At 54.8% G+C, this 140,197-nt stretch overlaps 3 protein-coding genes across 4 annotated transcripts in view; 1 reads left to right on the top strand and 2 right to left on the bottom strand.

Moving 5' to 3' along the window:
• LOC140733011 (contactin-5-like) overlaps positions 1-35,232 on the bottom strand; it is a 546,274-nt gene extending 511,042 nt beyond the window's left edge. The window contains exons 1-4 of the mRNA XM_073055777.1: positions 35,188-35,232; positions 28,172-28,219; positions 21,350-21,397; positions 17,941-17,988 (exon numbers count right to left, since the gene is read on the bottom strand). Of these exons, the coding sequence (XP_072911878.1) occupies positions 17,941-17,988; positions 21,350-21,397; positions 28,172-28,219; positions 35,188-35,218 (175 nt within the window). The 5' untranslated portion in view covers positions 35,219-35,232. The remainder of the gene's footprint in view (positions 1-17,940; positions 17,989-21,349; positions 21,398-28,171; positions 28,220-35,187) is intronic.
• A 9,748-nt stretch (positions 35,233-44,980) lies between these two features.
• Positions 44,981-102,013, bottom strand: LOC140727516 (uncharacterized). The gene is made up of 14 exons (XM_073044959.1): positions 101,784-102,013; positions 93,946-93,993; positions 89,944-89,991; positions 86,938-86,985; positions 83,707-83,754; positions 79,696-79,743; positions 77,336-77,383; positions 74,831-74,878; positions 72,613-72,660; positions 68,196-68,243; positions 64,069-64,116; positions 57,826-57,873; positions 48,179-48,226; positions 44,981-45,032 (listed from the first exon to the last, which is right to left on the bottom strand). Exons 1-14 carry the CDS (start codon positions 102,011-102,013, stop codon positions 44,981-44,983), a joined length of 858 nt encoding a protein of 285 aa, XP_072901060.1.
• A 6,832-nt stretch (positions 102,014-108,845) lies between these two features.
• LOC140732998 (glyceraldehyde-3-phosphate dehydrogenase 2) lies at positions 108,846-138,974 on the top strand. 2 transcript variants are annotated; one of them, XM_073055751.1, is made up of 11 exons: positions 108,846-108,954; positions 112,844-112,908; positions 113,252-113,348; positions 114,433-114,539; positions 123,380-123,470; positions 126,232-126,350; positions 126,486-126,567; positions 129,499-129,650; positions 134,895-135,057; positions 137,795-137,892; positions 138,578-138,974. In XM_073055751.1, exons 2-11 carry the CDS (start codon positions 112,880-112,882, stop codon positions 138,648-138,650), a joined length of 1,011 nt encoding a protein of 336 aa, XP_072911852.1. In that variant the 5' UTR covers positions 108,846-108,954; positions 112,844-112,879; the 3' UTR covers positions 138,651-138,974. The 2 variants fall into 2 exon arrangements, with proteins under 2 accessions (XP_072911852.1, XP_072911845.1); XM_073055744.1 differs by lacking the exon at positions 108,846-108,954 and adding an exon at positions 109,893-109,978.
• Positions 138,975-140,197: the final 1,223 nt, after the last annotated feature.

Genomic DNA, 140,197 nt, shown 5'->3' with positions numbered 1-140,197 from the left:
AGTGTGACAGAGATGGGGAGGGTGTAGGGTCCGGAGAGTGTGACAGAGATGGGAAGGGTGTAGTTTCCGGAGAGTGTGACAGAGATGGGAAGGGTGTAGTTTCCGGAGAGTGTGACACAGATGGGGAGGGTGTAAGATTCGGAGAGTTTGACAGAGATGGGGAGGGTATAGGATCCGGAGAGTGTGACAGAGATGGGGAGGGTGTAGGATCCGGAGAGTGTGACAGAGATGGGGAAGGTGTAGGATCCGGATATAGTGACAGAGATGGGGAAGGTGTAGGATCCGGAGAATGTGACAGAGATGGGGAGAGTGTAGGATCCGGATATAGTGACAGAGATGGGGAAGGTGTAGGATCCGGAGAATGTGACAGAGATGGGGAAGGTGTAGGATCCGGATATAGTGACAGAGATGGGGAAGGTGTAGGATCCGGAGAATGTGACAGAGATGGGGAAGGTGTAGGATCCGGATATAGTGACAGAGATGGGGAAGGTGTAGGATCCGGAGAATGTGACAGAGATGGGGAGGGTGTAGGATCCGGATATAGTGACAGAGATGGGGAAGGTGTAGGATCCGGAGAATGTGACAGAGATGGGGAGGGTGTAGGATCCGGATATAGTGACAGAGATGGGGAAGGTGTAGGATCCGGAGAATGTGACAGAGATGGGGAGGGTGTAGGATCCGGATATAGTGACAGAGATGGGGAAGGTGTAGGATCCGGAGAATGTGACAGAGATGGGGAGGGTGTAGGATCCGGATATAGTGACAGAGATGGGGAAGGTGTAGGATCCGGAGAATGTGACAGAGATGGGGAAGGTGTAGGATCCGGAGAGTGTGACAGAGATGGGGAGGGTGTAGGATCCGGAGAGTGTGACAAAGATGGGGAGGGTGTAGGATCCGGAGATGGTGACAGATATGGGGAGGGTGTAGGATCCGGAGATGGTGACAGAGATGGGGAGGGTGTAGGATCCGGACAGTGTGACAGAGATGGTGAGGGTGTAGGATCCGGACAGTGTGACAGAGATGGGGAGGGTGTAGGATCCGGATATAGTGACAGAGATGGGGAGGGTGTAGGATCTGGAGAGTGTGACAGAGATGGGGAGGGTGTAGGGTCCGGAGAAGGTGACAGAGATGGAGAGGGTGTAGGGTCCGGAGAAGATGACAGAGATGGAGAGGGTGTAGGATCCGGATATAGTGACAGAGATGGGGAGGGTGTAGGATCCGGAGAGTGTGACAGAGATGGGGAGCGTGTAGGATCCGGAGAGTGTGACAGAGATGGGGAGGGTGTAGGGTCCGGAGAGTGTGACAGAGATGGGGAGGGTGTTGGGTCCGGAGAGTGTGACAGAGATTGGGAGGGTTTAGGATCCGGAAAGTGTGACAGAGATGGGGAGGGTGTATGGTCCAGAGTTTGTGACAGAGATGGGGAGGGTGTATGGTCCGGAGAGTGTGACAGAGATGGGGAGGGTGTATGGTCCGGAGAGTGTGACTGTGATGGGGAGGGTGTATGATCCGGACAGTGTGACAGAGATGGGGAGGGTGTATGGTCCGGAGAGTGTGACAGAGATGGGGAGGGTGTAGGGTCCGGAGAGTGTGACAGAGATGGGGAGGGTGTAGGATCCGGAGAGTGTGACAGAGATGGGGAGGGTGTAGGGTCCAGAGTTTGTGACAGAGATGGGGAGGGTGTATGGTCCGGAGAGTGTGACAGAGATGGGGAGGGTGTAGGGTCCACTGATGTGGTGGGGTGTAGGGACCGTAGGGGGTCACAGAGACCGTGAGTGCTACAGGCGCCAGAGATATTCACTGAGACGGAGAGAGCGATAGGTGCCAGAGGGGCCGATGAAAATGTGAATAGGCTGGAGGGGTTCAGAGAAGTGTGGAGCTGTGTCATGGCCATGGTGTGTGACAGAGATGGGAAGGGTTGTAGTGTACAGGGAGGACTGTGGAGGTCCGGGCGGGATCATAATGATGGGGAAGGATGTAGGAGCTGGAGTGGGTCAAAGAGTAGGGGAGAGTTGCTGTGGCTGGAGGAAGTCACAGACGGGGAGGAGTCTCGGTGTCGGTGTGGGTGTATGGGCCTTGGGTCACAGAGACGACGGGTGTAAGGGCCGGAGGGGATCTCAGAGAACGGGAACAGTGACAGAGACAGCAAAGGGTTGGTGGAGGTCGGAGAGACAGGGAGGTGTTTATGGTCCAGGAGGTTTCCAGAGATGGTGTTGTTCTAGTGGCCGGAGTGATTACAGAACCGTCGGGGGCGTAGGATCCAGAATGGGTTCCAGTGATGCAAAGGGTGTAGGATCCAGAGGGTGTTTCTGAGGCAGGGAGGAGTTTAGGGCCCAGAGGTGTTGACAGAGATTGGGAGTGGTGTAGGGACTGGAGGAGGTCAGAGACGGTGAGGGTTGTAGGAGGCAGAGGGGTCTGAATCAGGGACAGGCATAGCGACCAGAGGGGGAGAGAGACAAGGAGAGGCGTAGGGAGCAGAGGAGGAAAGGGAGCGGTGTAGGGAGCAGAGTGGGACTGGGAGAGGTGTAGGGAGCAGAGGAGGAAAGGGAGAGGTTTAGGGAGCAGAGGGGGACTGGGAGAGGTGTAGGGAGCAGAGGAGGAAAGGGAGGGGCGTAGGGAGCAGAGGAGGAAAGGGAGCGGTGTAGGGAGCAGAGGAGGAAAGGGAGAGGTTTAGGGAGCAGAGGGGTACTCTAAGGAAATTTCAATCTTCCGTTCGATGGGAGGTCTCTGACAGTCTCTGTCACTACTCCGCAGCCTCCCCCATGTGGCCTCTGCACTCCCGAGTCTTCAATCGTGCTCACCCAGACTCCCTACCACTGGGACAACAGCAGGAATGAAAGGCACAGGGAGAATACGAGTGAAAGAGAGAGTGGGGGGGAGAAAGCGAGAGTGAAAGAAAGGGGGAGAGAGGAAGGGAGAGAGTGTTACACAACTGGGAGGGCTTCTCTCGAACAACAGGAGTCACTGGGAGGGTCTAGAATCCCAACACCTCTCACCTGGTGCCTGTGGATTCTGAGTGGAATTTATGATCTGGCTTGTTGTCACTGTGGAAAGAGAAAACAGTCAAACAATCCCCATGCTGTGTTCGGAAGCTCTCCCATTCCTATTGGAAACCGAACAGGTCAGTCAGTATCTATGGAGGGAGGAACAAGGGGCAGAGCAAAGGGCAGAGTGGGAGGGAGAGGGGGACTATTCCGGGCGGTGGGGGGAATACTGAAGGGACGGCTTTAAGGAGAGAGGAAGAGAGAACAGAGTGAGGAAGGGAGTGAGAGTAAGAGATGAAGAGTGAGAGAGGAAGTGAAAGAAAGGGAGTAAGGGAGAAAGAGAGAGTGAAAGAAAGGGAGTAAGGGAGAAAGAGAGAGTGAAAGAAAGGTAGAAAGTCAGAGAGATGGAGAAAGTAGTTCGGACCTGAGGGTTTCACACAGACAAGAACGAGCGTACTTCAGAGGGGGTCGAGGAGTGGTCTGTGGGCCGGAGGGAGTCACAGAGATGGGGAAGGTTTCAGGTGTCGGAGCAGAACGCAGAGATGGGGAGTGGAGTAGGGGGTAGAGCACTCCAAGGAGATGGGGATGGTTGTACGGGATGCAGGGGGTCACGGGGACAGGTTTGGGTGCCGAGGACAGAGAAAGGCTCAAAGTCAGGGTAAAGGGTGTAGCGGTCAGATGGGGTCACAAAGACAAGGAGGGAGAGGTTTAGGGACCAGGGGATGTCAGAGACAGGGAGAGGATTAGGGACCAGGGGATTTCAGAGACAGGGAGAGGATTAGGGACGAGGGGATGTCAGAGACAGGGAGAGGTTTAGGGACCAGGGGATATCAGAGACAGGGAGAGGATTAGGGACCAGAAGGGTATCACAGTAGTGCAATGGAGTGCAGCAGGAGAAGTGGATCTTAGAGATGGGGAGGGTGTAGGGTCCGGAGAGTGTGACAGAGATGGGGAGGGTGTATGGTCTGGAGAGTGTGACAGAGATGGGGAGGGTGTAGGATCCGGATATAGTGACAGAGATGGGGAGGGTGTATGGTCTGGAGAGTGTGACAGAGATGGGGAGGGTGTAGGATCCGGATATAGTGACAGAGATGGGGAGGGTGTAGGATCTGGAGAGTGTGACAGAGATGGGGAGGGTGTATGGTCTGGAGAGTGTGACAGAGATGGGGATGGTGTAGGGTCAGGAGAGTGTGACAGAGATGGGGAGGGTGTAGGATCCGGAGAGTGTGACAGAGATGGGGAGGGTGTAGGGTCCGGAGATAGTGACAGAGATGGGGAGGGTGTAGGGTCCGGAGAGTGTGACAAATATGGGGAGTGTGTAGGATCCGGAGATAGTGACAGTGATGGGGAGGGTGTAGGGTCCGGAGAGTGTGACAGAGATGGGGAGCGTGTAGGGTCCGGAGAGTGTGACAGAGATGGGGAGGGTGTAGGGTCTGGAGAGTGTGACAGAGATGGGGAGGGTGTAGGATCCGGAGAGTGTGACAGAGATGGGGAGGGTGTAGGGTCCGGAGAGTGTGACAGAGATGGGGAGGGTGTAGGATCCGGAGAGTGTGACAGAGATGGGGAGGGTGTAGGGTCTGGAGAGTGTGACAGCGATGGGGAGGGTGTAGGATCCGGAGAGTGTGACAGAGATGACGAGGGTGTAGGATCCGGACAGTGTGACAGAGATGGGGAGGGTGTAGGATCCGGACAGTGTGACAGAGATGGGGAGGGTGTAGGATCCGGAGAGTGTGACAGAGATGGGGAGGGTGTAGGATCCGGAGAGTGTGACAGAGATGGGGAGGGTGTAGGGTCCGGACAGTGTGACAGAGATGGGGAGGGTGTAGGGTCCGGAGAACGTGATAGAGATGCGGAGGGTGTTGGATCCGGAGAGTGTGACAGAGATGGGGAGTGTGTAGGGTCCGGAGAGTGTGACAAAAATGGGAGAGTGTAGGATCCGGAGAGTGTGACAGAGATGGGGAGGGTGTAGGGTCCGGAGAACGTGATAGAGATGCGGAGGGTGTTGGATCCGGAGAGTGTGACAGAGATTGGGAGTGTGTAGGGTCCGGAGAGTGTGACAAAAATGGGAGTGTGTAGGATCCGGAGAGTGTGACAGAGATGACGAGGGTGTAGGATCCGGACAGTGTGACAGAGATGGGGAGGGTGTAGGATCCGGACAGTGTGACAGAGATGGGGAGGGTGTAGGATCCGGAGAGTGTGACAGAGATGGGGAGGGTGTAGGATCCGGAGAGTGTGACAGAGATGACGAGGGTGTAGGATCCGGACAGTGTGACAGAGATGGGGAGGGTGTAGGATCCGGACAGTGTGACAGAGATGGGGAGGGTGTAGGATCCGGAGAGTGTGACAGAGATGGGGAGGGTGTAGGATCCGGAGAGTGTGACAGAGATGGGGAGGGTGTAGGATCCGGAGAGTGTGACAGAGATGGGGAGGGTGTAGGATCCGGAGAGTGTGACAGATATGGGGAGGGTGTTGGATTCGGACAGTGTGACAGAGATGGCGAGGGTGTAGGATCCGGACAGTGTGAACGAGATGGGGAGGGTGTATGGTCCGAAGAGTGTGACGGAGATGGGGAGGGTGTAGGATCCGGAGTGTGTGACAGAGATGGGGAGGGTGTATGGTCCGGAGAGTGTGACAGAGATAGGGAAGGTGTAGAGTCCACTGATTTGGTGGGGTTTAGGGACTGTACGGGGTCACATAGACAGTGAGTGTTACAGGCGCCAGAGATATTCACTGAGACGGAGAGAGCGATAGGTGCCAGAGGGGCCAATGAAAATGTTAATAGGCTGGAGGGGTTCAGAGAAGTGTGGAGCTGTGTCATGGCCATGGTGTGTGACAGAGATGGGAAGGGTTGTAGTGGACTGGGAGGACTGTGGAGGTCCGGGCGGGATCATAATGATGGGGAAGGATGTAGGAGCTGGAGCGGGTCAAAGAGTAGGGGAGAGTTGCTGTGGCTGGAGGAAGTCACAGAAGGGGAGGAGTCTCGGTGTCGGTGTGGGTGTATGGGCCTTGGGTCACAGAGACGACGGGTGTAAGGGCCGGAGGGGATCTCAGAGAACGGGAACAGTGACAGAGACAGCAAAGGGTTGGTGGAGGTCGGAGAGACAGGGAGGTGTGTATGGTCCAGGAGGTTTCCAGAGATGGTGTTGTTCTAGTGGCCGGAGTGATTACAGAAACGTCGGGGGCGTAGGATCCAGAATGGGTTCCAGTGATGCAAAGGGTGTAGGATCCAGAGGGTGTTTCTGAGGCAGGGAGGAGTTTAGGGCCCAGAGGTGTTGACAGAGATGGGGAGTGGTGTAGGGACTGGAGGAGGTCAGAGACGGGGAGTGTTGTAGGAGGCAGAGGGGTCTGAATCAGGGAGAGGCATAGAGACCAGAGGGGGAGAGAGACAAGGAGAGGCGTAGGGAGCAGAGGAGGAAAGGGAGCGGTGTAGGGAGCAGAGGGGGACTGGGAGAGGTGTAGGGAGCAGAGGAGGAAAGGGAGAGGTTTAGGGAGCAGAGGGGTACTCTAAGGAAATTTCAATCTTCCGTTCGATGGGAGGTCTCTGACAGTCTCTGTCACTACTCCGCAGCCTCCCCCATGTGGCCTCTGCACTCCCGAGTCTTCAATCGTGCTCACCCAGACTCCCTACCACTGGGACAGCAGCAGGAATGAAAGGCACAGGGAGAATACGAGTGAAAGAGAGAGTGGGGGGGAGGAAGCGAGAGTGAAAGAAAGGGGGAGAGAGGAAGGGAGAGAGTGTTTCACAACTGGGAGGGCTTCTCTCGAACAACAGGAGTCACTGGGAGGGTCTAGAATCCCAACATCTCTCACCTGGAGCCTGTGTATTCTGAGTGGAATTCATGATCTGGCTTGTTGTCACTGTGGAAAGAGAAAACAGTCAAACAATCCCCTTGCTGTGTTCGGAAGCTCCCCCATTCCTATTGGAAACCCAACAGGTCAGTCAGTATCTATGGAGGGAGGAACAAGGGGCAGAGCAAAGGGCAGAGTGGGAGGGAGAGGGGGACTATTCCGGGCGGTGGGGGGAATACTGAAAGGACGGCTTTAAGGAGAGAGGAAGAGAGAACAGAGTGAGGAAGGGTGTGAGAGTAAGAGATGAAGAGTGAGAGAGGAAGTGAAAGAAAGGGAGAAAGGGAGAAAGAGAGAGTGAAAGAAAGGGAGAAAGTCAGAGAGGTGGAGAGAGTTGTTCGGACCTGAGGGTTTCACACAGACAGGAACGAGCGTACTTCAGAGGGGGTCGAGGAGTGGTCTGTGGGCCGGAGGGAGTCACAGAGATGGGGAGGGTTTCAGGTGTCGGAGCAGAACGCAGAGATGGGGAGTGGAGTAGGGGGTAGAGCACTCCAAGGAGATGGGGATGGTTGTACGGGATGCAGGGGGTCACGGGGACAGGTTTGGGTGCCGAGGACAGAGAAAGGCTCAAAGTCAGGGTAAAGGGTGTAGCGGTCAGATGGGGTCACAAAGACAAGGAGGGAGTGGATTAGGGACCAGGGGATGTCAGAGACAGGGAGAGGATTAGGGACCAGGGGATGTCAGAGACGGAGAGGATTAGGGACCAGGGGATGTCAGAGACAGGGAGAGGTTTAGGGACCAGGGGATGTCAGAGACAGGGAGAGGTTTAGGGACGAGGGGATGTCAGAGACAGGGAGAGGATTAGGGACCAGGGGATGTCAGAGACAGGGAGAGGATTAGGGACCAGGGGATGTCAGAGACAGGGAGAGGATTAGGGACCAGGGGATGTCAGAGACGGAGAGGATTAGGGACCAGGGGATGTCAGAGACAGGGAGAGGTTTAGGGACCAGGGGATGTCAGAGACAGGGAGAGGTTTAGGGACCAGGGGATGTCAGAGACAGGGAGAGGATTAGGGACGAGGGGATGTCAGAGACAGGGAGAGGTTTAGGGACCAGGGGATGTCAGAGACAGGGAGAGGATTAGGGAGCAGGGGATGTCGGAGACAGGGAGAGGATTAGGGACCAGGGGATATCTGAGACAGGGAGAGGATTAGGCACCTGGGGATATCAGAGACAGGGAGAGGATTAGGGACCAGAAGGGTATCACAGTAGTGCGATGGAGTGCAGCGGGAGAAGTGGATCTTAGAGATGGGGAGGTTGTAAGGTCTGGAGAGTGTGACAGAGATGGGATGAGTGAAAGATCCGGAGAGTGTGACAGATATGGGGAGTGTGTAGAATCCGGAGAGTTGTACAGAGATGGGGAGGGTGTAGGGTCCGGAGATAGTGACAGAGATGGGGAGGGTGTAGGGTCCGGAGAGTGTGACAAATATGGGGAGGGTGTAGGATCCGGAGAGTGTGACAGAGATGGGGAGGGTGTAGGGTCCGGAGACTGTGACAGAGATGGGGAGGGTGTAGGATACGGAGATAGTGACAGATATGGGGAGGGTGTATGGTCCGCAGAGTGTGACAGATATGGGGATGGTGTAGGATCCGGAGAGTGTGACAGAGATGGGGAGGGTGTAGGGTCCGGAGAGGGTGACAGAGATGGGGAGGGTGTAGGGTCCAGAGATAGTGACAGATATGGGGAGGGTGTAGGGTCCGGAGAGTGTGACAGATATGGGGAGAGTGTAGAATCCGGAGAGTGTGACAGAGATGGGGAGGGTGCAGGATCCGGAGAGTGTGACAGAGATGGGGAGGGTGTAGGATCCGGATATAGTGACAGAGATGGGGAAGGTGTAGGATCCGGAGATAGTGACAGAGATGGGGAGGGTGTAGGGTCCGAAGAGTGTGACAGAGATGGGGAGGGTGTAGGGTCCAGAGATAGTGACAGAGATGTGGAGTGTGTAGGATCCGGAGAGTGTGACAGAGATGGGGAGGGTGCAGGATACGGAGAGTGTAACAGAGATGGGGAGGGTGTAGGATCCGGAGAGTGTGACAGATATGGGGAGCGTGTAGGATCCGGATATAGTGACAGAGATGGGGAGGTTGTAGGATCCGAAGAGTGTGACTTAGATGGGGAAGGTGTAGGATCCGGAGAGTGTGACAGAGATGGGGAGCGTGTAGGATCCGGATATAGTGACAGAGATGGGGAGGTTGTAGGATCCGAAGAGTGTGACATAGATGGGGAGGGTGTAGGATCCGGAGAGTGTGACAGAGATGGGGAGGGTGTAGGGTCCGGAGAGTGTGACAGAGATGGGGAGGGTGTAGAATCCGGAGAGTGTGACAGAGATGGGGAGTTTGTAGGGTCCGGACAAAGTGACAGAGAAGGGGAGGGAGTAGTGTCCAGACAAAGTGACAGAGATGGGGAGGGTGTAGGATCCGGAGAGTCTGACAGAGATGGGGAGAGTGTAGGGTCCGGAGAGTGTGACAGAGATGGGGTGGGTGTAGGATCCGGAGAGTGTGAAAGAGATGGGGAGGGTGTAAGGTCCGGATTGTGTGACAGAGATGGGGAGGGTGTAGGATCCGGAATGTGTGACAGAGATGGGGAGCGTGTAGGATCTGGAGAGTGTGACAGAGATGGGGAGGGTGTAGGGTCCGGAGAGTGTGACAGAGATGGGGAGGGTGTAGGATCCGGAGTGTGTGACAGAGATGGGGAGGGTGTAGGATCTGGAGAGTGTGACAGAGATGGGGAGGGTGTAGGATCCGGAGTGTGTGACAGAGATGGGGAGGGTGTAGGATCTGGAGAGTGTGACAGAGATGGGGAGGGTGTAGGATTCGGAGAGTGTGACAGAGATGGGGAGGGTGTAGGATCTGGAGAGTGTGACAGAGATGGGGAGGGTGTAGGATCCGGAGTGTGTGACAGAGATGGGGAGGGTGTAGGATCTGGAGAGTGTGACAGAGATGGGGAGGGTGTAGGATTCGGAGAGTGTGACAGAGATGGGGAGGGTGTAGGATCCGGAGAGTGTGACAGAGATGGGGAGGGTGTAGGATCTGGAGAGTGTGACAGAGATGGGGAGGGTGTAGGATCCGGAGTGTGTGACAGAGATGGGGAGGGTGTAGGGTCCGGAGAGTGTGACAGAGATGGGGAGGGTGTAGGATCCGGAGTGTGTGACAGAGATGGGGAGGGTGTAGGATCTGGAGAGTGTGACAGAGATGGGGAGGGTGTAGGATTCGGAGAGTGTGACAGAGATGGGGAGGGTGTAGGATCCGGAGTGTGTGACAGAGATGGGGAGGGTGTAGTATCCGGAGAGTGTGACAGAGATGGGGAGGGTGTAGGATCTGGAGAGTGTGACAGAGATGGGGAGGGTGTAGGATCCGGAGTGTGTGACAGAGATGGGGAGGGTGTAGGATTCGGAGAGTGTGACAGAGATGGGGAGGGTGTAGGATCCGGAGTGTGTGACAGAGATGGGGAGGGTGTAGTATCCGGAGAGTGTGACAGAGATGGGGAGGGTGTAGGGTCAGGAGAGTGTGACAGAGATGGGGAGGGTGTAGGATCCGGAGTGTGTGACAGAGATGGGTAGGGTGTAGGATTCGGAGAGTGTGACAGAGATGGGGATGGTGTAGGGTCTGGAGAGTGTGACAGAGATGGGGAGGCTGTAGGATTCGGAGAGTGTGACAGAGATGGGGAGGGTGTAGGATCCGGAGAGTGTGACAGAGATGGGGACGGTGTAGGATCCGGAGAGTGTGACAGAGATGGGGAGGGTGTAGGGTCTGGAGAGTGTGACAGAGATGGGGAGGCTGTAGGATCTGGAGAGTGTGACAGAGATGGGGAGTGTGTAGGATCCGGAGAGTGTGACAGAGATGGGCAGGGTGTAGGATCTGGAGAGTGTGACAGAGATGGGGAGGCTGTAGAGTCCGGAGAGTATGACAGAGATGGGGAGGGTGTAGGATCCGGAGTGTGTGACAGAGATGGGGAGGGTGTAGGATTCGGAGAGTGTGACAGAGATGGGGATGGTGTAGGGTCTGGAGACTGTGACAGAGATGGGGAGTCTGTAGGATCCGGACAGTGTGACAGAGATGGGGAGGGTGTAGGATCCGGAGAGTGTGACAGAGATGGGGAGTCTGTAGGATCCGGACAGTGTGACAGAGATGGGGAGTGTGTAGGGTCCGGAGAGTGTGACAGAGATGGGGAGTCTGTAGGATCCGGACAGTGTGACAGAGATGGGGAGGGTGTAGGGTCCGGAGAGTGTGACAGAGATGGGGAGTGTGTAGGGTCCGGAGTGTGTGACAGAGATGGGGAGGGTGTAGGGTCCGGAGAGTGTGACAGAGATGGGGAGTGTGTAGGATCCGGAGAGTGTGACAGAGATGGGGAGGGTGTAGGATCCGGAGAGTGTGACAGAGATGGGGAGGGTGTAGGATCCGGAGAGTGTGACAGAGATGGGGAGTGTGTAGGGTCCGGAGAGTGTGACAGAGATGGGGAGTCTGTAGGATCCGGACAGTGTGACAGAGATGGGGAGGGTGTAGGGTCCGGAGAGTGTGACAGAGATGGGGAGTGTGTAGGGTCCGGAGTGTGTGACAGAGATGGGGAGGGTGTAGGGTCCGGAGAGTGTGACAGAGATGGGGAGGGTGTAGGGTCAGGAGAGTGTGACAGAGATGGGGAGGGTGTAGGATCCGGAGTGTGTGACAGAGATGGGGAGGGTGTAGTATCCGGAGAGTGTGACAGAGATGGGGAGGGTGTAGGATCTGGAGAGTGTGACAGAGATGGGGAGGGTGTAGGATCCGGAGTGTGTGACAGAGATGGGGAGGGTGTAGGATTCGGAGAGTGTGACAGAGATGGGGAGGGTGTAGGATCCGGAATGTGTGACAGAGATGGGGAGGGTGTAGTATCCGGAGAGTGTGACAGAGATGGGGAGGGTGTAGGGTCAGGAGAGTGTGACAGAGATGGGGAGGGTGTAGGATCCGGAGTGTGTGACAGAGATGGGTAGGGTGTAGGATTCGGAGAGTGTGACAGAGATGGGGATGGTGTAGGGTCTGGAGAGTGTGACAGAGATGGGGAGGCTGTAGGATTCGGAGAGTGTGACAGAGATGGGGAGGGTGTAGGATCCGGAGAGTGTGACAGAGATGGGGACGGTGTAGGATCCGGAGAGTGTGACAGAGATGGGGAGGGTGTAGGGTCTGGAGAGTGTGACAGAGATGGGGAGGCTGTAGGATCTGGAGAGTGTGACAGAGATGGGGAGTGTGTAGGATCCGGAGAGTGTGACAGAGATGGGCAGGGTGTAGGATCTGGAGAGTGTGACAGAGATGGGGAGGCTGTAGAGTCCGGAGAGTATGACAGAGATGGGGAGGGTGTAGGATCCGGAGTGTGTGACAGAGATGGGGAGGGTGTAGGATTCGGAGAGTGTGACAGAGATGGGGATGGTGTAGGGTCTGGAGACTGTGACAGAGATGGGGAGTCTGTAGGATCCGGACAGTGTGACAGAGATGGGGAGGGTGTAGGATCCGGAGAGTGTGACAGAGATGGGGAGTCTGTAGGATCCGGACAGTGTGACAGAGATGGGGAGTGTGTAGGGTCCGGAGAGTGTGACAGAGATGGGGAGTCTGTAGGATCCGGACAGTGTGACAGAGATGGGGAGGGTGTAGGGTCCGGAGAGTGTGACAGAGATGGGGAGTGTGTAGGGTCCGGAGTGTGTGACAGAGATGGGGAGGGTGTAGGGTCCGGAGAGTGTGACAGAGATGGGGAGTGTGTAGGATCCGGAGAGTGTGACAGAGATGGGGAGGGTGTAGGATCCGGAGAGTGTGACAGAGATGGGGAGGGTGTAGGATCCGGAGAGTGTGACAGAGATGGGGAGTGTGTAGGGTCCGGAGAGTGTGACAGAGATGGGGAGTCTGTAGGATCCGGACAGTGTGACAGAGATGGGGAGGGTGTAGGGTCCGGAGAGTGTGACAGAGATGGGGAGTGTGTAGGGTCCGGAGTGTGTGACAGAGATGGGGAGGGTGTAGGGTCCGGAGAGTGTGACAGAGATGGGGAGTGTGTAGCATCCGGAGAGTGTGACAGAGATGGGGAGGGTGTAGGATCCGGAGAGTGTGACAGAGATGGGGAGGGTGTAGGGTCCGGAGAGTGTGACAGAGATGGGGAGTGTGTAGGATCCGGAGAGTGTGACAGAGATGGGGAGGGTGTAGGATCCGGAGTGTGTGACAGAGATGGGGAGTGTGTAGGATCCGGACAGTGTGACAGAGATGGGGAGGGTGTAGGATCCGGAGAGTGTGACAGAGATGGGGAGGGTGTAGGATCCGGAGAGTGTGACAGAGATGCGGAGGGTGTAGGATCCGGAGTGTGTGACAGATATGGGGAGTGTGTAGGATCCGGACAGTGTGACAGAGATGGGGAGGGTGTAGGATCCGGAGAGTGTGACAGAGATGGGGAGGTTGTAGGATCCGGAGAGTGTGACAGAGATGGGGAGGGTGTAGGATCCGGAGAGTGTGACAGAGATGGGGAGGGTGTAGGATCCGGAGAGTGTGACAGAGATGGGGAGGGTGTCGGATCCGTAGAGTGTGACAGAGATGGGGAGGGTGTAGGATCCGGAGAGTGTGACAGAGATGGGGATGGTGTAGGGTCCGGAGAGTGTGACAGAGATGGGGAGGGTGTAGGATCCGGAGAGTGTGACAGAGATGGGGAGGGTGTAGGATCCGGAGAGTGTGACAGAGATGGGGAGGGTGTAGGATCCGGAGAGTGTGACAGAGATGGGGAGTGTGTAGGATCCGGAGAGTGTGACAGAGATGGGGAGGGTGTAGGATCCGGAGAGTGTGACAGAGATGGGGAGGGTGTAGGATCCGGAGAGTGTGACAGAGATGGGGAGGGTGTAGGATCCGGAGAGTGTGACAGAGATGGGGAAGGTGTAGAGTCCACTGATGTGGTGGGGTGTAGGGACTGTAGGGGGTCACAGAGACAGTGAGTGCTACAGGCGCCAGAGATATTCACTGAGACGAAGAGAGCGATAGGTGCCAGAGGGGCCAATGAAAACGTGAATAGGCTGGAGGGGTTCAGAGAAGTGTGGAGCTGTGTCATGGCCATGGTGTGTGACAGAGATGGGAAGGGTTGTAGTGGACAGGGAGGACTGTGGAGGTCCGGGCGGGATCATAATGATGGGGAAGGATGTAGGAGCTGGAGTGGGTCAAAGAGTAGGGGAGAGTTGCTGTGGCTGGAGGAAGTCACAGACGGGGAGGAGTCTCGGTGTCGGTGTGGGTGTATGGACCTTGGGTCACAGAGACGACGGGTGTAAGGGCCGGAGGGGATCTCAGAGACGGGGTACAGTGACAGAGACAGCAAAGGGTTGGTGGAGGTCGGAGAGACAGGGAGGTGTGTATGGTCCAGGAGGTTTCCAGAGATGGTGTTGTTCTAGTGGCCGGAGTGATTACAGAAACGTCGGGGGCGTAGGATCCAGAATGGGTTCCAGTGATGCAAAGGGTGTAGGATCCAGAGGGTGTTTCTGAAGCAGGGAGGAGTTTAGGGCCCAGAGGTGTTGACAGAGATGGGGAGTGGTGTAGGGACTGGAGGAGGTCAGAGACGGGGAGGGTTGTAGGAGGCAGAGGGGTCTGAATCAGGGAGAGGCATAGAGACCAGAGGGGGAGAGAGACAAGGAGAGGCGTAGGGAGCAGAGGAGGAAAGGGAGCGGTGTAGGGAGCAGAGGGGGACTGGGAGAGGTGTAGGGAGCAGAGGAGGAAAGGGAGAGGTTTAGGGAGCAGAGGGGTACTCTAAGGAAATTTCAATCTTCCGTTCGATGGGAGGTCTCTGACAGTCTCTGTCACTACTCCGCAGCCTCCCCCATGTGGCCTCTGCACTCCCGAGACTTCAATCGTGCTCACCCAGACTCCCTACCACTGGGACAACAGCAGGAATGAAAGGCACAGGGAGAATACGAGTGAAAGAGAGAGTGGGGGGGAGAAAGCGAGAGTGAAAGAAAGGGGGAGAGAGGAAGGGAGAGAGTGTTACACAACTGGGAGGGCTTCTCTCGAACAACAGGAGTCACTGGGAGGGTCTAGAATCCCAACATCTCTCACCTGGAGCCTGTGTATTCTGAGTGGAATTCATGATCTGGCTTGTTGTCACTGTGGAAAGAGAAAACAGTCAAACATTCCCCGTGCTGTGTTCGGAAGCTCTCCCATTCCTATTGGAAACCGAACAGGTCAGTCAGTATCTATGGAGGGAGGAACAAGGGGCAGAGCAAAGGGCAGAGTGGGAGGGAGAGGGGGACTATTCCGGGCGGTGGGGGGAATACTGAAGGGACGGATTTAAGGAGAGAGGAAGAGAGAACAGAGTGAAGAAGGGAGTGAGAGTAAGAGATGAAGAGTGAGAGGGGAAGTGAAAGAAAGGGAGTAAGGAAGAAAGAGAGAGTGAAAGAAAGGGAGAAAGTCAGAGAGATGGAGAGAGTGAAAGAAAGGGAGTAAGGGAGAAAGAGAGAGTGAAAGAAAGGGAGAAAGTCAGAGAGATGGAGAGAGTTGTTCGGACCTGAGGGTTTCACACAGACAGGAACGAGCGTACTTCAGAGGGGGTCGAGGAGTGGTCTGTGGGCCGGTGGGAGTCACAGAGATGGGGAGGGTTTCAGGTGTCGGAGGAGAACGCAGAGATGGGGAGTAGAGTAGGGGGTAGAGCACTCCAAGGAGATGGGGATGGTTGTACGGGATGCAGGGGGTCACGGGGACAGGTTTGGGTGCCGAGGACAGAGAAAGGCTCAAAGTCAGGGTAAAGGGTGTAGCGGTCAGATGGGGTCACAAAGACAAGGAGGGAGTGGATTAGGGACCAGGGGATGTCAGAGACAGGGAGAGGATTAGGGACGAGGGGATGTCAGAGACAGGGAGAGGTTTAGGGACCAGGGGATGTCAGAGACAGGGAGAGGATTAGGGAGCAGGGGATGTCAGAGACAGGGAGAGGATTAGGCACCAGGGGATATCAGAGACAGGGAGAGGATTAGGGAGCAGGGGATGTCAGAGACAGGGAGAGGTTTAGGGACCAGGGGATATCAGAGACAGGGAGAGGATTAGGGACCAGAAGGGTATCACAGTTGTGCGATGGAGTGCAGCGGAAGAAGTGGATCTTAGAGATGGGGAGGGTGTAGGGTCCGGAGAGTGTGACAGAGATGGGGAGGGTGTAGGATCTGGAGACTGTGACAGAGATGGGGAGGGTTTATGGTCTGGAGAGTGTGACAGAGATGGGGAGGGTGTAGGGTCCGGACAGTGTGACAGAGATGGGGAGGGTGTAGGATCTGGAGAGTGTGACAGAGATGGGGAGGGTGTAGGATCCGGACAGTGTGACAGAGATGGGGAGGGTGTAGGGTCTGGAGAGTGTGACAGAGATGGGGAGGGTGGAGGATTCGGATATAGTGACAGAGATGGGGAGGGTGTAGGATCTGGAGAGTGTGACAGAGATGGGGAGGGTGTAGGATCTGGAGAGTGTGACAGAGATGGGGATGGTGTAGGGTGTGGAGAGTGTGACAGAGATGGGGAGGGTGTAGGATCTGGAGAGTGTGACAGAGATGGGGAGGCTGTAGGGTCCGGAGAGTGTGACAGAGATGGGGAGGGTGTAGGATCCGGAGTGTGTGACAGAGATGGGGAGGCTGTAGGGTCCGGAGAGTGTGACAGAGATGGGGAGGGTGTAGGGTCCGGAGAGTGTGACAGAGATGGGGAGGGTGTAGGATCCGGAGTGTGTGACAGAGATGGGGAGGCTGTAGGGTCCGGAGAGTGTGACAGAGATGGGGAGGGTGTAGGATCCGGAGTGTGTGACAGAGATGGTGAGGGTGTAGGATCCGGAGACTGTGACAGAGATGGGGAGGGTGTAGGATCCGGACAGTGTGAACGAGATGGGGAGGGTGTAGGATCCGAAGAGTGTGACAGAGATGGGGAGGGTGTAGGATCCGGAGACTGTGACAGAGATGGGGAGGGTGTATGGTCCGGAGAGTGTGACAGAGATGGGGAAGGTGTAGAGTCCACTGATGTGGTGGGGTGTAGGGACTGTAGGGGGTCACAGAGACAGTGAGTGTTACAGGCGCCAGAGATATTCACTGAGACGGAGAGAGCGATAGGTGCCAGAGGGGCCAATGAAAATGTGAATAGGCTGGAGGGGTTCAGAGAAGTGTGGAGCTGTGTCATGGCCATGGTGTGTGACAGAGATGGGAAGGGTTGTAGTGGACAGGGAGGACTGTGGAGGTCCGGGCGGGATTATAATGATGGGGAAGGATGTAGGATCTGGAGTGGGTCAAAGAGTAGGGGAGTGTTGCTGTGGCTGGAGGAAGTCACAGATGGGGAGGAGTCTTGGTGTCGGTGTGGGTGTATGGGCCTTGGGTCACAGAGACGACGGGTGTAAGGGCCGGAGGGGATCTCAGAGACGGGGTACAGTGACAGAGACAGCAAAGGGTTGGTGGAGGTCGGAGAGACAGGGAGGTGTGTATGGTCCAGGAGGTTTCCAGAGATGGTGTTGTTCTAGTGGCCGGAGTGATTACAGAAACGTCGGGGGGGTAGGATCCAGAATGGGTTCCAGTGATGCAAAGGGTGTAGGATCAAGAGGGTGTTTCTGAGGCAGGGAGGAGTTTAGGGCCCAAAGGTGTTGACAGAGATGGGGAGTTGTGTAGGGACTGGAGGAGGTCAGAGACGGGGAGGATTGTAGGAGGCAGCGGGGTCTGAATCAGGGAGAGGCATAGAGACCAGAGGGGGAGAGAGACAAGGAGAGGCGTAGGGGGCAGAGGAGGAAAGGGAGCGGTGTAGGGAGCAGAGGGGGACTGGGAGAGGTGTAGGGAGCAGAGGAGGAAAGGGAGAGGTTTAGGGAGCAGAGGGGTACTCTAAGGAAATTTCAATCTTCCGTTCGATGGGAGGTCTCTGACAGTCTCTGTCACTACTCCGCAGCCTCCCCCATGTGGCCTCTGCACTCCCGAATCTTCAATCGTGCTCACCCAGATTCCCTACCACTGGGACAACAGCAGGAATGAAAGGCACAGGGAGAATACGAGTGAAAGAGAGAGTGGGGGGGAGAAAGCGAGAGTGAAAGAAAGGGGGAGAGAGGAAGGGAGAGAGTGTTACACAACTGGGAGGGCTTCTCTCGAACAACAGGAGTCACTGGGAGGGTCTAGAATCCCAACACCTCTCACCTGGTGCCTGTATATTCTGAGTGGAATTCATGATCTGGCTTGTTGTCACTGTGGAAAGAGAAAACAGTCAAACAATCCCCGTGCTGTGTTCGGAAGCTCTCCCATTCCTATTGGAAACCGAACAGGTCAGTCAGTATCTATGGAGGGAGGAACAAGGGGCAGAGCAAAGGGCAGAGTGGGAGGGAGAGGGGGACTATTCCGGGCGGTGGGGGGAATACTGAAGGGACGGCTTTAAGGAGAGAGGAAGAGAGAACAGAGTGAAGAAGGGAGTGAGAGTAAGAGATGAAGAGTGAGAGAGGAAGTGAAAAAAAGGGAGTAAGGGAGAAAGAGAGAGTGAAAGAAAGGGAGTAAGGGAGAAAGAGAGAGTGAAAGAAAGGGAGTAAGTGAGAAAGAGAGAGTGAAAGAAAGGGAGAAAGTCAGAGAGGTGGAGAGAGTTGTTCGGACCTGAGGGTTTCACACAGACAGGAACGAGCGTCCTTCAGAGGGGGTCGAGGAGTGGTCTGTGGGCCTGAGGGAGTCACAGAGATGGGGAGGGTTTCAGGTGTCGGAGGAGAACGCAGAGCTGGGGAGTGGAGTAGGGGGTAGAGTACTCCAAAGAGATGGGGATGGTTGTACGGGATGCAGGGGGTCACGGGGACAGGTTTGGGTGCCGAGGACAGAGAAAGGCTCAAATTCATGGTAAAGGGTGTAGCGGTCAGATGGGGTCACAAAGACAAGAAGGGAGAGGTATAGGGAGCAGGGGATGTCAGAGACAGGGAGAGGATTAGGGAGCAGGGGATGTCAGAGACAGGGAGAGGATTAGGGAGCAGGGGATGTCAGAGACAGGGAGAGGATTAGGGACCAAGGGATATCTGAGACAGGGAGAGGATTAGGGACCAGGGGATATCAGAGACAGGGAGAGGATTAGGGACCAGGGGATATCAGAGACAGGGGGAGGATTAGGGACCAGGGGATGTCAGAGACAGGGAGAGGTTTAGGGACCAGGGGATGTCAGAGACAGGGAGAGGTTTAGGGACCAGGGGATGTCAGAGACAGGGAGAGGATAAGGGACCAGGGGATATCAGAGACAGGGAGAGGATTAGGGACCAGAAGGGTATCACAGTAGTGCGATGGAGTGCAGCGGGAGAAGTGGATCTTAGAGATGGGGAGGGTGTAGGATCCGGAGAGTGTGACAGAGATGGGGAGGGTGTAGAGTCTGGAGAGTGTGACAGAGATCGGGAGGGTGTAGGGTCCGGATATAGTGACAGAGATGGGGAGGGTGTAGGATCTGGAGAGTGTGACAGAGATGGGGAGGGTGTATGGTGTGGAGAGTGTGACAGAGATGGGGAGGGTGTAGGATTCGGAGAGTGTGACAGAGATGGGGAGGGTGTAGGATCTGGAGAGTGTGACAGAGATGGGGAGGGTGTAGGATCTGGAGAGTGTGACAGAGATGGGGAGGGTGTATGGCCTAGAGAGTGTGACAGAGATGGGGATGCTGTAGGGTCAGGAGAGTGTGACAGAGATGGGGAGGGTGTAGGATCTGGAGAGTGTGACAGAGATGGGGAGGGTGTAGGATCCGGAGAGTGTGACAGAGATGGGGAGGGTGTAGGATCTGGAGAGTGTGACAGAGATGGGGAGGGTGTAGGATCCGGAGAGTGTGACAGAGATGGGGGGTGTGTAGGATCCGGAGAGTGTGACAGAGATGGGGAGGTTGTAGGATCCGGCGTTAGTGACAGAGATGGGGAGGGTGTAGGGTCCGGAGACTGTGACAAATATGGGGAGGGTGTAGGATCCGGACAGTGTGACAGAGATGGGGAGGTTGTAGGATCCGGCGTTAGTGACAGAGATGGGGAGGGTGTAGGGTCCGGAGACTGTGACAGAGATGGGGAGGGTGTAGGATCCGGACAGTGTGACAGAGATGAGGAGGGTGTAGGGTCCGGAGACTTTGACAGAGATGGGGAGGGTGTAGGATCCGGAGATAGTGACAGATATGGGGAGGGTGTAGGGTCCGGAGAGTGTGACAGATATGGGGACGGTGTAGGGTCCTGAGATAGTGACAGATCTGGGGAGGGTGTAGGGTCCGGAGAGTGTGACAGATATCGGGAGGGTGAAGGGTCTGTAGAGTGTGACAGAGATGGGGAGGTTGTAGGGTCCAGAGATAGTGACAGAGATGGGGAGAGTGTAGGATCCGGACAGTGTGACAGAGATGGGGAGGGTGCAGGATCCGGAGAGTGTGACAGAGATGGGGAGGTTGTAGGATCCGGATATAGTGACAGAGATGGGGAAGGTGTAGGATCCGGAGTGTGTGACAGAGATGGGGAGGGTGTAGGATTCGGAGAGTGTGACAGAGATGGAGAGGGTGTAGGATCCGGAGTGTGTGACAGAGATGGGGATGGTGTAGGATCCGGAGAGTGTGACAGAGATGAGGAGGCTGTAGGATCCGGAGAGTGTGATAGAGATGGGGAGGGTGTAGGGTCAGGAGAGTGTGACAGAGATGGGGAGGGTGTAGGATCCGGACTGTGTGACAGAGATGGGTAGGGTGTAGGATTCGGAGAGTGTGATTGAGATGGGGATGGTGTAGGGTCCGGAGAGTGTGACAGAGATGGGGAGGCTGTAGGATTCGGAGAGCGTGACAGAGATGCGGAGGGTATAGGATCCGGAGAGTGTGACAGAGATGGGCAGGGTGTAGGATCCGGAGTGTGTGACAGAGATGGGGAGTGTGTAGGATCCGGAGACTGTGACAGAGATGGTGAGGGTGTAGGATCCGGAGAGTGTGACTGAGATGGGGAGGGTGTATGGTCCAGGAGGTTTCCAGAGATGGTGTTGTTCTAGTGGCCGAAGTGATTACAGAAACGTCGGGGGCGTAGGATCTAGAATGGGTTCCAGTGATGCAAAGGGTGTAGGATCCAGAGGGTGTTTCTGAGGCAGGGAGGAGTTTAGGGCCCAGAGGTGTTGACAGAGATGGGGAGAGGTGTGGGACTGGAGGAGGTCAGGGACGGGAGGGTTGTAGGAGGCAGAGGGGTCTGAATCAGGGAGAGGCATAGAGACCAGAGGGGGAGAGAGACAAGGAGAGGCGTAGGGGGCAGAGGAGGAAAGGGAGCGGTTTAGGGAGCAGAGGGGTACTCTAAGGAAATTTCAATCTTCCGTTCGATGGGAGGTCTCTGACAGTCTCTGTCACTACTCCGCAGCCTCCCCCATGTGGCCTCTGCACTCCCGAGTCTTCAATCGTGCTCACCCAGATTCCCTACCACTGGGACAACAGCAGGAATGAAAGGCACAGGGAGAATACGAGTGAAAGAGAGAGTGTGGGGGAGAAAGCGAGAGTGAAAGAAAGGGGGAGAGAGGAAGGGAGAGAGTGTTACACAACTGGGAGGGCTTCTCTCGAACAACAGGAGTCACTGGGAGGGTCTAGAATCCCAACACCTCTCACCTGGTGCCTGTATATTCTGAGTGGAATTCATGATCTGGCTTGTTGTCACTGTGGAAAGAGAAAACAGTCAAACAATCCCCGTGCTGTGTTCGGAAGCTCTCCCATTCCTATTGGAAACCGAACAGGTCAGTCAGTATCTATGGAGGGAGGAACAAGGGGCAGAGCAAAGGGCAGAGTGGGAGGGAGAGGGGGACTATTCCGGGCGGTGGGGGGAATACTGAAGGGACGGCTTTAAGGAGAGAGGAAGAGAGAACAGAGTGAAGAGGGGAGTGAGAGTAAGAGATGAAGAGTGAGAGAGGAAGTGAAAGAAAGGGAGTAAGGGAGAAAGAGAGAGTGAAAGAAAGGGAGAAAGTCAGAGAGATGGAGAGAGTTGTTCGGACCTGAGGGTTTCACACAGACAGGAACGAGCGTACTTCAGAGGGGGTCGAGGAGTGGTCTGTGGGCCGGAGGGAGTCACAGAGATGGGGAGGGTTTCAGGTGTCGGAGGAGAACGCAGAGATGGGGAGTAGAGTAGGGGGTAGAGCACTCCAAGGAGATGGGGATGGTTGTACGGGATACAGGGGGTCACGGGGACAGGTTTGGGTGCCGAGGACAGAGAAAGGCTCAAAGTCAGGGTAAAGGGTGTAGCGGTCAGATGGGGTCACAAAGACAAGGAGGGAGAGGTTTAGGGACCAGGGGATGTCAGAGACAGGGAGAGGATTAGGGACCAGGGGATGTCAGAGACAGGGAGAGGATTAGGGAGCAGGGGATGTCAGAGACAGGGAGAGGTTTAGGGACCAGAAGGGTATCACAGTAGTGCGATGGAGTGCAGTGGGAGAAGTGGATCTTAGAGATGGGGAGGGTGTAGGGTCCGGAGAGTGTGACAGAGATGGGGAGGGAGTAGAGTCTGGAGAGTAAGACAGAGATTGGGAGGGTGTAGGGTCCGGATATAGTGACAGAGATGGGGAGGGTGTAGGATCTGGAGAGTGTGACAGAGATGGGGAGGGTGTATGGTGTGGAGAGTGTGACAGAGATGGGGAGAGTGTAGGATTCGGATATAGTGACAGAGATGGGGATGGTGTAGGATCCGGAGAGTTTGACAGAGATGGGGGGTGTGTAGGATCCGGAGAGTGTGACAGAGATGGGTTGGGTGTAGGGTCTGGAGAGTGTGACAGTGTTGGGGAGGCTGTAGGGTCCGGAGAGTGTGACAGAGATGGGGAGGGTGTAGGGTCAGGAGAGTGTGACAGAGATGGGGAGGGTGTAGGATCCGGAGAGTGTGACAGAGATGGGGGGTGTGTAGGGTCCGGAGAGTGTGACAAATATGGGGAGGGTGTAGGATCCGGAGACTTTGACAGAGATGGGGAGGGTGTAGGATCCGGACAGTGTGACAGAGATGGGGAGGGTGTAGGGTCCGGAGACTGTGTCAGAGATGGGGAGGGTGTAGGATCCGGAAATAGTGACAGATATGGAGAAGGTGTAGGGTCCGGAGAGTGTGACAGATATGGGGACGGTGTAGGGTCCAGAGATAGTGACAGATATGGGAAGGGTGTAGGGTCCAGAGAGTGTGACAGAGATGGGGAGGGTGTAGGGTCCAGAGATAGTGACAGATATGGGGAGGGTGTAGGGTCCGGAGAGTGTGACAGATATGGGGAGGGTGTAGGATCCGGAGAGTGTGACAGTGATGGGGAGGGTGTAGGATCCGGAATGTGTGACACAGATGGGGAGGGTGTAGGATACGGACAGTGTGACAGAGATGGGGAGGGTGCAGTATCCGGAGAGTGTGACAGAGATGGGGAGGGTGTAGGATCCGGAGAGTGTGACAGAGATGGGGAGGGTGTAGGATCCGGAGAGTGTGACAGAGATGGGGAAGGTGTAGGATCCGGAGAGTGTGGCAGAGATGGGGAGCAGGTAGGATCCGGACAGTGTGACAGAGATGGGGAGTGTGTAGGATCCGGACAGTGTGACAGAGATGGGGAGGGTATAGGGTCTGGACAGTTTGACAGAGATGGGGAGGTTGTAGGGTCTGTAGATTGTGACAGAGATGGGGAGTGTCTAGGATCCTGACAGTGTGACAGAGATGGGGAGGGTGTAGGGTCCGGACAGTGTGACAGAGATGGGGAGGGTGTAGGGTCCGGAGAAGGTTACAGAGATGGGGAGGGTGTAGGATCCGGAGAGTGTGGCAGAGATGGGGAGTGTGTAGGGTCCGGAGAGTCTGACAAAAATGGGAGAGTGTAGGACCCGGAGAGTGTGACAGAGATGACGAGGGTGTAGGATCTGGAGAGTGTGACAGAGATGGGGAGTCTGTAGGAATCGGACAGTGTGACAGAGATGGGGAGGGTGTAGGGTCCGAACAGTGTGACAGAGATGGCAAGGGTGTAGGATCCGGACAGTGTGAACGAGATGGGGAGGGTGTATGGTCCGGAGAGTGTGACAGAGATGGTGAGGGTGTAGGATCCGGAGTGTGTGACAGAGATGGGAAGGGTGTATGGTCCGGAGAGTGTGACAGAGATGGGGAGGGTGTAGGATCCGGAGAGTGTGACAGAGATGGGGAGGGTGTATGCTCCGGAGAGTGTGACAGAGATAGGGAAGGTGTAGAGTCCACTGATGTGGTGGGGTGTAGGGACTGTAGGGGGTCACAGAGACAGTGAGTGTTACAGGCGCCAGAGATATTCACTGAGACGGAGAGAGCGATAGGTGCCAGAGGGGCCAATGAAAATGTTAATAGGCTGGAAGGGTTCAGAGAAGTGTGGAGCTGTGTCATGGCCACGGTGTGTGACAGAGATGGGAAGGGTTGTAGTGGACAGGGAGGACTGTGGAGGTCCGGGCGGGATCATAATGATGGGGAAGGATGTAGGAGCTGGAGTGGGTCAAAGAGTAGGGGAGAGTTGCTGTGGCTGGAGGAAGTCACAGACGGGGAGGAGTCTCGGTGTCGGTGTGGGTGTATGGGCCTTGGGTCACAGAGACGACGGGTGTAAGGGCCGGAGGGGATCTCAGAGACGGGGTACAGTGACAGAGACAGCAAAGGGTTGGTGGAGGTCGGAGAGACAGGGAGGTGTGTATGGTCCAGGAGGTTTCCAGAGATGGTGTTGTTCTAGTGGCCGGAGTGATTACAGAAACGTCGGGGGGGTAGGATCTAGAATGGGTTCCAGTGATGCAAAGGGTGTAGGATCAGAGGGTGTTTCTGAGGCAGGGAGGTGTTGACAGAGATGGGGAGTGGTGTAGGGACTGGAGGAGGTCAGAGACGGGGAGGGTTGTAGGAGGCAGAGGGGTCTGAATCAGGGAGAGGCATAGAGACCAGAGGGGGAGAGAGACAAGGAGAGGCGTAGGGAGCAGAGGAGGAAAGGGAGAGGTGTAGGGAGCAGAGGGGGACTGGGAGAGGTGTAGGGAGCAGAGGAGGAAAGGGAGAGGTTTAGGGAGCAGGGGATGTCAGAGACAGGGAGAGGATTAGGGAGCAGGGGATGTCAGAGACAGGGAGAGGATTAGGGAGCAGGGGATGTCAGAGACAGGGAGAGGATTAGGGACCAAGGGATATCTGAGACAGGGAGAGGATTAGGGACCAGGGGATATCAGAGACAGGGAGAGGATTAGGGACCAGGGGATATCAGAGACAGGGAGAGGATTAGGGACCAGGGGATGTCAGAGACAGGGGGAGGATTAGGGACCAGGGGATGTCAGAGACAGGGAGAGGTTTAGGGACCAGGGGATGTCAGAGACAGGGAGAGGTTTAGGGACCAGGGGATGTCAGAGACAGGGAGAGGATTAGGGACCAGGGGAGATCAGAGACAGGGAGAGGATTAGGGACCAGAAGGGTATCACAGTAGTGCGATGGAGTGCAGCGGGAGAAGTGGATCTTAGAGATGGGGAGGGTGTAGGATCCGGAGAGTGTGACAGAGATGGGGAGGGTGTAGAGTCTGGAGAGTGTGACAGAGATCGGGAGGGTGTAGGGTCCGGATATAGTGACAGAGATGGGGAGGGTGTAGGATCTGGAGAGTGTGACAGAGATGGGGAGGGTGTAGGATTCGGAGAGTGTGACAGAGATGGGGAGGGTGTAGGATCTGGAGAGTGTGACAGAGATGGGGAGGGTGTATGGTCTAGAGCGTGTGACAGAGATGGGGATGGTGTAGGGTCAGGAGAGTGTGACAGAGATGGGGAGGGTGTAGGATCCGGAGAGTGTGACAGAGATTGGGGGTGTGTAGGATCCGGAGAGTGTGACAGAGATGGGGAGGGTGTAGGATCTGGAGAGTGTGACAGAGATGGGGAGGGTGTATGGTCTAGAGAGTGTGACAGAGATGGGGATGGTGTAGGGTCAGGAGAGAGTGACAGAGATGGGGAGGGTGTAGGATCCGGAGAGTGTGACATAGATTGGGGGTGTGTAGGATCCGGAGAGTGTGACAGAGATGGGGAGGGTGTAGGGTCCAGAGATAGTGACAGAGATGGGGAGGGTGTAGGATCCGGACAGTGTGACAGAGATGGGGAGGTTGTAGGATCCGGCGATAGTGACAGAGATGGGGAGGGTGTAGGGTCCGGAGACTGTGACAGAGATGGGGAGGGTGTAGGATCCGGACAGTGTGACAGAGATGGGGAGGGTGTAGGGTCCGGAGACTTTGACAGAGTTGGGGAGGGTGTAGGATCAGGAGATAGTGACAGATATGGGGATGGTGTAGGGTCCGGAGAGTGTGACAGATATGGGGACGGTGTAGGGTCCAGAGATAGTGACAGATCTGGGGAGGGTGTAGGGTCCGGAGAGTGTGACAGATATGGGGAGGGTGTAGGGTCCGTAGAGTGTGACAGAGATGGGGAGGTTGTAGGGTCCAGAGATAGTGACAGAGATGGGGAGAGTGTAGGATCCGGACAGTGTGACAGAGATGGGGAGGGTGCAGGATCCGGAGAGTGTGACAGAGATGGGGAGGTTGTAGGATCCGGATATAGTGACAGAGATGGGGAAGGTGTAGGATCCGGAGTGTGTGACAGAGATGGGGAGGGTGTAGGATTCGGAGAGTGTGACAGAGATGGAGAGGGTGTAGGATCCGGAGTGTGTGACAGAGATGGGGAGGGTGTAGGATTCGGAGAGTGTGACAGTGATGGGGAGGGTGTAGGGTCTGGAGAGTGTGACAGAGATGAGGAGGCTGTAGGATCCGGAGAGTGTGATAGAGATGGGGAGGGTGTAGGGTCAGGAGAGTGTGACAGAGATGCGGAGGGTGTAGGATCCGGAGTGTGTGACAGAGATGGGTAGGGTGTAGGATTCGGAGAGTGTGATAGAGATGGGGATGGTGTAGGGTCCGGAGAGTGTGACAGAGATGGGGAGGGTGTTGGATTAGGAGAGTGTGACAGAGATGGGGAGGGTATAGGATCCGGAGAGTGTGACAGAGATGGGGAGGGTGTAGGGTCTGGAGAGTGTGACAGAGATGGGGAGTGTGTAGGATCCGGAGAGTGTGACAGAGATGGGCAGGGTGTAGGATCTGGAGAGTGTGACAGAGATGGGGAGGCTGTAGGATCCGGAGAGTGTGACAGAGATGGGCAGGGTGTAGGATCCGGAGAGTGTGACAGAGATGGGCAGGGTGTAGGATCCGGAGACTGTGACAGAGATGGTGAGGGTGTAGGATCCGGAGAGTGTGACTGAGATGGGGAGGGTGTAGGATCCGGAGACTGTGACAGAGATGGGGAGGGTGTAGGGTCCGGAGACTGTGACAGAGATGGGGAGGGTGTAGGGTCCGGAGAGTGTGACAGAGATGGGGAAGGTGTAGAGTCCACTGATGTGGTGGGGTGTAGGGACTGTAGGGGGTCACAGAGACAGTGAGTGTTACAGGCGCCAGAGATATTCACTGAGACGGAGAGAGCGATAGGTGCCAGAGGGGCCAATGAAAATGTGAATAGGCTGGAGGGGTTCAGAGAAGTGTGGAGCTGTGTCATGGCCATGGTGTGTGACAGAGATGGGAAGGGTTGTAGTGGACAGGGAGGACTGTGGAGGTCCGGGCGGGATCATAATGATGGGGAAGGATGTAGGAGCTGGAGTGGGTCAAAGAGTAGGGGAGAGTTGCTGTGGCTGGAGGAAGTCACAGACGGGGAGGAGTCTCGGTGTCGGTGTGGGTGTATGGGCCTTGGGTCACAGAGACGACGGGTGTAAGGGCCGGAGGGGATCTCAGAGATGGGGTACAGTGACAGAGACAGCAAAGGGTTGGTGGAGGTCGGAGAGACAGGGAGGTGTGTATGGTCCAGGAGGTTTCCAGAGATGGTGTTGTTCTAGTGGCCGGAGTGATTACAGAAACGTCGGGGGCGTAGGATCTAGAATGGGTTCCAGTGATGCAAAGGGTGTAGGATCCAGAGGGTGTTTCTGAGGCAGGGAGGAGTTTAGGGCCCAGAGGTGTTGACAGAGATGGGGAGAGGTGTGGGACTGGAGGAGGTCAGGGACGGGGAGGGTTGTAGGAGGCAGAGGGGTCTGAATCAGGGAGAGGCATAGAGACCAGAGGGGGAGAGAGACAAGGAGAGGCGTAGGGGGCAGAGGAGGAAAGGGAGCGGTTTAGGGAGCAGAGGGGTACTCTAAGGAAATTTCAATCTTCCGTTCGATGGGAGGTCTCTGACAGTCTCTGTCACTACTCCGCAGCCTCCCCCATGTGGCCTCTGAACTCCCGAGTCTTCAATCGTGCTCACCCAGACTCCCTACCACTGGGACAACAGCAGGAATGAAAGGCACAGGGAGAATACGAGTGAAAGAGAGAGTGTGGGGGAGAAAGCGAGAGTGAAAGAAAGGGGGAGAGAGGAAGGGAGAGAGTGTTACACAACTGGGAGGGCTTCTCTCGAACAACAGGAGTCACTGGGAGGGTCTAGAATCCCAACATCTCTCACCTGGTGCCTGTATATTCTGAGTGGAATTCATGATCTGGCTTGTTGTCACTGTGGAAAGAGAAAACAGTCAAACAATCCCCGTGCTGTGTTCGGAAGCTCTCCCATTCCTATTGGAAACCGAACAGGTCAGTCAGTATCTATGGAGGGAGGAACAAGGGGCAGAGCAAAGGGCAGAGTGGGAGCGAGAGGGGGACTATTCCGGGCGGTGGGGGGAATACTGAAGGGACGGCTTTAAGGAGAGAGGAAGAGAGAACAGAGTGAAGAAGGGAGTGAGAGTAAGAGATGAAGAGTGAGAGAGGAAGTGAAAGAAAGGGAGTAAGGGAGAAAGAGAGAGTGAAAGAAAGGGAGAAAGTCAGAGAGATGGAGAGAGTTGTTCGGACCTGAGGGTTTCACACAGACAGGAACGAGCGTACTTCAGAGGGGGTCGAGGAGTGGTCTGTGGGCCGGAGGGAGTCACAGAGATGGGGAGGGTTTCAGGTGTCGGAGGAGAACGCAGAGATGGGGAGTAGAGTAGGGGGTAGAGCACTCCAAGGAGATGGGGATGGTTGTACCGGATACAGGGGGTCACGGGGACAGGTTTGGGTGCCGAGGACAGAGAAAGGCTCAAAGTCAGGGTAAAGGGTGTAGCGGTCAGATGGGGTCACAAAGACAAGGAGGGAGAGGTTTAGGGACCAGGGGATGTCAGAGACAGGGAGAGGATTAGGGACCAGGGGATGTCAGAGACAGGGAGAGGATTAGGGAGCAGGGGATGTCAGAGACAGGGAGAGGTTTAGGGACCAGAAGGGTATCACAGTAGTGCGATGGAGTGCAGCGGGAGAAGTGGATCTTAGAGATGGGGAGGGTGTAGGGTCCGGAGAGTGTGACAGAGATGGGGAGGGTGTAGAGTCTGGAGAGTGTGACAGAGATTGGGAGGGTGTAGGGTCCGGATATAGTGACAGAGATGGGGAGGGTGTAGGATCTGGAGAGTGTGACAGAGATGGGGAGGGTGTATGGTGTGGAGAGTGTGACAGAGATGGGGAGGGTGTAGGATTCGGATATAGTGACAGAGATGGGGATGGTGTAGGATCCGGAGAGTTTGACAGAGATGGGGGGTGTGTAGGATCCGGAGAGTGTGACAGAGATGGGTTGGGTGTAGGGTCTGGAGAGTGTGACAGTGTTGGGGAGGCTGTAGGGTCCGGAGAGTGTGACAGAGATGGGGAGGGTGTAGGGTCAGGAGAGTGTGACAGAGATGGGGAGGGTGTAGGATCCGGAGAGTGTGACAGAGATGGGGGGTGTGTAGGGTCCGGAGAGTGTGACAAATATGGGGAGGGTGTAGGATCCGGAGACTGTGACAGAGATGGGGAGGGTGTAGGATCCGGACAGTGTGACAGAGATGGGGAGGGTGTAGGGTCCGGAGACTGTGTCAGAGATGGGGAGGGTGTAGGATCCGGAAATAGTGACAGATATGGAGAAGGTGTAGGGTCCGGAGAGTGTGACAGATATGGGGACGGTGTAGGGTCCAGAGATAGTGACAGATATGGGGAGGGTGTAGGGTCCAGAGAGTGTGACAGAGATGGGGAGGGTGTAGGGTCCAGAGATAGTGACAGATATGGGGAGGGTGTAGGGTCCGGAGAGTGTGACAGATATGGGGAGGGTGTAGGATCCGGAGAGTGTGACAGTGATGGGGTGGGTGTAGGATCCGGAATGTGTGACACAGATGGGGAGGGTGTAGGATACGGACAGTGTGACAGAGATGGGGAGGGTGCAGTATCCGGAGAGTGTGACAGAGATGGGGAGGGTGTAGGATCCGGATATAGTGACAGAGATGGGGAAGGTGTAGGATCCGGAGAGTGTGGCAGAGATGGGGAGCATGTAGGATCCGGACAGTGTGACAGAGATGGGGAGTGTGTAGGATCCGGACAGTGTGACAGAGATGGGGAGTGTATAGGGTCTGGACAGTGTGACAGAGATGGGGAGGTTGTAGGGTCTGGAGATTGTGACAGAGATGGGGAGTGTCTAGGATCTGGACAGTGTGACAGAGATGGGGAGGGTGTAGGGTCCGGACAGTGTGACAGAGATGGGGAGGGTGTAGGGTCCGGAGAAGGTTACAGAGATGGGGAGGGTGTAGGATCCGGAGAGTGTGGCAGAGATGGGGAGTGTGTAGGGTCCGGAGAGTCTGACAAAAATGGGAGAGTGTAGGGTCCGGAGAAGGTTACAGAGATGACGAGGGTGTAGGATCTGGAGAGTGTGACAGAGATGGGGAGTCTGTAGGAATAGGACAGTGTGACAGAGATGGGGAGGGTGTAGGGTCCGAACAGTGTGACAGAGATGGCGAGGGTGTAGGATCCGGGCAGTGTGAACGAGATGGGGAGGGTGTATGGTCCGGAGAGTGTGACAGAGATGGTGAGGGTGTAGGATCCGGAGTGTGTGACAGAGATGGGAAGGGTGTATGGTCCGGAGAGTGTGACAGAGATGGGGAGGGTGTAGGATCCGGAGAGTGTGACAGAGATGGGGAGGGTGTATGGTCCGGAGAGTGTGACAGAGATAGGGAAGGTGTAGGGTCCGGAGAGTGTGACTGAGATGGGGAAGGTGTAGAGTCCACTGATGTGGTGGGGTGTAGGGACTGTAGGGGGTCACAGAGACAGTGAGTGTTACAGGCGCCAGAGATATTCACTGAGACGGAGAGAGCGATAGGTGCCAGAGGGGCCAATGAAAATGTTAATAGGCTGGAAGGGTTCAGAGAAGTGTGGAGCTGTGTCATGGCCACGGTGTGTGACAGAGATGGGAAGGGTTGTAGTGGACAGGGAGGACTGTGGAGGTCCGGGCGGGATCATAATGATGGGGAAGGATGTAGGAGCTGGAGTGGGTCAAAGAGTAGGGGAGAGTTGCTGTGGCTGGAGGAAGTCACAGACGGGGAGGAGTCTCGGTGTCGGTGTGGGTGTATGGGCCTTGGGTCACAGAGACGACGGGTGTAAGGGCCGGAGGGGATCTCAGAGACGGGGTACAGTGACAGAGACAGCAAAGGGTTGGTGGAGGTCGGAGAGACAGGGAGGTGTGTATGGTCCAGGAGGTTTCCAGAGATGGTGTTGTTCTAGTGACCGGAGTGATTACAGAAACGTCGGGGGGGTAGGATCTAGAATGGGTTCCAGTGATGCAAAGGGTGTAGGATCAGAGGGTGTTTCTGAGGCAGGGAGGAGTTTAGGGCCCAGAGGTGTTGACAGAGATGGGGAGTGGTGTAGGGACTGGAGGAGGTCAGAGACGGGGAGGGTTGTAGGAGGCAGAGGGGTCTGAATCAGGGAGAGGCATAGAGACCAGAGGGGGAGAGAGACAAGGAGAGGCGTAGGGAGCAGAGGAGGAAAGGGAGAGGTGTAGGGAGCAGAGGGGGACTGGGAGAGGTGTAGGGAGCAGAGGAGGAAAGGGAGAGGTTTAGGGAGCAGGGGATGACAGAGACAGGGAGAGGATTAGGGACGAGGGGATGTCAGAGACAGGGAGAGGATTAGGGACCAGGGGATGTCAGAGACAGGGAGAGGATTAGGGACCAAGGGATATCTGAGACAGGGAGAGGATTAGGGACCAGGGGATATCAGAGACAGGGAGAGGATTAGGGACCAGGGGATATCAGAGACAGGGAGAGGATTAGGGACCAGGGGATGTCAGAGACAGGGGGAGGATTAGGGACCAGGGGATGTCAGAGACAGGGAGAGGTTTAGGGACCAGGGGATGTCAGAGACAGGGAGAGGTTTAGGGACCAGGGGATGTCAGAGACAGGGAGAGGATTAGGGACCAGGGGATATCAGAGACAGGGAGAGGATTAGGGACCAGAAGGGTATCACAGTAGTGCGATGGAGTGCAGCGGGAGAAGTGGATCTTAGAGATGGGGAGGGTGTAGGAGCCGGAGAGTGTGACAGAGATGGGGAGGGTGTAGAGTCTGGAGAGTGTGACAGAGATCGGGAGGGTGTAGGGTCCGGATATAGTGACAGAGATGGGGAGGGTGTAGGATCTGGAGTGTGACAGAGATGGGGAGGGTGTATGGTGTGGAGAGTGTGACAGAGATGGGGAGGGTGTAGGATTCGGAGAGTGTGACAGAGATGGGGAGGGTGTAGGATCTGGAGAGTGTGACAGAGATGGGGAGGTTGTATGGTCTAGAGAGTGTGACAGAGATGGGGATGGTGTAGGGTCAGGAGAGTGTGACAGAGATGGGGAGGGTGTAGGATTCGGAGAGTGTGACAGAGATGGGGAGGGTGTAGGATCCGGAGAGTGTGACAGAGATGGGGAGGGTGTAGGATCTGGAGAGTGTGATAGAGATGGGGAGGGTGTATGGTCTAGAGAGTGTGACAGAGATGGGGATGGTGTAGGGTCAGGAGAGTGTGACAGAGATGGGGAGGGTGTAGGATCCGGAGAGTGTGACATAGATTGGGGGTGTGTAGGATCTGGAGAGTGTGACAGAGATGGGGAGGGTGTAGGGTCCAGAGATAGTGACAGAGATGGGGAGGGTGTAGGGTCCGGACAGTGTGACAAATATGGGGAGGGTGTAGGATCCGGACAGTGTGACAGAGATGGGGAGGTTGTAGGATCCGGCGATAGTGACAGAGATGGGGAGGGTGTAGGGTCCGGAGACTGTGACAGAGATGGGGAGGGTGTAGGATCCGGACAGTGTGACAGAGATGGGGAGGGTGTAGGGTCCGGAGACTTTGACAGAGATGGGGAGGGTGTAGGATCAGGAGATAGTGACAGATATGGGGATGGTGTAGGGTCCGGAGAGTGTGACAGATATGGGGACGGTGTAGGGTCCAGAGATAGTGACAGATCTGGGGAGGGTGTAGGGTCCGGAGAGTGTGACAGATATGGGGAGGGTGTAGGGTCCGTAGAGTGTGACAGAGATGGGGAGGTTGTAGGGTCCAGAGATAGTGACAGAGATGGGGAGAGTGTAGGATCCGGACAGTGTGACAGAGATGGGGAGGGTGCAGGATCCGGAGAGTGTGACAGAGATGGGGAGGTTGTAGGATCCGGATATAGTGACAGAGATGGGGAAGGTGTAGGATCCGGAGTGTGTGACAGAGATGGGGAGGGTGTAGGATTTGGAGAGTGTGACAGAGATGGAGAGGGTGTAGGATCCGGAGTGTGTGACAGAGATGGGGAGGGTGTAGGATTCGGAGAGTGTGACAGAGATGGGGAGGGTGTAGGGTCTGGAGAGTGTGACAGAGATGAGGAGGCTGTAGGATCCGGAGAGTGTGATAGAGATGGGGAGGGTGTAGGGTCAGGAGAGTGTGACAGAGATGCGGAGGGTGTAGGATCCGGAGTGTGTGACAGAGATGGGTAGGGTGTAGGATTCGGAGAGTGTGACAGAGATGGGGATGGTGTAGGGTCCGGAGAGTGTGACAGAGATGGGGAGGGTGTTGGATTCGGAGAGTGTGACAGAGATGGGGAGGGTATAGGATCCGGAGAGTGTGACAGAGATGGGGATGGTGTAGGGTCCGGAGAGTGTGACAGAGATGGGGAGGGTGTTGGATTCGGAGAGTGTGACAGAGATGGGGAGGGTTTAGGATCCGGAGAGTGTGACAGAGATGGGGAGGGTGTAGGGTCTGGAGAGTGTGACAGAGATGGGGAGTGTGTAGGATCCGGAGAGTGTGACAGAGATGGGCAGGGTGTAGGATCTGGAGAGTGTGACAGAGATGGGGAGGCTGTAGGATCCGGAGAGTGTGACAGAGATGGGCAGGGTGTAGGATCCGGAGAGTGTGACAGAGATGGGCAGGGTGTAGGATCCGGAGACTGTGACAGAGATGGTGAGGGTGTAGGATCCGGAGAGTGTGACTGAGATGGGGAGGGTGTAGGATCCGGAGACTGTGACAGAGATGGGGAGGGTGTAGGGTCCGGAGACTGTGACAGAGATGGGGAGGGTGTAGGGTCCGGAGAGTGTGACAGAGATGGGGAAGGTGTAGAGTCCACTGATGTGGTGGGGTGTAGGGACTGTAGGGGGTCACAGAGACAGTGAGTGTTACAGGCGCCAGAGATATTCACTGAGACGGAGAGAGCGATAGGTGCCAGAGGGGCCAATGAAAATGTTAATAGGCTGGAAGGGTTCAGAGAAGTGTGGAGCTGTGTCATGGCCATGGTGTGTGACAGAGATGGGAAGGGTTGTAGTGGACAGGGAGGACTGTGGAGGTCCGGGCGGGATCATAATGATGGGGAAGGATGTAGGAGCTGGAGTGGCTCAAAGAGTAGGGGAGAGTTGCTGTGGCTGGAGGAAGTCACAGACGGGGAGGAGTCTCGGTGTCGGTGTGGGTGTATGGGCCTTGGGTCACAGAGACGACGGGTGTAAGGGCCGGAGGGGATCTCAGAGACGGGGTACAGTGACAGAGACAGCAAAGGGTTGGTGGAGGTCGGAGAGACAGGGAGGTGTGTATGGTCCAGGAGGTTTCCAGAGATGGTGTTGTTCTAGTGACTGGAGTGATTACAGAAATGTCGGGGGTGTAGGATCCAGAATGGGTTCCAGTGATGCAAAGGGTGTAGGATCAGAGGGTGTTTCTGAGGCAGGGAGGAGTTTAGGGCCCAGAGGTGTTGACAGAAATGGGGAGAGGTGTGGGACTGGAGGAGGTCAGGGACGGGGAGGGTTGTAGGAGGCAGAGGGGTCTGAATCAGGGAGAGGCATAGAGACCAGAGGGGGAGGGAGACAAGGAGAGGCGTAGGGGGAAGAGGAGGAAAGGGAGAGGTGTAGGGAGCAGAGGGGTACTCTAAGGAAATTTCAATCTTCCGTTCGATGGGAGGTCTCTGACAGTCTCTGTCACTACTCCGCAGCCTCCCCCATGTGGCCTCTGAACTCCCGAGTCTTCAATCGTGCTCACCCAGACTCCCTACCACTGGGACAACAGCAGGAATGAAAGGCACAGGGAGAATACGAGTGAAAGAGAGAGTGGGGGGGAGAAAGCGAGAGTGAAAGAAAGGGGGAGAGAGGAAGGGAGAGAGTGTTACACAACTGGGAGGGCTTCTCTCGAACAACAGGAACCACTGGGAGGGTCTAGAATCCCAACACCTCTCACCTGGTGTCTGTGTATTCTGAGTGGAATTCATGATCTGGCTTGTTGTCACTGTGGAAAGAGAAAACAGTCAAACATTCCCCGTGCTGTGTTCGGAAGCTCTCCCATTCCTATTGGAAACCGAACAGGTCAGTCAGTATCTATGGAGGGAGGAACAAGGGGCAGAGCAAAGGGAAGAGTGGGAGGGAGAGGGGGACTATTCCGGGCGGTGGGGGGAATACTGAAGGGACGGCTTTAAGGAGAGAGGAAGAGAGAACAGAGTGAAGAAGGGAGTGAGAGTAAGAGATGAAGAGTGAGAGGGGAAGTGAAAGAAAGGGAGTAAGTGAGAAAGAGAGAGTGAAAGAAAGGGAGAAAGTCAGAGAGATGGAGAGAGTTGTTCGGACCTGAGGGTTTCACACAGACAGGAACGAGCGTACTTCAGAGGGGGTCGAGGAGTGGTCTGTGGGCCGGAGGGAGTCACAGAGATGCGGACGGTTTCAGATGTCGGAGCAGAACGCAGAGATGGGGAGTGGAGTAGGGGGTAGAGCACTCCAAGGAGATGGGGATGGTTGTACGGGATGCAGTGGGTCACGGGGACAGGTTTGGGTGCCGAGGACAGAGAAAGGCTCAAAGTCAGGGTAAAGGGTGTAGCGGTCAGATGGGGTCACAAAGACAAGGAGGGAGAGGTTTAGGGACCAGGGGATGTCAGAGACAGGGAGAGGATTAGGGACCAGGGGAAGTCAGAGACAGGGAGAGGATTAGGGACGAGGGGATGTCAGAGACAGGGAGAGGTTTAGGGACCAGGGGATGTCAGAGACAGGGAGAGGATTAGGGAGCAGGGGATGTCAGAGACAGGGAGAGGATTAGGGACCAGGGGATATCTGAGACAGGGAGAGGATTAGGGACAAGGGGATATCAGAGACAGGGAGAGGATTAGGCACCAGAGGATGTCAGAGACAGGGAGAGGATTAGGGACCAGGGGATATCTGAGACAGGGAGAGGATTAGGGACAAGGGGATATCAGAGACAGGGAGAGGTTTAGGGACCAGGGGATATCTGAGACAGGGAGAGGATTAGGGACAAGGGGATATCAGAGACAGGGAGAGGATTAGGGAGCAGGGGATGTCAGAGACAGGGAGAGGATTAGGCACCAGGGGATATCAGAGACAGGGAGAGGACTAGGGACCAGAAGGGTATCACAGTAGTGCGATGGAGTGCAGCGGGAGAAGTGGATCTTAGAGATGGGGAGGGTGTAGGGTCCGGAGAGTGTGACAGAGATGGGGAGGGTGTAGAGTCTGGAGAGTGTGACAGAGATTGGGAGGGTGTAGGGTCCGGATATAGTGACAGAGATGGGGAGTGTGTAGGGTCCGGAGAGTGTGACAGAGATGGGGAGGGTGTAGGGTCCGGAGAGTGTGACAGAGATGGGGAGGGTGTAGGATCCGGGGAGTGTGACACAGATGGGGAGGGTGTAGGATCCGGAGTATGTGACAGAGATGGGGAGGTTGTAGGGTCTGGAGAGTGTGACAGAGATGGGGAGTGTGTACGGTCTGGAGAGTGTGACAGAGATTGGGAGGGTGTAGGGTCCGGACAGTGTGACCGAGATGGGGAGGGTGTAGGATCTGGAGAGTGTGACACAGATGGGGATGGTGTAGGATCCGGAGAGTGTGACAGAGATGGGGATGGTGTAGGATCCGGACAGTGTGACAGAGATGGGGTGTGTGTAGGATCCGGAGAGTGTGACAGAGATGGGGAGGGTGTAGGGTCCGGAGAGTGTGACAGAGATGGGGAGGGTGTAGGGTCCGGAGAGTGTGACAGAGATGGGGAGGGTGTATGGTCCGGAGAGTGTGACACAGATGGGGATGGTGTAGGATCCGGAGTGTGTGACAGAGATGGGGAGGGTGTAGGTTCCGGAGATAGTGACAGAGATGGGGAGGGTGTAGGATCCGGAGAGTGTGACAGAGATGGGGAGGGTGTAGGATACGGAGAGTGTGACAGTGATGGGGAGGGTGTAGGATCCGGAGAGTGTGACTGTGATGGGGAGGTTGTAGGATCCGGAGAGTGTGACAGAGATGGGGAGTGTGTAGGGTCCGGAGAGTGTGACAGAGATGCGGAGGATGTAGGATCCGGACAGTGTGACAGAGATGGGGAGGGTGTAGGATCCGGAGTGTGTGACAGAGATGGGGAGGGTGTAGGATCCGGAGAGTGTGACAGTGATGGGGAGGGTGTAGGATCCGGAGAGTGTGACTGTGATGGGGAGGGTGTAGGATCCGGAGAGTGTGACAGTGATGGGGAGGGTGTAGGATCCGGAGAGTGTGACTGTGATGGGGAGGGTGTAGGATCCGGAGAGTGTGACTGTGATTGGGAGGGTGTAGGGTCCGGAGAGTGTGACAGAGATGGGGAGGGTGTAGGATCCGGAGTGTGTGACAGAGATGGGGAGGGTGTAGGGTCTGGAGAGTGTAACAGAGATGGGGAGGGTGTAGGGTCCGGACAGTGTGACAGAGATGGGGAGGGTGTAGGGTCCGGAGAAGGTTACAGAGATGACGAGGGTGTAGGATCTGGAGAGTGTGACAGAGATGGGGAGTCTGTAGGAATCGGACAGTGTGACAGAGATGGGGAGGGTGTAGTTTCCGAACAGTGTGACAGAGATGGCGAGGGTGTAGGATCCGGACAGTGTGAACGAGATGGGGAGGGTGTATGGTCCGGAGAGTGTGACAGAGATGGTGAGGGTGTAGGATCCGGAGTGTGTGACAGAGATGCAGAGGGTGTATGGTCCGGAGAGTGTGACAGAGATAGGGAAGGTGTAGAGTCCACTGATGTGGTGGGGTGTAGGGACTGTAGGGGGTCACAGAGACAGTGAGTGTTACAGGTGCCAGAGATATTCACTGAGACGGAGAGAGCGATAGGTGCCAGAGGGGCCAATGAAAATGTTAATAGGCTGGAAGGGTTCAGAGAAGTGTGGAGCTGTGTCATGGCCATGGTGTGTGACAGAGATGGGAAGGGTTGTAGTGGACAGGGAGGACTGAGGACTGTGGAGGTCCGGGCGGGATCATAATGATGGGGATGGATGTAGGAGCTGGAGTGGGACAAAGAGTAGGGGAGAGTTGCTGTGGCTGGAGGAAGTCACAGACGGGGAGGAGTCTCGGTGTCGGTGTGGGTCTATGGGCCTTGGGTCACAGAGACGAATGGTGTAAGTGCCGGAGGGGATCTCAGAGACGGGGTACAGTGACAGAGACAGCAAAGGGTTGGTGGAGGTCGGAGAGACAGGGAGGTGTGTATGGTCCAGGAGGTTTCCAGAGATGGTGTTGTTCTAGTGGCCGGAGTGATTACAGAAACGTCGGGGGGGTAGGATCCAGAATGGGTTCCAGTGATGCAAAGGGTGTAGGATCCAGAGGGTGTTTCTGAGGCAGGGAGGAGTTTAGGGCCCAGAGGTGTTGACAGAGATGGGGAGTGGTGTGGGACTGGAGGAGGTCAGAGACGGCGAGGGTTGTAGGAGGCAGAGGGGTCTGAATCAGGGAGAGAGACAAGGAGAGGCGTAGGGAGCAGAGGAGGAAAGGGAGAGGTGTAGGGAGCAGAGGGGGACTGGGAGAGGTGTAGGGAGCAGAGGAGGAAAGGGAGAGGTTTAGGGAGCAGGGGATGTCAGAGACAGGGAGAGGATTAGGGACCAGGGGATGTCAGAGACAGGGAGAGGATTAGGGAGCAGGGTATGTCAGAGACAGGGAGAGGATTAGGGACCAAGGGATATCTGAGACAGGGAGAGGATTAGGGACCAGGGGATATCAGAGACAGGGAGAGGATTAGGGACCAGGGGATATCAGAGACAGGGAGAGGATTAGGGACCAGGGGATGTCAGAGACAGGGGGAGGATTAGGGACCAGGGGATGTCAGAGACAGGGAGAGGTTTAGGGACCAGGGGATGTCAGAGACAGGGAGAGGTTTAGGGACCAGGGGATGTCAGAGACAGGGAGAGGATTAGGGACCAGGGGATATCAGAGACAGGGAGAGGATTAGGGACCAGAAGGGTATCACAGTAGTGCGATGGAGTGCAGCGGGAGAAGTGGATCTTAGAGATGGGGAGGGTGTAGGATCCGGAGAGTGTGACAGAGATGGGGAGGGTGTAGAGTCTGGAGAGTGTGACAGAGATCGGGAGGGTGTAGGGTCCGGATATAGTGACAGAGATGGGGAGGGTGTAGGATCTGGAGAGTGTGACAGAGATGGGGAGGGTGTATGGTGTGGAGAGTGTGACAGAGATGGGGAGGGTGTAGGATTCGGAGAGTGTGACAGAGATGGGGAGGGTGTAGGATTCGGAGAGTGTGACAGAGATGGGGAGGGTGTATGGTCTAGAGAGTGTGACAGAGATGGGGATGGTGTAGGGTCAGGAGAGTGTGACAGAGATGGGGAGGGTGTAGGATCCGGAGAGTGTGACAGAGATTGGGGGTGTGTAGGATCCGGAGAGTGTGACAGAGATGGGGAGGGTGTAGGATCTGGAGAGTGTGACAGAGATGGGGAGGGTGTATGGTCTAGAGAGTGTGACAGAGATGGGGATGGTGTAGGGTCAGGAGAGTGTGACAGAGATGGGGAGGGTGTAGGATCCGGAGAGTGTGACAGAGATTGGGGGTGTGTAGGATCCGGAGAGTGTGACAGAGATGGGGAGGTTGTAGGGTCCAGAGATAGTGACAGAGATGGGGTGGGTGTAGGGTCCGGACAGTGTGACAAATATGGGGAGGGTGTAGGATCCGGACAGTGTGACAGAGATGGGGAGGTTGTAGGATCCGGCGATAGTGACAGAGATGGGGAGGGTGTAGGGTCCGGAGACTGTGACAGAGATGGGGAGGGTGTAGGATCCGGACAGTGTGACAGAGATGGGGAGGGTGTAGGGTCCGGAGACTTTGACAGAGATGGGGAGGGTGTAGGGTCAGGAGATAGTGACAGATATGGGGATGGTGTAGGGTCCGGAGAGTGTGACAGATATGGGGACGGTGTAGGGTCCAGAGATAGTGACAGATCTGGGGAGGGTGTAGGGTCCGGAGAGTGTGACAGATATGGGGAGGGTGTAGGGTCCGTAGAGTGTGACAGAGATGGGGAGGTTGTAGGGTCCAGAGATAGTGACAGAGATGGGGAGAGTGTAGGATCCGGACAGTGTGACAGAGATGGGGAGGGTGTAGGGTCCGAACAGTGTGACAGAGATGGCGAGGGTGTAGGATCCGGGCAGTGTGAACGAGATGGGGAGGGTGTATGGTCCGGAGAGTGTGACAGAGATGGTGAGGGTGTAGGATCCGGAGTGTGTGACAGAGATGGGAAGGGTGTATGGTCCGGAGAGTGTGACAGAGATGGGGAGGGTGTAGGATCCGGAGAGTGTGACAGAGATGGGGAGGGTGTATGGTCCGGAGAGTGTGACAGAGATAGGGAAGGTGTAGGGTCCGGAGAGTGTGACAGAGATGGGGAAGGTGTAGAGTCCACTGATGTGGTGGGGTGTAGGGACTGTAGGGGGTCACAGAGACAGTGAGTGTTACAGGCGCCAGAGATATTCACTGAGACGGAGAGAGCGATAGGTGCCAGAGGGGCCAATGAAAATGTTAATAGGCTGGAAGGGTTCAGAGAAGTGTGGAGCTGTGTCATGGCCACGGTGTGTGACAGAGATGGGAAGGGTTGTAGTGGACAGGGAGGACTGTGGAGGTCCGGGCGGGATCATAATGATGGGGAAGGATGTAGGAGCTGGAGTGGGTCAAAGAGTAGGGGAGAGTTGCTGTGGCTGGAGGAAGTCACAGACGGGGAGGAGTCTCGGTGTCGGTGTGGGTGTATGGGCCTTGGGTCACAGAGACGACGGGTGTAAGGGCCGGAGGGGATCTCAGAGACGGGGTACAGTGACAGAGACAGCAAAGGGTTGGTGGAGGTCGGAGAGACAGGGAGGTGTGTATGGTCCAGGAGGTTTCCAGAGATGGTGTTGTTCTAGTGACCGGAGTGATTACAGAAACGTCGGGGGGGTAGGATCTAGAATGGGTTCCAGTGATGCAAAGGGTGTAGGATCAGAGGGTGTTTCTGAGGCAGGGAGGAGTTTAGGGCCCAGAGGTGTTGACAGAGATGGGGAGTGGTGTAGGGACTGGAGGAGGTCAGAGACGGGGAGGGTTGTAGGAGGCAGAGGGGTCTGAATCAGGGAGAGGCATAGAGACCAGAGGGGGAGAGAGACAAGGAGAGGCGTAGGGAGCAGAGGAGGAAAGGGAGAGGTGTAGGGAGCAGAGGGGGACTGGGAGAGGTGTAGGGAGCAGAGGAGGAAAGGGAGAGGTTTAGGGAGCAGGGGATGACAGAGACAGGGAGAGGATTAGGGACGAGGGGATGTCAGAGACAGGGAGAGGATTAGGGACCAGGGGATATCAGAGACAGGGAGAGGATTAGGGACCACGGGATATCAGAGACAGGGAGAGGATTAGGGACCAGGGGATGTCAGAGACAGGGGGAGGATTAGGGACCAGGGGATGTCAGAGACAGGGAGAGGTTTAGGGACCAGGGGATGTCAGAGACAGGGAGAGGTTTAGGGACCAGGGGATGTCAGAGACAGGGAGAGGATTAGGGACCAGGGGATATCAGAGACAGGGAGAGGATTAGGGACCAGAAGGGTATCACAGTAGTGCGATGGAGTGCAGCGGGAGAAGTGGATCTTAGAGATGGGGAGGGTGTAGGAGCCGGAGAGTGTGACAGAGATGGGGAGGGTGTAGAGTCTGGAGAGTGTGACAGAGATCGGGAGGGTGTAGGGTCCGGATATAGTGACAGAGATGGGGAGGGTGTAGGATCTGGAGTGTGACAGAGATGGGGAGGGTGTATGGTGTGGAGAGTGTGACAGAGATGGGGAGGGTGTAGGATTCGGAGAGTGTGACAGAGATGGGGAGGGTGTAGGATCTGGAGAGTGTGACAGAGATGGGGAGGTTGTATGGTCTAGAGAGTGTGACAGAGATGGGGATGGTGTAGGGTCAGGAGAGTGTGACAGAGATGGGGAGGGTGTAGGATTCGGAGAGTGTGACAGAGATGGGGAGGGTGTAGGATCCGGAGAGTGTGACAGAGATGGGGAGGGTGTAGGATCTGGAGAGTGTGATAGAGATGGGGAGGGTGTATGGTCTAGAGAGTGTGACAGAGATGGGGATGGTGTAGGGTCAGGAGAGTGTGACAGAGATGGGGGGGTGTAGGATCCGGAGAGTGTGACATAGATTGGGGGTGTGTAGGATCTGGAGAGTGTGACAGAGATGGGGAGGGTGTAGGGTCCAGAGATAGTGACAGAGATGGGGAGGGTGTAGGGTCCGGACAGTGTGACAAATATGGGGAGGGTGTAGGATCCGGACAGTGTGACAGAGATGGGGAGGTTGTAGGATCCGGCGATAGTGACAGAGATGGGGAGGGTGTAGGGTCCGGAGACTGTGACAGAGATGGGGAGGGTGTAGGATCCGGACAGTGTGACAGAGATGGGGAGGGTGTAGGGTCCGGAGACTTTGACAGAGATGGGGAGGGTGTAGGATCAGGAGATAGTGACAGATATGGGGATGGTGTAGGGTCCGGAGAGTGTGACAGATATGGGGACGGTGTAGGGTCCAGAGATAGTGACAGATCTGGGGAGGGTGTAGGGTCCGGAGAGTGTGACAGATATGGGGAGGGTGTAGGGTCCGTAGAGTGTGACAGAGATGGGGAGGTTGTAGGGTCCAGAGATAGTGACAGAGATGGGGAGAGTGTAGGATCCGGACAGTGTGACAGAGATGGGGAGGGTGCAGGATCCGGAGAGTGTGACAGAGATGGGGAGGTTGTAGGATCCGGATATAGTGACAGAGATGGGGAAGGTGTAGGATCCGGAGTGTGTGACAGAGATGGGGAGGGTGTAGGATTTGGAGAGTGTGACAGAGATGGAGAGGGTGTAGGATCCGGAGTGTGTGACAGAGATGGGGAGGGTGTAGGATTCGGAGAGTGTGACAGAGATGGGGAGGGTGTAGGGTCTGGAGAGTGTGACAGAGATGAGGAGGCTGTAGGATCCGGAGAGTGTGATAGAGATGGGGAGGGTGTAGGGTCAGGAGAGTGTGACAGAGATGCGGAGGGTGTAGGATCCGGAGTGTGTGACAGAGATGGGTAGGGTGTAGGATTCGGAGAGTGTGACAGAGATGGGGATGGTGTAGGGTCCGGAGAGTGTGACAGAGATGGGGAGGGTGTTGGATTCGGAGAGTGTGACAGAGATGGGGAGGGTATAGGATCCGGAGAGTGTGACAGAGATGGGGATGGTGTAGGGTCCGGAGAGTGTGACAGAGATGGGGAGGGTGTTGGATTCGGAGAGTGTGACAGAGATGGGGAGGGTTTAGGATCCGGAGAGTGTGACAGAGATGGGGAGGGTGTAGGGTCTGGAGAGTGTGACAGAGATGGGGAGTGTGTAGGATCCGGAGAGTGTGACAGAGATGGGCAGGGTGTAGGATCTGGAGAGTGTGACAGAGATGGGGAGGCTGTAGGATCCGGAGAGTGTGACAGAGATGGGCAGGGTGTAGGATCCGGAGAGTGTGACAGAGATGGGCAGGGTGTAGGATCCGGAGACTGTGACAGAGATGGTGAGGGTGTAGGATCCGGAGAGTGTGACTGAGATGGGGAGGGTGTAGGATCCGGAGACTGTGACAGAGATGGGGAGGGTGTAGGGTCCGGAGACTGTGACAGAGATGGGGAGGGTGTAGGGTCCGGAGAGTGTGACAGAGATGGGGAAGGTGTAGAGTCCACTGATGTGGTGGGGTGTAGGGACTGTAGGGGGTCACAGAGACAGTGAGTGTTACAGGCGCCAGAGATATTCACTGAGACGGAGAGAGCGATAGGTGCCAGAGGGGCCAATGAAAATGTTAATAGGCTGGAAGGGTTCAGAGAAGTGTGGAGCTGTGTCATGGCCATGGTGTGTGACAGAGATGGGAAGGGTTGTAGTGGACAGGGAGGACTGTGGAGGTCCGGGCGGGATCATAATGATGGGGAAGGATGTAGGAGCTGGAGTGGGTCAAAGAGTAGGGGAGAGTTGCTGTGGCTGGAGGAAGTCACAGACGGGGAGGAGTCTCGGTGTCGGTGTGGGTGTATGGGCCTTGGGTCACAGAGACGACGGGTGTAAGGGCCGGAGGGGATCTCAGAGACGGGGTACAGTGACAGAGACAGCAAAGGGTTGGTGGAGGTCGGAGAGACAGGGAGGTGTGTATGGTCCAGGAGGTTTCCAGAGATGGTGTTGTTCTAGTGACCGGAGTGATTACAGAAATGTCGGGGGTGTAGGATCCAGAATGGGTTCCAGTGATGCAAAGGGTGTAGGATCAGAGGGTGTTTCTGAGGCAGGGAGGAGTTTAGGGCCCAGAGGTGTTGACAGAAATGGGGAGAGGTGTGGGACTGGAGGAGGTCAGGGACGGGGAGGGTTGTAGGAGGCAGAGGGGTCTGAATCAGGGAGAGGCATAGAGACCAGAGGGGGAGGGAGACAAGGAGAGGCGTAGGGGGAAGAGGAGGAAAGGGAGAGGTGTAGGGAGCAGAGGGGTACTCTAAGGAAATTTCAATCTTCCGTTCGATGGGAGGTCTCTGACAGTCTCTGTCACTACTCCGCAGCCTCCCCCATGTGGCCTCTGAACTCCCGAGTCTTCAATCGTGCTCACCCAGACTCCCTACCACTGGGACAACAGCAGGAATGAAAGGCACAGGGAGAATACGAGTGAAAGAGAGAGTGGGGGGGAGAAAGCGAGAGTGAAAGAAAGGGGGAGAGAGGAAGGGAGAGAGTGTTACACAACTGGGAGGGCTTCTCTCGAACAACAGGAACCACTGGGAGGGTCTAGAATCCCAACACCTCTCACCTGGTGTCTGTGTATTCTGAGTGGAATTCATGATCTGGCTTGTTGTCACTGTGGAAAGAGAAAACAGTCAAACATTCCCCGTGCTGTGTTCGGAAGCTCTCCCATTCCTATTGGAAACCGAACAGGTCAGTCAGTATCTATGGAGGGAGGAACAAGGGGCAGAGCAAAGGGAAGAGTGGGAGGGAGAGGGGGACTATTCCGGGCGGTGGGGGGAATACTGAAGGGACGGCTTTAAGGAGAGAGGAAGAGAGAACAGAGTGAAGAAGGGAGTGAGAGTAAGAGATGAAGAGTGAGAGGGGAAGTGAAAGAAAGGGAGTAAGTGAGAAAGAGAGAGTGAAAGAAAGGGAGAAAGTCAGAGAGATGGAGAGAGTTGTTCGGACCTGAGGGTTTCACACAGACAGGAACGAGCGTACTTCAGAGGGGGTCGAGGAGTGGTCTGTGGGCCGGAGGGAGTCACAGAGATGCGGACGGTTTCAGATGTCGGAGCAGAACGCAGAGATGGGGAGTGGAGTAGGGGGTAGAACACTCCAAGGAGATGGGGATGGTTGTACGGGATGCAGTGGGTCACGGGGACAGGTTTGGGTGCCGAGGACAGAGAAAGGCTCAAAGTCAGGGTAAAGGGTGTAGCGGTCAGATGGGGTCACAAAGACAAGGAGGGAGAGGTTTAGGGACCAGGGGATGTCAGAGACAGGGAGAGGATTAGGGACCAGGGGAAGTCAGAGACAGGGAGAGGATTAGGGACGAGGGGATGTCAGAGACAGGGAGAGGTTTAGGGACCAGGGGATGTCAGAGACAGGGAGAGGATTAGGGAGCAGGGGATGTCAGAGACAGGGAGAGGATTAGGGACCAGGGGATATCTGAGACAGGGAGAGGATTAGGGACAAGGGGATATCAGAGACAGGGAGAGGATTAGGCACCAGAGGATGTCAGAGACAGGGAGAGGATTAGGGACCAGGGGATATCTGAGACAGGGAGAGGATTAGGGACAAGGGGATATCAGAGACAGGGAGAGGTTTAGGGACCAGGGGATATCTGAGACAGGGAGAGGATTAGGGACAAGGGGATATCAGAGACAGGGAGAGGATTAGGGAGCAGGGGATGTCAGAGACAGGGAGAGGATTAGGCACCAGGGGATATCAGAGACAGGGAGAGGACTAGGGACCAGAAGGGTATCACAGTAGTGCGATGGAGTGCAGCGGGAGAAGTGGATCTTAGAGATGGGGAGGGTGTAGGGTCCGGAGAGTGTGACAGAGATGGGGAGGGTGTAGAGTCTGGAGAGTGTGACAGAGATTGGGAGGGTGTAGGGTCCGGATATAGTGACAGAGATGGGGAGTGTGTAGGGTCCGGAGAGTGTGACAGAGATGGGGAGGGTGTAGGGTCCGGAGAGTGTGACAGAGATGGGGAGGGTGTAGGATCCGGGGAGTGTGACACAGATGGGGAGGGTGTAGGATCCGGAGTATGTGACAGAGATGGGGAGGTTGTAGGGTCTGGAGAGTGTGACAGAGATGGGGAGTGTGTACGGTCTGGAGAGTGTGACAGAGATTGGGAGGGTGTAGGGTCCGGACAGTGTGACCGAGATGGGGAGGGTGTAGGATCTGGAGAGTGTGACACAGATGGGGTTGGTGTAGGATCCGGAGAGTGTGACAGAGATGGGGATGGTGTAGGATCCGGACAGTGTGACAGAGATGGGGTGTGTGTAGGATCCGGAGAGTGTGACAGAGATGGGGAGGGTGTAGGGTCCGGAGAGTGTGACAGAGATGGGGAGTGTGTAGGATCCGGAGAGTGTGACAGAGATGGGCAGGGTGTAGGATCTGGAGAGTGTGACAGAGATGGGGAGGCTGTAGGATCCGGAGAGTGTGACAGAGATGGGCAGGGTGTAGGATCCGGAGAGTGTGACAGAGATGGGCAGGGTGTAGGATCCGGAGACTGTGACAGAGATGGTGAGGGTGTAGGATCCGGAGAGTGTGACTGAGATGGGGAGGGTGTAGGATCCGGAGACTGTGACAGAGATGGGGAGGGTGTAGGGTCCGGAGACTGTGACAGAGATGGGGAGGGTGTAGGGTCCGGAGAGTGTGACAGAGATGGGGAAGGTGTAGAGTCCACTGATGTGGTGGGGTGTAGGGACTGTAGGGGGTCACAGAGACAGTGAGTGTTACAGGCGCCAGAGATATTCACTGAGACGGAGAGAGCGATAGGTGCCAGAGGGGCCAATGAAAATGTTAATAGGCTGGAAGGGTTCAGAGAAGTGTGGAGCTGTGTCATGGCCATGGTGTGTGACAGAGATGGGAAGGGTTGTAGTGGACAGGGAGGACTGTGGAGGTCCGGGCGGGATCATAATGATGGGGAAGGATGTAGGAGCTGGAGTGGGTCAAAGAGTAGGGGAGAGTTGCTGTGGCTGGAGGAAGTCACAGACGGGGAGGAGTCTCGGTGTCGGTGTGGGTGTATGGGCCTTGGGTCACAGAGACGACGGGTGTAAGGGCCGGAGGGGATCTCAGAGACGGGGTACAGTGACAGAGACAGCAAAGGGTTGGTGGAGGTCGGAGAGACAGGGAGGTGTGTATGGTCCAGGAGGTTTCCAGAGATGGTGTTGTTCTAGTGACTGGAGTGATTACAGAAATGTCGGGGGTGTAGGATCCAGAATGGGTTCCAGTGATGCAAAGGGTGTAGGATCAGAGGGTGTTTCTGAGGCAGGGAGGAGTTTAGGGCCCAGAGGTGTTGACAGAAATGGGGAGAGGTGTGGGACTGGAGGAGGTCAGGGACGGGGAGGGTTGTAGGAGGCAGAGGGGTCTGAATCAGGGAGAGGCATAGAGACCAGAGGGGGAGGGAGACAAGGAGAGGCGTAGGGGGAAGAGGAGGAAAGGGAGAGGTGTAGGGAGCAGAGGGGTACTCTAAGGAAATTTCAATCTTCCGTTCGATGGGAGGTCTCTGACAGTCTCTGTCACTACTCCGCAGCCTCCCCCATGTGGCCTCTGAACTCCCGAGTCTTCAATCGTGCTCACCCAGACTCCCTACCACTGGGACAACAGCAGGAATGAAAGGCACAGGGAGAATACGAGTGAAAGAGAGAGTGGGGGGGAGAAAGCGAGAGTGAAAGAAAGGGGGAGAGAGGAAGGGAGAGAGTGTTACACAACTGGGAGGGCTTCTCTCGAACAACAGGAACCACTGGGAGGGTCTAGAATCCCAACACCTCTCACCTGGTGTCTGTGTATTCTGAGTGGAATTCATGATCTGGCTTGTTGTCACTGTGGAAAGAGAAAACAGTCAAACATTCCCCGTGCTGTGTTCGGAAGCTCTCCCATTCCTATTGGAAACCGAACAGGTCAGTCAGTATCTATGGAGGGAGGAACAAGGGGCAGAGCAAAGGGAAGAGTGGGAGGGAGAGGGGGACTATTCCGGGCGGTGGGGGGAATACTGAAGGGACGGCTTTAAGGAGAGAGGAAGAGAGAACAGAGTGAAGAAGGGAGTGAGAGTAAGAGATGAAGAGTGAGAGGGGAAGTGAAAGAAAGGGAGTAAGTGAGAAAGAGAGAGTGAAAGAAAGGGAGAAAGTCAGAGAGATGGAGAGAGTTGTTCGGACCTGAGGGTTTCACACAGACAGGAACGAGCGTACTTCAGAGGGGGTCGAGGAGTGGTCTGTGGGCCGGAGGGAGTCACAGAGATGCGGACGGTTTCAGATGTCGGAGCAGAACGCAGAGATGGGGAGTGGAGTAGGGGGTAGAGCACTCCAAGGAGATGGGGATGGTTGTACGGGATGCAGTGGGTCACGGGGACAGGTTTGGGTGCCGAGGACAGAGAAAGGCTCAAAGTCAGGGTAAAGGGTGTAGCGGTCAGATGGGGTCACAAAGACAAGGAGGGAGAGGTTTAGGGACCAGGGGATGTCAGAGACAGGGAGAGGATTAGGGACCAGGGGAAGTCAGAGACAGGGAGAGGATTAGGGACGAGGGGATGTCAGAGACAGGGAGAGGTTTAGGGACCAGGGGATGTCAGAGACAGGGAGAGGATTAGGGAGCAGGGGATGTCAGAGACAGGGAGAGGATTAGGGACCAGGGGATATCTGAGACAGGGAGAGGATTAGGGACAAGGGGATATCAGAGACAGGGAGAGGATTAGGCACCAGAGGATGTCAGAGACAGGGAGAGGATTAGGGACCAGGGGATATCTGAGACAGGGAGAGGATTAGGGACAAGGGGATATCAGAGACAGGGAGAGGTTTAGGGACCAGGGGATATCTGAGACAGGGAGAGGATTAGGGACAAGGGGATATCAGAGACAGGGAGAGGATTAGGGAGCAGGGGATGTCAGAGACAGGGAGAGGATTAGGCACCAGGGGATATCAGAGACAGGGAGAGGACTAGGGACCAGAAGGGTATCACAGTAGTGCGATGGAGTGCAGCGGGAGAAGTGGATCTTAGAGATGGGGAGGGTGTAGGGTCCGGAGAGTGTGACAGAGATGGGGAGGGTGTAGAGTCTGGAGAGTGTGACAGAGATTGGGAGGGTGTAGGGTCCGGATATAGTGACAGAGATGGGGAGTGTGTAGGGTCCGGAGAGTGTGACAGAGATGGGGAGGGTGTAGGGTCCGGAGAGTGTGACAGAGATGGGGAGGGTGTAGGATCCGGGGAGTGTGACACAGATGGGGAGGGTGTAGGATCCGGAGTATGTGACAGAGATGGGGAGGTTGTAGGGTCTGGAGAGTGTGACAGAGATGGGGAGTGTGTACGGTCTGGAGAGTGTGACAGAGATTGGGAGGGTGTAGGGTCCGGACAGTGTGACCGAGATGGGGAGGGTGTAGGATCTGGAGAGTGTGACACAGATGGGGATGGTGTAGGATCCGGAGAGTGTGACAGAGATGGGGATGGTGTAGGATCCGGACAGTGTGACAGAGATGGGGTGTGTGTAGGATCCGGAGAGTGTGACAGAGATGGGGAGGGTGTAGGGTCCGGAGAGTGTGACAGAGATGGGGAGGGTGTAGGGTCCGGAGAGTGTGACAGAGATGGGGAGGGTGTATGGTCCGGAGAGTGTGACACAGATGGGGATGGTGTAGGATCCGGAGTGTGTGACAGAGATGGGGAGGGTGTAGGTTCCGGAGATAGTGACAGAGATGGGGAGGGTGTAGGATCCGGAGAGTGTGACAGAGATGGGGAGGGTGTAGGATACGGAGAGTGTGACAGTGATGGGGAGGGTGTAGGATCCGGAGAGTGTGACTGTGATGGGGAGGTTGTAGGATCCGGAGAGTGTGACAGAGATGGGGAGTGTGTAGGGTCCGGAGAGTGTGACAGAGATGCGGAGGATGTAGGATCCGGACAGTGTGACAGAGATGGGGAGGGTGTAGGATCCGGAGTGTGTGACAGAGATGGGGAGGGTGTAGGATCCGGAGAGTGTGACAGTGATGGGGAGGGTGTAGGATCCGGAGAGTGTGACTGTGATGGGGAGGGTGTAGGATCCGGAGAGTGTGACAGTGATGGGGAGGGTGTAGGATCCGGAGAGTGTGACTGTGATGGGGAGGGTGTAGGATCCGGAGAGTGTGACTGTGATTGGGAGGGTGTAGGGTCCGGAGAGTGTGACAGAGATGGGGAGGGTGTAGGATCCGGAGTGTGTGACAGAGATGGGGAGGGTGTAGGGTCTGGAGAGTGTAACAGAGATGGGGAGGGTGTAGGGTCCGGACAGTGTGACAGAGATGGGGAGGGTGTAGGGTCCGGAGAAGGATACAGAGATGACGAGGGTGTAGGATCTGGAGAGTGTGACAGAGATGGGGAGTCTGTAGGAATCGGACAGTGTGACAGAGATGGGGAGGGTGTAGTTTCCGAACAGTGTGACAGAGATGGCGAGGGTGTAGGATCCGGACAGTGTGAACGAGATGGGGAGGGTGTATGGTCCGGAGAGTGTGACAGAGATGGTGAGGGTGTAGGATCCGGAGTGTGTGACAGAGATGCAGAGGGTGCATGGTCCGGAGAGTGTGACAGAGATAGGGAAGGTGTAGAGTCCACTGATGTGGTGGGGTGTAGGGACTGTAGGGGGTCACAGAGACAGTGAGTGTTACAGGTGCCAGAGATATTCACTGAGACGGAGAGAGCGATAGGTGCCAGAGGGGCCAATGAAAATGTTAATAGGCTGGAAGGGTTCAGAGAAGTGTGGAGCTGTGTCATGGCCATGGTGTGTGACAGAGATGGGAAGGGTTGTAGTGGACAGGGAGGACTGAGGACTGTGGAGGTCCGGGCGGGATCATAATGATGGGGATGGATGTAGGAGCTGGAGTGGGACAAAGAGTAGGGGAGAGTTGCTGTGGCTGGAGGAAGTCACAGACGGGGAGGAGTCTCGGTGTCGGTGTGGGTCTATGGGCCTTGGGTCACAGAGACGAATGGTGTAAGTGCCGGAGGGGATCTCAGAGACGGGGTACAGTGACAGAGACAGCAAAGGGTTGGTGGAGGTCGGAGAGACAGGGAGGTGTGTATGGTCCAGGAGGTTTCCAGAGATGGTGTTGTTCTAGTGGCCGGAGTGATTACAGAAACGTCGGGGGGGTAGGATCCAGAATGGGTTCCAGTGATGCAAAGGGTGTAGGATCCAGAGGGTGTTTCTGAGGCAGGGAGGAGTTTAGGGCCCAGAGGTGTTGACAGAGATGGGGAGTGGTGTGGGACTGGAGGAGGTCAGAGACGGCGAGGGTTGTAGGAGGCAGAGGGGTCTGAATCAGGGAGAGGCATAGAGACCAGAGGGGGAGAGAGACAAGGAGAGGCGTAGGGAGCAGAGGAGGAAAGGGAGAGGTGTAGGGAGCAGAGGGGGACTGGGAGAGGTGTAGGGAGCAGAGGAGGAAAGGGAGAAGTTTAGGGAGCAGGGGATGTCAGAGACAGGGAGAGGATTAGGGACCAGGGGATGTCAGAGACAGGGAGAGGATTAGCGAGCAGGGGATGTCAGAGACAGGGAGAGGATTAGGGACCAAGGGATATCTGAGACAGGGAGAGGATTAGGGACCAGGGGATATCAGAGACAGGGAGAGGATTAGGGACCAGGGGATATCAGAGACAGGGAGAGGATTAGGGACCAGGGGATGTCAGAGACAGGGGGAGGATTAGGGACCAGGGGATGTCAGAGACAGGGAGAGGTTTAGGGACCAGGGGATGTCAGAGACAGGGAGAGGTTTAGGGACCAGGGGATGTCAGAGACAGGGAGAGGATTAGGGACCAGGGGATATCAGAGACAGGGAGAGGATTAGGGACCAGAAGGGTATCACAGTAGTGCGATGGAGTGCAGCGGGAGAAGTGGATCTTAGAGATGGGGAGGGTGTAGCATCCGGAGAGTGTGACAGAGATGGGGAGGGTGTAGAGTCTGGAGAGTGTGACAGAGATCGGGAGGGTGTAGGGTCCGGATATAGTGACAGAGATGGGGAGGGTGTAGGATCTGGAGAGTGTGACAGAGATGGGGAGGGTGTATGGTGTGGAGAGTGTGACAGAGATGGGGAGGGTGTAGGATTCGGAGAGTGTGACAGAGATGGGGAGGGTGTAGGATTCGGAGAGTGTGACAGAGATGGGGAGGGTGTATGGTCTAGAGAGTGTGACAGAGATGGGGATGGTGTAGGGTCAGGAGAGTGTGACAGAGATGGGGAGGGTGTCGGATCCGGAGAGTGTGACAGAGATTGGGGGTGTGTAGGATCCGGAGAGTGTGACAGAGATGGGGAGGGTGTAGGATCTGGAGAGTGTGACAGAGATGGGGAGGGTGTATGGTCTAGAGAGTGTGACAGAGATGGGGATGGTGTAGGGTCAGGAGAGTGTGACAGAGATGGGGAGGGTGTAGGATCCGGAGAGTGTGACAGAGATTGGGGGTGTGTAGGATCCGGAGAGTGTGACAGAGATGGGGAGGTTGTAGGGTCCAGAGATAGTGACAGAGATGGGGTGGGTGTAGGGTCCGGACAGTGTGACAAATATGGGGAGGGTGTAGGATCCGGACAGTGTGACAGAGATGGGGAGGTTGTAGGATCCGGCGATAGTGACAGAGATGGGGAGGGTGTAGGGTCCGGAGACTGTGACAGAGATGGGGAGGGTGTAGGATCCAGACAGTGTGACAGAGATGGGGAGGGTGTAGGGTCCGGAGACTTTGACAGAGATGGGGAGGGTGTAGGATCAGGAGATAGTGACAGATATGGGGATGGTGTAGGGTCCGGAGAGTGTGACAGAGATGGGGACGGTGTAGGGTCCAGAGATAGTGACAGATCTGGGGAGGGTGTAGGGTCCGGAGAGTGTGACAGATATGGGGAGGGTGTAGGGTCCGTAGAGTGTGACAGAGATGGGGAGGTTGTAGGGTCCAGAGATAGTGACAGAGATGGGGAGAGTGTAGGATCCGGACAGTGTGACAGAGATGGGGAGGGTGCAGGATCCGGAGAGTGTGACAGAGATGGGGAGGTTGTAGGATCCGGATATAGTGACAGAGATGGGGATGGTGTAGGATTCGGAGAGTGTGACAGAGATGGGGAGTGTGTAGGATCCGGACATTGTGACAGAGATGGGGAGGGTGTAGGGTCCGGACAGTGTGACAGAGATGGGGAGGGTGTAGGGTCCGGAGAAGGTTACAGAGATGACGAGGGTGTAGGATCTGGAGAGTGTGACAGAGATGGGGAGTCTGTAGGAATCGGACAGTGTGACAGAGATGGGGAGGGTGTAGTTTCCGAACAGTGTGACAGAGATGGCGAGGGTGTAGGATCCGGACAGTGTGAACGAGATGGGGAGGGTGTATGGTCCGGAGAGTGTGACAGAGATGGTGAGGGTGTAGGATCCGGAGTGTGTGACAGAGATGCAGAGGGTGTATGGTCCGGAGAGTGTGACAGAGATAGGGAAGGTGTAGAGTCCACTGATGTGGTGGGGTGTAGGGACTGTAGGGGGTCACAGAGACAGTGAGTGTTACAGGTGCCAGAGATATTCACTGAGACGGAGAGAGCGATAGGTGCCAGAGGGGCCAATGAAAATGTTAATAGGCTGGAAGGGTTCAGAGAAGTGTGGAGCTGTGTCATGGCCATGGTGTGTGACAGAGATGGGAAGGGTTGTAGTGGACAGGGAGGACTGAGGACTGTGGAGGTCCGGGCGGGATCATAATGATGGGGATGGATGTAGGAGCTGGAGTGGGACAAAGAGTAGGGGAGAGTTGCTGTGGCTGGAGGAAGTCACAGACGGGGAGGAGTCTCGGTGTCGGTGTGGGTCTATGGGCCTTGGGTCACAGAGACGAATGGTGTAAGTGCCGGAGGGGATCTCAGAGACGGGGTACAGTGACAGAGACAGCAAAGGGTTGGTGGAGGTCGGAGAGACAGGGAGGTGTGTATGGTCCAGGAGGTTTCCAGAGATGGTGTTGTTCTAGTGGCCGGAGTGATTACAGAAACGTCGGGGGGGTAGGATCCAGAATGGGTTCCAGTGATGCAAAGGGTGTAGGATCCAGAGGGTGTTTCTGAGGCAGGGAGGAGTTTAGGGCCCAGAGGTGTTGACAGAGATGGGGAGTGGTGTGGGACTGGAGGAGGTCAGAGACGGCGAGGGTTGTAGGAGGCAGAGGGGTCTGAATCAGGGAGAGGCATAGAGACCAGAGGGGGAGAGAGACAAGGAGAGGCGTAGGGAGCAGAGGAGGAAAGGGAGAGGTGTAGGGAGCAGAGGGGGACTGGGAGAGGTGTAGGGAGCAGAGGAGGAAAGGGAGAGGTTTAGGGAGCAGGGGATGTCAGAGACAGGGAGAGGATTAGGGACCAGGGGATGTCAGAGACAGGGAGAGGATTAGGGAGCAGGGGATGTCAGAGACAGGGAGAGGATTAGGGACCAAGGGATATCTGAGACAGGGAGAGGATTAGGGACCAGGGGATATCAGAGACAGGGAGAGGATTAGGGACCAGGGGATATCAGAGACAGGGAGAGGATTAGGGACCAGGGGATGTCAGAGACAGGGGGAGGATTAGGGACCAGGGGATGTCAGAGACAGGGAGAGGTTTAGGGACCAGGGGATGTCAGAGACAGGGAGAGGTTTAGGGACCAGGGGATGTCAGAGACAGGGAGAGGATTAGGGACCAGGGGATATCAGAGACAGGGAGAGGATTAGGGACCAGAAGGGTATCACAGTAGTGCGATGGAGTGCAGCGGGAGAAGTGGATCTTAGAGATGGGGAGGGTGTAGGATCCGGAGAGTGTGACAGAGATGGGGAGGGTGTAGAGTCTGGAGAGTGTGACAGAGATCGGGAGGGTGTAGGGTCCGGATATAGTGACAGAGATGGGGAGGGTGTAGGATCTGGAGAGTGTGACAGAGATGGGGAGGGTGTATGGTGTGGAGAGTGTGACAGAGATGGGGAGGGTGTAGGATTCGGAGAGTGTGACAGAGATGGGGAGGGTGTAGGATTCGGAGAGTGTGACAGAGATGGGGAGGGTGTATGGTCTAGAGAGTGTGACAGAGATGGGGATGGTGTAGGGTCAGGAGAGTGTGACAGAGATGGGGAGGGTGTAGGATCCGGAGAGTGTGACAGAGATTGGGGGTGTGTAGGATCCGGAGAGTGTGACAGAGATGGGGAGGGTGTAGGATCTGGAGAGTGTGACAGAGATGGGGAGGGTGTATGGTCTAGAGAGTGTGACAGAGATGGGGATGGTGTAGGGTCAGGAGAGTGTGACAGAGATGGGGAGGGTGTAGGATCCGGAGAGTGTGACAGAGATGGGGAGGGTGTAGGGTCCGGAGAGTGTGACAGAGATGGGGGGTGTGTAGGATCCGGAGAGTGTGACAGAGATGGGGAGGTTGTAGGGTCCAGAGATAGTGACAGAGATGGGTAGGGTGTAGGATCCGGACAGTGTGACAGAGATGGGGAGGGTGTAGGGTCCGGAGACTTTGACAGAGATGGGGAGGGTGTAGGATCAGGAGATAGTGACAGATATGGGGATGGTGTAGGGTCCGGAGAGTGTGACAGATATGGGGACGGTGTAGGGTCCAGAGATAGTGACAGATCTGGGGAGGGTGTAGGGTCCGGAGAGTGTGACAGATATGGGGAGGGTGTAGGGTCCGTAGAGTGTGACAGAGATGGGGAGGTTGTAGGGTCCAGTGATAGTGACAGAGATGGGGAGAGTGTAGGATCCGGAGACTGTGACAGAGATGGGGAGGGTGTAGGGTCCAGAGATAGTGACAGAGATGGGGAGGGTGCAGGATCCGGAGAGTGTGACAGAGATGGGGAGGTTGTAGGATCCGGATATAGTGACAGAGATGGGGAAGGTGTAGGATCCGGAGTGTGTGACAGAGATGGGGAGGGTGTAGGATTCGGAGAGTGTGACAGAGATGGGGAGGGTGTAGGGTCCGGAGAGTGTGACAGAGATGAGGAGGCTGTAGGATCCGGAGAGTGTGATAGAGATGGGGAGGGTGTAGGGTCAGGAGAGTGTGACAGAGATGCGGAGGGTGTAGGATCCGGAGTGTGTGACAGAGATGGGTAGGGTGTAGGATTCGGAGAGTGTGTTAGAGATGGGGATGGTGTAGGGTCCGGAGAGTGTGACAGAGATGGGGAGGGTGTTGGATTCGGAGAGTGTGACAGAGATGGGGAGGGTATAGGATCCGGAGAGTGTGACAGAGATGGGGAGGGTGTAGGGTCTGGAGAGTGTGACAGAGATGGGGAGTGTGTAGGATCCGGAGAGTGTGACAGAGATGGGCAGGGTGTAGGATCTGGAGAGTGTGACAGAGATGGGGAGGCTGTAGGATCCGGAGAGTGTGACTGAGATGGGGAGGGTGTATGGTCCGGAGAGTGTGACAGAGATGGGGAGGTGTAGAGTTAACTGATGTGGTGGGGTGTAGGGACTGTTGGGGGTCACAGAGACAGTGAGTGTTACAGGCGCCAGAGATATTCACTGAGACGGAGAGAGCGATAGGTGCCAGAGGGGCCAATGAAAATGTTAATAGGCTGGAAGGGTTCAGAGAAGTGTGGAGCTGTGTCATGGCCATGGTGTGTGACAGAGATGGGAAGGGTTGTAGTGGACAGGGAGGACTGTGGAGGTCCGGGCGGGATCATAATGATGGGGAAGGATGTAGGAGCTGGAGTGGGTCAAAGAGTAGGGGAGAGTTGCTGTGGCTGGAGGAAGTCACAGACGGGGAGGAGTCTCGGTGTCGGTGTGGGTGTATGGGCCTTGGGTCACAGAGACGACGGGTGTAAGGGCCGGAGGGGATCTCAGAGACGGGGTACAGTGACAGAGACAGCAAAGGGTTGGTGGAGGTCGGAGAGACAGGGAGGTGTGTATGGTCCAGGAGGTTTCCAGAGATGGTGTTGTTCTAGTGGCCGGAGTGATTACAGAAATGTCGGGCGTGTAGGATCCAGAATGGGTTCCAGTGATGCAAAGGGTGTAGGATCAGAGGGTGTTTCTGAGGCAGGGAGGAGTTTAGGGCCCAGAGGTGTTGACAGAAATGGGGAGAGGTGTGGGACTGGAGGAGGTCAGGGACGGGGAGGGTTGTAGGAGGCAGAGGGGTCTGAATCAGGGAGAGGCATAGAGACCAGAGGGGAAGAGAGACAAGGAGAGGCGTAGGGGGCAGAGGAGGAAAGGGAGAGGTTTAGGGAGCAGAGGGGTACTCTAAGGAAATTTCAATCTTCCGTTCGATGGGAGGTCTCTGACAGTCTCTGTCACTACTCCGCAGCCTCCCCCATGTGGCCTCTGCACTCCCGAGTCTTCAATCGTGCTCACCCAGACTCCCTACCACTGGGACAACAGCAGGAATGAAAGGCACAGGGAGAATACGAGTGAAAGAGAGAGTGGGGGGGAGAAAGCGAGAGTGAAAGAAAGGGGGAGAGAGGAAGGGAGAGAGTGTTACACAACTGGGAGGGCTTCTCTCGAACAACAGGAGTCACTGGGAGGTTCTAGAATCCCAACGCCTCTCACCTGGTGCCTGTGGATTCTGAGTGGAATTCATGATCTGGCTTGTTGTCACTGTGGAAAGAGAAAACAGTCAAACAATCCCCGTGCTGTGTTCGGAAGCTCTCCCATTCCTATTGGAAACCGAACAGGTCAGTCAGTATCTATGGAGGGAGGAACAAGGGGCAGAGCAAAGGGCAGAGTGGGAGGGAGAGGTGGACTATTCCGGGCGGTGGGGGGAATACTGAAGGGACGGCTTTAAGGAGAGAGGAAGAGAGAACAGAGTGAAGAAGGGAGTGAGAGTAAGAGATGAAGAGTGAGAGGGGAAGTGAAAGAAAGGGAGTAAGTGAGAAAGAGAGAGTGAAAGAAAGGGAGAAAGTCAGAGAGATGGAGAGAGTTGTTCGGACCTGAGGGTTTCACACAGACAGGAACGAGCGTACTTCAGAGGGGGTCGAGGAGTGGTCTGTGGGCCGGAGGGAGTCACAGAGATGCGGACGGTTTCAGATGTCGGAGGAGAACGCAGAGATGGGGAGTGGAGTAGGGGTAGAGCACTCCAAGGAGATGGGGATGGTTGTACGGGATGCAGTGGGTCACGGGGACAGGTTTGGGTGCCGAGGACAGAGAAAGGCTCAAAGTCAGGGTAAAGGGTGTAGCGGTCAGATGGGGTCACAAAGACAAGGAGGGAGAGGTTTAGGGACCAGGGGATGTCAGAGACAGGGAGAGGATTAGGGACCAGGGGAAGTCAGAGACAGGGAGAGGATTAGGGACGAGGGGATGTCAGAGACAGGGAGAGGTTTAGGGACCAGGGGATGTCAGAGACAGGGAGAGGATTAGGGAGCAGGGGATGTCAGAGACAGGGAGAGGATTAGGGACAAGGGGATATCAGAGACAGGGAGAGGATTAGGCACCAGAGGATGTCAGAGACAGGGAGAGGATTAGGGACCAGGGGATATCTGAGACAGGGAGAGGATTAGGGACAAGGGGATATCAGAGACAGGGAGAGGATTAGGGACCAGGGGATATCTGAGACAGGGAGAGGATTAGGGACAAGGGGATATCAGAGACAGGGAGAGGATTAGGGACCAGGGGATATCTGAGACAGGGAGAGGATTAGGCACCAGGGGATATCAGAGACAGGGAGAGGACTAGGGACCAGAAGGGTATCACAGTAGTGCGATGGAGTGCAGCGGGAGAAGTGGATCTTAGAGATGGGGAGGGTGTAGGGTCCGGAGAGTGTGACAGAGATGGGGAGGGTGTAGAGTCTGGAGAGTGTGACAGAGATTGGGAGGGTGTAGGGTCCGGATATAGTGACAGAGATGGGGAGTGTGTAGGGTCCGGAGAGTGTGACAGAGATGGGGAGGGTGTAGGGTCCGGAGAGTGTGACAGAGATGGGGAGGGTGTAGGATCCGGGGAGTGTGACACAGATGGGGAGGGTGTAGGATCCGGAGAGTGTGACAGAGATGGGGAGGTTGTAGGGTCTGGAGAGTGTGACAGAGATGGGGAGTGTGTACGGTCTGGAGAGTGTGACAGAGATGGGGAGGGTGTAGGGTCCGGACAGTGTGACCGAGATGGGGAGGGTGTAGGATCTGGAGAGTGTGACACAGATGGGGATGGTGTAGGATCCGGAGAGTGTGACAGAGATGGGGAGGGTGTAGGATCCGGACAGTGTGACAGAGATGGGGTGTGTGTAGGATCCGGAGAGTGTGACAGAGATGGGGAGGGTGTAGGGTCCGGAGAGTGTGACAGAGATGGGGAGGATGTAGGGTCCGGAGAGTGTGACAGAGATGGGGAGGGTGTATGGTCCGGAGAGTGTGACACAGATGGGGATGGTGTAGGATCCGGAGTGTGTGACAGAGATGGGGAGGGTGTAGGATCCGGAGAGTGTGACACTGATGGGGATGGTGTAGGATCCGGAGAGTGTGACAGAGATGTGGAGGGTGTAGGATCCGGACAGTGTGACAGAGATGGGGTGGTTGTAGGATCCGGAGAGTGTGACAGAGATTGGGAGTGTGTAGAATCCGGAGAGTGTGACAGATATGGGGAGGGTGTAGGTTCCGGAGAGTGTGACAGAGATGGGGAGGGTGTAGGATCCGGAGAGTGTGACAGAGATGGGGAGGGTGTAGGATCCGGAGAGTGTGACAGAGATGGGGAGGGTGTAGGATCCGGAGAGTGTGACAGAGATGGGGAGGGTGTAGGATCCGGAGAGTGTGACAGAGATGGGGAGTGTGTAGGATCCGGAGAGTGTGACAGAGATGGGGAGGGTGTAGGATCCGGAGAGTGTGACAGAGATGGGGAGTGTGTAGTATCCGGAGAGTGTGACAGAGATGGGGAGTGTGTAGGATCCGGAGAGTGTGACAGAGATGGGGAGGGTGTAGGATCCGGAGAGTGTGACAGAGATGGGGAGGGTGTAGGATCCGGAGAGTGTGACAGAGATGGGGAGGGTGTAGGATCCGGAGAGTGTGACAGAGATGGGGAGGGTGTAGGATCCGGAGAGTGTGACAGAGATGGGGAGGGTGTAGGATCCGGAGAGTGTGACAGAGATGGGGAGGTTGTAGGGTCCGGAGAGTGTGACAGAGATGGGGAGGGTGTAGGATCCGGAGAGTGTGACAGTGATGGGGAGGGTGTAGGATCCGGAGAGTGTGACAGAGATGGGGAGTGTGTAGGGTCCGGAGAGTGTGACAGAGATGGGGAGTGTGTAGAATCCGGAGAGTGTGACAGAGATGGGGAGTGTGTAGGGTCCGGAGAGTGTGACAGAGATGGGGAGGGTGTAGGATCCGGAGAGTGTGACAGAGATGGGGAGGGTGTAGGGTCCGGAGAGTGTGTCAGAGATGGGGAGGGTGTAGGATCCGGAGTGTGTGACAGAGATGGGGAGGGTGTAGGATTCGGAGAGTGTGACAGAGATGGGGAGGTTGTAGGATTCGGAGAGTGTGACAGAGATGGGGAGAGTGTAGGGTCCGGAGACTGTGACAGAGATGGGGAGGGTGTAGGGTCCGGAGATTGTGACAGAGATGGGGAGTGTGTAGGGTCCGGAGAGTGTGACAGAGATGGGGAGTGTGTAGGATCCGGAGAGTGTGACAGAGATGGGGAGGGTGTAGGGTCAGGAGAGTGTGACAGAGATGGGGAGGTTGTAGGATTCGGAGAGTGTGACAGAGATGGGGAGGGTGTAGGATCAGGAGAGTGTGACAGAGATGGGGAGGGTGTAGGATCCGGAGAGTGTGACAGAGATGGGGAGGGTGTAGGATCAGGAGAGTGTGACAGAGATGGGGAGGGTGTAGGATTCGGAGAGTGTGACAGAGATGGGGAGAGTGTAGGGTCCGGACAGTGTGACAGAGATGGGGAGGGTGTAGGATTCGGAGAGTGTGACAGAGATGGGGAGGGAGTAGGATTCGGAGAGTGTGACAGAGATGGGGAGGGTGTAGGGTCTGGAGAGTGTGACAGAGATGGAGAGGGTGTAGGATCTGGAGAGTGTGACAGAGATGGGGAGGTTGTAGGATTCGGAGAGTGTGACAGAGATGGGGAGAGTGTAGGGTCCGGACAGTGTGACAGAGATGGGGAGGGTGTAGGATTCGGAGAGTGTGACAGAGATGGGGAGAGTGTAGGGTCCGGACAGTGTGACAGAGATGGGGAGAGTGTAGGATCAGGAGAGTGTGACACAGATGGGGAGGTTGTAGGATTCGGAGAGTGTGACAGAGATGGGGAGGGTGTAGGATCCGGAGAGTGTGACAGAGATTGGGAGTGTGTAGAATCCGGAGAGTGTGACAGATATGGGGAGGGTGTAGGTTCCGGAGATAGTGACAGAGATGGGGAGGGTGTAGGATCCGGAGAGTGTGACAGAGATGGGGAGGGTGTAGGATCCGGAGAGTGTGACTGTGATGGGGAGGGTGTAGGATCCGGAGAGTGTGACTGTGATGGGGAGGGTGTAGGATCCGGAGAGTGTGACTGTGATGGGGAGGGTGTAGGATCCGGAGAGTGTGACAGAGATGGGGAGGGTGTAGGATTCGGAGAGTGTGACAGAGATGGGGAGGGTGTAGGATCCGGAGAGTGTGACAGAGATGGGGAGGGTGTAGGATCCGGAGAGTGTGACAGAGATGGGGAGGCTGTAGGATCCGGAGAGTGTGACAGAGATGGGGAGGCTGTAGGATCCGGAGAGTGTGACAGAGATGGGGAGTGTGTAGGATCCGGAGAGTGTGACAGAGATGGGGAGGCTGTAGGATCCGGAGAGTGTGACAGAGATGGGGAGTGTGTAGGGTCCGGAGAGTGTGACAGAGATGGGGAGGGTGTAGGATCCGGAGTGTGTGACAGAGATGGGGAGGGTGTAGGATCCGGAGAGTGTGACAGAGATGGGGAGGGTGTAGGATTCGGAGAGTGTGACAGAGATGGGGAGGGTGTAGGGTCTGGAGAGTGTGACAGAGATGGGGAGGCTGTAGGATCCGGAGAGTGTGACAGAGATGGGGAGGGTGTAGGATTCGGAGAGTGTGACAGAGATGGGGAGGGTGTAGGATTCGGAGAGTGTGACAGAGATGGGGAGGGTGTAGGGTCTGGAGAGTGTGACAGAGATGGGGAGGCTGTAGGATCCGGAGAGTGTGACATATATGGGGAGGCTGTAGGGTCCGGAGAGTGTGACAGAGATGGGGAGTGTGTAGGATCCGGACATTGTGACAGAGATGGGGAGGGTGTAGGGTCCGGACAGTGTGACAGAGATGGGGAGGGTGTAGGGTCCGGAGAAGGTTACAGAGATGACGAGGGTGTAGGATCTGGAGAGTGTGACAGAGATGGGGAGTCTGTAGGAATCGGACAGTGTGACAGAGATGGGGAGGGTGTAGTTTCCGAACAGTGTGACAGAGATGGCGAGGGTGTAGGATCCGGACAGTGTGAACGAGATGGGGAGGGTGTAGGATCCGGAGTGTGTGACAGAGATGCAGAGGGTGTAGGATCCGGAGAGTGTGACTGAGATGGGGAGGGTGTATGGTCCGGAGAGTGTGACAGAGATAGGGAAGGTGTAGAGTCCACTGATGTGGTGGGGTGTAGGGACTGTAGGGGGTCACAGAGACAGTGAGTGTTACAGGTGCAAGAGATATTCACTGAGACGGAGAGAGCGATAGGTGCCAGAGGGGCCAATGAAAATGTGAATAGGCTGGAGGGGTTCAGAGAAGTGTGGAGCTGTGTCATGGCCATGGTGTGTGACAGAGATGGGAAGGGTTGTAGTGGACAGGGAGGACTGTGGAGGTCCGGGCGGGATCATAATGATGGGGAAGGATGTAGGAGCTGGAGTGGGTCAAATAGTAGGGGAGAGTTGCTGTGGCTGGAGGAAGTCACAGACGGGGAGGAGTCTCGGTGTCGGTGTGGGTCTATGGGCCTTGGGTCACAGAGACGAATGGTGTAAGTGCCGGAGGGGATCTCAGAGACGGGGTACAGTGACAGAGACAGCAAAGGGTTGGTGGAGGTCGGAGAGACAGGGAGGTGTGTATGGTCCAGGAGGTTTCCAGAGATGGTGTTGTTCTAGTGGCCGGAGTGATTACAGAAACGTCGGGGGGGTAGGATCCAGAATGGGTTCCAGTGATGCAAAGGGTGTAGGATCCAGAGGGTGTTCCTGAGGCAGGGAGGAGTTTAGGGCCCAGAGGTGTTGACAGAGATGGGGAGTGGTGTGGGACTGGAGAGTGTGACAGAGATGGGGATGGTGTAGGGTCCGGAGAGTGTGACAGAGATGGGGAGTGGTGTAGGATCCGGAGAGTGTGACACAGATGGGGAGGGTGTATGGTCCGGAGAGTGTGACAGAGATGGTGAGTGTGTAGGAGGCAGAGGGGTCTGAATCAGCGAGAGGCATAGAGACCAGAGGGGGAGAGAGACAAGGAGAGGCGTAGGGGGCAGAGGAGGAAAGGGAGCGGTGTAGGGAGCAGAGGGGGACTGGGAGAGGTGTAGGGAGCAGAGGAGGAAAGGGAGAGGTTTAGGGAGCAGAGGGGGACTCTATGGAAATTTCAATCTTCCGTTCGATGGGAGGTCTCTGACAGTCTCTGTCACTACTCCGCAGCCTCCCCCATGTGGCCTCTGCACTCCCGAGTCTTCAATCGTGCTCACCCAGACTCCCTACCACTGGGACAACAGCAGGAATGAAAGGCACAGGGAGAATACGAGTGAAAGAGAGAGTGGGGGGGAGAAAGTGAGAGTGAAAGAAAGGGGGAGAGAGGAAGGGAGAGAGTGTTACACAACTGGGAGGGCTTCTCTCGAACAACAGGAGTCACTGGGAGGGTCTAGAATCCCAACACCTCTCACCTGGTGCCTGTGGATTCTGAGTGGAATTCATGATCTGGCTTGTTGTCACTGTGGAAAGAGAAAACAGTCAAACATTCCCCGTGCTGTGTTCGGAAGCTCTCCCTTTCCTATTGGAAACCGAACAGGTCAGTCAGTATCTATGGAGGGAGGAACAAGGGGCAGAGCAAAGGGCAGAGTGGGAGGGAGAGGGGGACTATTCCGGGCGGTGGGGGGAATACTGAAGGGACGGCTTTAAGGAGAGAGGAAGAGAGAACAGAGTGAAGAAGGGAGTGAGAGTAAGAGATGAAGAGTGAGAGGGGAAGTGAAAGAAAGGGAGTAAGTGAGAAAGAGAGAGTGAAAGAAAGGGAGAAAGTCAGAGAGATGGAGAGAGTTGTTCGGACCTGAGGGTTTCACACAGACAGGAACGAGCGTACTTCAGAGGGGGTCGAGGAGTGGTCTGTGGGCCGGAGGGAGTCACAGAGATGCGGACGGTTTCAGATGTTGGAGGAGAACGCAGAGATGGGGAGTGGAGTAGGGGGTAGAGCACTCCAAGGAGATGGGGATGGTTGTACGGGATGCAGTGGGTCACGGGGACAGGTTTGGGTGCCGAGGACAGAGAAAGGCTCAAAGTCAGGGTAAAGGGTGTAGCGGTCAGATGGGGTCACAAAGACAAGGAGGGAGAGGTTTAGGGACCAGGGGATGTCAGAGACAGGGAGAGGATTAGGGACCAGGGGAAGTCAGAGACAGGGAGAGGATTAGGGACGAGGGGATGTCAGAGACAGGGAGAGGTTTAGGGACCAGGGGATGTCAGAGACAGGGAGAGGATTAGGGAGCAGGGGATGTCAGAGACAGGGAGAGGATTAGGGACAAGGGGATATCAGAGACAGGGAGAGGATTAGGCACCAGAGGATGTCAGAGACAGGGAGAGGATTAGGGACCAGGGGATATCTGAGACAGGGAGAGGATTAGGGACAAGGGGATATCAGAGACAGGGAGAGGATTAGGGACCAGGGGATATCTGAGACAGGGAGAGGATTAGGGACAAGGGGATATCAGAGACAGGGAGAGGATTAGGGACCAGGGGATATCTGAGACAGGGAGAGGATTAGGCACCAGGGGATATCAGAGACAGGGAGAGGACTAGGCACCAGAAGGCTATCACAGTAGTGCGATGGAGTGCAGCGGGAGAAGTGGATCTTAGAGATGGGGAGGGTGTAGGGTCCGGAGAGTGTGACAGAGATGGGGAGGGTGTAGAGTCTGGAGAGTGTGACAGAGATTGGGAGGGTGTAGGGTCCGGATATAGTGACAGAGATGGGGAGTGTGTAGGGTCCGGAGAGTGTGACAGAGATGGGGAGGGTGTAGGGTCCGGAGAGTGTGACAGAGATGGGGAGGGTGTAGGATCCGGGGAGTGTGACACAGATGGGGAGGGTGTAGGATCCGGAGAGTGTGACAGAGATGGGGAGGGTGTAGGGTCCGGAGAGTGTGACAGAGATTGGGAGGGTTTAGGATCCGGAGAGTGTGACAGAGATGGGGAGGGTGTAGGATCCGGAGAGTGTGACAGAGATGGGGAGGGTGTAGGGTCCGGAGAGTGTGACAGAGATGGGGAGGGTGTAGGGTCCGGAGAGTGTGACAGAGATGGGGAGGGTGTAGGGTCCGGAGAGTGTGACAGAGATGGGGAGGGTGTAGGATCCGGGGAGTGTGACACAGATGGGGAGGGTGTAGGATCCGGAGAGTGTGACAGAGATGGGGAGGGTGTATGGTCCGGAGAGTGTGACAGAGATGGGGAGGGTGTAGGATCCGGGGAGTGTGACACAGATGGGGAGGGTGTAGGGTCCGGAGAGTGTGACAGAGATTGGGAGGGTTTAGGATCCGGATATAGTGACAGAGATGGGGAGGGTGTAGGATCCGGAGAGTGTGACAGAGATGGGGAGGGTGTAGGATTCGGAGAGTGTGACAGAGATGGGGAGGGTGTAGGATCCGGAGAGTGTGACTGTGATGGGGAGGGTGTCGGATTCGGAGAGTGTGACAGAGATGGGGAGGGTGTAGGATCCGGAGAGTGTGACAGTGATGGGGAGGGTGTAGGATCCGGAGAGTGTGACTGTGATGGGGAGGGTGTAGGATCTGGAGAGTGTGACAGAGATGGGGAGGGTGTAGGATCCGGAGAGTGTGACAGAGATGGGGAGGCTGTAGGATCCGGAGAGTGTGACAGAGATGGGGAGGGTGTAGGATCCGGAGTGTGTGACAGAGATGGGGAGGGTGTAGGATCCGGAGAGTGTGACAGAGATGGGGAGGGTGTAGGATTCGGAGAGTGTGACAGAGATGGGGAGGGTGTAGGGTCTGGAGAGTGTGACAGAGATGGGGAGGCTGTAGGATCCGGAGAGTGTGACAGAGATGGGGAGGGTGTAGGATTCGGAGAGTGTGACAGAGATGGGGAGGTTGTAGGGTCCAGAGATAGTGACAGAGATGGGGAGTGTGTAGGATCCGGACATTGTGACAGAGATGGGGAGGGTGTAGGGTCCGGACAGTGTGACAGAGATGGGGAGGGTGTAGGGTCCGGAGAAGGTTACAGAGATGACGAGGGTGTAGGATCTGGAGAGTGTGACAGAGATGGGGAGTCTGTAGGAATCGGACAGTGTGACAGAGATGGGGTGTGTGTAGGATCCGGACAGTGTGAACGAGATGGGGAGGGTGTATGGTCCGGAGAGTGTGACAGAGATGGTGAGGGTGTAGGATCCGGAGTGTGTGACAGAGATGCAGAGGGTGTAGGATCCGGAGAGTGTGACTGAGATGGGGAGGGTGTATGGTCCGGAGAGTGTGACAGAGATAGGGAAGGTGTAGAGTCCACTGATGTGGTGGGGTGTAGGGACTGTAGGGGGTCACAGAGACAGTGAGTGTTACAGGTGCCAGAGATATTCACTGAGACGGAGAGAGCGATAGGTGCCAGAGGGGCCAATGAAAATGTTAATAGGCTGGAAGGGTTCAGAGAAGTGTGGAGCTGTGTCATGGCCATGGTGTGTGACAGAGATGGGAAGGGTTGTAGTGGACAGGGAGGACTGAGGACTGTGGAGGTCCGGGCGGGATCATAATGATGGGGAAGGATGTAGGAGCTGGAGTGGGTCAAATAGTAGGGGAGAGTTGCTGTGGCTGGAGGAAGTCACAGACGGGGAGGAGTCTCGGTGTCGGTGTGGGTCTATGGGCCTTGGGTCACAGAGACGAATGGTGTAAGTGCCGGAGGGGATCTCAGAGACGGGGTACAGTGACAGAGACAGCAAAGGGTTGGTGGAGGTCGGAGAGACAGGGAGGTGTGTATGGTCCAGGAGGTTTCCAGAGATGGTGTTGTTCTAGTGGCCGGAGTGATTACAGAAACGTCGGGGGGGTAGGATCCAGAATGGGTTCCAGTGATGCAAAGGGTGTAGGATCCAGAGGGTGTTCCTGAGGCAGGGAGGAGTTTAGGGCCCAGAGGTGTTGACAGAGATGGGGAGTGGTGTGGGACTGGAGAGTGTGACAGAGATGGGGATGGTGTAGGGTCCGGAGAGTGTGACAGAGATGGGGAGTGGTGTAGGATCCGGAGAGTGTGACACAGATGGGGAGGGTGTATGGTCCGGAGAGTGTGACAGAGATGGGGAGTGTGTACGGTCTGGAGAGTGTGACAGAGATGGGGAGGGTGTAGGAGGCAGAGGGGTCTGAATCAGCGAGAGGCATAGAGACCAGAGGGGGAGAGAGACAAGGAGAGGCGTAGGGGGCAGAGGAGGAAAGGGAGCGGTGTAGGGAGCAGAGGGGGACTGGGAGAGGTGTAGGGAGCAGAGGAGGAAAGGGAGAGGTTTAGGGAGCAGAGGGGGACTCTATGGAAATTTCAATCTTCCGTTCGATGGGAGGTCTCTGACAGTCTCTGTCACTACTCCGCAGCCTCCCCCATGTGGCCTCTGCACTCCCGAGTCTTCAATCGTGCTCACCCAGACTCCCTACCACTGGGACAACAGCAGGAATGAAAGGCACAGGGAGAATACGAGTGAAAGAGAGAGTGGGGGGGAGAAAGCGAGAGTGAAAGAAAGGGGGAGAGAGGAAGGGAGAGAGTGTTACACAACTGGGAGGGCTTCTCTCGAACAACAGGAGTCACTGGGAGGGTCTAGAATCCCAACACCTCTCACCTGGTGCCTGTGGATTCTGAGTGGAATTCATGATCTGGCTTGTTGTCACTGTGGAAAGAGAAAACAGTCAAACATTCCCCGTGCTGTGTTCGGAAGCTCTCCCATTCCTATTGGAAACCGAACAGGTCAGTCAGTATCTATGGAGGGAGGAACAAGGGGCAGAGCAAAGGGCAGAGTGGGAGGGAGAGGGGGACTATTCCGGGCGGTGGGGGGAATACTGAAGGGACGGCTTTAAGGAGAGAGGAAGAGAGAACAGAGTGAAGAAGGGAGTGAGAGTAAGAGATGAAGAGTGAGAGGGGAAGTGAAAGAAAGGGAGTAAGTGAGAAAGAGAGAGTGAAAGAAAGGGAGAAAGTCAGAGAGATGGAGAGAGTTGTTCGGACCTGAGGGTTTCACACAGACAGGAACGAGCGTACTTCAGAGGGGGTCGAGGAGTGGTCTGTGGGCCGGAGGGAGTCACAGAGATGCGGACGGTTTCAGATGTTGGAGGAGAACGCAGAGATGGGGAGTGGAGTAGGGGGTAGAGCACTCCAAGGAGATGGGGATGGTTGTACGGGATGCAGTGGGTCACGGGGACAGGTTTGGGTGCCGAGGACAGAGTAAGGCTCAAAGTCAGGGTAAAGGGTGTAGCGGTCAGATGGGGTCACAAAGACAAGGAGGGAGAGGTTTAGGGACCAGGGGATGTCAGAGACAGGGAGAGGATTAGGGACCAGGGGATGTCAGAGACAGGGAGAGGATTAGGGACGAGGGGATGTCAGAGACAGGGAGAGGTTTAGGGACCAGGGGATGTCAGAGACAGGGAGAGGATTAGGGAGCAGGGGATATCTGAGACAGGGAGAGGATTAGGCACCAGAGGATGTCAGAGACAGGGAGAGGATTAGGGACCAGGGGATATCTGAGACAGGGAGAGGATTAGGGACAAGGGGATATCAGAGACAGGGAGAGGATTAGGGACCAGGGGATATCTGAGACAGGGAGAGGATTAGGGACAAGGGGATATCATAGACAGGGAGAGGATTAGGGACCAGGGGATATCTGAGACAGGGAGAGGATTAGGCACCAGGGGATATCAGAGACAGGGAGAGGACTAGGCACCAGAAGGGTATCACAGTAGTGCGATGGAGTGCAGCGGGAGAAGTGGATCTTAGAGATGGGGAGGGTGTAGGGTCCGGAGAGTGTGACAGAGATGGGGAGGGTGTAGAGTCTGGAGAGTGTGACAGAGATTGGGAGGGTGTAGGGTCCGGATATAGTGACAGAGATGGGGAGTGTGTAGGGTCCGGAGAGTGTGACAGAGATGGGGAGGGTGTAGGGTCCGGAGAGTGTGACAGAGATGGGGAGGGTGTAGGATCCGGGGAGTGTGACACAGATGGGGAGGGTGTAGGATCCGGAGAGTGTGACAGAGATGGGGAGGGTGTAGGGTCCGGAGAGTGTGACAGAGATTGGGAGGGTTTAGGATCCGGAGAGTGTGACAGAGATGGGGAGGGTGTAGGATCCGGAGAGTGTGACAGAGATGGGGAGGGTGTAGGGTCCGGAGAGTGTGACAGAGATGGGGAGGGTGTAGGGTCCGGAGAGTGTGACAGAGATGGGGAGGGTGTAGGGTCCGGAGAGTGTGACAGAGATGGGGAGGGTGTAGGATCCGGGGAGTGTGACACAGATGGGGAGGGTGTAGGATCCGGAGAGTGTGACAGAGATGGGGAGGGTGTAGGGTCCGGAGAGTGTGACAGAGATGGGGAGGGTGTAGGATCCGGGGAGTGTGACACAGATGGGGAGGGTGTAGGGTCCGGAGAGTGTGACAGAGATTGGGAGGGTTTAGGATCCGGATATAGTGACAGAGATGGGGAGGGTGTAGGATCCGGAGAGTGTGACAGAGATGGGGAGGGTGTAGGATTCGGAGAGTGTGACAGAGATGGGGAGGGTGTAGGATCCGGAGAGTGTGACTGTGATGGGGAGGGTGTCGGATTCGGAGAGTGTGACAGAGATGGGGAGGGTGTAGGATCCGGAGAGTGTGACAGTGATGGGGAGGGTGTAGGATCCGGAGAGTGTGACTGTGATGGGGAGGGTGTAGGATCTGGAGAGTGTGACAGAGATGGGGAGGGTGTAGGATCCGGAGAGTGTGACAGAGATGGGGAGGCTGTAGGATCCGGAGAGTGTGACAGAGATGGGGAGGGTGTAGGATCCGGAGTGTGTGACAGAGATGGGGAGGGTGTAGGATCCGGAGAGTGTGACAGAGATGGGGAGGGTGTAGGATCCGGAGTGTGTGACAGAGATGGGGAGGGTGTAGGATCCGGAGAGTGTGACAGAGATGGGGAGGGTGTAGGATCCGGAGTGTGTGACAGAGATGGGGAGGGTGTAGGATTCGGAGAGTGTGACAGAGATGGGGAGGGTGTAGGATCCGGAGTGTGTGACAGAGATGGGGAGGGTGTAGGATCCGGAGAGTGTGACAGAGATGGGGAGGGTGTAGGATCCGGAGAGTGTGACAGAGATGGGGAGGGTGTAGGGTCTGGAGAGTGTGACAGAGATGGGGAGGCTGTAGGATCCGGAGAGTGTGACAGAGATGGGGAGGGTGTAGGATTCGGAGAGTGTGACAGAGATGGGGAGGGTGTAGGATTCGGAGAGTGTGACAGAGATGGGGAGGGTGTAGGGTCTGGAGAGTGTGACAGAGATGGGGAGGCTGTAGGATCCGGAGAGTGTGACATATATGGGGAGGCTGTAGGGTCCGGAGAGTGTGACAGAGATGGGGAGTGTGTAGGATCCGGACATTGTGACAGAGATGGGGAGGGTGTAGGGTCCGGACAGTGTGACAGAGATGGGGAGGGTGTAGGGTCCGGAGAAGGTTACAGAGATGACGAGGGTGTAGGATCTGGAGAGTGTGACAGAGATGGGGAGTCTGTAGGAATCGGACAGTGTGACAGAGATGGGGTGTGTGTAGGATCCGGACAGTGTGAACGAGATGGGGAGGGTGTATGGTCCGGAGAGTGTGACAGAGATGGTGAGGGTGTAGGATCCGGAGTGTGTGACAGAGATGCAGAGGGTGTAGGATCCGGAGAGTGTGACTGAGATGGGGAGGGTGTATGGTCCGGAGAGTGTGACAGAGATAGGGAAGGTGTAGAGTCCACTGATGTGGTGGGGTGTAGGGACTGTAGGGGGTCACAGAGACAGTGAGTGTTACAGGTGCCAGAGATATTCACTGAGACGGAGAGAGCGATAGGTGCCAGAGGGGCCAATGAAAATGTTAATAGGCTGGAAGGGTTCAGAGAAGTGTGGAGCTGTGTCATGGCCATGGTGTGTGACAGAGATGGGAAGGGTTGTAGTGGACAGGGAGGACTGAGGACTGTGGAGGTCCGGGCGGGATCATAATGATGGGGAAGGATGTAGGAGCTGGAGTGGGTCAAATAGTAGGGGAGAGTTGCTGTGGCTGGAGGAAGTCACAGACGGGGAGGAGTCTCGGTGTCGGTGTGGGTCTATGGGCCTTGGGTCACAGAGACGAATGGTGTAAGTGCCGGAGGGGATCTCAGAGACGGGGTACAGTGACAGAGACAGCAAAGGGTTGGTGGAGGTCGGAGAGACAGGGAGGTGTGTATGGTCCAGGAGGTTTCCAGAGATGGTGTTGTTCTAGTGGCCGGAGTGATTACAGAAACGTCGGGGGGGTAGGATCCAGAATGGGTTCCAGTGATGCAAAGGGTGTAGGATCCAGAGGGTGTTCCTGAGGCAGGGAGGAGTTTAGGGCCCAGAGGTGTTGACAGAGATGGGGAGTGGTGTGGGACTGGAGAGTGTGACAGAGATGGGGATGGTGTAGGGTCCGGAGAGTGTGACAGAGATGGGGAGTGGTGTAGGATCCGGAGAGTGTGACACAGATGGGGAGGGTGTATGGTCCGGAGAGTGTGACAGAGATGGGGAGTGTGTACGGTCTGGAGAGTGTGACAGAGATGGGGAGGGTGTAGGAGGCAGAGGGGTCTGAATCAGGGAGAGGCATAGAGACCAGAGGGGGAGAGAGACAAGGAGAGGCGTAGGGGGCAGAGGAGGAAAGGGAGCGGTGTAGGGAGCAGAGGGGGACTGGGAGAGGTGTAGGGAGCAGAGGAGGAAAGGGAGAGGTTTAGGGAGCAGAGGGGTACTCTAAGGAAATTTCAATCTTCCGTTCGATGGGAGGTCTCTGACAGTCTCTGTCACTACTCCGCAGCCTCCCCCATGTGGCCTCTGCACTCCCGAGTCTTCAATCGTGCTCACCCAGATTCCCTACCACTGGGACAACAGCAGGAATGAAAGGCACAGGGAGAATACGAGTGAAAGAGAGAGTGGGGGGGGAGAAAGCGAGAGTGAAAGAAAGGGGGAGAGAGGAAGGGAGAGAGTGTTACACAACTGGGAGGGCTTCTCTCGAACAACAGGAGTCACTGGGAGGGTCTAGAATCCCAACACCTCTCACCTGGTGCCTGTGGATTCTGAGTGGAATTCATGATCTGGCTTGTTGTCACTGTGGAAAGAGAAAACAGTCAAACATTCCCCGTGCTGTGTTCGGAAGCTCTCCCATTCCTATTGGAAACCGAACAGGTCAGTCAGTATCTATGGAGGGAGGAACAAGGGGCAGAGCAAAGGGCAGAGTGGGAGGGAGAGGGGGACTATTCCGGGCGGTGGGGGGAATACTGAAGGGACGGCTTTAAGGAGAGAGGAAGAGAGAACAGAGTGAGGAAGGGAGTGAGAGTAAGAGATGAAGAGTGAGAGAGGAAGTGAAAGAAAGGGAGTAAGTGAGAAAGAGAGAGTGAAAGAAAGGGAGAAAGTCAGAGAGATGGAGAGAGTTGTTCGGACCTGAGGGTTTCACACAGACAGGAACGAGCGTACTTCAGAGGGGGTCGAGGAGTGGTCTGTGGGCCGGAGGGAGTCACAGAGATGGGGAGGGTGTAGGATTCGGAGAGTGTGACAGAGATGGGGAGCGTGTAGGGTCCGGAGAATGTGACAGAGATGGGGAGGGTGTAGGGTCAGGAGAGTGTGACACAGATGGGGAGGGTGTAGGATCCGGAGAGTGTGACAGAGATGGGGAGTGTGTAGGATCCGGAGTGTGTGACAGAGATGGGGAGTCTGTAGGGTCCGGACAGTGTGACCGAGATGGGGAGGGTGTAGGATCCGGAGAGTGTGACACAGATGGGGAGTGTGTAGGATCCGGACAGTGTGACAGAGATGGCGAGGGTGTAGGATCCGGACAGTGTGAACGAGATGGGGAGGGTGTATGGTCCGGAGAGTGCGACAGAGATGGTGAGGGTGTAGGATCCGGAGTGTGTGACAGAGATGGGGCGGGTGTATGGTCCGGAGAGTGTGACAGAGATAGGGAAGGTGTAGAGTCCACTGATGTGGTGGGATGTAGGGACTGTAGGCGGTCACAGAGACAGTGAGTGTTACAGGCGCCAGAGATATTCACTGAGACGGAGAGAGCGATAGGTGCCAGAGGGGCCAATGAAAATGTTAATAGGCTGGAAGGGTTCAGAGAAGTGTGGAGCTGTGTCATGGCCATGGTGTGTGACAGAGATGGGAAGGGTTGTAGTGGACAGGGAGGACTGAGGACTGTGGAGGTCCGGGCGGGATCATAATGATGGGGATGGATGTAGGAGCTGGAGTGGGACAAAGAGTAGGGGAGAGTTGCTGTGGCTGGAGGAAGTCACAGACGGGGAGGAGTCTCGGTGTCGGTGTGGGTCTATGGGCCTTGGGTCACAGAGACGAATGGTGTAAGTGCCGGAGGGGATCTCAGAGACGGGGTACAGTGACAGAGACAGCAAAGGGTTGGTGGAGGTCGGAGAGACAGGGAGGTGTGTATGGTCCAGGAGGTTTCCAGAGATGGTGTTGTTCTAGTGGCCGGAGTGATTACAGAAACGTCGGGGGGGTAGGATCCAGAATGGGTTCCAGTGATGCAAAGGGTGTAGGATCCAGAGGGTGTTCCTGAGGCAGGGAGGAGTTTAGGGCCCAGAGGTGTTGACAGAGATGGGGAGTGGTGTGGGACTGGAGAGTGTGACAGAGATGGGGATGGTGTAGGGTCCGGAGAGTGTGACAGAGATGGGGAGTGGTGTAGGATCCGGAGAGTGTGACACAGATGGGGAGGGTGTATGGTCCGGAGAGTGTGACAGAGATGGGGAGTGTGTACGGTCTGGAGAGTGTGACAGAGATGGGGAGGGTGTAGGAGGCAGAGGGGTCTGAATCAGGGAGAGGCATAGAGACCAGAGGGGGAGAGAGACAAGGAGAGGCGTAGGGGGCAGAGGAGGAAAGGGAGCGGTGTAGGGAGCAGAGGGGGACTGGGAGAGGTGTAGGGAGCAGAGGAGGAAAGGGAGAGGTTTAGGGAGCAGAGGGGTACTCTAAGGAAATTTCAATCTTCCGTTCGATGGGAGGTCTCTGACAGTCTCTGTCACTACTCCGCAGCCTCCCCCATGTGGCCTCTGCACTCCCGAGTCTTCAATCGTGCTCACCCAGATTCCCTACCACTGGGACAACAGCAGGAATGAAAGGCACAGGGAGAATACGAGTGAAAGAGAGAGTGGGGGGGAGAAAGCGAGAGTGAAAGAAAGGGGGAGAGAGGAAGGGAGAGAGTGTTACACAACTGGGAGGGCTTCTCTCGAACAACAGGAGTCACTGGGAGGGTCTAGAATCCCAACACCTCTCACCTGGTGCCTGTGGATTCTGAGTGGAATTCATGATCTGGCTTGTTGTCACTGTGGAAAGAGAAAACAGTCAAACATTCCCCGTGCTGTGTTCGGAAGCTCTCCCATTCCTATTGGAAACCGAACAGGTCAGTCAGTATCTATGGAGGGAGGAACAAGGGGCAGAGCAAAGGGCAGAGTGGGAGGGAGAGGGGGACTATTCCGGGCGGTGGGGGGAATACTGAAGGGACGGCTTTAAGGAGAGAGGAAGAGAGAACAGAGTGAGGAAGGGAGTGAGAGTAAGAGATGAAGAGTGAGAGAGGAAGTGAAAGAAAGGGAGTAAGTGAGAAAGAGAGAGTGAAAGAAAGGGAGAAAGTCAGAGAGATGGAGAGAGTTGTTCGGACCTGAGGGTTTCACACAGACAGGAACGAGCGTACTTCAGAGGGGGTCGAGGAGTGGTCTGTGGGCCGGAGGGAGTCACAGAGATGGGGAGGGTGTAGGATTCGGAGAGTGTGACAGAGATGGGGAGCGTGTAGGGTCCGGAGAATGTGACAGAGATGGGGAGGGTGTAGGGTCAGGAGAGTGTGACACAGATGGGGAGGGTGTAGGATCCGGAGAGTGTGACAGAGATGGGGAGTGTGTAGGATCCGGAGTGTGTGACAGAGATGGGGAGTCTGTAGGGTCCGGACAGTGTGACCGAGATGGGGAGGGTGTAGGATCCGGAGAGTGTGACACAGATGGGGAGTGTGTAGGATCCGGACAGTGTGACAGAGATGGGGAGGGTGTAGGGTCCGGACAGTGTGACAGAGTTGGGGAGGGTGTAGGGTCCGGAGAAGGTTACAGAGATGGGGAGGGTGTAGGATCCGGAGAGTGTGATAGAGATGGGGAGTGTGTAGGGTCCGGAGAGTGTGACAAAAATGGGAGAGTGTAGGATCCGGAGAGTGTGACAGAGATGATGAGGGTGTAGGATCTGGAGAGTGTGACAGAGATGGGGAGTCTGTAGGAATCGGACAGTGTGACAGAGATGGGGAGGGTGTAGTTTCCGAACAGTGTGACAGAGATGGCGAGGGTGTAGGATCCGGACAGTGTGAACGAGATGGGGAGGGTGTATGGTCCGGAGAGTGCGACAGAGATGGTGAGGGTGTAGGATCCGGAGTGTGTGACAGAGATGGGGCGGGTGTATGGTCCGGAGAGTGTGACAGAGATAGGGAAGGTGTAGAGTCCACTGATGTGGTGGGATGTAGGGACTGTAGGCGGTCACAGAGACAGTGAGTGTTACAGGCGCCAGAGATATTCACTGAGACGGAGAGAGCGATAGGTGCCAGAGGGGCCAATGAAAATGTTAATAGGCTGGAAGGGTTCAGAGAAGTGTGGAGCTGTGTCATGGCCATGGTGTGTGACAGAGATGGGAAGGGTTGTAGTGGACAGGGAGGACTGAGGACTGTGGAGGTCCGGGCGGGATCATAATGATGGGGATGGATGTAGGAGCTGGAGTGGGACAAAGAGTAGGGGAGAGTTGCTGTGGCTGGAGGAAGTCACAGACGGGGAGGAGTCTCGGTGTCGGTGTGGGTCTATGGGCCTTGGGTCACAGAGACGAATGGTGTAAGTGCCGGAGGGGATCTCAGAGACGGGGTACAGTGACAGAGACAGCAAAGGGTTGGTGGAGGTCGGAGAGACAGGGAGGTGTGTATGGTCCAGGAGGTTTCCAGAGATGGTGTTGTTCTAGTGGCCGGAGTGATTACAGAAACGTCGGGGGGGTAGGATCCAGAATGGGTTCCAGTGATGCAAAGGGTGTAGGATCCAGAGGGTGTTCCTGAGGCAGGGAGGAGTTTAGGGCCCAGAGGTGTTGACAGAGATGGGGAGTGGTGTGGGACTGGAGAGTGTGACAGAGATGGGGATGGTGTAGGGTCCGGAGAGTGTGACAGAGATGGGGAGTGGTGTAGGATCCGGAGAGTGTGACACAGATGGGGAGGGTGTATGGTCCGGAGAGTGTGACAGAGATGGGGAGTGTGTACGGTCTGGAGAGTGTGACAGAGATGGGGAGGGTGTAGGAGGCAGAGGGGTCTGAATCAGGGAGAGGCATAGAGACCAGAGGGGGAGAGAGACAAGGAGAGGCGTAGGGGGCAGAGGAGGAAAGGGAGCGGTGTAGGGAGCAGAGGGGGACTGGGAGAGGTGTAGGGAGCAGAGGAGGAAAGGGAGAGGTTTAGGGAGCAGAGGGGTACTCTAAGGAAATTTCAATCTTCCGTTCGATGGGAGGTCTCTGACAGTCTCTGTCACTACTCCGCAGCCTCCCCCATGTGGCCTCTGCACTCCCGAGTCTTCAATCGTGCTCACCCAGATTCCCTACCACTGGGACAACAGCAGGAATGAAAGGCACAGGGAGAATACGAGTGAAAGAGAGAGTGGGGGGGAGAAAGCGAGAGTGAAAGAAAGGGGGAGAGAGGAAGGGAGAGAGTGTTACACAACTGGGAGGGCTTCTCTCAAACAACAGGAGTCACTGGGAGGGTCTAGAATCCCAACACCTCTCACCTGGTGCCTGTGGATTCTGAGTGGAATTCATGATCTGGCTTGTTGTCACTGTGGAAAGAGAAAACAGTCAAACATTCCCCGTGCTGTGTTCGGAAGCTCTCCCATTCCTATTGGAAACCGAACAGGTCAGTCAGTATCTATGGAGGGAGGAACAAGGGGCAGAGCAAAGGGCAGAGTGGGAGGGAGAGGGGGACTATTCCGGGCGGTGGGGGGAATACTGAAGGGACGGCTTTAAGGAGAGAGGAAGAGAGAACAGAGTGAGGAAGGGAGTGAGAGTAAGAGATGAAGAGTGAGAGAGGAAGTGAAAGAAAGGGAGTAAGTGAGAAAGAGAGAGTGAAAGAAAGGGAGAAAGTCAGAGAGATGGAGAGAGTTGTTCGGACCTGAGGGTTTCACACAGACAGGAACGAGCGTACTTCAGAGGGGGTCGAGGAGTGGTCTGTGGGCCGGAGGGAGTCACAGAGATGGGGAGGGTGTAGGATTCGGAGAGTGTGACAGAGATGGGGAGCGTGTAGGGTCCGGAGAATGTGACAGAGATGGGGAGGGTGTAGGGTCAGGAGAGTGTGACACAGATGGGGAGGGTGTAGGATCCGGAGAGTGTGACAGAGATGGGGAGTGTGTAGGATCCGGAGTGTGTGACAGAGATGGGGAGTCTGTAGGGTCCGGACAGTGTGACCGAGATGGGGAGGGTGTAGGATCCGGAGAGTGTGACACAGATGGGGAGTGTGTAGGATCCGGACAGTGTGACAGAGATGGGGAGGGTGTAGGGTCCGGACAGTGTGACAGAGTTGGGGAGGGTGTAGGGTCCGGAGAAGGTTACAGAGATGGGGAGGGTGTAGGATCCGGAGAGTGTGATAGAGATGGGGAGTGTGTAGGGTCCGGAGAGTGTGACAAAAATGGGAGAGTGTAGGATCCGGAGAGTGTGACAGAGATGATGAGGGTGTAGGATCTGGAGAGTGTGACAGAGATGGGGAGTCTGTAGGAATCGGACAGTGTGACAGAGATGGGGAGGGTGTAGTTTCCGAACAGTGTGACAGAGATGGCGAGGGTGTAGGATCCGGACAGTGTGAACGAGATGGGGAGGGTGTATGGTCCGGAGAGTGCGACAGAGATGGTGAGGGTGTAGGATCCGGAGTGTGTGACAGAGATGGGGCGGGTGTATGGTCCGGAGAGTGTGACAGAGATAGGGAAGGTGTAGAGTCCACTGATGTGGTGGGATGTAGGGACTGTAGGCGGTCACAGAGACAGTGAGTGTTACAGGCGCCAGAGATATTCACTGAGACGGAGAGAGCGATAGGTGCCAGAGGGGCCAATGAAAATGTTAATAGGCTGGAAGGGTTCAGAGAAGTGTGGAGCTGTGTCATGGCCATGGTGTGTGACAGAGATGGGAAGGGTTGTAGTGGACAGGGAGGACTGAGGACTGTGGAGGTCCGGGCGGGATCATAATGATGGGGATGGATGTAGGAGCTGGAGTGGGACAAAGAGTAGGGGAGAGTTGCTGTGGCTGGAGGAAGTCACAGACGGGGAGGAGTCTCGGTGTCGGTGTGGGTCTATGGGCCTTGGGTCACAGAGACGAATGGTGTAAGTGCCGGAGGGGATCTCAGAGACGGGGTACAGTGACAGAGACAGCAAAGGGTTGGTGGAGGTCGGAGAGACAGGGAGGTGTGTATGGTCCAGGAGGTTTCCAGAGATGGTGTTGTTCTAGTGGCCGGAGTGATTACAGAAACGTCGGGGGGGTAGGATCCAGAATGGGTTCCAGTGATGCAAAGGGTGTAGGATCCAGAGGGTGTTTCTGAGGCAGGGGAGGAGTTTAGGGCCCAGAGGTGTTGACAGAGATGGGGAGTGGTGTGGGACTGGAGGAGGTCAGAGACGGCGAGGGTTGTAGGAGGCAGAGGGGTCTGAATCAGGGAGAGGCATAGAGACCAGAGGGGGAGAGAGACAAGGAGAGGCGTAGGGGGCAGAGGAGGAAAGGGAGCGGTGTAGGGAGCAGAGGGGGACTGGGAGAGGTGTAGTGAGCAGAGGAGGAAAGGGAGAGGTTTAGGGAGCAGAGGGGTACTCTAAGGAAATTTCAATCTTCCGTTCGATGGGAGGTCTCTGACAGTCTCTGTCACTACTCCGCAGCCTCCCCCATGTGGCCTCTGCACTCCCGAGTCTTCAATCGTGCTCACCCAGATTCCCTACCACTGGGACAACAGCAGGAATGAAAGGCACAGGGAGAATACGAGTGAAAGAGAGAGTGGGGGGGAGAAAGCGAGAGTGAAAGAAAGGGGGAGAGAGGAAGGGAGAGAATGTTACACAACTGGGAGGGCTTCTCTCGAACAACAGGAACCACTGGGAGGGTCTAGAATCCCAACACCTCTCACCTGGTGTCTGTGTATTCTGAGTGGAATTCATGATCTGGCTTGTTGTCACTGTGGAAAGAGAAAACAGTCAAACAATCCCCGTGCTGTGTTCGGAAGCTCTCCTATTCCTATTGGAAACCGAACAGGTCAGTCAGTATCTATGGAGGGAGGAACAAGGGGCAGAGCAAAGGGCAGAGTGGGAGGGAGAGGGGGACTATTCCGGGCGGTGGGGGGAATACTGAAGGGACAGCTTTAAGGAGAGAGGAAGAGAGAACAGAGTGAAGAAGGGAGTGAGAGTAAGAGATGAAGAGTGAGAGAGGAAGTGAAAGAAAGGGAGTAAGGGAGAAAGAGAGAGTGAAAGAAAGGGAGAAAGTCAGAGAGATGGAGAGAGTTGTTCGGACCTGAGGGTTTCACACAGATAGGAACGAGCGTACTTCAGAGGGGGTCGAGGAGTGGTCTGTGGGCCGGAGTGAGTCACAGAGATGGGGACGGTTTCTGATGTCGGAGCAGAACGCAGAGATGGGGAGTGGAGTAGGCGGTAGAGCACTCCAAGGAGATGGGGATGGTTGTACGGGATGCAGGGGGTCACGGGGACAGGTTTGGGTGCCGAGGACAGAGAAAGGCTCAAAGTCAGGGTAAAGGGTGTAGCGGTCAGATGGGGTCACAAAGACAAGGAGGGAGAGGTTTAGGGACCAGGGGATGTCAGAGACAGGGAGAGGATTAGGGACCAGGGGATGTCAGAGACAGGGAGAGGATTAGGGACGAGGGGATGTCAGAGACAGGGAGAGGTTTAGGGACCAGGGGATGTCAGAGACAGGGAGAGGATTAGGGAGCAGGGGATGTCGGAGACAGGGAGAGGATTAGGGACCAGGGGATATCTGAGACAGGGAGAGGATTAGGGACAAGGGGATATCAGAGACAGGGAGAGGATTAGGGACCAGGGGATGTCAGAGACAGGGAGAGGTTTAGGGACCAGGGGATGTCAGAGACAGGGAGAGGATTAGGGACGAGGGGATGTCAGAGACAGGGAGAGGATTAGGGACCAGGGGATATCTGAGACAGGGAGAGGATTAGGCACCAGGGGATATCAGAGACAGGGAGAGGACTAGGGACCAGAAGGGTATCACAGTAGTGCGATGGAGTGCAGCGGGAGAAGTGGATCTTAGAGATGGGGAGGGTGTAGGGTCCAGAGAGTGTGACAGAGATGGGGAGGGTGTAGAGTCTGGAGAGTGTGACAGAGATTGGGAGGGTGTAGGGCCGGATATAGTGACAGAGATGGGGAGTGTGTAGGGTCCGGAGAGTGTGACAGAGATGGTGACGGTGTAGTGTCGGAGAGTGTGACAGAGATGGGGAGGGTGTAGGATCTGGAGAGTGTGACAGAGATGGGGAGGGTGTAGGGTCCGGAGAGTGTGACAGAGATGGGGAGGATGTAGGATCTAGACAGTGTGACCGAGATGGGGAGGGTGTAGGATCCGGAGTGTGTGGCACAGATGGGGATGGTGTAGGATCCGGAGAGTGTGACAGAGATGGGGAGGGTGTAGGATCCGGAGAGTGTGACAGAGATGGGGAGGGTGTAGGATCCGGACAGTGTGACAGAGATGGGGAGGGTGTAGGATCCGGAGTGTGTGACAGAGATGGGGAGGGTGTAGGATTCGGAGAGTGTGACAGAGATGGGGAGGGTGTAGGATCCGGAGAGTGTGCCTGTGATGGGGAGGGTGTAGGATCCGGAGAGTGTGACAGAGATGGGGAGGGTGTAGGATCCGGAGAGTGTGATAGAGATGGGGAGGGTGTAGGGTCCGGACAGTGTGACTGTGATGGGGAGGGTGTAGGATTCGGAGAGTGTGACAGAGATGGGGAGGGTGTAGGATCCGGACAGTGTGACTGTGATGGGGAGGGTGTAGGATCCGGAGAGTGTGACAGAGATGGGGAGGGTGTAGGATCCGGAGAGTGTGACAGAGATGGGGAGGGTGTAGGATCCGGAGAGTGTGACTGTGATGGGGAGGGTGTAGGATCCGGAGAGTGAGACAGAGATGGGGAGGGTGTAGGATCCGGAGAGTGTGACAGTGATGGGGAGGGTGTAGGATCCGGAGAGTGTGACTGTGATGGGGAGGGTGTCGGATTCGGAGAGTGTGACAGAGATGGGGAGGGTGTAGGATCCGGAGAGTGTGACAGAGATGGGGAGGGTGTAGGATCCGGAGAGTGTGACAGAGATGGGGAGGGTGTAGGGTCTGGAGAGTGTGACAGAGATGGGGAGGCTGTAGGATCCGGAGAGTGTGACATATATGGGGAGGCTGTAGGGTCCGGAGAGTGTGACAGAGATGGGGAGTGTGTAGGATCCGGACATTGTGACAGAGATGGGGAGGGTGTAGGGTCCGGACAGTGTGACAGAGATGGGGAGGGTGTAGGGTCCGGAGAAGGTTACAGAGATGACGAGGGTGTAGGATCTGGAGAGTGTGACAGAGATGGGGAGTCTGTAGGAATCGGACAGTGTGACAGAGATGGGGAGGGTGTAGTTTCCGAACAGTGTGACAGAGATGGCGAGGGTGTAGGATCCGGACAGTGTGAACGAGATGGGGAGGGTGTATGGTCCGGAGAGTGTGACAGAGATGGTGAGGGTGTAGGATCCGGAGTGTGTGACAGAGATGCAGAGGGTGTAGGATCCGGAGAGTGTGACTGAGATGGGGAGGGTGTATGGTCCGGAGAGTGTGACAGAGATAGGGAAGGTGTAGAGTCCACTGATGTGGTGGGGTGTAGGGACTGTAGGGGGTCACAGAGACAGTGAGTGTTACAGGCGCCAGAGATATTCACTGAGACGGAGAGAGCGATAGGTGCCAGAGGGGCCAATGAAAATGTGAATAGGCTGGAGGGGTTCAGAGAAGTGTGGAGCTGTGTCATGGCCATGGTGTGTGACAGAGATGGGAAGGGTTGTAGTGGACAGGGAGGACTGTGGAGGTCCGGGCTGGATCATAATGATGGGGAAGGATGTAGGAGCTGGAGTGGGTCAAATAGTAGGGGAGAGTTGCTGTGGCTGGAGGAAGTCACAGACGGGGAGGAGTCTCGGTGTCGGTGTGGGTCTATGGGCCTTGGGTCACAGAGACGAATGGTGTAAGTGCCGGAGGGGATCTCAGAGACGGGGTACAGTGACAGAGACAGCAAAGGGTTGGTGGAGGTCGGAGAGACAGGGAGGTGTGTATGGTCCAGGAGGTTTCCAGAGATGGTGTTGTTCTAGTGGCCGGAGTGATTACAGAAACGTCGGGGGGGTAGGATCCAGAATGGGTTCCAGTGATGCAAAGGGTGTAGGATCCAGAGGGTGTTCCTGAGGCAGGGAGGAGTTTAGGGCCCAGAGGTGTTGACAGAGATGGGGAGTGGTGTGGGACTGGAGAGTGTGACAGAGATGGGGATGGTGTAGGGTCCGGAGAGTGTGACAGAGATGGGGAGTGGTGTAGGATCCGGAGAGTGTGACACAGATGGGGAGGGTGTATGGTCCGGAGAGTGTGACAGAGATGGGGAGTGTGTACGGTCTGGAGAGTGTGACAGAGATGGGGAGGGTGTAGGAGGCAGAGGGGTCTGAATCAGGGAGAGGCATAGAGACCAGAGGGGGAGAGAGACAAGGAGAGGCGTAGGGGGCAGAGGAGGAAAGGGAGCGGTGTAGGGAGCAGAGGGGGACTGGGAGAGGTGTAGGGAGCAGAGGAGGAAAGGGAGAGGTTTAGGGAGCAGAGGGGTACTCTAAGGAAATTTCAATCTTCCGTTCGATGGGAGGTCTCTGACAGTCTCTGTCACTACTCCGCAGCCTCCCCCATGTGGCCTCTGCACTCCCGAGTCTTCAATCGTGCTCACCCAGATTCCCTACCACTGGGACAACAGCAGGAATGAAAGGCACAGGGAGAATACGAGTGAAAGAGAGAGTGGGGGGGAGAAAGCGAGAGTGAAAGAAAGGGGGAGAGAGGAAGGGAGAGAGTGTTACACAACTGGGAGGGCTTCTCTCGAACAACAGGAGTCACTGGGAGGGTCTAGAATCCCAACACCTCTCACCTGGTGCCTGTGGATTCTGAGTGGAATTCATGATCTGGCTTGTTGTCACTGTGGAAAGAGAAAACAGTCAAACATTCCCCGTGCTGTGTTCGGAAGCTCTCCCATTCCTATTGGAAACCGAACAGGTCAGTCAGTATCTATGGAGGGAGGAACAAGGGGCAGAGCAAAGGGCAGAGTGGGAGGGAGAGGGGGACTATTCCGGGCGGTGGGGGGAATACTGAAGGGACGGCTTTAAGGAGAGAGGAAGAGAGAACAGAGTGAAGAAGGGAGTGAGAGTAAGAGATGAAGAGTGAGAGAGGAAGTGAAAGAAAGGGAGTAAGGGAGAAAGAGAGAGTGAAAGAAAGGGAGAAAGTCAGACAGATGGAGAGAGTTGTTCGGACCTGAGGGTTTCACACAAATAGGAACGAGCGTACTTCAGAGGGGGTCGAGGAGTGGTCTGTGGGCCGGAGGGAGTCACAGAGATGGGGAGGGTTTCAGGTGTCGGAGGAGAACGCATAGATGGGGAGTGGAGTAGGGGGTAGAGCACTCCAAGGAGATGGGGATGGTTGTACGGGATGCAGGGGGTCACGGGGACAGCTTTGGGTGCCGAGGACAGAGAAAGGCTCAAAGTCAGGGTAAAGGGTGTAGCGGTCAGATGGGGTCACAAAGACAAGGAGGGAGAGGTTTAGGGACCAGGGGATGTCAGAGACAGGGAGAGGATTAGGGACCAGGGGATGTCAGAGACAGGGAGAGGATTAGGGACGAGGGGATGTCAGAGACAGGGAGAGGTTTAGGGACCAGGGGATGTCAGAGACAGGGAGAGGATTAGGGAGCAGGGGATGTCGGAGACAGGGAGAGGATTAGGGACCAGGGGATATCTGAGACAGGGAGAGGATTAGGGACCAGGGGATATCAGAGACAGGGAGAGGACTAGGGACCAGAAGGGTATCACAGTAGTGCGATGGAGTGCAGCGGGAGAAGTGGATCTTAGAGATGGGGAGGGTGTAGGGTCCGGAGAGTGTGACAGAGATGGGGAGGGTGTAGAGTCTGGAGAGTGTGACAGAGATTGGGAGGGTGTAGGGTCCGGAGAGTGTGACAGAGATGGGGAGGGTGTAGGATCCGGAGTGTGTGACAGAGATGAGGAGGGTGTAGGATCCGGAGAGTGTGACAGAGATGGGGAGGGTGTAGAGTCTGGAGAGTGTGACAGAGATCGGGAGGGTGTAGGGTCCGGATATAGTGACAGAGATGGGGAGTGTGTAGGGTCCGGAGAGTGTGACAGAGATGGGGAGGGTGTAGGATCAGGAGAGTGTGACACAGATGGGGAGGGTGTAGGATCCGGAGAGTGTGACAGAGATGGGGAGGTTGTAGGGTCTGGAGAGTGTGACAGAGATGGGGAGTGTGTACGGTCTGGAGAGTGTGACAGAGATGGGGAGTGTGTAGGATCCGGAGTGTGTGACAGAGATGGGGAGTCTGTAGGGTCCGGACAGTGTGACCGAGATGGGGAGGGTGTAGGATCCGGAGAGTGTGACACAGATGGGGAGTGTGTAGGATCCGGACAGTGTGACAGAGATGGGGAGGGTGTAGGGTCCGGACAGTGTGACAGAGTTGGGGAGGGTGTAGGGTCCGGAGAAGGTTACAGAGATGGGGAGGGTGTAGGATCCGGAGAGTGTGATAGAGATGGGGAGTGTGTAGGGTCCGGAGAGTGTGACAAAAATGGGAGAGTGTAGGATCCGGAGAGTGTGACAGAGATGATGAGGGTGTAGGATCTGGAGAGTGTGACAGAGATGGGGAGTCTGTAGGAATCGGACAGTGTGACAGAGATGGGGAGGGTGTAGTTTCCGAACAGTGTGACAGAGATGGCGAGGGTGTAGGATCCGGACAGTGTGAACGAGATGGGGAGGGTGTATGGTCCGGAGAGTGTGACAGAGATGGTGAGGGTGTAGGATCCGGACAGTGTGACTGAGATGGGGAGGGTGTAGGGTCCGGAGAGTGCGACAGAGATGGTGAGGGTGTAGGATCCGGAGTGTGTGACAGAGATGGGGCGGGTGTATGGTCCGGAGAGTGTGACAGAGATAGGGAAGGTGTAGAGTCCACTGATGTGGTGGGATGTAGGGACTGTAGGCGGTCACAGAGACAGTGAGTGTTACAGGCGCCAGAGATATTCACTGAGACGGAGAGAGCGATAGGTGCCAGAGGGGCCAATGAAAATGTTAATAGGCTGGAAGGGTTCAGAGAAGTGTGGAGCTGTGTCATGGCCATGGTGTGTGACAGAGATGGGAAGGGTTGTAGTGGACAGGGAGGACTGAGGACTGTGGAGGTCCGGGCGGGATCATAATGATGGGGATGGATGTAGGAGCTGGAGTGGGACAAAGAGTAGGGGAGAGTTGCTGTGGCTGGAGGAAGTCACAGACGGGGAGGAGTCTCGGTGTCGGTGTGGGTCTATGGGCCTTGGGTCACAGAGACGAATGGTGTAAGTGCCGGAGGGGATCTCAGAGACGGGGTACAGTGACAGAGACAGCAAAGGGTTGGTGGAGGTCGGAGAGACAGGGAGGTGTGTATGGTCCAGGAGGTTTCCAGAGATGGTGTTGTTCTAGTGGCCGGAGTGATTACAGAAACGTCGGGGGGGTAGGATCCAGAATGGGTTCCAGTGATGCAAAGGGTGTAGGATCCAGAGGGTGTTTCTGAGGCAGGGGAGGAGTTTAGGGCCCAGAGGTGTTGACAGAGATGGGGAGTGGTGTGGGACTGGAGGAGGTCAGAGACGGCGAGGGTTGTAGGAGGCAGAGGGGTCTGAATCAGGGAGAGGCATAGAGACCAGAGGGGGAGAGAGACAAGGAGAGGCGTAGGGGGCAGAGGAGGAAAGGGAGCGGTGTAGGGAGCAGAGGGGGACTGGGAGAGGTGTAGTGAGCAGAGGAGGAAAGGGAGAGGTTTAGGGAGCAGAGGGGTACTCTAAGGAAATTTCAATCTTTCGTTCGATGGGAGGTCTCTGACAGTCTCTGTCACTACTCCGCAGCCTCCCCCATGTGGCCTCTGCACTCCCGAGTCTTCAATCGTGCTCACCCAGATTCCCTACCACTGGGACAACAGCAGGAATGAAAGGCACAGGGAGAATACGAGTGAAAGAGAGAGTGGGGGGGAGAAAGCGAGAGTGAAAGAAAGGGGGAGAGAGGAAGGGAGAGAATGTTACACAACTGGGAGGGCTTCTCTCGAACAACAGGAACCACTGGGAGGGTCTAGAATCCCAACACCTCTCACCTGGTGTCTGTGTATTCTGAGTGGAATTCATGATCTGGCTTGTTGTCACTGTGGAAAGAGAAAACAGTCAAACAATCCCCGTGCTGTGTTCGGAAGCTCTCCTATTCCTATTGGAAACCGAACAGGTCAGTCAGTATCTATGGAGGGAGGAACAAGGGGCAGAGCAAAGGGCAGAGTGGGAGGGAGAGGGGGACTATTCCGGGCGGTGGGGGGAATACTGAAGGGACAGCTTTAAGGAGAGAGGAAGAGAGAACAGAGTGAAGAAGGGAGTGAGAGTAAGAGATGAAGAGTGAGAGAGGAAGTGAAAGAAAGGGAGTAAGGGAGAAAGAGAGAGTGAAAGAAAGGGAGAAAGTCAGAGAGATGGAGAGAGTTGTTCGGACCTGAGGGTTTCACACAGATAGGAACGAGCGTACTTCAGAGGGGGTCGAGGAGTGGTCTGTGGGCCGGAGTGAGTCACAGAGATGGGGACGGTTTCTGATGTCGGAGCAGAACGCAGAGATGGGGAGTGGAGTAGGGGGTAGAGCACTCCAAGGAGATGGGGATGGTTGTACGGGATGCAGGGGGTCACGGGGACAGGTTTGGGTGCCGAGGACAGAGAAAGGCTCAAAGTCAGGGTAAAGGGTGTAGCGGTCAGATGGGGTCACAAAGACAAGGAGGGAGAGGTTTAGGGACCAGGGGATGTCAGAGACAGGGAGAGGATTAGGGACCAGGGGATGTCAGAGACAGGGAGAGGATTAGGGACGAGGGGATGTCAGAGACAGGGAGAGGTTTAGGGACCAGGGGATGTCAGAGACAGGGAGAGGATTAGGGAGCAGGGGATGTCGGAGACAGGGAGAGGATTAGGGACCAGGGGATATCTGAGACAGGGAGAGGATTAGGGACAAGGGGATATCAGAGACAGGGAGAGGATTAGGGACCAGGGGATGTCAGAGACAGGGAGAGGTTTAGGGACCAGGGGATGTCAGAGACAGGGAGAGGATTAGGGACGAGGGGATGTCAGAGACAGGGAGAGGATTAGGGACCAGGGGATATCTGAGACAGGGAGAGGATTAGGCACCAGGGGATATCAGAGACAGGGAGAGGACTAGGGACCAGAAGGGTATCACAGTAGTGCGATGGAGTGCAGCGGGAGAAGTGGATCTTAGAGATGGGGAGGGTGTAGGGTCCAGAGAGTGTGACAGAGATGGGGAGGGTGTAGAGTCTGGAGAGTGTGACAGAGATTGGGAGGGTGTAGGGCCGGATATAGTGACAGAGATGGGGAGTGTGTAGGGTCCGGAGAGTGTGACAGAGATGGTGACGGTGTAGTGTCGGAGAGTGTGACAGAGATGGGGAGGGTGTAGGATCTGGAGAGTGTGACAGAGATGGGGAGGGTGTAGGGTCCGGAGAGTGTGACAGAGATGGGGAGGATGTAGGATCTAGACAGTGTGACCGAGATGGGGAGGGTGTAGGATCCGGAGAGTGTGACACAGATGGGGATGGTGTAGGATCCGGAGAGTGTGACAGAGATGGGGAGGGTGTAGGATCCGGACAGTGTGACAGAGATGGGGTGTGTGTAGGATCCGGAGAGTGTGACAGAGATGGGGAGGGTGTAGGGTCCGGAGAGTGTGACAGAGATGGGGAGGGTGTAGGGTCCGGAGAGTGTGACACAGATGGGGATGGTGTAGGATCCGGAGAGTGTGACAGAGATGGGCAGGGTGTAGGATCCGGAGAGTGTGACACAGATGGGGATGGTGTAGGATCCGGAGACTGTGACAGAGATGGGGAGGGTGTAGGATCCGGACAGTGTGACAGAGATGGGGTGTGTGTAGGATCCGGAGAGTGTGACAGAGATGGGGAGGGTGTTGGGTCCGGAGAGTGTGACAGAGATGGGGAGGGTGTAGGGTCCGGAGAGTGTGACACAGATGGGGATGGTGTAGGATCCGGAGAGTGTGACAGAGATGGGCAGGGTGTAGGATCCGGAGAGTGTGACACAGATGGGGATGGTGTAGGATCCGGAGACTGTGACAGAGATGGGCAGGGTGTAGGATCCGGAGAGTGTGACACAGATGGGGATGGTGTAGGATCCGGAGACTGTGACAGAGATGGGGTGGGTGTAGGATCCGTAGAGTGTGACAGAGATGGGGAGTGTGTAGGATCCGGAGAGTGTGACAGAGATGGGGAGGGTGTAAGATCCGGAGAGTGTGACAGAGATGGGGAGGGTGTAGGATCCGGAGAGTGTGACAGTGATGGGGAGGGTGTAGGATCCGGAGAGTGTGACAGTGATGGGGAGGGTGTAGGATCCGGAGAGTGTGACAGAGATGGGGAGGATGTAGGATCCGGAGAGTGTGACAGAGATGGGGAGGTTGTAGGATCCGGAGAGTGTGACAGAGATGGGGAGGGTGTAGGATCCGGACAGTGTGACAGTGATGGGGAGGGTGTAGGATCCGGAGAGTGTGACAGAGATGGGGAGGATGTAGGATCCGGACAGTGTGACAGAGATGGGGAGTGTGTAGGATCCGGACAGTGTGACAGAGATGGGGAGTGTGTAGGAGGCAGAGGGGTCTGAATCAGCGAGAGGCATAGAGACCAGAGGGGGAGAGAGACAAGGAGAGGCGTAGGGGGCAGAGGAGGAAAGGGAGCGGTGTAGGGAGCAGAGGGGGACTGGGAGAGGTGTAGGGAGCAGAGGAGGAAAGGGAGAGGTTTAGGGAGCAGAGGGGTACTCTAAGGAAATTTCAATCTTCCGTTCGATGGGAGGTCTCTGACAGTCTCTGTCACTACTCCGCAGCCTCCCCCATGTGGCCTCTGCACTCCCGAGTCTTCAATCGTGCTCACCCAGACTCCCTACCACTGGGACAACAGCAGGAATGAAAGGCACAGGGAGAATACGAGTGAAAGAGAGAGTGGGGGGGAGAAAGCGAGAGTGAAAGAAAGGGGGAGAGAGGAAGGGAGAGAGTGTTACACAACTGGGAGGGCTTCTCTCGAACAACAGGAGTCACTGGGAGGGTCTAGAATCCCAACAGCTCTCACCTGGTGCCTGTGGATTCTGAGTGGAATTCATGATCTGGCTTGTTGTCACTGTGGAAAGAGAAAACAGTCAAACATTCCCCGTGCTGTGTTCGGAAGCTCTCCCATTCCTATTGGAAACCGAACAGGTCAGTCAGTATCTATGGAGGGAGGAACAAGGGGCAGAGCAAAGGGCAGAGTGGGAGGGAAAGGGGGACTATTCCGGGCGGTGGGGGGAATACTGAAGGGACGGCTTTAAGGAGAGAGGAAGAGAGAACAGAGTGAAGAAGGGAGTGAGAGTAAGAGATGAAGAGTGAGAGAGGAAGTGAAAGAAAGGGAGTAAGGGAGAAAGAGAGAGTGAAAGAAAGGGAGAAAGTCAGAGAGATGGAGAGAGTTGTTCGGACCTGAGGGTTTCACACAGATAGGAACGAGCGTACTTCAGAGGGGGTCAAGGAGTGGTCTGTGGGCCGGAGGGTGTCACAGAGATGGGGACGGTTTCTGATGTCGGAGCAGAACACAGAGATGGGGAGTGGAGTAGGGGGTAGAGCACTCCAAGGAGATGGGGATGGTTGTACGGGATGCAGGGGGTCACGGGGACAGGTTTGGGTGCCGATGACAGAGAAAGGCTCAAAGTCAGGGTAAAGGGTGTAGCGGTCAGATGGGGTCACAAAGACAAGGAGGGAGAGGTTTAGGGACCAGGGGATGTCAGAGACAGGGAGAGGATTAGGGACGAGGGGATGTCAGAGACAGGGAGAGGTTTAGGGACCAGGGGATGTCAGAGACAGGGAGAGGATTAGGGAGCAGGGGATGTCGGAGACAGGGAGAGGATTAGGGACCAGGGGATATCTGAGACAGGGAGAGGATTAGGGACAAGGGGATATCAGAGACAGGGAGAGGATTAGGGACCAGGGGATATCTGAGACAGGGAGAGGATTAGGGACCAGGGGATATCTGAGACAGGGAGAGGATTAGGGACCAGGGGATATCTGAGACAGGGAGAGGATTAGGCACCAGGGGATATCATAGACAGGGAGAGGACTAGGGACCAGAAGGGTATCACAGTAGTGCGATGGAGTGCAGCGGGAGAAGTGGATCTTAGAGATGGGGAGGGTGTAGGGTCCGGAGAGTGTGACAGAGATGGGGAGGGTGTAGAGTCTGGAGAGTGTGACAGAGATTGGGAGGGTGTAGGGTCCGGATATAGTGACAGAAATGGGGAGTGTGTAGGGTCCGGAGAGTGTGACAGAGATGGTGACGGTGTAGTGTCGGAGAGTGTGACAGAGATGGGGAGGGTGTAGGATCTGGAGAGTGTGACAGAGATGGGGAGGGTGTAGGGTCCGGAGAGTGTGACAGAGATGGGGAGGGTGTAGCATCCGGAGAGTGTGACACAGATGGGGAGGGTGTAGGATCCGGAGAGTGTGACTGTGATGGGGAGGGTGTCGGATCCGGAGAGTGTGACAGAGATGGGGAGGGTGTAGGATCCGGAGAGTGTGACAGAGATGGGGAGTGTGTAGGATCCGGAGAGTGTGACAGAGATGGGGAGGGTGTAGGATTCCGAGAGTGTGACAGAGATGGGGAGGGTGTAGGATCCGGAGAGTGTGACAGAGATGGGGAGGGTTTCAGGTGTCGGAGGAGAACGCAGAGATGGGGAGTAGAGTAGGGGGTAGAGCACTCCAAGGAGATGGGGATGGTTGTACGGGATGCAGGGGGTCACGGGGACAGGTTTGGGTGCCGAGGACAGAGAAAGGCTCAAAGTCAGGGTAAAGGGTGTAGCGGTCAGATGGGGTCACAAAGACAAGGAGGGAGAGGTTTAGGGACCAGGGGATGTCAGAGACAGGGAGAGGATTAGGGACCAGGGGATGTCAGAGACAGGGAGAGGATTAGGGACGAGGGGATGTCAGAGACAGGGAGAGGATTAGGGACCAGGGGATGTCAGAGACAGGGAGAGGATTAGGGACGAGGGGATGTCAGAGACAGGGAGAGGATTAGGGACCAGGGGATGTCAGAGACAGGGAGAGGATTAGGGAGCAGGGGATGTCGGAGACAGGGAGAGGATTAGGGACCAGGGGATATCTGAGACAGGGAGAGGATTAGGGACCAGGGGATATCAGAGACAGGGAGAGGACTAGGGACCAGAAGGGTATCACAGTAGTGCGATGGAGTGCAGCGGGAGAAGTGGATCTTAGAGATGGGGAGGGTGTAGGGTCCGGAGAGTGTGACAGAGATGGGGAGGGTGTAGAGTCTGGAGAGTGTGACAGAGATTGGGAGGGTGTAGGGTCCGGAGAGTGTGACAGAGATGGGGAGGGTGTAGGATCCGGAGTGTGTGACAGAGATGAGGAGGGTGTAGGATCCGGAGAGTGTGACAGAGATGGGGAGGGTGTAGAATCTGGAGAGTGTGACAGAGATGGTGAGGTTGTAGGGTCTGGAGAGTGTGACAGAGATGGGGAGTGTGTACGGTCTGGAGAGTGTGACAGAGATGGGGAGTCTGTAGGGTCCGGACAGTGTGACAGAGTTGGAGAGGGTGTAGGGTCCGGAGAAGGTTACAGAGATGGGGAGGGTGTAGGATCCGGAGAGTGTGATAGAGATGGGGAGTGTGTAGGGTCCGGAGAGTGTGACAAAAATGGGAGAGTGTAGGATCCGGAGAGTGTGACAGAGATGACGAGGGTGTAGGATCTGGAGAGTGTGACAGAGATGGGGAGTCTGTAGGAATCGGACAGTGTGACAGAGATGGGGAGGGTGTAGTTTCCGAACAGTGTGACAGAGATGGCGAGGGTGTAGGATCCGGACAGTGTGAACGAGATGGGGAGGGTGTATGGTCCGGAGAGTGTGACAGAGATGGTGAGGGTGTAGGATCCGGAGTGTGTGACAGAGATGGGGAGGGTGTATGGTCCGGAGAGTGTGACAGAGATAGGGAAGGTGTAGAGTCCACTGATGTGGTGGGGTGTAGGGACTGTAGGCGGTCACAGAGACAGTGAGTGTTACAGGCGCCAGAGATATTCACTGAGACGGAGAGAGCGATAGGTGCCAGAGGGGCCAATGAAAATGTTAATAGGCTGGAAGGGTTCAGAGAAGTGTGGAGCTGTGTCATGGCCATGGTGTGTGACAGAGATGGGAAGGGTTGTAGTGGACAGGGAGGACTGAGGACTGTGGAGGTCCGGGCGGGATCATAATGATGGGGATGGATGTAGGAGCTGGAGTGGGACAAAGAGTAGGGGAGAGTTGCTGTGGCTGGAGGAAGTCACAGACGGGGAGGAGTCTCGGTGTCGGTGTGGGTCTATGGGCCTTGGGTCACAGAGACGAATGGTGTAAGTGCCGGAGGGGATCTCAGAGACGGGGTACAGTGACAGAGACAGCAAAGGGTTGGTGGAGGTCGGAGAGACAGGGAGGTGTGTATGGTCCAGGAGGTTTCCAGAGATGGTGTTGTTCTAGTGGCCGGAGTGATTACAGAAACGTCGGGGGGGTAGGATCCAGAATGGGTTCCAGTGATGCAAAGGGTGTAGGATCCAGAGGGTGTTTCTGAGGCAGGGGAGGAGTTTAGGGCCCAGAGGTGTTGACAGAGATGGGGAGTGGTGTGGGACTGGAGGAGGTCAGAGACGGCGAGGGTTGTAGGAGGCAGAGGGGTCTGAATCAGGGAGAGGCATAGAGACCAGAGGGGGAGAGAGACAAGGAGAGGCGTAGGGGGCAGAGGAGGAAAGGGAGCGGTTTAGGGAGCAGAGGGGTACTCTAAGGAAATTTCAATCTTCCGTTCGATGGGAGGTCTCTGACAGTCTCTGTCACTACTCCGCAGCCTCCCCCATGTGGCCTCTGCACTCCCGAGTCTTCAATCGTGCTCACCCAGACTCCCTACCACTGGGACAACAGCAGGAATGAAAGGCACAGGGAGATTACGAGTGAAAGAGAGAGTGGGGGGGAGAAAGCGAGAGTGAAAGAAAGGGGGAGAGAGGAAGGGAGAGAGTGTTACACAACTGGGAGGGCTTCTCTCGAACAACAGGAACCACTGGGAGGGTCTAGAATCCCAACACCTCTCACCTGGTGTCTGTGTATTCTGAGTGGAATTCATGATCTGGCTTGTTGTCACTGTGGAAAGAGAAAACAGTCAAACAATCCCCGTGCTGTGTTCGGAAGCTCTCCCATTCCTATTGGAAACCGAACAGGTCAGTCAGTATCTATGGAGGGAGGAACAAGGGGCAGAGCAAAGGGCAGAGTGGGAGGGAGAGGGGGACTATTCCGGGCGGTGGGGGGAATACTGAAGGGACGGCTTTAAGGAGAGAGGAAGAGAGAACAGAGTGAGGAAGGGAGTGAGAGTAAGAGATGAAGAGTGAGAGAGGAAGTGAAAGAAAGGGAGTAAGGGAGAAAGAGAGAGTGAAAGAAAGGGAGAAAGTCAGAGAGATGGAGAGAGTTGTTCGGACCTGAGGGTTTCACACAGATAGGAACGAGCGTACTTCAGAGGGGGTCAAGGAGTGGTCTGTGGGCCGGAGGGTGTCACAGAGATGGGGACGGTTTCTGATGTCGGAGCAGAACGCAGAGATGGGGAGTGGAGTAGGGGGTAGAGCACTCCAAGGAGATGGGGATGGTTGTACGGGATGCAGGGGGTCACGGGGACAGGTTTGGGTGCCGATGACAGAGAAAGGCTCAAAGTCAGGGTAAAGGGTGTAGCGGTCAGATGGGGTCACAAAGACAAGGAGGGAGAGGTTTAGGGACCAGGGGATGTCAGAGACAGGGAGAGGATTAGGGACGAGGGGATGTCAGAGACAGGGAGAGGTTTAGGGACCAGGGGATGTCAGAGACAGGGAGAGGATTAGGGAGCAGGGGATGTCGGAGACAGGGAGAGGATTAGGGACCAGGGGATATCTGAGACAGGGAGAGGATTAGGGACAAGGGGATATCAGAGACAGGGAGAGGATTAGGGACCAGGGGATATCTGAGACAGGGAGAGGATTAGGGACCAGGGGATATCTGAGACAGGGAGAGGATTAGGGACCAGGGGATATCTGAGACAGGGAGAGGATTAGGCACCAGGGGATATCATAGACAGGGAGAGGACTAGGGACCAGAAGGGTATCACAGTAGTGCGATGGAGTGCAGCGGGAGAAGTGGATCTTAGAGATGGGGAGGGTGTAGGGTCCGGAGAGTGTGACAGAGATGGGGAGGGTGTAGAGTCTGGAGAGTGTGACAGAGATTGGGAGGGTGTAGGGTCCGGATATAGTGACAGAAATGGGGAGTGTGTAGGGTCCGGAGAGTGTGACAGAGATGGTGACGGTGTAGTGTCGGAGAGTGTGACAGAGATGGGGAGGGTGTAGGATCTGGAGAGTGTGACAGAGATGGGGAGGGTGTAGGGTCCGGAGAGTGTGACACAGATGGGGAGGGTGTAGGATCCGGAGAGTGTGACACAGATGGGGAGGGTGTAGGATCCGGAGAGTGTGGCAGAGATGGGGAGGTTGTAGGGTCTGGAGAGTGTGACAGAGATGGGGAGTATGTAGGATCCAGAGTGTGTGACAGAGATGGGCAGGGTGTAGGATCCGGAGAGTGTGACACAGATGGGGATGGTGTAGGATCCGGAGAGTGTGACAGAGATGGGGAGGGTGTAGGATCCGGACAGTGTGACAGAGATGGGGTGGGTGTAGGATCCGTAGAGTGTGACAGAGATGGGGAGTGTGTAGGATCCGGAGAGTGTGACTGAGATGGGGAGGGTGTAGGATCCGGAGAGTGTGACAGTGATGGGGAGGGTGTAGGATCCGGAGAGTGTGACTGTGATGGGGAGGGTGTCGGATCCGGAGAGTGTGACAGAGATGGGGATGGTGTAGGATCCGGAGAGTGTGACAGTGATGGGGAGGGTGTAGGGTCCGGAGAGTGTGACAGAGATGGGGAGGGTGTAGGATCCGGAGAGTGTGACTGTGATGGGGAGGGTGTCGGATCCGGAGAGTGTGACAGAGATGGGGAGGGTGTAGGATCCGGAGAGTGTGACAGAGATGGGGAGTGTGTAGGATCCGGAGAGTGTGACAGAGATGGGGAGGGTGTAGGATCCGGAGAGTGTGACAGAGATGGGGAGGGTGTAGGATCCGGAGAGTGTGACAGAGATGGGGAGGGTGTAGGATCCGGAGAGTGTGACAGTGATGGGGAGGGTGTAGGATCCGGAGAGTGTGACTGTGATGGGGAGGGTGTCGGATCCGGAGAGTGTGACAGAGATGGGGATGGTGTAGGATCCGGAGAGTGTGACACAGATGGGGAGGGTGTAGGATCCGGAGAGTGTGACAGAGATGGGGAGGGTGTAGGATCCGGAGAGTGTGACAGAGATGGGGAGGGTGTAGGATCCGGAGAGTGTGACTGTGATGGGGAGGGTGTAGGGTCCGGAGAGTGTGTCAGAGATGGGGAGGGTGTAGGATCCGGAGAGTGTGACAGTGATGGGGAGGGTGTAGGATCCGGACAGTGTGACAGAGATGGGGAGGGTGTAGGGTCCGGAGAGTGTGTCAGAGATGGGGAGGGTGTAGGATCCGGAGAGTGTGACAGAGATGGGGAGGGTGTAGGATCCGGAGAGTGTGACAGAGATGGGTAGGGTGTTGGATCCAGAGAGTGTGACAGAGATGGGGAGGGTGTAGGATCCGGAGAGTGTGACAGAGATGGGGAGTGTGTAGGGTCCGGAGAGTGTGACAGAGATGGGGAGGGTGTAGGATCCGGAGAGTGTGACTGTGATGGGGAGGGTGTCGGATCCGGAGAGTGTGACAGAGATGGGGAGGGTGTAGGATCCGGAGAGTGTGACAGAGATGGGGAGTGTGTAGGATCCGGAGAGTGTGACAGAGATGGGGAGGGTGTAGGATCCGGAGAGTGTGACAGAGATGGGGAGGGTGTAGGATCCGGAGAGTGTGACAGAGATGGGGAGGGTGTAGGATCCGGAGAGTGTGACAGTGATGGGGAGGGTGTAGGATCCGGAGAGTGTGACTGTGATGGGGAGGGTGTCGGATCCGGAGAGTGTGACAGAGATGGGGATGGTGTAGGATCCGGAGAGTGTGACACAGATGGGGAGGGTGTAGGATCCGGAGAGTGTGACAGAGATGGGGAGGGTGTAGGATCCGGAGAGTGTGACAGAGATGGGGAGGGTGTAGGATCCGGAGAGTGTGACTGTGATGGGGAGGGTGTAGGGTCCGGAGAGTGTGTCAGAGATGGGGAGGGTGTAGGATCCGGAGAGTGTGACAGTGATGGGGAGGGTGTAGGATCCGGACAGTGTGACAGAGATGGGGAGGGTGTAGGGTCCGGAGAGTGTGTCAGAGATGGGGAGGGTGTAGGATCCGGAGAGTGTGACACAGATGGGGATGGTGTAGGATCCGGAAAGTGTGACAGAGATGGGGAGGTTGTAGGATCCGGAGAGTGTGACAGAGATGGGGAGGGTGTAGGATCCGGAGAGTGTGACACAGATTGGGAGGATGTAGGATCCGGAGAGTGTGACAGAGATGGGGAGGGTGTTGGATCCAGAGAGTGTGACAGAGATGGGGAGGGTGTAGGATCCGGAGAGTGTGACAGAGATGGGGAGTGTGTAGGATCCGGACAGTGTGACAGAGATGGGGAGGGTGTAGGGTCCGGACAGTGTGACAGAGATGGGGAGGGTGTAGGGTCTGGAGAGTGTGACAGAGATGGGGAGTGTGTAGGGTCCAGACAGTGTGACAGAGATGGGGAGGGTGTAGGATCCGGAGAGTGTGACAGAGATGGGGAGGGTGTAGGATCCGTAGAGTGTGACAGAGATGGGGAGGGTGTATGGTCCGGAGAGTGTGACAGAGATGGGGAGGGTGTAGGATCCGGAGAGTGTGACAGAGATGGGGAGGGTGTAGGATTCGGAGAGTGTGACAGAGATGGGGGGTGTGTAGGATCCGGAGACTGTGACAGAGATGGGGAGGGTGTATGGTCCAGAGAGTGTGACAGAGATGGGGAGGGTGTAGAGTCCACTGATGTGGTGGGGTGTAGGGACTGTAGGGGGTCACAGAGACAGTGAGTGTTACAGGCGCCAGAGATATTCACTGAGACGGAGAGAGCGATAGGTGCCAGAGGGGCCAATGAAAACGTGAATAGGCTGGAGGGGTTCAGAGAAGTGTGGAGCTGTGTCATGGCCATGGTGTGTGACAGAGATGGGAAGGGTTGTAGTGGACAGGGAGGACTGTGGAGGTCCGGGCGGGATCATAATGATGGGGAAAGATGTAGGAGCTGGAGTGGGTCAAAGAGTAGGGGAGAGTTGCTGTGGCTGGAGGAAGTCACAGACGGGGAGGAGTCTCGGTGTCGGTGTGGGTGTATGGGCCTTGGGTCACAGAGACGACGGGTGTAAGGGCCGGAGGGGATCTCAGAGACGGGGTACAGTGACAGAGACAGCAAAGGGTTGGTGGAGGTCGGAGAGACAGGGAGGTGTGTATGGTCCAGGAGGTTTCCAGAGATGGTGTTGTTCTAGTGGCCGTAGTGATTACAGAAACGTCGGGGGTGTAGGATCCAGAGGGGGTTATAGTGATACAGAGGGTGTAGGAGCCAGAGGGGGTTATAGTGATGCAGGGGGTGTAGGAGCCAGAGGGGGTTATAGTGATGGGAGGTGTGTCGAAGCCAGAGGGGGTTATAGTGATGGGAGGGTGTAGGAGCTGAAGGGGTTACTGATAGGTGCAGTGGTGTATCAGTGGTGCCATGTATCCAGTTTTAATTTGTACATGGAACTGCCAGAGGCCTGTTGAGTCTCCGAGCTGGAAGAGACCAAACCAGTTGTATACATGGTATTCACACCTCTGGTGTTGTGGAACATTTCAACCTTTGTCATCTACTTACGGGGTGCAGGGAGGTAGGGGTATGTCCTTGTACTCGCTGCTGGAGCTGGCTAAGTTATCTATCTGTGAGTCTGGGGTGGGGCAGCAAAGTCCGTGACTGGGATGACTGGTGATGTTCCAGGGGTTCATGCCTGGGTAACCACAGAGACATTCCTGCACCGTTGGAATCACAGGGGGTAAACGTCATCCTAGATGAGGATAGGAACATTTTAATTTTGTTTGGGTTAGTTTCTGATGCGTTCATTAAAACCATAATATATAGGAGCAGAACTAGTCCATTCGGCCCATCGAATCTGCTCCGCCATTCAATCATGGGCTGATCCAATTTTTCCAGTCATCCCCACTCTCCTGCCTTCTCCCCACACCCTTTGATGCCCTGGCTAATCAAGAGCCTATCTATCTCTGCCTTAAATACACCCAACGACCCGGCCTCCACAGCCGCTCTGGGCAACAAATTCCACAGATTTACCACCCTCTGGCTAATGTAATTTCTCCACATCTCTGTTTTAAATAGACGTCCTTCAATCCTGAAGTTGTGTCCTCTTGTCCTAGACTCCCCTACCATGGGAAATAACTTTGCCATATCTAATCTGTTCAGGCCTTTTAACGCTCAGAATGTTTCTATGATGTCCCCCCTCATTCTCCTGATCTCCAGGGAATTCAGCCCAAGAGCTGCCAGACATTCCTCATTCCTGGAATCATTCTCATGAATCTTCTCTGAACCCTCTCCAATGTCAGCATATCCTTTCTAAAATAAGGAGCCCAAAACTGCACACAATACTCCAAGTGTGGTCTCACGAATGCCTTATAGAGCCTCAACATCACATCCCTGCTCTTATATTCTATAGCTCTAGAAAAGAATGCCAACATTGCATTTGCCTTCTTCACCACAGACTCAACCTGGAGATTAACCTTTAGTGTATCCTGTACAAGGACTCCCAAGTCCCTTTGCATCTCCCCATCTAATTAATAGTCTGCCCGTTTATTTTTTCCACCAAAGTGCATGGCCATACACTTTCCAATATTGTATTCCATTTGCCACTTCTTTGCCCATTCCCCTCAACTATCTAAGTCTCTCTGCAGGGTCTCTGTTTCCTCAACAATACCCACTCCTCCACCTATCTTTGTATCATCGGCAAATTTAGCCACAAATTCAGTAATCCCATAGTCCAAATCTTGGACATACATAGTCAAGAGGTTCAGTTGTTGTTCAGACCAAACATCGGAACAGAACAAATGTGATCTGGGTGACTTTTGATTTAGGAATGATTGTTGGTGCTGGACAGGGTGGTTGAGTATCTCAGAAACTGGAGTTTACAGAGAATGGTGCAAAAAACATTTAAAAAAACATCCAGTGAGCAGCAGTTCTGCGGGTGAAATCACCTTGTTAGTGAGAGAAGTCAGAGGAGAATGGTTGGATTGATTTAAAAAGGTAACAGTAACTCCAATAACCACAAGAGCATCTCTGAATTCATAGCACTTTGAACCTTCAGGTGGCTGGGCTACTCGAGCTGAAAACCACAAACATACAGTCAGTGGCCGCTTAGTGTGAATATTGTCTATATGTGTACAAGAGACTAGGTTAGTCATAAAGAGTTGGATTGAATGGTGAATGCGTTGGTGAGACCGCACTGGGAGTATTGTGTGCAGCATAAGAAGGATGTCATTAAGCTGGAGAGGGTGCAGGGAAGACTCACGAGGATGTTACTGGGACTGTGGGGATTGAGTTATAAGGAGAGACTGGATAGTCTGGGACTGTTTCCCTGGAGTGAAGGAGGCTGAGGGGGCAACCTTATAGAGGTTTATATAACCACAAGGGGCAGAGATAAGGCAGATGGTCACGGTCTTTCCCCCAGGGTAGGTGAGTCTAAATCTGGTTCAGAGAGATATGGGACAGAGGAGCAAATGGGAGCAGGACTTTGGTCAGCAGAGACAAGTTGGTTCGAAGGGCAGTAGATCTCAATGCTCAATCGAATTGGTTAAGTAACACTGGGAGGGAAATAAGATTGATGACACAAACACAAGAAAATCTGCAGGTGCTGGAAATCCAAACAACACAGACAAAATGGTGGAGAAACTCAGCAGGCCAGGCAGCATCGTTGGAAAAGAGTAAGCAGTTGAAAAATTGGGCCAAGACTGGAAAGGAAGGGAGAAGTCGATGTAAGAAGATGGGGAGGAGAGGAAGAAGTAGTTGGTGGTAGGTGATAGTCGAAACTGCGAGAGGGGGAGGGGTGAAGTAAAGATCTGGGAAGTTGATGGGTGAAAGAGATAAAGGGCTGGATATAATATTCATGACAAAATGTTTTAGTAAATCAACCCAATCTTCAAAGCAATAGAGTCAGATCACTGTAGAGTAGTATAGTATATACTCGGGACCTTTAGCCTGGGGTCAGACACAGAGTGAAGCTCCCTCCACACCGTCCCATCACACACTCCCGGGGTCAGACACAGAGTGAAGCTCCCTCCACACCGTCCCATCACACACTCCCGGGGTCAGACACAGAGTGAAGCTCCCTCCACACCGTCCCATCACACACTCCAGGGGTCAGACATAGAGTGAAGCTCCCTCCACACCGTCCCATCACACACTCCCGGGGTCAGACACAGAGTGAAGCTCCCTCCACACGACCCCATCACACACTCCCGGGGTCAGGCACAGAGTGAAACTCCCGCCACACCGTCCCATCACACACTCCCGGGGTCAGACACAGAGTGAAGCTCCCTCCACACCGTCCCATCACACACTCCCGGGGTCAGACACAGAGTGAAACTCCCTCCACACCGTCCCATCACACACTCCCGGGGTCAGACACAGAGTGAAGCTCCCTCCACACCGTCCCATCACACACTCCCGGGGTCAGACACAGAGTGAAGCTCCCTCCACACCGTCCCAGCACACACTCCCGGGGTCAGACACAGAGTGAAGCTCCCTCCACACCGTCCCATCACACACTCCCGGGGTCAGACACAGAGTGAAGCTCCCTCCACACCGTCCCATCACACACTCCCGGGGTCAGACACACAGTGAAGCTCCCTCCACAGCGTCCCATCACACACTCCTAGGCCACAGTATCTTACCTGCTCCCATCAAAAGTGGAACGAACAGCATGAGGAACTGAGCAGGACCCCACAACGCCATCTTGGCCACAGGTAGGGAACTGCCCTCTAATTCCAAAGCAAGGTCTGACCAAGGTGCTCAATCTTGCCCACAACTTGCTGTGCCTCGGACGGACAAGAAGTCCCGCTAGCTCCAGAGGGTGGGGCAGTTCTAAACAGATCTGTACTGGCAGAGGCCGGCACACGTTCATGGGTGGGAACCACAGTTACAGCAGCCGCTTATCACTTCTCTGCATGTTGCATAGACACAAGTGATAGGACGGTGTGGAGGGAGCTTCACTCTGTGTCTGACCCCGGGAGTGTGTGATGGGACGGTGTGGAGGGAGATTCACTCTGTGTCTGACCCCGGGAGTGTGTGATGGGACGGTGTGGAGGGAGCTTCACTCTGTGTCTGACCCCGGGAGTGTGTGATGGGACGGTGTGGAGGGAGCTTCACTCTGTGTCTGACCCCGGGAGTGTGTGATGGGACTGTGTGGAGGGAGCTTCACTCTATGTCTGACCCCGGGAGTGTGTGATGGGACAGTGTGGAGGGAGCTTCACTCTGTGTCTGACCCTGGGAGTGTGTGATGGGACGGTGTGGAGGGAGATTCACTCTGTGTCTGACCCCGGGAGTGTGTGATGGGACAGTGTGGAGGGAGCTTCACTCTGTGTCTGACCCCGGGAGTGTGTGATGGGACGGTGTGGAGGGAGCTTCACTCTGTGTCTGACCCCGGGAGTGTGTGATGGGACGGTGTGGAGGGAGCTTCACTCTGTGTCTGACCCCGGGAGTGTGTGATGGGACTGTGTGGAGGGAGCTTCACTCTATGTCTGACCCCGGGAGTGTGTGATGGGACAGTGTGGAGGGAGCTTCACTCTGTGTCTGACCCCGGGAGTGTGTGATGGGACTGTGTGGAGGGAGATTCACTCTGTGTCTGACCCTGGGAGTGTGTGATGGGATGGTGTGGAGGGATCTTCACTCTGTGTCTGACCCCGGGAGTGTGTGATGGGACAGTGTGGAGGGAGCTTCACTCTGTGTCTGACCCCGGGAGTGTGTGATGGGACGGTGTGGAGGGAGCTTCACTCTGTGTCTGACCCCGGGAGTGTGTGATGGGACGGTGTGGAGGGAGATTCACTCTGTGTCTGACCCCAGGAGTGTGTTAATTTACACCAGCTAGATCTGGGTTTCTCAAACGGGGTTCCGCAAGAGATCGCAATTTTTTAAAAAAACACAGTTTTTTGAACTTCGCACAATGCGGGATGCTAGCGCTCGCGGCAGCCCCGTTACAGATCTCTCAGCCAGTTTTGCAGTGGGCAGTACGACTGTGTTTATTTGCTTGAGTTTATTCTCAGGTTTGGACGCGAGATAGTGGAGGTGGTTGATAATTGGTAAACACTGTATTGCACAGAGGGGAGGACGGTAGGCTGATGAGTGGCGTGGTGTGTTTTCCGAGCATTGAATAGGCTTGCCCAATTTGGGCTGTGACGTCAGCCCCTCCCTCTCGAATTACCCCCCCCCCCCCCACCCCACAACTCCCTCTTATGTGCTTCTGGCTGACTTCTGGGAATGGACAAACTGTCATGAAAGCTGCATATCGATGGGTTTTACATGGACTGGTGAGCCAGTTTAGCCTATTCCATTATGCCTCGTCAAACGACCTACAAATGTAACAATGGCTCCAGCAAAATCGAAAAGACACTTAACTAGAAATCACAGCCATATGACACGTAAATGTGCTGATTATTTTAAACGATTATTGGAATCTCAAAACAAGCAGATTGAAAATAAAGTCAGTCAGTGAAAAGGTGGGAGAAACAAGTTATTTAGCGGCTTTAAGACCAGTACACTTGAGAATGTTTTAAAAGCTGTGTGAAAACATGGACAGAGAGCACAGCAATCTCCTGTAACATGCAGAAATCCAGTGACTTAGCAGAGGAAGATTCCTCAACAGGGTGTTTGAACTGAAAGCTGAATTGCAGGAGGATTTTCAAGAAAACAGTAGGCCAGATTTTGTGAAGTGCTTTGAAGATGAAGAACGGCTGCAGAAACTAGCCTACTAAACAGACATTTTTCATCATGTGAACGAGTTGAACAAGTCTCCACAAGGTGCTGGAGAAAATGTTTTGACTTCAAATGACAAGATCCTTGGATTTGAAAGGGAACTAAATCTTTGGAAAAATTGCATTGCAAAAGGAAATCTCGAAGTGCTCCTACTGCTGCTTGGGCTGGAGAGTGAGGAAGGATCAGAAAATCTTGTGTCTTATTGAAAACCACCTGGAAGAACTGCAGAACAAAATTAAACAGTATTTTTCCTCACTTTTGACACAAGTGTATGGCCGGGTAAAGGACCCTGTCTCCGAATCTTCTGCTCAGCCACAAAACCTGACTTTGAGGGAAGAGGAAGAACTTTATGAGCTGGAATCTGATTGTGCACCCAAGATGAGATTTATTGACCGGCTCCTGGACAAGTTCTGGATTTCTGTGAAAGATGAGTATCCTGCCATTCTCAGGAAGGCAACGAACGTTTTCCTGCGGTTTTCAACTTCTTACGTGTGTGAGCAAGATTTTTCTTGTTTCACAAGCATCAAGAGCAAAGACAGAAATCATCTCATTTCAGTTGAAGATTAAATCCGTGTGTGCTTTCCTCAAGTTCAACCCAGAATTGAGTAAGTTATTGTGTTTGCCTTATGATTTTTTTTAAATTTGTGAAAGTGAAAGAGATTAATTTCAAGAAAGGTAAAGTAATAATTCATTCTCTACTCAAAAGAACATTGCCCCCTCTCCTCCCCTATCCCCTCTTGCTCTCCTCCCCCTCATTCTCCTCCCTTCCCCCTTTCGCTCTTCTCCCCCTTGTTCTCCTCCCCCTCCCCTCGTGCTCTTCTCCCCCTCTGTCTCTCATCCCCTCTCTCTCCTCTCCTCTCATCTCCCCCTCTCTCTTGTCTCCACCCCCTCTTGCTCTCCCCCTCTGTCTCCCCTATCCTCCCTCCTTCTCGTCTCCACTATCCTCTCCCCCTCCACTCCCCGTGCACCCCACTTGCCTTCCCCACTCTCCCCACCTGCTCCCCCCACCGCCACCCTCTCCTACAGCACCACTCTCCACCATCCTCCTCCTGCTCTCCCCTTCCTCCCCCCACTCTCTCCCTCCTTGCTCCCCCGCACTCTCTCCCCTTGCCCACACTCTCCCACCTCACCCTCCTCTCCTGCCTCCCTCCCTCCCACCTCCTTCTCGTCTCCCCTGTGTCTGACTTGGGGTTGGTGTTGGTGGGTGTTGATACTGTGGTCGATGGGACAGTTTGGAGAAGTGGATTATTGAGGTGTTATGGTCGGTTCCGAAGTCCGCATTCCAGTTCTTGATCTGGTCCGCGGACTCCGGACTCCAGGTCCTTCGACCGCCCCTCGTTTCGCCTTGAACTCAGGTATTCACACCTGAGGATCATCTTAGCTCGTTGGGCTCAAGGAGACGCAGCTGATGCCGATCGGTTGGCTGTGAATATAAGGGGCTCTGGGATTGAATATAGTTGGGGGGTCGTCCTGTCTTGGAGTAACGCCGTTAATGATGAGTTCTGTGAGTGAGTGAGTGAGTACTGTGAGTGAGTGAGTGAGTGAGTGAGTGACTGCATAGCCCGCCTGAGTCTTCCGGCCGCAGTGAGTCTGGAAGTCACCCCGGACCGAGCTCCCTTCCTACCCCCTGCCTCCGTCGGATAAGCCAGGCCAGATTGCCGTTGTCCGGCGGAGGGCTCTGCCCCTTCCTATCCCTAGCCTCTGACGGGTTGTGCCCCGCGACTTGCCCAGGAGCCCTGTGTCCTGCCTGGGAGGTCTGGGTCCTGCCCAGGAGTTCTGCAGCCTGCCCAGGGGGCTATTCTCCCAGCATTCCTAGCCTCAAGACCTCAGCCTCAAGAACCCATCCTCAAGCCAAGCCTCGAGACCACCTTGGACCCCAAGATCATCTCTGAATGTCACAGTCTCCACAGCTTGTCCTATCCTTGTCCCGTCCTGCCCCTAGTACTTCAGTGCCTGCGTCCTGCACTTGGGTCCAGTCTCACGTCCCCTTGTGACATGAGGATCTTGACAAGGACAAAGTGATCGCAAAGCTGCTTCACTGAGGAATGACTGGCAAAAATAGAAGAGGAGCTGGCTGGGACTCACTGACAACACGCTGAGTCTGTATGAGTCATCACAGACACTGATACACACACTCACACACACAGACACACACACTCACGCACACACACACACACACTCACACACACACTCACACACTCACACACACACTCACGCACATGCACACACACACACACACACACACACACTCACACACACACTCACACACACTCACACACACACTCACACACACACACTCACACACTCACACACACACACTCACACACACACTCACACACACACTCACACACAGACACACACACACACAGACACACACACACTCACACACACACACTCACACACACACTCACACACAGACACACACACAGACACACACTCACACACAGACACACACACACCATGACACACAGACACACACTCACACACACACACTCACACACACACTCACACACACACACCGTGACACACAGACATACACACACGCACACACACAGACACACACACAGACACACACACACAGTGACACACAGACACACACACAGACACACACACACACTCACACACACAGACACACACTCACACACACAGTGACACACAGACACACACACACAGTGACACACAGACACACACTCACACACACACACACTCACACACACCGTGACACACAGACACACACACACACACACACAGTGACACACAGACACACACACACAGTGACACACAGACACTCACTCACACACAGACACACACACACACACTCACACACACAGTGACACACAGACACACAGACACACACACACACAGTGACACACAGACACACACTCACACACACACACACTCACACACACCGTGACACACAGACACACACACACAGTGACACACAGACACACACTCACACACACACACTGATACACACACTCACACACAGACACCGTGACACACACACACAGACACACACACAGATACACACCGTGACACACAGACACACACACACACAGACACACACACACACACACACACAGTGACACACAGACACTCACTCACACACACTCACACACACAGTGACACACAGACACACACACACACAGTGACACACAGACACACACTCACACACAGTGACACACACACACACAGACACACTCACACACAGTGACACACAGACACACTCTCACACACTCAGTCTTAGACTAACCAGGGGATGGGTCTCTTCCTCTGCTCTTTATCTCTCCCCATCCTAACCCTAACCCTCTCTCCCCCCACTCCCCACTCTCTCTCTCCCAACCCCCCTCTCTTCCACCCCCTCCCTCTCTCCTCTCCCCTCTCTCTCTCTCCCTCCCCTCCACAGGGGTCAGTTCTGTCCCTCTCTCACACACATTTTGCTCTATTTATTGACGTTGCAATCTATTGTGCTGCATTAGTGATAACAAGCGTGATTCTACACAGACACACAGGTGCAGGCGCACACACACACACACCCTCACCCACCCGCACAGACGCTCATGCACACACACCCACACTCACAGACTCAACCACCCTCACACTCTCTCTGACACACTCACACGCGCATGCGAATTTGATGCACACAGTCATCCCTACACACACATGTACACAGTGAGGGTCATGGTTTTTGATGTCTTGGGTGCCTTCAATACGATGCAGCCCTCATTGCTGGGAGGATAGCTCCGTTCAGTGCAGGTTGGCACTTCCATCGTGTCCTGGATAATGGACCCCCTGACTGGCAGACCACAGTCGGTGCAGCTTCAGAGCTGTGTCAGACGTGGCTATAAGCAGCACTGGGGCCCCACGGGGGACCGTATCGGCTGTTACCCCGTATACCTCAGACTCTAGGTGCAAAACCGCGTCACGTCATCCACAGAAGTCCTCTGATGACTCTCAGCAATAGTTGGGTGTGTAAAGGGAGGATGAATACAGGGCCCTGGTGGAGGACTTTGTCAAACGGTGCAAGCTGAATCATCTGCAGCTCAACATCAGTAAGACAGAGGAGATGGTGATGGACTTTAGGAAGACTAAGCCCGCACTGCTCCCTGTTACTATTGGTGGTGAGGACGTGGATGTGGTACCCGAGGATGCACCTGGGTGACAGACTGAGTGGAGCATCAACACAGAGGCTGTGTACAGGAAGGGCCAGAGTCACCTCCACTTCCTGAGGAGACTGAGGTCCTTTGGAGTGTGTGGGCATCATCTCCACATACTCTACCAGTCTGTTGTCACCGGTATGATCTTCTATGGGGCGGTGTGCTGGGGCAATGGCATCAACACGGGCGGTGCCAACAGGCTCAGTAAACTGATTAGAAAGGCTGGCTTTCTTATGGGAGTCAAACCAGACACATTGGAGACTGTGGTAGAACAAAGGATCCTGTGGAAAATGCTGGCAATTCTGGGCAATGTTCGCTACAGTCTGCGTGCCACCTTGGCTGAACAGAGGAGCGCTTTTAGTAATAGACTGAGACAACTGCGCTGCTCCAAGGAGCACTATACAAGGTCATTCTTACCCTCGGTCATTAGGCTCTGTAATGAGCCGGGGAAGTGATGACCCCCCTCCTGTTAGACTGTTTGAAATAGCTTATTTTTTAATTCTTTCTCAATTCCGTTCTAATATTTATAAATTTGTACACTTGTAATGCTACTGTGACACTGTAATTTCCTTTCGGATCAATAATGTATCGATCTAGACAGTATATGCTTACACACATAGGCACGCACTGTCACATTCACATTATCACCGACATTTGTCGTGAAGTGTTGTTTTGTGGCAGTGAATTTACGATCATAGCCACACACACGAGTCCTGCGGCACAAATTTACCCCGGGCTGCAGTAGTGGGGAGGAAGCTGTGAAACTACATCTCCCAGCGAGCTCCCGGGGCCCCCACGCAGGCGCAGCAGCCACCTTCCCGCCAAAGTTTCTGGAATCCTCCGACGCACTGTCGCCGGGCAACGTGACGTCACGGGCTATAAAAAGAGCGGTCCGGCTGCGGCAGCGGGGGTTTAGCGGGACTGCGGCATCTGGCAGGTGCGTGTATCGGGGGGCGGAGGGGTGCACCCGGGACCGCTTCTGCACTGGGGAGGGGGGCAATGCATCCCATTGAGCGAAGTTTGCATTGCCGGCTGAGTGCATCGGAGGGTCCACGCATGGGGGGTCCCGGGGAAGAAGAGGGGATGGGGGGCACTGGGTTCATGCATGGGGGGTCCCGGGGAAGAAGAGGGGATGGGGGGCACTGGGTTCATGCATGGGGGGTCCCGGGGAAGAAGAGGGGATGGGGGGCACTGGGTTCATGCATGGGGGGTCCCGGGGAAGAAGAGGGGATGGGGGGCACTGGGTTCATGCATGGGGGGTCCTGGGGAAGAAGAGGGGATGGGGGGCACTGGGTTCATGCATGCAGCGCTGTGAGAAATGCCCGCGGGGGTGGGGGAGGGGGTTACACTGCGTTACTGTGTGTGTGCGTACCACCTCCGTGGAAAGGCCGAGCATCAGCGCACTGACTCGGGGCAGGGGTTTGAGGGGGGAGACGTGGGTCAAGGGATGTGATTCCAGGAGCTGCGGCAGGAAGGGGTTACGGGGGGGAAGGGGTGTAGGAGTGGGAGGGGGTGTTGTTGGGGAGATCTGTAGAGTCGCGGAGGGCGGCTGTAATCGGGGTGACGAGTGGGCGCGGTTGGTCCTGCTGTTGCTTTTTCCATAACAGCTGGCTGCTGAGAGGCACCTGTGTCGCTGTTTTATTTTTTTTGCCCCGCAGAGCCTCTGCCCCCGTCGATGATTCGGAAGGGTGGGGGTGGAGATGCTCCCGCAGCACCAGCTGCTGCCGCCGGCTTGATCTGAATCCGCTCCCTTCCTCCCTCCCCCGGGGAAACCAGGCGGTAGCGATTGGATTGCGGCGGCTGAACTAGGTCACCGCACACAGAGAGAGAGAGAGATCAGCCGGGTTATCAGCCCGTCTGTCTTCAGAATCAGGGTTAATATCATAAGAGGTGAAATTTGTTTGCTTAGCGGCAGCACGTTGTTCCTGTAGCTCCCCTTGATGGTAGAGGGCACGTCGCAGGTACTGGGGGTCCGGAATGATGGATGCCGCGTTTTTTGAGGCATTGCCTTTTGAAGGTGTCCTTGATGCCGGGTTTGCATCCTTCCGCAGCTCCCCCCCACCCGATCCCGTGCAATGCCCCCCCCCCCCTCTCCGCGCCGCCGGCGATGCGTCCAGAAAGATCTCCACGGCGCAAATCGCGTGCCGTGAAGTTTCCTCAAACTCCTAATGAAATATAACTACTGCCGTCGCAAATTGCATCAATATGTCGGGCGCAGGATAGAGATGTTGATACCCTGGAACGTGAAACTGCGCACCCACGATGAGGTCTGGTGTGTGTTCCCTCGACCTCCCGTTCCTCAAGTCCACAATCGAGTCCTTGGTCTTCCTGACATTGAGCGCAACGTTGTTGTTGCGATTTCACTCAACCAGATTAGATTTTTTTTTTGCGTGCCTGTGTCTGACTGTGTCGCTCCATCTGGCTACGCACTGCTTCTCCCCCACCCCATCTGTGTCTCCAATCCTCTGTCCCAGCCACTCTCTCTCTCTCTCTCTCTCTGGGACACAGTGTATCCTGTATCAGTTCCTCTGATTCTCAGCGTCTACCGCTCTCCCCCAAAGTGAGAGGCGACATTGTAACCACTTCCAGCCCCACGGACACTGGATCTCTCTTCATGAGACCAGGAGTAGAGCCCGTGGAGTCTGATCGTGGCCTTCCCCCGGTGACCTTTGGTGCCCCGACTATCCCCCTCTTGTCTTAGTGACGTGGCCTCCGCAGCCGTCGGGGAATTCCGCAGATTCCCGCTCTCTGGCCAAAGGGATCTCTCCTCATCGTGCAAAGGGACGCCCTTGAATTCTGAAGCCATGCCCTCTGGTGCTGGAAACATCCTCTCCACGTCCACTCTCCCGAGGCCTATCAGTATCCCGTGGGGTTCTCGCCCTCTAAACGCCAGCAAGTACATTAACCCCTTCATGCCCAGGGTGATTCTAATCAATCCCGTCTGGACCCTTACAAGTGCCAGCGTGTGCTTTCAGAGATAACTGCCACCAACGCTACGGGAGATGCTCCAAGGGCAGTCCATATGTCATTATGCATTTAGGGGGATGAAGACAGTATCACTCAGCCAGTCCTCTTGAGATGAATGCTAACATTACATTTTCCTTCCCATTAACTACCCGCTTACAGCAATCCCTTTCCATTCCCACTCAGATTCTACCCTTTGGGGTGTCGGGGTGGGGGGGGCAATTCGCGATGGACAATTAACCATCCACCCCGCGCATCGGGATGTGTGAGGGAATGATCCCCCTGGGGAATTTGCAAACCAGTTCCCGGGACTGAACCGGGCTATACATAGTGCGAAGGCAGGGGCTCTACCCGCCGTTCTGGCCGGCCTCTCCCCTGCTCCCTGGTGTGAATGATGTTAACCTCATTATGGTGGGATTATAGTGATTAGGGGGTGGGGGGTGGGGGAAGGCAATCTTGTTACTCATTACAGGAAGACCCCAGATACGGGAGGGGAGCTCGGCGCATCCAGCTATGGTGGGGAAGGCGGAGGGCATCTTGGTCTTCGTCAGGGAGGGGTTGGACTGACAACAGAGGAGACAGTTACAGTACTGTGAAACAGTTTTAGGCACGTGTAGGTGCCTCGGACTTGCAGAGCGCTGCAGTAATTTTAGGCATTGCACTGTACAAAAAAAATCCATAACACGGGTGAGCGATGTTCAACCCGACTCTGATGTCGGCTGAGAGTGGGAAGGGGACAGGGAGAGGGGCATCATGGTTGGGGGAAGGGGGAAGGGAGAGGGGAGGAAGTGCCAGAGAGACGTTCTGTAATGATCAATAGACCAATTGTTTAGGATCAAATGAGCTTGCGCGCTGTCTCAGGGCTGGGTGTGTGTCTGCACCTGTGCCACCTGACCCATACCCCTCCGCAGGGCTCCCCCCTCACCGTTCCCTGCACCCTTTACATTTACTTTGCAAAAGTCTTAAACTAGCTCAAAAATTTCACTTTACATTTAGGCATTAGTATTTCTAAGGCTTTTGTGCGATACTGTAGGTAGTTGGAGTGCACAAGAACGATGACCTTGTTCAAGCATACAAGACCTCGGGGGTAGGCGGAGTTCAAAGCAGCTTTCTTATCGAAGTGTATACGTCACCATATACAACTCGGAGATTCATTTTCTTGCGGGCATACACAGTAAATCCAAGGAACACAATAGATTAAATGAAAAACTGCACACGATATCGAGGACACGAGATGAAGAGTCCTTGAAAGTTTGTGGGAACAGTTCAGTGATGGGGCGAGTGAAGTTTTCTCCATTGGTTCATGAGCCTGATGGTTGAGGGGTAATAACTGTTCCTGAAGCTGGTGGTGTGGGTCCTGAGGCTCCTGTACCTTCTTCCTGAAGGCAGCAATGAGAAGAGAGCATGGCCTGGGTGGTGGGGGTCCCTGATGATGGATGCTGCTTTCCTGAGACAGCACTCCATATAGATGTGCTCAGTGGTGGTGGTGGGGGGTTGTGTGCTTTGCGTGTGAGGAACTGGGTTTGATATTGAGATATTCTCAGTATTGGGAGAGTCCTGTACGACTGGACAAGTCTTTAGATTCAGGGTCAATCGTTTTCAATCTGCATTGTGTGGAAATTTCCCCTCTCAGGCTGGTGAAATCTGGGGAATTCTCTGTCCCTGGGGGCAGAGTGACAAATGTAGAAATGGATTAATATCTAGGAGGTGGGGAGGCTGAGGGAGCCAGTAGGTGAGGCCGGAGTGGGTCGTGCGGATTTCCTTGGGAGAAAGCCCGCCCCACCCCTCTGCGTAGCACAGACTCGTTCAGGATCCTCGCTGTCCTCGTCTCTCAAAGTGTTTTTATCTCCTACCCTCCCCAGGATTTTCTGGCTGTCGTGTTTCATCGCCCATCCAACATGGCAGAGCTGTCGGTCGGAATCAATGGGTAAGGAGGCTACCTACCCCGAGAGGGAGCTCCCCCAGAGGGGGTCCCTCCCTCACCCTGCCTACTCAGGGATCCCTGTGGGTGAGGAGGGAGTCTGAATCTGCAGTGGGATCTCCTCTCCATGGGAAAGGACCTCAACGGCGTATGTGGGGAGGGATCGTCGTATGGGAGCCAGAGGGATCTCCACGGGGACTGGGTGAGAGACGGTTCTTATCAAGGATCGTCACGTGGAAGGGGGAACGTGGCGGCAGCGAACGGGACGGGGTCTCCATCGGGATTGGTGGGGTGAAGGGGATATTTGGCCTCGTGTTTCTGGTTCTGACCTCCTCTCCCCGCCCCGTAGATTTGGACGTATCGGACGCCTCGTCCTCCGTGCCTGTCTGGAGAAGGGAATCAAAGTGGTGGCGGTGAACGACCCGTTTATTGACCTCAACTACATGGTGAGTGTTGGTGGGGACGTTCGACCTGGTGCTGGGTTAAACTCACTGGGACCTTCTGGCTGTCCCAGCCAGGTGAGGTGTTGACGGTTTCTGGGCTGCCCCAGGGTCTGATGGGTAAGGTGGCGAAGGGGGTCAGGAACAGGCCCTTCGGTTCAATTGCCCACTCTGGTCAGGTTCCCCATCTGAGCCAGTCCCACTTGACCGCGTTTGGCCCTTGTCCCTCGAAGCCTTTCCTATCCGCGTACCTGTCGGAATGTTGTTAATGTACCTGTCTCAGCCACTTCCCCCGGCAGCTCATTCCGCACACAGACCATCCTCTGGGTGAAAACATTGCCCCTCGAGTTTAAAGAAAAACTCTGCCCTCTAGTTTTTGTTTCCCCAATTTTGGGGAAAAGACTTTGTGCCTTACTTCTGCCCCCCCCCCTGATTTTATACACCTTTAGTGTCTCCCCCAGTCTCCTGCATTCTGAAAAATTAAGACCCAGCCTGCTCATCCGCTCAATAACTTAGTCCCTCGAGATCTGGCAGCATCCTTGTGGATCTTTCCTGCACCCTCTCCATCTTAGTGACGGAACTACACACAATACTATCAGTGCAGTCTCACCAACGTCTTGTACAGCTGTAAAGTGACGTTCCAACCCCTGAACCCAGTGTCCTGACTGACGAAGGCCAGTGTGCCAAACACCACCTTCGCCTGTGACCCTTCGTCCAGGAAACCGTGTACCGGCACCCCTAGGTCGTTCTGTCCTACCTTGTGCCCCAGGGCCCTGTCGTTTACTGGGAATGTCCTCCCCACCGTTTGTTTTTCCAAGGTGAATCCCCCTCGGGCGTATCTGGAGTAAACTGTCCACCCTTCTTCGAACCGCTCACCTTGGATCGGAATTCCCTGCAAATCCCAGTGACCGCCATCACTGTCCATGATGGCGTTCCATTTTACGGTCACTGGCGTTGTGTGTCATCTCATTCCAAGCGGCTGGTGGAATCTGGGGCCGGGTCCTTCATGGATACTGGATGGGAGTGGGGTCAAGGGGTGATTTGTCCTCTTCTCTCCCCTCACCCTCCACCTCTCTTCTCTTTCCTCCAGGCTTACATGTTCAAGTACGACTCCACTCACGGCCGTTACCGTGGCGATGTGCAGGTGGAGGACGGCAAGCTGGTGGTGGACGGGAACCCCATCTGCGTCTTCCAGTGGTGCGTACGCGGGTGTGTGGGATGGGCGTCCTTGTGAGGTGGGGGTTAAGGGTTCTGGGGGGGGTGGTCTGTCCTTCCCTCCCTCCTCCCAGCCTCTGGGGGTGGGCAACGCTATCAGGCTCCTTCCTCCTCCCAGCCTCTTGGCTGTAGGGGCAACACTGTGGGGCTCCCTCCCTCTCTTCGTTCCTCCTTCAGGTCTCTAGTGACTGCCGTTGCTGGATTCCTTCCCCCCCCCCCCCCCAGGGCTTTGGGAGTGGGGGTGCGGCAGTGACGCTGTAGTCTCCCTCTCTCCTCTAGGGGGGTGTCTTTGCTGGAGTCCCTCCTCCGGGCCTCCGGGGGCGCTACAGCCAAGCGGCCTGCCCTCAGATGCCTCGTCCCCTTCCCAAACCTCCCACCACTGTCGTTGAGCGTTGCACCTCCTTCCCTCCTTTGAGGGGCCGTGGTGAGGGAGGGGGCCTGGTGAAAGTACCACATTTCCTGGAGGAGGTGTGGCTGGTGGGGAGGGAGGCTATTTGATAGTGTGCACCAGGAACTGCAACTCCTCCCCCTTGAGTCGAAGTGTGGGGGAGGACGGGGCAGGAGGGGGGTGGGGCTGGGAGCAGGGAAGAGGGTGAGGGAAGTGAAAAGGAAACGGGAGGAAGGGGAAAGAGTTGGGGGAGAGGGAGTGGAAGTTGGGACTCCAGCAAAGACACCCCCCTAGAGGAGAGAGGGAGACTACAGCATCACCCCCGCACCCCCCACTCCCAAAGCCCTGGGGGGAGAAGGAATCCAGCAACGGCAGTCACTAGAGACCTGAAGGAGGAACGAAGAGAGGGAGGGAGCCCCACAGTTGCCCCTACAGCCAAGAGGCTGGGAGGAGCCTGATAGCATTGCCCACCCCCCAGAGGCTGGGAAGAGGGAGGGAAGGACAGACCACCCCCCCCCAGAACCCTTAACCCCCATCTCACAAGGACGCCCATCAGAACCAAATTAGGCCATTCGGCTCATCGAATCTGCCGTGATATCCCAATATGGCTGAGTTATTACGCCTCTGAACCCCATTCCCTCTGTAACCTTTGACGCCCTTACTAATCAAAAACCTATCAACCTCGACTTTAAAAAGACCCGGTGACGTGGTCTCCACAGACGTCTCTGGCAATGAATTCTACAGATTACCGTCCGGCTAAAGGGACGCCCTTCAGTTGTGAGACCGTGCCCTCTGGTCTTGGACTCCAGCTCTATAGGAAACACCCGCTCCACACGGTTTCCCCCGCGCTCCGGTGGGGGAGAAAGGGAAGGCGTGGGGCAGGGAGAGTGAGGAGGGGGGGAGACGGACGGTGGTGGAGGGAGTAGCCTTGTGCTCAGGCTCCTATTCCCACGACCTCTGTGATCAGCGGTCTGTCCACATGACTGCGTCTGACACCAGTTCCCCACCCCACCCCCGCACTCTCTCCGCTCCACTGCCCCTTGTGAATAGGAGTGACCCTACACTCCCCTCGCACCATTGTCTCTCTGTTTGCTCGGAAGATCGAGACGGAATCTCATCAAATCCCTCGGCTATCCTTCCCTCCCCCTGAGGTTCAGTCACTGGGTTCATTTGGGACTGTGATGGGCAGGTTTTTTTGTTTAAAATTTAGAGATACAGTGCAGAATAGGTCCTTCTGCCCCTTCAGGCTGCCCGGCGACCTAAGCACGGGAGAATTTACAGTGACCAGTTAACCTTTCCACTGTGGGAGGAAACTGGAGCACCCGGAGGAAACCCACACATTCCGCTGGGAGCACGTACAGAGGAACGGTGTGGGAGGAGATGGGGAGTGGAGCCGAGCTGGATTTGTGGGTAGACCAGGGCTGAAGGAACGAGGAGGCAGAGCCGAGGGAAAGGAGGGAACTGGTTTATTGTTGTCACACGTACGGTGAGAAGCTCGTCTTGCACACTGTTCATACAGGTCCGATCGTGCAGGTAGAACAAGGTGAAACAGTGATGGACAAGAGATTCTGCAGCTGCGGGGGATTCAGAACTACACAAAGTGCCGGAGGAACTCAGCTGGTCGGGCAGCGTCTAGGGGGATGAATAAACAGTTGATGTTTTGAGCTGAGACCCTTCAATGGTACTCGGTGTCAGCTGTTTACCCCCTCTTGTAGAGGCTGCCTGAGCCGCTGCGCTCACCCAGCGTTTTCTGGGTGCAACAGTAATCCAGAAACGAGCGTGAAAGCTACCGAAAAAGTTCAGTGTGGGTGAACGACGGAGTGCAAGTGGGGAAAGGAAGTCGGGAGAATTGGGAGGGAAAAGTTGTGGTGAGGGGGCGACAGAGGCAGCGTGGGGTGTGGAGGGTGAGACAGGGAGAGGGTGACCCACAGAGGGGGAGAGAGACCTGTTTCCATTCCCTCCATCGCCACCTCCCAAACCCCCGGTTACGACGGGTTATTTCCCTCCTCGTCAATCCCGTGCACAGCAGGATCCCAGAGGCTGGCCTCTGACTGTCCTGTCCATACTGGGCTATAAACGTGCAGGAGCGGCGTGAGGTTAAACAGGCACGCCGCCTCGGCCGAGGCTCGAACTAACGACCCTCAGATCGCCAGCCCGAAGCCGTAACCGCTTGGCCGCGCGCCAGCACGGAGACACTATGATTGAATTCACGGGTTTGCCACGCGAAGCTCGTCACTGACCCAGGGATGGGTTGGCAATGCCAGAGGTGCAAAGCTTCATTTAATAACATAAACATCTGAACAGGTTTCTCACTGCAGGTAACGTTCAACAGAATATAAAACCAGCAGCAGGTGGTCACCTGGAAAGAATTGCCAGGTTCATCTCACTCCTGAACTTATTCAGCCAGCTCTGCCCCGTCCTTTCTGACCTCTCAGTCCAATATCAGAGAACGTATACAAAATACAGCCTAAAATTCTTTTTCTTCACAGGCAGCCACTAGAGCAGAAGAGTGCTCGAAAGAATGAGTGACAGTTAAAACATTAGAACCCTAAAGCCCCCTCCACTGCCCCCTCCCACACTAAAGCAGAGCAATGACCCTCCCCCACACTTATTTCAGCAAAAAACATCAGCGCCACCCACCCAAGCAATAGCAAGACCCCCCAAGAGAGGCCATGATCTGCAGTGTGATTAAAAACTAATTGTGCACCCGACAATTCAACATACCACAGGCCCCCTCCCCGAGGGGTAGAGAGTGGAGACAAATGAAACACTCGCTGATTTGTTGTGTTAAAGTCTACCACGTCGCTCCCTTCCTCTCCCCCCCCCCCCGAGTACTCCGACTCGAGACTCGGTGAAGAGAGGGTGGTTCACCAAGTACGGATCCCCGACGGCTGATCTGCTGTTCCCGATATTCCGCTTTCCCCCCGCGATGGCGTGGAATCTGCTTGTCCCCTCCCACCCTCAGAACCTCGAAGGCGTCCCCGGGGTATTGAAGAACAGCGGATCGGTGAGTCCCGTCGCTGCAGAGAACCCGAGCGTGAGTGTCCCTCTAGGTCAGAACCCCACCCTCCTTGAAAAGTTTTTTTTACAAAGTGTCCTAGTCCCACTGTGGAAGTTGTGGTAAGGTAGGGGTTAACATATTGTCGCGGCAGGGACTGCCAGGTGAGGAAGGTTACCAGAGCCACTTACAGAGACGGGATAAGGGATGCACTGACACCAACTGAGGGCCAATTACTCCACAAAGTATCCTCGTCGTCAGCTTGTAGTTCCATTGACTTTTAATGCCTGATTGTGAGTGCCGATTGATCTTTTGCAAGTAAGGACGTAAACAGTTTACCACAAAGCCAGTATCCGTAACTGCCAGTCAATTCTGTGCAAAATGGTTTTTTTTTTTGTTTGGGCGTTAAAGCGGTGTGGTGACGGGGGGGAACCACGCTGTTCTCCTGGTGCACGAGTAAAACGGAGTGTGGTTGAGGACCTCTCGAGTCCAGTGGTGATGACACCACACACTGAGGTTAGCCCGGTGGTGCGTGATCTCCTGGCTTCAGAGATTCCGGGTTGGTCCTGACCTCCGGCACAGTCTGTGTGGAGTTCACACTTTCTTCCTGTGACCTCTATCAAGTCCCCCCCTCATTCTCCTACGCTCCAGGGAATAAAGTCCTAACCTATTCAACCTTTCTCTCTAACTCAGTTTCTCAACATCCTTGTAAACCTTCTCTGCACTCTTTCAACCTTATTAATATCCTTCCTGTAATTCGGTGACCAAATCCGGTAGCCTTCCAGATAAATTGTGACTTTGAGAGGGAAAATGGTGAGAATTGGGTTAATATGATTTTGTGTACTGGGATGCAATAGAAAGCTTTTGTTTGTTACTCTGTACGTTGGGATGGACAAACAGAACGCAGAGGGAAGTGTTACAGAGTGAAGTGCACAGCAGGCAGACAGTGAGGTGCAGGGACCACAACGAGGTAGCTTGGGACATCAAGAGTCCATCTTGATTGTCCAACAACAGGGTAGAAACTGCCCTTCACTCTGGTGGGACGTGCTTTCAGGCTGTTGTCTCTCCTGCCCAATGGGGGGGGGGGGGTAGGGAGGGAGAATGTCCAGGGTGGGAGGGGTCTCTGATTATGCAGCTGCTTTTCTGGGACAACAAGAAGTGTAGACAGAGACCATGTTGGCGAAGTTTGTTCACGTGATGTGCGGAGCTGTGCCCACAACTCTCTGCCACTTCTTATGGTCACGGGCAGAGCATTTGCTGTGCCAAGCCGTGATGTATCCGGATCGGATGCCTTCTATGGTTTAAAATTTTTTGAGGGTCTACAGGATGATTTTCCTTAACCTCCCGAGGAAGTAGAAGTTCTGGTGATCTTTCTTGACCATGGTGTCTCTAGTTGGATGGTATGAGTGATCCACAAGGAATGAATGGTGGAGGCTGAGCGACAGAGGGACCTTGGTATGCACGATCAGGTCGTTAAGACAGGACACTGGCCTTCATTAGATGAGGCGCTGAGAGCAGGAGCAGGGAGACGTGGTTACAACTCTCATCAACACGGGCTACTGCAAGTGGATCTGGTCACCACAGTGCAGGAAGAGGTGACGGTGCTGGAGAGGGTGCACGGGAGACCCTGCCTGTGACGGACAAGGAGGGATGGGCGGAGGCCGGGTCTGTTCTCCCTGGAGTGGAGTGGGCTGAGGGGATAGAGGTGCACGTCAGATCATTCCACAGGTAGAGCGAGGCAAAACAATAACGATGCAAAGCTACCTGAAGAGTGCAGGGCAGATAACGATCGGGCAGATAACGATCGTAGTGAGGCGAGTTGTGAGGTCAAGGCTCCAATCTTATTGACAAAAGGTCCATTGAAGATGACAGAAGCTGTCCTTGAGCCTGTGGGGACGTGCTTCGGGCTTTCAAATCTCCTGCCAGATGGGAGAGGGGAGAAGAGGGAATGTCCAGGGCGGGTTGGATCTTCGGTCATGCTGGCTGCTTTAGAGAAGCAGCAGGAAGCGTAGACAGAGTCCGTGGAGGGGAGGCCGGTTTCCATGATGTGCCGAGCTGTGCCCACAACGCTCTGCGGTTTCTTGCGGTCACGGGCCGAGCGGTTGCCGTACCAGGCCGAGACAGGATGCTTCCTGGGGTGCATTGATAATAACTGGTGAGGGTCAGGAGGAAGATTGCCACATTTCATTAGCCCTCTGAGGTTAGTGAACTTTCTTGGCCGAGGCACTTCCTTGCACACGAGGTGAACTCTTCAGCCTCTGTCAACAAACTGTTCAGAAACTTCAGCTCAGAAGTTATAAACTCCAGCACAGATATTGATCCCAACTGAATCGTTATACACTCCTGAATCCCGTTATTTTCAAATATAGGCAAAATCATAATAGGCATTTAATATCAATACAAACTAGGAGTTAAAAGTTTAATAAAGCCATAGAATTAGTAAAAAAATTATCCAATTGCAAATGAGTGTTCTGTAGTTCTGAAGAATGAGAGGGATCTTATGGAAATAATCATGACAGGCATAGACAGAGAGACGGAGGAATGTGGTGCTACTGGAACAAGATTTAGGTGGAGATGAGGAGAAATTGTTTACACCAGAGAGCAACGAATCTGTGTATTTCTTTGCCCAGGGAAGCAGTAGAGGTGACCTCATTAAATATATTTACAGTGAGATGGGCTTTTGCAGATCTGGGGGAAAAGGCAGGTGGGTGGAGTTGAGTTATTGCCGGATCAGCCATGATCTTGTGGAAGGGCAGAGCAGGCTGGACAGCCGACCCCTGCTCCCGTTTCTTCTGGGTCTTCGTCAGTATCCTCGTCTGCCTGGCGACCGTGGCTCCCAGACTGTGTGAAAGCAAGCTGGGTTTGCGAGAGCAGTGTTCAGCATGCATTTACTGTATGCTGTCTCTCTCAGGTATCTTCTCAATCCTTGCCTTGCTGTAAACTCCTCAAATGTCCTCTTCCCTGTCCCTACCCCTCCCCATCCCCATCCACCACCTCAGTTCTATCGGTGAGAACTCTTCCTTGCCAGAACCATAATTAAGGAGAGAAAGGCTGTTTATGTGTAATGATACGGGGTTTGCGGACTGTGAACGTGCAAGGCCAAACAAGTACCTTAAGCCCTATTGGACATAGATAGCCACTAAAGGGAAGTTTTACTGGAGGGACCTACTCTTCCAAAGTCGACCCTGTTCATCCTCCACAGTGAGTTTAGCTGCCAATACCCACCATTTCAATGCTGGGTACCCTCTTCCTACCCAAGACAACACAGATACATGTTGAAATCCAGACAAAACTCTTAAGCACATCTAAAACTCAGGCCATTCCTATCTTTAAAAAAAATTCCAAATTACAAAGGATTTCCAAAATGAAAGGTACAATTCCTGTCAGGTAAAGAGACATGCCAACGTATTAGATAATAGACAATAGGTGCAGGAGTAGGCCATTCGGCCCTTCTAGCCAGCACCGCCCATTCACTGTGATCATGGCTGATCATCCACAATCAGTACCCCCGTTCCTGCCCTCTCCCCATATCCCTTGACTCCGCTATCTTTAAGAGCTCTAACTAACCTCTCTCTTGAATGCATCCAGAGACTTGGCCTCCACTGCCTTCTGGGGCAGAGCATTCCACATATCCACCACTCTCTGGGTGAAAAAGGTTTTCCTCAACTCCGTTCTAAATGGCCTACCCCTTATTCTTAAACTGTGGCCTCTGGTTCTGGACTCCCCCCAACATCGGGAACATGTTTCCTGCCTCCAGTGTGTCCAATCCCTTAATAATCTGATATGTTTCAATCAGATCCCCTCTCATCCTTCTAAATCCAGTGTATACAAGCCCAGTCGCTCCAATCTCTCAACATATGACAGTCCCCGCCATCCAGGGAATTAACCTCGTGAACCTACGCTGCACTCCCCACAATAGCAGGAATGTCCTTCCTCAAATTTGGAGACCAAAACTGAACACAATACTCCAGGTGGGGTCTCACCAGGGCCCTGTACGACTGCAGAAGGACCTCTTTGCTTGACTGCAGACGAATGAATCGTAGAAAGTGAAGACAGAGGAATGGATTCTAGTTCAGAATCAGGTCTGTTGCCACTGGCATGCATTGTGAAATTTGTTAACAGCAGCAACTCAATGTAGAGAGAAGAAAAATATATAAATCAATCAATCAATTACAGTATACATATATGGAATAGATTAAAATGGTGCAAAAAATCAAATACTATATATTTAAAAAGTGGCAGTGTTCAAAGGTTTAATGTTCATTTAGGAATCAGATGGCAGAGGGGAAGAAGCTGTTCCTGAATCATTGAGTGTGTGCCTTCAGGCTTCTGTACCTCCTCCCTGATGGTAACAATGAGAAAAGGGCATGCCCTGGGTGCTGGAGGTCCTTAATGATGGACGCTGCCTTCTGAGAAACCACTCCCTGAAGATGTCCTGGGTTACTTTGTAGGCCTATACCCAAGATGGAGCTGACTAGATTTACAACCTTTCTGCAGCTTCTTTCGGTCCTGTGCAGTAGCCCCCTCCATACTAGACAGTGATGCAGCCTGTCAGAATGCCCTGCACGATACATTTATTGAAGTTTTTGAATATATTCGTTGACAAATATAACTTTATAACTGCATCAATATGTTGGGAACAGGTTAGATCCTCAGAGATCTTGACACCCAGGAACTTGAAGCTGCTCACTCTCCACTTCTGATCCCTCTGTGAGGAATGGTTTGGTTCGCCCCTCATTCCTATAATTTTTTAACATTCTCTAACCAATCCCTGTCTATATATTATTTTTCTGCCTTCACACACACGTGATATTTCTTCAGATATCCTTTTTACACAAATGGTCTAGAAGCTCCTTGGAGACGCAGTGCCCCGATCCACGAGTAATGTTCTGAAGCTGACGCTGAGCACACAAGCTTCCCGACTATTAACAGATCAGCCATTCGATGCGCTTACATGGTATTATCCACCTGATCTGCAAGCTTCCTTCAACTGAATAACCTAGCCAGCTTGTTTGGTCTGAAACAAGCCCAATGTCTTGCACACCAGCTCTCGAGCGGTCAGTCCGGGTGCTGTGAGCCTAACCTCCTGGACGGTGCCTTTGTTTACAAAGTTGTTCTCTCAACTTCAGACTGATCACTAATTGCCATTTACATTAAGAACTGAAGATTGGCTCCTGTTTACGACATGAAGCTAAACAAGGAAGTTCAGCTGATTCTGACACAACAATTTGATCTTTCCCCAGTCACATTGCTCTGAAAGTCAAACTTGGCCAAAAAAAAAAGACGAGGCCCCTGGCCCAGGAAGTGAATATTTCTCACACGCGGGTTCCCTGGGCGGACTCTGGTACGTTGCAGGCCGGCCAGTCCCGGGGTGGGGGAGGGTCAGCCCTTTGGAAATGGTGCACTCTGTCTCAACGTCCTGCCTTCCTCCCGCAGCATGAAGCCGGCAGAGATCCCGTGGTCCGAATCCGGCGCGCTGTACATCGTTGAGTCCTCCGGCGTCTTCCTCAGCGTGGAGAAGGCTTCGGTGAGTAGGCGGAGGCCCCCGTTGGGGAGGGGGTTGTGTTGGCGTGGAGCAATGGGTGGATGAGTTACCCTTCTGTGTCATGGCTTTCCACTTGTGCTTCTAGATCGCCTTTCCTGCGCGTGGGGATAGACTTGTTCATTGGCTTATCATCGTCCGCATCACGGGAACGGGCACATTGGCCCATCTGCCCAAGGTTCCCACCCAAGCTAGACCTATTTGCTCATGTTTGGCCCATATCCCTCTGAACTGTCGGTGACCAGTGGGGTGCCTCAGGGATCTGTTCCGTGACCCCTTCTCTTCGGGATTTTTATAAATGACCTGGATGAGGAAGTGGAGGGATGGGTTAGTAAATTTGCTGATGAACAAAGGTTGGGGATGTCATCGATAGTGTGGAGGGCTGTCAGAGGTTACAGCAGGGCATTGATAGGATGCAAAACTGGGCTGAGAAGTGGCAGATGGAGTTCAACCCAGATAAGTGTGAGGTGGTTCATTTTGGTTGGTCAAATATGATAGCAGAATATAATATTAATGGTAAGACTCTTGGCAGTGTGGAGGATCAGAGGGATCTTGGGGTCCGAGTCTATAGGACACTCAAAGCAGCTGTACAGATGACTCTGTGGTTAAGAAGACATACGGTGCATTGGTCTTCATCACTCGTGGGATTGAGTTTAGGAGCCAAGAGGTAAGTTTGCAGCTATATAGGACCCTGGTCAGACCCCACTTGGAGTACTGTGCTCAGTTCTGGTCGCCTCACTACAGGAAGGATGTGGAAGCCATAGAAAGGGTGCAGAGGAGATTTCCAAAGATGTTGCCCTGGATTGGGAGCATGCCTTATGAAAAAAAGGTTGAGTGAACTCAGCCTTTTCTCTCCTTGGAGCGACGGAGGATGGGATAAATAAGATGATGATAGAGGTGTATAAGAGGCATTGATTATGTGGATAGTCAGAGACTTTTCCCCAGGGCTGAAACGGCTAACACGAGAGGGCGCAGTTTTAAGGTGCTGGAGAGTAGGTACAGAGGAGATGACAGGGTTAAGTATTTTATGCAGAGAGTGGTGAGTGCATGGAATGGGCTGCTGGCAATGATAGTGAAGTTAGATACGATAGGGTCTTTTAAGAGACTCCGGGATAGGTACATGGAGCTTAGAAAAATAGAGGGGCTATGAGTAACTAGGTAATTTCTGAAGTAAGTACATATTCGGCACAGCATTGTGGGCCGAAGGGCCTGTATTGCGCTGTAGGTTTTCCGGTGTTTCTAAGTCAAAACATCTTCTCCAGGGCCTTGTTCAGCTGGTTTGCATGATGAAAAATGTCTGTTCAGTAGGCTGGTTTCTGCAGCCGTTCTTCATCTCCAAGCACTTAGCAAAATCTGGCCTACTGTTTCTTGAAATGACTCCTGCCATTTCAGCTTTCAGTTCAAACACCCCATTGAGAACTTTTCCGCTGCTGAGCCACCAGATTTCTGTATGTAGCAGGAGATTGGTGTGCAGGAGAAGGTTTTCAGTTCTTTGAACATCATTGAGTGAACTGTTTAATAAAGTTAATCATTCAAGGATTCTACAACCCAACAGCACCTGTGGCGGGGAATAAACAGTCCACGATTTGCCGAGACCCTTCATGAGGACTGGGAAAGAAGAAACCATTAATCTAGAGGGCACAGATTTAAATGGGGGGGGGGGGGGGTGGCGATATAAAGGGGTCCAAACCTTTTCACACAGAGAGTGGTCTGTATAATGATTGAACTGCTGGAACGAATTGAACCGACTTTATTTCTCACATCCTTCACATACGTGAGGAGTGAAAATCTTTACGTTGCGTCTCTGTCTGAATGTGCAAATTATAGTAATTTGAAATAAATAGTAAGTACAGTAAGATATACAACAGGAGAGTCATATAGCCTGGAAATACAACTGTGTCAATGTGAGTTAATCAGTCAGATGGCCTGGTGGTCCCGGAGCCTGTTGGTCCTGGCTTTTATGCTGCGGTACAGTTCCCCGGATGGTAGCAACTGGAACAGTTTGTGGTTGGGGTGACTCGGGTCCCCAATACCCTTCGGGCCCTTTTTACGCACCTATTGCTGTAAATGTCCTGAACAGTGTGAAGTTCACTTCTACAGATGCACTGGGCTGTCCGCACCACTCTCTGCAGAGTCCTGCGATTGAGGGAGGTACAGTTCTGATGCACCATCAATAACTCACTCTGAGACGAAAAGTGAGATATCAGCTTTTATTGACTGGAAGAAGGAACAAGCAGTGAGTGACCACCATACTACATCCTGGAGAATGAGGGCCGGGCTCAGACCTCCATCACCTTTATACAGGGGTCTGTGGGAGGAGTCACAGGAGCAGTCAGCAGGGGGCATGTCCTGACAGGTATATGTAGTTCACCACAAGTTCCCATACCAGGCAGTGATGCAGCCAGTCAGGATGCTCCCAATTGTGCCCCTGTGGGAAGTCCTTGGGATTTGGTAAAGTGGGTGAGGTGTGTACATTAGCATTGTTTCGAAGATAGTTGATAGGAAAGTTTTAGAGGGATAGTGAGCAAATGGTGTAAACTTGGACGTGCATTGTGGCTGGCATGGACCAGTTAGGCCCAAGGCTCTGTTTCTGTGCTGTGTGATAGGAGATTTCTGGAATGTTCTCCCCAGGAAGCTCAGTGTATTTGAGAAGGAGCTGGATTGAATGTGGGGTCACAGAAAGGCTCGAGACGGAGGAGAGGCTGTCATGAAGGTCCCTCTTAACCGCATCTGTCTTGCGTATCAGCTCCATCTGCATGGCGGAGGGAAGCGTGTGGTCGTGACGGCTCCTTCCCCAGACGCCCCCATGTTCGTCATGGGGGTCAACGAGGAGAAATATGACCCAAGCACCATGAGTGTGGTCAGGTAAGGCTGAGTGGGGGGCGCGTGCAGTTACAGAGAAAAGCTCTGGTCTTCAGACAGACATCAGCACACCGGGGGGAGAGCAAAGTGTTACTCTCCCTGTCGACGTTCACACTCTCTCTCTCTCTCCCTCTGCAGCAACGCCTCCTGTACCACCAACTGCCTGGCTCCCCTAGCAAAGGTGATCGAGGATAACTTCGGAATCGTGGAAGGTCTGATGGTGAGTTTGTCAACACCTCTGGTTCTCCCTCCCCCCAACAGTCCCTGCCTGTCCGTCCAATCTCTCCTGAAAACTCTCACCCTCCGGTCCCAGTGACACCCTGGTGAATCTTTCCTGCACCCTCCCCAGCTCAATGACACCCTCCCTATCGCTGGGTGACCAGAACCGCTTACAACACTCTAAGTGTGGTCTCACTGACGTCTTGTACAGCTGTAACGTGACATCTCGGCCCCTGTACTCGGTGCCCTGACTGATGAAAGCCAGCGTGCCAGACGCCTTCTGCACCACGTGTACAACGCTCTCCTGGACCGCGTGTACAACGCTCTCCTGGACCGCGTGTACAACGCTCTCCTGGACCGCGTGTACAACGCTCTCCTGCACCGCGTGTACAACGCTCTCCTGCACTGCGTGTACAACGCTCTCCTGGACCGCGTGTACAACGCTCTCCTGGACCGCGTGTACAACGCTCTCCTGGACCGCGTGTACAACACTCTCCTGGACCGCGTGTAGGTCCTGCCCCTGGTTTAACTTGCCAAAATGCAACAACGCGTTCCTGTCCAAGTTAAACTCCCTGCCGTTGCTTGGCCCACTCCCCCAGTTGTAATTGTGACCTTCGGGTTTTGTCGGCTGTGTGAGTCTAGGGAAGACGATCTCCGGCCCCACCAAACGTGTGAGATTGAGGTGCAAAACCTCCTGTTGGTGTGAATGCTGTGTGGTGTTACCCTGTTACAAGTCAGTACCACCAAATAAGACCGTACACCATATGCAATTAAACGATTTAGCTCTTTAATTCCTGATTTAACTAAACAGTTAATAAAGAAAAACAAGAAAAGGGCCATTTCAATGACACAGTCTAATGTGCACCTTGTTTTAGCTCACATTTTCCCTTCCACTGGTCCTCCGTCGATTTCCCCGGGCTTCATCGACTCCCGGCCCCACTCCAAGTCCACTCCCTCTCCTCTCCTCTCCCCGCCTTCTACCGAACAAAAGACCCAGATCACCTCGCTCTCAGGCACACAACACTCCCTCCATTGGACGGCGCATGTTCCAAAGCCCCCGTTATCTGTAGTCATAACCCAAGAGAGAAACCATTACACTAGCAGTGAAAGCTTCCCCAGGGCGTTATGTAGCCTTAGACAACTTCCTTTGCTGTCCGCCATGCCATCAATTTTGGTGCCATCAGCAAACGTAGCAACCATACCAATGTCTTGTAACATGACGTCCCTACCCCCGTACTCGGTGCCCTGACTGATGAAGGCCAGCCTGCCAAATGCCCCCTTCACCCTATATTGTGTCACCACTTCTGGAGAACTCAGTACGTCTACCACTAGGTGTCGCAGTTCTACAAGTTCACCCCAGGCCTTGCCCGGGTTTAAATTTCCAAAGCATAACAACCTCACACTGTCTGCGTTAAATTCCCTGACCCACCTTTCCCAGCAGATCTCGATCCATAAATTTCCTTTCCGTGGCCCATTTCCCCAGCTGACCTCGATCCCATTATAATCTCAGACAAGCCCTCTTCGCTGTGCACCGCACCACCAATTCTGGTGTCATTGTTAAACTCTCTCTTTGTGATCATGCTTGGGGGAAGTACTGTCACAGAGGTGTACAAGATAATGAAAGGCATTGATTGTGTGGATAGTCAGAGGCTTTTTCCCAGGGCTGAAATGGCTAACACGAGAGGGCAGTTTTAAGGTGCTTGGAAGTAGGTTCAGAGGAGATGTCAGGGGTAAGCTTTTTTTTACGCAAAGAGTGGTGAGTGTGTGGAATGGGCTGCCGGCGTCAACGGTGGTGGAGGCAGAAACGATAGGGTCTTTTAAGAGACTCTTGGATGGCTACATGGAGCTTAGAAGAATAGAGGACTATGGGTAAGCCTAGTAGTTGTGGGCCAAAGGGCCTGTATTGTGCTGTGGGTTTTCTATGTGAACAGTAGCTCCTGGTGGACTGTTGTAGAACACAGGGACTTGGAAGAACAACCGCACGCTTCCTTCAAAATGTAGACACAGGCCAACGAATTTTAATGCGGATAAATACAAGGTGTTGCATTTTGGGGAGGCGTCAGAGTTTCGCATTGAGCGGCGGGGATCAAGGCTACAGGGAGAGCGCACGTGCTGCCGGGGGGGGTGGGGGGCAGAAGAGACAGTGCTACAGGCCAGTGTGACCGAGGAGCATGTGACTCCTTGTGAGTGGCGTCGCAGGTAGACGAGGACGGTGAAGGACGCTGGCCTTCATCACTGTGACCGAGGAGCATGTGACTCCTTGTGAGTGGCGTCGCAGGTAGACGAGGACGGTGAAGGACGCTGGCCTTCATCACTGTGACCGAGGAGCATGTGACTCCTTGTGAGTGGCGTCGCAGGTAGACGAGGACGGTGAAGGACGCTGGCCTTCATCACTCAGGTCAATGACTACAGGAGTTGAGCCATCGTGTTGCAGTTGTACGAGACGCTGGTGGGGGCTGTATTTCAGGCACTGAGTTCAGTTTTGGTCGCCCCCCCCACCCCCGCTGAAAGATACCAGGGTTAAGGCATCAAGAACTGGAGGACACTGGTTTAAGGTGAGGTAATAGAAACTGCATTGCACTGAGGGTCAACGAGGATGTGTCTTGTTTCTTCTGAGGAAGTAGTGTTGTTGCTGAGGTTCCTTGGCTATGGTGTCCATGTGGTTGGGACCAGGACAGGCTGTTGGTAATGTTCACTCCTAGGAACTTGAAATGTTGAACTCGTTGATGTAGACAGGGTTATGTACACTTATCTCCCCCACCCCACCCTTCCCTAAAGCCAGTAACTAGCCCTTTTGATTTGGACAATGTGGGGGAGGTTGCTGTGGTGACTCCGTATCACTCAGCTCTCCAGCCCTCTGGTTGGACCGAGGAACTCGAAGCTCTCAGCCTCCGTGACCCCGGTGACGTGTGGTCTCTCCTTCTTCGAACAGACCACCGTGCACGCCTACACCGCCACACAGAAGACGGTGGACGGACCCTCCGCCAAGGCCTGGCGCGACGGCCGAGGTGCCCACCAGAACATCATCCCGGCCTCGACGGGTGCTGCCAAGGCGGTGGGCAAGGTCATCCCCCAGCTCAACGGGTAAGCTGCCAGGCTGTTGAATTATCAGATCAAGTGTAACAGAGAATGGAATAAACATTGCTTAGCATCCAATGCAGCACCACAAAACCACAACCAGACAATGAACACAATAAAGATTTAAAAACAAACTGAGGGTGCGAGAGGGAGAGTAGGCAGGTGATCGAGAAAGGATGCACTCAGACTGATGGTTTCAGATGTGTCTATTTTAATACAAGGAGTGTTGTGAACAATGCGGATGAGCTTAGAGCATGGATCAGCACTTGGAGATATGATGTGGTGGCCATTACAGAGACTTGGATGGCTCAGGGACAGGAATGGTTACTTAGAGTGGCAGACTTTAGATGTTTCAGAAAGGACAGGGAGGGAGGTAAAAAAGGTGGGGGCATGGCACTGTTAATCAGAGATAGTGTCACAGCCATTGAAAAGGAGGAAGACACGGAGGAATTGTGTGTGTTGCTTGAATTTCCAGCATCTGCAGATTTCCTCGTGTTTGTGACAGTGGAAATGTGCGTATGGACCGGAGAAGATATCAGAGGTACTTAATGAATACTTTGCTTCAGTATTCACTACAGAAAAGGGTCTTGGTGATTGTAGGGATGACTTGCAGTGGACTGAAAAGCTTCAGCATGTAGATATTAAGAAAGAGGATGTGCTGGAGCTTTTGGAAAGCATCAAGTTGGATAAGTCGCCGGGACTGGATGAGATGTACCCCAGGCTACTGTGAGAGGTGAGGGAGGAGATTGCTGAGCCTCTGGCGATGATCTTTGCATCATCAATGGGGATGGGAGAGGTTCCGGAGGAGTGGAGGGTTGCAGATGTTGTTCCCTTATTCAAGAACAGGAGTAGGGATGGTCCAGGAAATTATAGACCAGTGAGTCTTACTTCAGCAGTTGCTAAGCTGATGGAGAAGATCCTGAGAGGCAAGACTTGTGAACATTTGGAGAGGCATAATATGATTAGGAATAGTCAGCATGGCTTTGTCAAAGGCAGGTCATGCCTTACAAGCCTGATTGAATTTTTTGCAGATGTGACATTGATGAAGGAAGAGCAGCAGATGTAGTGTATATAGATTTCAGCAAGGCATTTGATAAAGTACCCCATGCAAGGCTTATTGAGAAAGTAAGGAGGCATGGGATCCAAGGGGACTTTGCTTTGTGGATTCAGAACTGGCTTGTCCATAGAAGGCAAAGAGTGGTTGTAGACGGGTCATATTCTGCATGGAGGTTGGTGACCAGTGGAGTGCCTCAGGGATCTGTTTCGGGACCTCTCTCTTTGTGATTTTTATAAATGACCTGGATGAGGAAGTGAAGGGGTGGGTTACTAAATTTGCTGATGACACAAAGGTTGGGGGTGTTGTGGATAGTGTGGAGGGCTGTCCGAGGTTACAGCAGGACATTGATAGGATGCAAAACAGGGCTGAGAAGTGGCAGATGGAGTTCAACCCAGATAAGTGTGAGGTGGTTAATTTTGGTAGGTCAAATATGATGGCAGAATATAGTATTAATGGTAAGACTCTTGGCAGTGTGGAGGATCAGAGGGATCTTAGGATCCGAGTCTATAGGACACTCAAGGTTGATGTGCAGGTTGACTCTGTGGTTAAGAAGGCATACGGTGTATTGGCCTTCATCAATCATGGGATTGAATTTAGGAGCCAAGAGGTAATGTTGCAGCTATATAGGACCCTGGTCAGACCCCACTTGGAGCACTGTGCTCAGTTCTGGTCGCCTCACTACAGAAAGGATGTGGAAACCATAGAAAGGGTGCAGAGGAGATTTACAAGGATGTTGCCTGGATTGGGGAGCATGCCTTATGAGAATAGGTTGAGTGAACTCAGCCTTTTCTCCTTGGAGCGACGGAGGATGAGAGGTGACCTGATAGAGGTGTATAAGATAATGAGAGGCATTGATCGTGTGGATAGTCAGGGGCTTTTTCCCAGGGCTGAAATGGCTAGCATGAGGGGGCACAGTTTTAAGGTGCTGGGGAGTAGGTACAGAGGAGATGTCAGGGGTAAGTTTATTTCGCAGAGAGTGGCGAGAGTGTGTAATGGGCTGCCGGCGAAAGTGGTGGAGGCAGAAACGATAGGGTCTTTTAAGAGACTCCTGGATCGGTTCATGGAGCTTAGAAAAATAGAGGGCTATGGGTAACCCTAGTTAATTTCTAAAGTAAGTACATGTTCGGCATAGTAGTGTGGGCCGAAGGGCCTGTATTGCGCTGTAGATTTTCTATGTTTCTATGAATCTGATAGGAGGGGAGAGTGGATCATCAGAGAGAGAGAGCTGGAGAAGGGGACCCGGAGGGAGGCGATAGGCAGCTGAGAAGAGGTAAGAGGCTGGAGTGGGGAATAGACAAAGAGGGAATAGGAGGGATTTTTTTTATATCGGAAGGAGAAATAAGTGTTCGTGCCATCAGGTTGGAGGCTGCCCAGATTGAACATAAACCTGGCCTCATCGTGGCACAAGAGGAGGCCGAGGATGGATGTGTCAAAATGGTAATGTGAGTGGGAATTCAAACGTTTGGCCACCGGGGTGTTCCGCTTTTGGCGGATTGAGCGGAGGTGCTCGACAAAGCGGTCCCCCAACTTACAAGGATGGGTCTCACCGTAGTGGAGGGGGGGTGTCACACCAGGAGCAGCGGACACAATAGACGGTATATTCGAGAGTGAAGTGTCGCCTCACCAGGAAGGACTGTTCGGGGGCCCCGAGTGGATGTGAGTGGGCAGGTGAGTGACTTGGGCTGCTTGCAGAGAGAAGAGCCCAGGGGGAGATTAGTGGAGAGGAGCAAATGGACAAGGGAATCACAGGGGGAGCGATCGCTGTAGAAAGCCGGGGGGGGGTGGGGAAGAGAGGTAAAGATGCTGTGGTAGAAACCCTTTGGTGATGGTGGAGATGACAAACTGAGCCACACTGTAACTGGGAAATATAAATCTTTATTCACACAGTTAACCTCCAGGACAGAGCGAATCCAGGAGAATCTCACTCTCCCGACACGATGGTTTATACTTGTTCAACAGAAAGATAACAGTGAACAATGAACCTCCGGTTCAATTGCTATCATCACCTCCTTAACTTGAGCATTTGTAATGTAGTCACGTCCGTGTACTGAATTGCTTACGTACAATGGTAGCACATCCCAACTGGCAGAACCCCTTCAGATATCCAATACCGGTTCTGTTCCGAAAGTCACGAGACCCAGAGTACTCCCCTGTTGTTACAGAGTTGGAGGGTGGTTCCTCGAGTGAACCACTCACCAGAAGGCTAATTGGCCACACGGATCTGCCCTGCACTTCACACACAAAATGCTGGAGGAGCTCAGCGGGTCAAGCAGCGTCTATTGGATCAACGTTTCGGGCTGAGACCCTTCGTCAGGACTGAAAAGGAGGGATGGGGGGGAGAAGGTGGGCAGGGGGTTCTGTCCTGAACCGTGTAGGGATGCAGGGAAGGTGTTAGTAGCACGTTGTCCCATTGAACCTGCATAAGGAAAGGCAGAGGCAGAATAATCGGTTTTGCTAACCACTGAGTATCAGTTGGAAGTTGAATTTGAGTGCAGGTTTTAATTCCTCAATCGAGACTGGCTCACATTTAGTTAACCCATAAATACACCATCCACAGCTCCCCCCCACTTCCCATCTCGACCCCCTTCCCTCTTCCTCCTCCCCCCGTCCCCACATTCCCTTCGCTGTAGAGGCATGCCACACAGGACACCCCAATACATCTTCCCTCTTCCTTAGGTGTCCCCCAGCCTGCTCCACACACCCCCTCTCCCATCCCTTTGCCACCTCCTGCTCGCCTCTCCTGTGGGGCAGGGTCCTCACTTTCGCTCACCCCACCGACCCCTTGTGTATAATAAAGACACAAGACGTAGGAGCAGAATTAGACCATTCGGCCCATCCAGTCTGGCTGATTTATTATCCCTCTCGACCCCATTCACCCCGTAACCTTTGCCACCCTGACTAGACAGGAGTGTATCAACCTTCACTTTAAATATACTTTAACTCGGCTTTCACAGCTGTTTGTGGCAGTCAATCCCCCCACGTCCGCACAAAAGAGCAATCTTGCTGGACAGGTTAGAGTCAGCCAGAGGAAGGCTGAGACCTTGCCCCTCCGTGTGGAGTCTCCTTCTCCTGTCAAGGCCCATGGCGTTGGTCCATTTACCCAGCACCAGCACATTCGCCTCCCTGGGCCGCGTCTTTCAACAGCACGGTTGGTCCAAGGACAACATCCAGTGCGCACTCAGCAAAGCTGGAAGCACTTTCTGGTCAGTGAGCGACAGAGGGGGACCAACCAGGCACAGCGTCCGCACCAAGGCAGAGCTGAATTCTGTCCACAGTCCTGCACGGGTCCGAGTGCTGACCCAAGGCAGACCTCGCCATCCCTCGCCACGAGCCTCTGCAGTTTCTGGCCAAGGAGGATCTCCAACCACGCCACGCTCCTTCACGAAGAGGACATGGCCACAGCCATCATGAGGAAAGGTTGGAGATGGATTGAGAACGTGATGAGAGGGGAGGCCAGCCTCCCTCATCGAGACAGAACCTCGCTGGACCCCTGAAGGGGGGAGGAAGTACAGGAGACCAAAGACAATGTAACACCGTACCAGGGAGGCAGAAATGAACCACAGCTGGGGCACAGTGCAGAAGATGGCCAAGGACAGACAACGAGGGCTTCGTTGTTGACCTAAACAGGCAGTGACTAACCATCCTCTGGCTAAAGAAATTTCTCCTCATCTCTGTTCCAAAGGGACATATCTCTGTTGTGAGGAGGCTATGCCCTCTGGTCCCAGACTCCCCCACTACAGGAAACGTCCTCTCCATGTCCAGTCCATATCTAGACCTTTCAATAGTCGGTAGGATTCGGAAGGGGATGCTGGCGTCGTCCAGGTGAGTAACCGCGGTCTGTTCTGTAGGTGGTGCTCACTGCAGCCACCGTGAGCCGCTGGCGGAGGGAGGGAGTGCTCGGGGGGGGCGGGGGGTGCCGATCGAGCAGGTTTCTCTGTCATCAAGAGATGTTGGAGCCGTGAGAAATGGGGAGCGTTCCATCACACTCCTGGTGCCTTGTAGATGGGGGACAGGTAATGTGGTGGATGTGGGGTGCATGGACTAACTCCACCCAGACAAGTGAGGGGGGGGTCCATCGCACTCCTAACCTGTAGATGGGGGGTGGGGGGAGTGAGGGGTAATAGACTAATAGTAATGCACTCTCTCTCTTTATTTTTCCTTCTCTCTTTGCTCCCCAACCCTCCCACCACCAGGAAGCTGACCGGAATGGCGTTCCGTGTTCCCGTGGCGGATGTTTCTGTCGTGGACCTCACCTGCCGCCTGGCCAAGTCCGCCTCCTACGCGGAGATCAAAGAGGCGGTGAAGACCGCGTCCGAGGGCCCGCTGAAGGGCATCCTGGGGTACACAGACCACCAGGTGTGTGTGCGGGGGGAGGCAGGAGGGTTGGGAGTGTCCCACCCTTTGGGGGGAGAGGGAAGTCCGGAATCAAGGGGGAGGGGTGGAAATCAAACAGGTCTCTTGCCTGTCCCATCAGCATCTGAATTGATCCGAGTCAGCCTTCAGCCTGGACAAGACAGCTTGGGCGCGGGTTCACGCTCCACCTCAAAGTGTGGAACTGGTGGGGGGGGGAGGGTGTTGGCAGTCCCTCCCCCTGCCCAATACCCTCCCTCCACCCCCTCTTGCTAGAGATATTGGCCTTGTCATCTCACCTACACTCCCGCACAGCCGTGTCTCTGCTGACCCAGTTTATCAGCCTCCTGGTCTGAAACCCTCTGCCTTGATGGAACTCTGAAACAGTGCAGCACAGGATCCAGCCCTTCGGCCCATCGTGGTTGTGCTAAACACACTGTGAATTAAACCCAATCCCCTCCTACCTGCACCTGGTCCATATCTCTCCATTTCCTGCTGGGGCTGTTTGTCATCGATGTCAACGACCTGGATAACGAGATCAGCAAATCTGTAGATGACATCAGGGTGTAGTGGATGATAAGGAAGGACAAGCATGGCTTGCATCAGGATCTGGAACAGCTGGAGAAGTGGGCTGAAACATGGCCGATGGAATTTGATGCAGACAAGTGTGAGGTGTTGCACTTTGGGAGGGCCAACCAGGGTAGGTCTTACACAGTGAGTGGTAGGGCACTGAGGGGTGCGGTAGAACAAAGGGATCTGGGAATACACGTCCATAATTCATTGAAAGTGGCGTCACAGGTTGGGCTTTTGACACATTGGCCACCTTAAATCAAAATGTTGAGTGCAGGAGATGGGATGCTTTGTTTAAGTTGTAAAAGACATTGGTGAGGCCTAATTTGGATTGTTGTGTGGAGTTCTGATCACCTACCCACAGAAAAGATGTAAATAAGGTTACAAGTGGTCAGAGAAAATTTACAAGGATGTTGCCGGGTCTGGAGGACCAGAGTAATAAGGAAAGATTGAATAGGTTAGGACTTCAGTCCTTGGAACGCTAGAAGATTGGGAGGAGATTTGATAGAGGTATAGAAAATAGTAGGTCTCCGTTAGTCTCGATAGACCGTAGATTTGCACCTTGGAAAGTTTCCCGTCCGCAGGCCTGGGATGGGGTTTTTTTAATGGAAGACCAGCAGTTGCCCAAGCTGCAAGTCATACAAAATTATCAGGGGTATAGAGAGGATAACTTGAAGTAGGCTTTTTCCACTGAGGTTGTATGGGACTACATCTAGAGGGCATGGGTTAAGGGTGAGAGGGAAGATGTTTAAGGGTAACACGAGGGGATATTACTTCACTCAGAGGGCCGTGAGAGTGTGGAACGGGCTGCCATCGCAAGGGGTGCATGTGAGCTCGGTTTCAACACTGAAGATTGGACAGGTACGTGGATGGGAGAGTTGCAAAGGTGCAGGTCAACGGGAGTAGGCAGTGTAAATGGGTCGACAGGAACTAGATGGGCCAAGGGGCCTTTTTCTGTGCTGTACCTCTCTGTGATTTGTTCATGTGCCCATTCCAGCACCACCCCTGCGAGCACGTTCCAGCCACCTATTACTATTTGTAAAAAAAACTTGTTCTCGCACCTCCTTTGAACTTCCCCCCTTACCTTAAATGTGACCAACCTCCTGTATTGGAAATTTGACCCTGGGGAGAAGTTATAACCCCCAGCTGTGCCCTGACCAGTGTAAGGAAGGCAAATGCAATGTTAGTGTCCGTTATAGAGGGTGAGAGCATTAAAGTGAGGATGTGACGCTCAGTTTGTATAAGGCCATCTCGAGTCCTGTGTCTAAGGCCCTGGAGAGGCTCACAAGGACAATCCCAGTCTGACGTACGATGAGTGTCCCTGGGCGCGGAGTTCAGGCGGATGGGGTGGTGGAGAATCTCACCGATTCGAAGCAGATGCTGAGAGGATGTTTCCTTTAGCGAGAGAGCTTCAGATCCAAGGGCACAGCCTCGGGAAAGAAGGGACGACAGAGACGGGGAGGAAATTCGTTCAGTTGGAGGGCAGTCGAAGCCAAGTCAATGGCTGTGTTTGAGGTGGAGATTGATAGATTTGTGATAAGTAAGAATTACAGGATAAGGTGGGAGAAAAGGGGTTAGGGGGAAAAATCAGCCAGGATTGAATGGCAGAGCAGAGCCTGGACCTAAATCCAGAACTTTGCACCAAAACTTTAAAGCTGTAAGTAAAAGTAAGTGTAAGTCACCGTATAAAACCCAGAGACAGGTTTTCCTGCGGGCATTCACAGTAAAAAGAGGCAATGCGATAGAATCAATGGGAGGCCGCACTGAGTAGGATGGACAACAACCGCGGGACGATAGACAACAAACTGCAAATATAAAGTGAGAAAGAAATAATAATAAGCAACAAGTACTGAGAAAATGAGTTGTAGAGTCCTTGAAATCCACAGCACAGCTGACAAAGGTGGGTATCTCGTGTGCCAGTCTGTTCTGGGATCCCTCACTGGCTCCCCAACCTGGGGCACCTCAGACTTCTGAGGCACTTGGATCCCCCCCTTCACTCTGCCCTGGGGAAGGGCTGTGGGCCTGCTGGGGTCAATGGGACTGATTGTTGCCCCCGGCAGAGGACCTGGGTGGCAGCAGTGCGAAGGTTTGAGGGGAGTAGGGGGTGAGATTTGGATGGGCAGGGTGGGTTTCTGTCCTGGTGAGATTCTGACTGACCTTCCCCTGCCCGCAGGTGGTGTCCAGTGACTTCGTGGGAGACCCCCGCTCCTCCATCTTCGACGCTGGCGCTGGAATCTCGCTCAACGACAACTTTGTGAAGCTCATCTCCTGGTGAGTCCACGGCAGGTTGGCCGAGTGACCCTTTCACCTCTGACCCTGGGACCAGGATAACCCTTGCCCCCTGCGTCAAGGGCCTGTGTGACCTGACGTCTGCTTATCCATTGGGGTCGGGGTCAGGGACCTCGAAGTCTCTTGGACAGTCTATGAACTCCTCGTCTGATGGGGCCAGACTGACCCTTGGCTGAGGTGTCTTGGGGGCCCAAGTGATCTTTGACCTCTAACTGGGGATTAAACTTCTCATCTTTTTATTTTCTCCAGTCCTGCTGAAGGGTCTCAGCCTGAAGTGTCGACTCTTTTTCCATTGATGCTGCCTGGCCTGCTGAGTTCCTCCAGCACATTGTGTGCATTGACTCTTGACCCCCCGTCTGGAGCAGCATAAACAACCCTTGACCCCCAGCCTGAGTTTGGGTGGGGGGGGAGCAGTTGCCTGTGACCCTCGATCCCTGTCCAAGGTGGTTGAACCCCTGCCTGAAGGACCCCTTGAGCCCTGACGGAGGCAGCCCCTGGATTTGCCTGAACAGCTCTTGACCCCTTGCCAGAGCCCCCTCATAATGAACCCCTTCACCCACCCATTCTGGGACCGGGACATTTTGACCACTGGCTGACTTCTGTTACCCTGCCTCCCTCCCTTTCCCCCTCTCTCCCCCTTCCTTCCCTCCCTCCCTCTCCTCTCCAGGTACGACAACGAGTTTGCCTACAGCAACCGGGTGGCCGACCTCCTAACCTACATGTTCAGCAAGGAGGATTGAGGAGCCTCCGTGCCCTCGAGAAGAGGAGGAGAGGTGGGGGAGACTGGAGCCTGCCGCTCCCCGCTCTCCCCAGTCGGCCGTAGATTAGTCCGTGAGCACGGGTCTCCCCGTCACACACCCGGACGCTCCTTCCCCTCTCCTCGACAACCTCGCACACAGCAGCGCTAACCCTCGTCTTGTTTGGTCCCGAGTCTTTGCCCACCCGTCGTGTTCGGATGATGTGTCCGGTGTCGAGAGACTCCGATCAGGAGCAGCCGGTTCCTCCGGGAAGGAGTTGTGATTCCCGCAGTAGTGTCGGTGTTCAATAAAGCAGTCACCAGCTCAGTCTGGTCTCGTCTACTGACTGGGGAGAGGAGGGAGACAAGGTGACCTGTGAAGTAGAGGAGGGCAACCGGGGGAGGGCAGTGAGGGTAACAGGGAGGATGAAGGGTAATCAGGTGGAGGAGAAGGTTGGAAAGTGGAGGGGATGGGGTGGGGGGAATTCGAGGGGTGATTGATAAGTTTGTGGCCTAAGGTAGAAGGAGATGAGTTATTAACTTCAAACTTTCTGCATAATCACTCAGAGTTGAACTGCATGTAACGAGTGCTGTATAACTCATCTCCTTCTACCTTAGGCCACGAACTTATCAATCACCCCTGCTGTAGACACTTTCTGGAGGTCCAAGATCCGTATGCTCCACGACCGCTGGACTAAGTGTGTAAATGTAGGAGGGGACTATGTTGAAAAATAAATGTGCTAGGTTTTCTAAAATTGGCTCCTTCTACCTTAGGCCACGAACTTATCAATCACCCCTCGTAGGTAGAGTTGGAGGATAATGGGAGGGGGTTGAAGAGGTGAAGAGTGATGGGGTTGGGGGGGTGGAGAAGAAGAAAGAAGCTGGTATTTTTGGAGGAAGGTGACCTGGATGGATGAGGGGCGAGGAGGAAGTGGAACTGAACCTTTGAACTCCTTTCTGTCCCATTCGGGGCTGTGGACAAGCAGAGTGGGATGGGGGGGTGCAGAATTCGCTGGGGAAGGTGCATATTTGGCAACCGGTGTCTGTCGGGGCCTCGTCTGCGGAGGTGGAAGGAATTTTCTGAGGTACAGCAAGATCCCAGTGCTCAAGGGTTGGTGGTATTGGCTGAGCCGTTTTTGCCCCACCCAGTCCCGGAGCGAGTGGCCTGGAGGTGGCTCGACATCGCCACCTTGTGGTGAGATGGCACACTGCGGGAGTTCATCTTGTCTCTCCCTAAACCATCCTCCCAGGCGCTCCCTCCTCCATCAGAAGCCCTCTTCGATGGCCTTGCCACAACATGACATTCGCTGACCCTCCCACAGCAGGGTGCTCCCTCCTGCCCTCGTCAATACTCCTCCCACAGCCGCTATCTTCTTGCTGGGCTGGCCTCCCTCAACACCTTTCCCGCAGAGGAGAATGATGCCAGGCTTGTACCCTCATCATTCCTGCAGCACTCACTCTCGCTTCCCTATCCTACAGTGCTCCCTCACTCCTCTCTGCTCCTCCTACAGAGCTCCCTCACTCCTCACCATTCCTCCTACAGAGCTCCCT

This window comes from Hemitrygon akajei, chromosome 1 (assembly GCF_048418815.1).
Source record: "Hemitrygon akajei chromosome 1, sHemAka1.3, whole genome shotgun sequence".
In the NCBI taxonomy this organism is placed as follows: domain Eukaryota; kingdom Metazoa; phylum Chordata; class Chondrichthyes; order Myliobatiformes; family Dasyatidae; genus Hemitrygon; species Hemitrygon akajei.
Note: the sequence above shows the minus strand (reverse complement) of the source record. Positions and strands in the feature narration are given on the sequence as shown.

Bases quoted from the DNA above. Each gene is read 5' to 3' on its own strand.
- LOC140727516 (XM_073044959.1), bottom strand. From the start codon at position 102,013: ATGAACGTGTGCCGGCCTCTGCCAGTACAGATCTGTTTAGAACTGCCC. The intron at 89,992-93,945 runs GTGAGAGGTGTT...CTCTTTCCACAG, and splicing joins TCAGAATACACAGACACCAG to TGACAACAAGCCAGATCATG. The intron at 68,244-72,612 runs GTGAGAGGTGTT...CTCTTTCCACAG, and splicing joins TCAGAATCCACAGGCACCAG to TGACAACAAGCCAGATCATG.
- LOC140732998 (XM_073055744.1), top strand. From the start codon at position 109,958: ATGGTAGAGGGCACGTCGCAG. The intron at 114,540-123,379 runs GTGCGTACGCGG...TTCCTCCCGCAG, and splicing joins CCCATCTGCGTCTTCCAGTG to CATGAAGCCGGCAGAGATCC. The intron at 137,893-138,577 runs GTGAGTCCACGG...TCTCCTCTCCAG, and splicing joins TTTGTGAAGCTCATCTCCTG to GTACGACAACGAGTTTGCCT.